Here is a 138,295-nt window from a genome sequence, read left to right as displayed (position 1 = left end):
ACACGAAAAGGCGAAAAGATGTCCTGAAAATATTTTAGTACAAGCTCATTATAAAAAGTATAGGAATTTATGTAAACATTTAATTAAATCGACCAAAGAAAATTATTATAAAAAAATTATTTACGAAAATAACTGTACGCCAAAACGTCTGTGGGAAACTTTTCGTAATATATCTAAAACAAAAATTAATAAATCTTCCGAAATTAAATCGTTGTACATTAATAATATAAACTGTTCAGACCCAAAAATTATGGCAAATTTTGCCAATAATTATTTCACTTCAGTGGGAGTCACTCTTGCGAAAAAAATTCTTGATAAACTTAATACTACTGAAATTGATCTCGCTAAGTTTACTACCTCTAATTTCGGTCATAAAATAGACAATGTACAAACAACGACAAACGAAGTCATGAAAATAATTGACGATCTTAAGTCATCAAATGCTTGTGGTCCTGATAAAGTCTCATCAAATCTGTTAAAACTTATTAAATCCTCAATCGCAATACCGATCGCGTTCATTTCGAATCTAAGCTTTAAATCAGGAATATTCCCCAATCATTTAAAACATTCAGTAGTTATATTGCTTCACAAAAATGGTGACAAATCGCATGTACATAATTACCGGCCAGTTTCTTTGCTAAATTCGGTCTCGAAAATTATTGAAAAAATTGTGAAAAATCGCCTTAGCACATATCTGGAAGATAATAACATTCTTTCTAATAGACAATACGGCTTCCGACCAGGTTTAAGCACAGAAAACGCTATCGCTCACCTGACAAAAATCATCTCTAATAATATCGATGGAGGAATTAAATGTACTGCACTATTCCTGGATCTAGCCAAAGCGTTCGACACTATATCACATAAAATTCTGTTGAAAAAACTACAGTGCGTTGGAATACAGGGTCAACTATTAAAGTGGATGGTTAGTTATTTAGAAAACAGAAGCCAAAGAGTGAACATTAATGATACTCTAAGCGATTCAGCAAATATTAAATTTGGTGTACCTCAGGGAAGTACTCTAGGGCCAATTTTGTTTAATATATATATTAATGAGCTATGTAACAGTTCCCTTGCCGACCACATTATTACCTTTGCAGACGATACGGTCTTGTTATTTGAAGGTAAAAACTGGAATGAAGTTCACAGTAAAGCAGAAGCTGGTATAAACAGTGTTAAACAATGGCTTGATAATAATCTACTCACACTCAACACGGAGAAAACAAAATTCATCCGCTTCAGTGCAACTCAAGCGGGACAACCAAAAGAAACACAAAACATTATTATACACCACTGCAATAACCTAACTACTTGTAATTGTAACACCCTAGAATGCGTAGATAGTATAAAATATCTAGGAATTATGATAGACAAATTTCTGAGATGGGACCTACATATAGACTCAATTTCCACAAAAGTCAGAAAACTTACTCATCTTTTCCTGGGCATTAGAAATATTCTCTGCATAAAAGATCTTAAATGTTTATATTATGCTCTGTGTAACTCATTACTTGAATATGCATCTTTGGGATGGGGCGGATGTACCAAAACAATACTGGATCCCTTAGCAAAAGCACAGAAATCACTGCTAAGGGTCATCCTAAAAAAACCATTTAGGTACCCCAGTGATGTATTATTCAAAGAGATACGAGTTCTTGATGTCAGACAACTATACATAAAAAAAATTATATTACACACTCAAAAACAACGTCACCACTACCCTTCAATTGATCATTATCACGACACTAGACATTCAAGGAGGAATCCAGTTGTTCCACCTACTACTACGACATCCTTTGCCCAAAGACAATTCTATTACCTTGGTCCAAAATTATTCAACCTCTTACCCGATTTATGGAAATCGAAAAGCATAAGCATTCTGCGTAAATTAGTTTATTATTGGCTTCTAGACTTGGGAAGAGTCGAAAGCGAACTTATGATGACCAACAGATAAACAAAAATGTTCTGTACTCACATTTATTCATTGTTATTGGCAGTTAAATAAAAAATTCCTACCATGCATCTGATTTATAAAATGCGATTGATAATTTTTGTGATTGATAATGTTTATACAATATGTTTTCATGTACCTTGTTTATATGTTTCTTGATTATGTATATTATATTATATGTACCTTGATTATGTAAATTAATACACAGCACAGTAACAGCGATCAAATTAAGAAACCCACCTAATATTTTTCTTATATTGTAACTATAAATTGAATTAATCTAATATGTTATCATGTACCCTGATACAGTGTTCCTTAATTGCATATTATTACATGTACCTTGATAAAATTTATCAGGTGTTTTCATAAAAAAAACTAATATTCGGGTGTACAAATATGTCTGAAAAAGTTTTTATTTTGATTACTTTGATAAATATATATGTATATAGACTACATTACAAGCGTAACTATTAATGTAAAGTATGGAAATATAATTCACAACAGCAGCGTGTACAAATGTTAACTAAACCAGGCAATTTGGCTGTCCTAAAACGGGAAAATTTCCTAGTTGGACAGCCAAAGCTTCCTTAATATGTATGTAATTATTTGTATCTAATAAATAAATAATAAAAAATAAATAATAATAATATTTAAATTTTGATAATTCCTTCATGCTTCATATAAGTGTTTCATAAAAAAAATACAAATCATATCACACTACATCTTAACTTAAAAGCAGATATGTTTTTATACACAAAAAAGGTTTATTTATATATTCTCTGTATGAAAACTATTTTCGTTAAAATATAATACTGTATTGAAAATGTGATCAGACCAAAACTTCGTTGTTAAGACAATGCACCTGCTAAACCCGGCAGTTTAGAGTAATATTATTACAAGTTGCCGGGATGTGACAACACCCTGATTATAATACATTTAACCCATATAATAATTATAATTTTATTTGTTTTGTCTTTGATAATCAACGGCTATGGAATTCTGCGTCTTGCCACCGCGATACTATTGATTACTAAACACGACGAAATATTTCAAAACGACTTATGAACGATTCCAGAATGTACTTTATTCATAATTGTTTTAAAAATTTATCTGTTTCTTTAGACAATTTTTTTTTTAAAGTTCTTATAAAATACGTTTTATTACTTATCCACTGGAGCCATTTCTGCCATATTTTGCCAATATTAGGCAATATCTTAGTTTTACCTCTAGGTACACAATAGAGTGGGTACTTATGGAATCTAAAAATATGGGATTATTGATTAAATCTAGGTGGATTCGTTAGCTTTAAACCGCATTTAGTAGTTTATATGGTTTCTATTTTAATGTTTTTGGGGGATGATTATACCGGTACAATTGACCCCGTATTACAACTAAACTCCAGTTTCTGTGAGTACAGCTCCCAAGTTTTATAAGCTCAAGTGCATGTCCGTCCGTAAAACTTAGTCAATGTACTTATTTGTTCGTTGTCCTCTCTTTTCTAATGTGAAGTTGCTATTTTAATTTAAATGAATATAAATACACATTGTTTGGGAATTAAATGACAAAATTGATTTAATATAATAGTATTTGTAACCACCTTGTAGTTGTTTTTTTACTTCAGCCGATTTCCGGTCATATTGTTTAATAATATTAAATATGAGATGATTTTAAAAGAATCATCTTTAGAGCTATTCGAAACATTCGCAAAAATCAAATCCATAAAAAAATCATAACTTAGCAGGGGTACACTGTTGCGTTTGCTCAGCTACTACGTGGCGGGCCGGATCGAAAGAGACTGGTTGAGGGATACCTTTTGGCCATAAAAATTTTAATTGGCGGCAAAAGGAATAATGTTATATGGTATATTTTGAACTTCTTACCACCTCTCCTGATTACGCTTCGTGACTTAGTAGGGGTGGCCGGGTTCTTGATTATAATGGGTAATTATTTAAAATGGGTAATCAATGGATGATTGAACGCGGCTGGAGATAACAAAAAACTGTCCAAAGAAGCGAAACTCCACAATGGAGTGCTGGTACCTACCCTAATATATGGAAGTGAGGCATGGAACTGGCAGAAGAAGGCTGAAAGTAGACTGAATTCTGTAGAAATGAGATCCCTGAGGCATATGTGCGGTATATGCAATAAACTGGCACTTAACATTAGTAAATGTCAAATAATAAGATTTTATAAAATAAAGAAACCGACAATTTATGAATACAATCTTGACAAAATTATATTAAACTCAGTAGAAACAATAAATGATCTAGGTATTATTTTCAACTCAAAACTTACATTTATTAGCCATATAACTAATTAATAGATCAATGAAGATTTTAGGATTTATTATTAGAATAACCAAAAAATTTTGTAACATTGATACTATTCGCATTTTATACATAACGCTAGTGAGAAGCATTTTGGAATATAACTCTACGATTTGGGCTCCACATTACAATATCCATATTCAAGCTATTGAAAAAGTCCAGCATAGATACCTTAGGTATATTAATTTTAAATTAGGTATTCCAAGAGAATCCGTGGACTATAATTTGTTATTGAACTGTACTAATCTCGTAAATTTATCAGATCGCAGAAAAATTTGTGATCTATTAATATTATATAAAATAATTCACTCGGTCCTGGATACCCCTGATTTAATAGAACTAATACGATTTCATTGCCCTGGTCGCGCTAACAATAGACTGACTCTACTATAATAACACACATACATTATCACATTATTACTCACCAATCAGTCGATTACACATTTTGGGAAATGAACATGCCAACATCGGCGACATTTATTTCTTAAAATTAGCGCAATATAAACATGCACTCAAAAATTATTTTTCCATAATGTAATTTTATATACGCAATATGGACATGTTGAAATGAAATAATAATATTTCTCATTGTTCTATTTTTTATTTTTGTTGTAAAATAATTGAATGTTATTTTTAAGTTTAAAACTACTATAATGTAATAATATTATTTTTCTTACTTTGTACTCTATTATATAATTATTTATAAAAGGCAGTATAGCCGTTTATGTATTTAAAATAAAATAAAAATTCCATGCCTCATTTCCATATATTAGGGTAGGTACCAGCACTCCATTGTGGACTGCTAGCTTCGCTTCTTGGGACAGTTTTTAGTTAGCTCCAACCGCGTCCAATCATCCATTAATTACCCATTATAACCAAGAACCCGGACTCCCCTACTAAGTCACGAAGCGTAATCAGGAGAGATGGTAAAAGATAGAGGTTCAAAATTTCCTACATAACATTATTCCTTTTGCCACCATTTTGGATTTTTATGGTCGAAAGGTATCCCTCAACCAGTTTCTTTCGATCCGGCCCGCCACGCAGTAGATGGGCAAACGCTTCCGCCGCCAGGACCTAGACAAACCTCTCCCTATGAACCCGTGTACCCCTGCTAAGTTATGATTTTTTTATGGATTTGTTTTTGCAAAATTTTCGTTTAAATCTAAATACGCATACATTTCTTATAAACAATTCAAGCAACACACGTCATTTTGATTTGAAACGGTACCATCTCACAGTCATTTCATGCGATATTCGACTCTAGAGACTAATACTTTGAGTTCAATATCACAAAAGATTACGGAATCACATAAAACCTTGTGATGAACAGTCCACCGATTGCCCCTTGATTGGTTCATTTAGTAAAACTATATATAGGGACACAGATCAACTTTGTCTAATAACTTCTTACCTGGATCAACATACTACGGGAATAGATCAATATATATGAGATCAACATAAGTTTGCCAATTTGGGTAGATCAACATAAATTATGCATCCGATTTCCATACAAATTTTGAAAATTTTATTAACAGTATATCAAATGGTTTTTCTGGCAAACTGGCAACATTGATAATTATTGTACCACTGTTGTCAATTCATTCAGATGTATTCCATAATAGCCAATTTATATGGTGTTAAAGGTGGATCAACTTAGTCTAACAACTTCTTACTGGATCAACATAATACGGGAAGAGGATGTAATATTTTCGCCTTTTCACCATTTTCTTTTATTTTTATTTGTTTAAAACAATATAAAATTTTCTTCTCTCTTGGCTATGACCGATATTTAATTTTTTCTCTAAGGCTTTGCATATGTGTTCGCAGGGATGGAAAATTCCTCCCCTACAACACATAAGCCTCCATGAAAATTGGACCCTTTTCTTTGATATCTACAGAAAGCTACTTAAAGCTCTCTTGTACTATATATCTTCATAGACATATGTACTCAACTAATTAATACGTTATTTACGAACTTGAACGCAAATATTTCCGTATTTATATTGTAATTAAATTCCATCAAACGTTGTGTAATTTTTTGATTTATGATATAGGATTTTAATTACCTTCATTTTTGTGGTAACCCCCTTGGTTCTGATCGAGGTGTTGAGTTTCACAATTTAATTGGTCTTTCCATTGCAAACCTAGACTTAAATGAATTCTCTGGATGAGCTAACTTTCCTATTGTAATTATTCTGATTCCCTGCACCCTAACAAAGTCGTAGTTAAACGCTGATAAAAGATATTATACATGTTTATTTGGACAAGTAATTAAATATAACTCAAATGGTTAATCGTTAGTAAATTTGATTTTGGTAAACTCTTGGGTCTGTTTGGCGCCACTCCTTTTTGATTCTGCTGCTATAAGGTACATGTAAGGATTGATTTAGTAGGTTAATGTAATTAGTTAATTGCATATTTGACGAACTCGGAATAGCCCATTTGCTGGCATAATTTGGCTCCAAATCCTCCTGCAAGTAAACGAGATGATCGTGAGTCAGCAAGAAATTTGCACAATCCTTTGACACGGCTCTTTGATTGATACCTAAGTTATCGCGTCCCAAAAAGCCTTCCACGTCATCATGTACTGCCTTCAAGTTTCCCCTCGGGTCTCGATACCCCCAAATTCCGACCCCTCCTTGGACTACAATTTACTTAGGGCGAACCGGTTTCGTCCTATATACAATCATATACTCACGGTTGGTGTGGACTTACGGGTCGTGAATCCTCATTCCACGTTTAAAAGAAAATGCGAGAGTGGTCTATAAGACCTAAAATGCAAGCTGTATGCAGGTCCGCATTCTCCAGTAAACAGTACATACGAATAAATATATGTATACATACAGTTTGGGAAAGGTTTATAACTCACAATACGAGGCTATCTACCTCGCATTCCGAGCTCGGATCTCGCACGAAGAGTTCTGCGAAACTCTAGGATTGGTAACCGAATATATACGTAAGAATAAGGTTATACTAATAAATACTAGTAGAATAAGGTCTTATTTGATAGTTTGTTTTGGAGAGCTATCGAACTCCAGGCTTTTGTTTGTTTGGTTTTGACGTTTTTATTTAAGAGAATCGCCATCTCTATTTGATTTGGTTAATGGTCTTGTTATAGGAGCGACCACTGCCTCCTATTGATGAACTGTATTTGTTTTAAATTTTACCTCCAGGGTTCAACATTAATTTTGTTCATCCTATCCCGTGATTTTCCAATTGTTTCAAGTAGTTGATTGCCACATTAGAGAGTACTCGACTCTCAAATGTCTCAGGCAACTGATGGGGTTCTGTATGAGCACCCAATCAATAATATTCAAATGTTTCGTACAATTATTCGATATAATCCTACTAACCCGTGATTTTTCAATTGTCGATTGTGAATGATAGGTATTTGAGAGCACGCATCTTCCAGCTGTTTCGGGTAATTAATAAAAATCTATGCGACTATCTAATCAATGATATTTAAATGTTTCATGTAATTTTTTTGATATAAATCTGGCTAACCCGTGGTTTTTCAATTGTCGTTTGTGATTGATAAGTATTTGAGAACACGCATCTTCCAGCTATTTCGGATAATTAATAAAATCCTTTGTGACTATCTAAACAATGGTATTCAAATGTTTTATGTAATATTTCGATATAAATCTGGCTAACCCGTGATTTTTCAATTGTCGTTTGCGAACGATAGGCATTTGTGAATGACCCAAATCGCTGCACATTGCACAATAACATCCTGATGATTATCCTTATAACTCTGATAAGTTATCTAGTTACGGCCAAGGTCGTTTCCAAACTATGCAGTTGACCCAGTTCCCCGTACGTCTTTATTTGTAAACAAATAATATAACCATCTCCTGACACACTAACCTAAATGTGAGATTTGTTTATTTTAAAATTCCTTAGAAGTCATTTGTGCCTCTTTACTTTTATTGTGCATTGTTAATTTAAATATTTTTAAATCCTTTATTGAAGTTAAACTATTTATTTCATTTCCCGAATTTAGTAAATTTACTAGAAATTAGGTGAAAATAATATAAATATATATATGTACACATATCTCTATTGTCAAAATATGTTAAATAAGAGTACATATATTTATAAATAAATATAAAATATATGATTCTACATAGTCTGGAATATTAATAAATACATATTTTCTTTTTTCAATAATATCGATATGTCCTCGGGTAGGTATTAAAATCGCTACCATTTCGATGCTTCGATTAATAAGTAAAATACATATATATAAATACATTACTCATATATTTATTCTTTATATACAATATATTACTTTATTTTATATAAATAAATACATAATATACATATATTAATGTGTAATGCTTTGTTTTGTTGTTTTTAATAATTTAATTGATATACCATAATCAGCTGTATCTCCTCACTCCTAGGTCCTGAAAATTATTTATAAAAGGAAAACTTACCCCCCACCAAGATTTTTCCAGTTGGGTGCCACACAACAAATCTTGTCAAAGAAATCCTACCTAATTAACTGTATTTTCCAAATATTTTCAAAATTAATCTTTTCGACTATTTATTCCTATTTAATATTTTATTCTTGCTCGATTCATATAAATTAGCTGATATTTAAAATTCGTGATATAGATGTGCCGGAAAATTATAAATTATTTAGGTCGAACTATTTTTGTTGTTTTCACTCTTTTTTATATTTTTTTTTTTTTTTTATATAAATTTATAAGAAAATTCATCCCGAATTGCGCAAACTTTTAAATATTTCGATTCTGAATAAATTAAATATCTGTTTAAAACTTTCTTCTAAATTTCACTGTTTTCACCAATATTTTAAAGTATCTACAATTATTTTTTTTTTTTCGAATTGTTACTTTTAGAACAAAGGTTTGAGCGATTATTATTATTGAATCCTTTTTTTTTGTGTTTGATTGATGCAAAATTATAATCTATTTTTAAATATCAATCCGCGAACCCGTTCACTCTAGATTAACGATAAAACTCTCCACTAAATTCTAATGTTTTCACTTTGAATGAAATAATTATTTTTAAATTTTAATAATTCACTTTTAACACTTTTTGCACTATCCACTTTTAACCCCTCCGACTTTTCGCGAACTTGAAGCTAAGATGTCTTTATTGAAATGTCAATTTCACGAAAACGTTGTGTTATTACCGCCTCACAATCAAAGCTCTATAAATGAAATTACTGAACGGAGCCGAATAGTAAAAACTGTTTTAGAAAGGTTACAAAATAGGCTTTCAAATTGTTGTATCATAAATAAATATTAACATTTGTAAATATTTAAATTTAGAATGGAAACATGAAAAAATTGTAAAAATGACTCACCTGTAATGTTTTATGTAAAAACGATACTAAAATCACGGATAATGTAAAAAAAAAAACACTTATTTCATCGTACAAATGTACAATAAACAATTCTGTCACTTCACTTTTTGACCATTTCATACAAAATATATTTTTAAAAAAATAATTAAACTTGCGAGGCGGGTCGGCACGTCAAACGGCTTTCTTGGCGTCGTTTTACGATTTGGCGGGTAAAATTTGCTTCCACTGAGTAGGTCTTTTTACGGGTTTCTATGGATAACTTTGAATAGAGATGTGAAGCTTCATTCAATACGAATATTCTACTTCTTGTTTTAGGGATGTCACTAGAAGAATAACGGAGTTATGACGATTTTTGTGGAAACACACGCGTTGACGTGTAAACACGCTTATTGTACTTGACTGCTATCGTTATTTTATCGTGTATATCTGCTTACGTTGCTGACCGGTTAACACTTTTAAGCACTTCACACTTTACTTTTAAAGCACTGAGTTTAAACTGTATTTATTTTCACTGTTTGATTTAAATTAACTGACTTATTAAATTTCACTGACTCTAGCACTTGTACTTTTCACAAAATTTTCCTAAGTCCAGGGGCTTATTTAAAATTTAACACTTAAAGATTTTTCACTGTTAATCCTACCAAAGACGTAGTACTGCCACGTAACAACTTTTCGAATCCTCGGCGTGACTGTCTCCTGACTGATGTGTTCCATCTTTTATACCCCTCTCAGGTTCCAAAAGACGTATCTGAATTTCTCTTGATGCTTAATTCTATCTCCTATCAACTCGTAAATCCGAACACCCCTTCCATCAATATCGATTGTGCTTCCATAAGATGTTCTGCTTTCCGGCTCAAGGCGGTGGTCAGTTTCCATCTCACAAATCTAAATCGATAGGGTCCGAATCTATCGGTAAGTCTGTGTTAATCGCCCAAGCTTCCTTTGTCCTGTGTTCATACAAAATGTAGTTAAATTCTCATGATTTTGTGTTCCTTTTTTTTCTCAATTTGCGATAGGTCCGTCCTCAATAATATATATATACATCTCAATTTTATGCATCTCGTGCGAAAAATGCCTAAATCCATGTTGAAATCCCTACTATGCAGTTTAGAATTTCGATTTGTTTAAATTCTACTTAATTTTATTGTCACTTATATGAGCTTTTCCATTTCCACCCGCACTTTCTCTTCTTTAAGTCGCAGATTCGAATTTTCCCTTTTACTTTGAATTTTATATTATTCGCGACGTTTTCCTGCACAGTTTTCTTCTTTATTCTTTTGTTATTTCTCATAACTCTATAACTAGTTATTTTCCAAGTCGTATTTATTTATTTCACGGATAAATTTGAATTGTATCACTTTTCTCCACTTGGATTATTCTTCATCTCCGTTCTTTACCCTTCCTTTTATCTTTTCTCCACTTTTCCCGATGTGTGTGGTCTCCAGGAAAATTTCATACTTCATCTATTATTAATTAATATATAATTTTCCACACTTCTATGGGAGATATACCTAATTAGACTCTGGGATATCTGTCATTTTTATTGTTTTATTCAATCTCCGCCCAATTTTCTATCTTTCTCATACCAGGATTCACATAAAACATATGCATTGACATCTGTTTACGTTTAAAATTTTGGTACTAGACTCGTAAATTTAGTTTAATTTCAAACCTATTAATTTTAATCTCTTTTGCCTAATCTAAATACTTCATAAGCCCAACGTTAAAGTTAATCGCTTTTCTAATCGTTTATTACCTTAACGTAAATAAAAATCATGTTCGGATTTCGATTGTTTATCCTTCAAAATATACATGAGACCGCCAACCTTTTATCTTGTTTCGATCCCTCCGTAATATTGGGTAACTCTAATATATATCTAACCTAATAATTATGTAAAATGTCTACTTTTCCTGAATCTAATCTATCGCTATATGTTTAGTTTTACTGTCTTCTTCTGATACTCGATTTTCACGTCCCTAGGACCTTCGTAGCAGTCCAAAATCTCTGTATTATCCTTCCATTCGATCGCCGCACTTTTATAAAATGTGTATTTTTTTGCGAGATTTTTCATTCAAAATTGATTTACCAATATGTCTGTTTCATCTTAGATTGATAACGATTAATTTCCATTGTTTCCAACACTCACTCCTCTCTTTAGTACGATTTTTATCGAACATGACACCCTCCTTCTATCATAAATAATTGCACTACAGTTGAAATTCCGCCAGTAACTTTCCTTCGCTTTTCCCGTCCTTTTTTTATACTATCACGTTTATAATTTTTTTCATTGCATTTTTGTGTGTGCGCTTTACAACTTGTAAAACTTCCAAGCACCCGATTTCAATGGTTCGATACCCCATAAATGTCTCAGTTATTGTAAACATTCCCAGGAGTTTGTCACCTTGAAAGTCGATGTTGACCCTAAAGTGCGTTCACCTCTAATTTCTGTGAGAATCGAAATGTCGTTAATTATCTTTTTTATTGCCCGATCCACAGTTCATTCCTTTGTCTGTATTTGATGTACGCCTCTCCGTTCACTGATTGGTTACTCAAAATTTTATAGCTCTTTGTTCAGATCTATTGGTTGACAAAATTCAATATTTATTTTTAGGCCTAGGAAAGGGGAAGTACCAGTCGTCCTAGACGATTTTACGACCTCTCTGCTTTCGTCCCGGAACCTTGATTTAATTTCAACTATTACAGGTGTCTACTGCAAGCAAGCTGGATCAATTCTTTCTCCGCCAGATGTCGTTAGCATGTCCGTTTTCATAAATAATTTGCATATTTTCTTGCAGCTATGGTTAATCTGTTTTTTTTTTTTTCACTGTGATTTAAAGCCTTTCATCACAAGGACAATATATATTATTATATTTATATTATATTATATTATTTTTTAGTTTGTAATTAAATTTCTTATTTTCTTTATTATATAGTGTTATCAAATTAATCATCTAGTTTTATAGCTATTTGTTAATTTTTAGCTACATCAACTAGTGAAATTTTACAACCTATAAACCATAATGACTCACAACACTCCCCAACTCAAACACGAGAAATAATTTCTCAATTGAGTTGGAATTTTTTGTTAAAAATTTCAGCCTCAGAAATATCTACATTTGTAAATTATTGTAATGTGTTTATATTTTACTATCACTTAACTGGTCCAACGATATTGTAATTCCTAATTCTGATAAATCCCGCCCACTCTTACCCCTCCCCCTCCTTCCACTTCTTCTTTCCAATTGTAATCTATATTTAATTTTTGACTTCGGTGTATACTTACTTCTGATGAGGTGAACTTCGTTCATGAAAGATGTAGTGGTTGTACATAATAAAATAATGTAAACAAAGTTATTTGTGTTTTAATAAAATAAAGTTTAATGAGATTACATTATTTTATATATTTCCGTTGTATATCAATGCATATGTACGGAATAAAATGTAAACATTATATTTTAATAATCTTTTATTTCATTCTTCTTTGTTATAACTTTAAACTTTATTAGATACAGTAACAGTTGTAGGTAAAGAATTACCATCAGTTGGATTAAAATTAACACATTTTAATTAAGCCGACTGCTAATCTCATCACACAATTACGCTCCCTTTATTCATAAACACGGGTACAATTAATCAGTATGTAATAATCTGTTATTTCAGTCAACTTGATTATAACTATCTTTAATTGTTGTGACAAACTATACGATATTGATTTACCTTATAGACATTGACGGTTGTAACACATATTTAAGCACTGCAAGTCTCCTATGAGCAAATTATATTAGAAACGGCAACAGTTAATATCAGTTTTAGTCATGTAGTGAATAATAGTGTTTCATTGGAAATAATCCATCACAAATACGTAAAATTTAATTTATTCAAACAACTCTCATTCTTATTATGCCTAAATTGAGCATTATCCACTAACTCCTTCCTGTTCCGTGTTTTAACAATATATACTCACCCTCTCTCTGTGAATGACCTAATATCTAACTATTAAATGTGACTGTTGTTAGGATCACTGAGCGAAGCCCAACCAAGTGCTGCCCGCAGGGCCTAGTAGCAAAAAACCCGCGGAGCGAGTTTTCAACTGCTAGTTATAATAATTTCACTAACCATCTTGAAAATGCTATAAATTCATGCAAAACAAAAGTAAACACTAATAAAGGAGACAATAGACTGAACAATAACTTCCATGTAAGTTTTTTAGATTTTCACGGCCAAAAGCATAACATACATCTTCGGATCTACCGGATCTGCCCTGATGATGGACACTGCAACGCTGTCCGAAACGTCGGCTAAAGAAGGAGTTAGCGCAACACGGCATAACACCCCAAAAACAAACAACAAAAATAACTTCCATGGTTTGAAGCCAAACTTGATACACTAATTAAAAGACGAAATAGCATATTTAAACTTTGGAAACAAAATAAAGTATTCCGTTGACAACAGAAAAAATAAAGCTCGTAATACCAATTATAGAAGATATATTAAATCTAAATCTTATACCAGAGTACTTAATGAAAACATGAACAAGCCACAAAGAACCTGGAAGATGATAAATTCCATTCTCTCAAATAGCTCGCCAAACCCAACAATAACTTGTAAATCTCTAGTCATAAATGACGAAGAAGTAAAGGAACCAAAGGAGATTGCAAACCTCATTTAACGCATTTTTCTTGCAGTTGGGGAAAACTTGGCATCGGTCATAAAAACCTCTAAAACTGATGTAAATACGATCTTCACGGAACCTCAAGAAATACAATTTTTAACATGATCAGGACAAATAGAAAGGGAATCTTACGGGTCATATATAATCTTAAGACTAAAGCGGTAGCTGGTTTTGATGGTGTAACCTCTCTCCTACTCAAAAATTGCAAACACGAACTGTTGGATGACCTTGTGTTCTTAATAAATCGCTCTCTGTCAAAAGGAATATTTCCAGACAAACTAAAAATTGCGAAAATTATAGGTACATATACATAAAGACGAATGTAAAAAATATGTCCAAAATTATCGTCCAATCTCGATACTTGCAGCTACATCTAAAATTTTTGAATGTGTCATTAAAAAAAGACTTGAAATATCTCTAACTAACAAACCATCACGCCGTTTCCCCGCAGGGGTAGTCAGAGAGGATGGACCGCCAAACAACTCGGTCTTGGAGTAAACTTCACATGCATACATCATCTCATACATACTCTTCTATTATTCTGACTCTTGACATGGCCCGACTCGAGTATCTGATTCACTTGATAGTGCCATCTCTTCCTCGGGCGTCCCCGACTTCTGCTACCATTCCCATTTGGATCATATATCCTCCTTACACTCCTATCTTCGCTCATTCGCTCTACATGCCCAAATCATCTAAGCGTCCCTTTCTTAATCTTACTCCTTACGCTTACATCAGCCTTGCACTCTTTGCGGATCTCCACATTCCTCACACGATCAACATGGTTTTACCACGCATACGCCTCAGGGATCTCATTTCAACAGCATTCAACCTACTTTCATACTTTCCTGGCCAGTTCCATGCCTCACTTCCATACATCAGGGTAGGTACCAGTACTCCATTGTGGACTGCTAACTTCGCTTCTTTGGACATTTTTTTGTTAGCGCCAACTGCGTTCAGTCCTCCATTAACGATGTTACCTGCATTTACCCTTCTTTCAATATCTAAGTCAGCCTTCCCATCTCTCGTAAACATACTTCCTAAATACACAAACTCATCCACATGCTCCAAGTTGATGAAACATGGTCCTCATTCACAACTATATGAAATATTGAAATATCTCGAACACCACAAAATTTTCACGTCAAAACAATACGGTTTCAGAAGACGGTCTGACACTAAATGTGCAGCTTTCGATTTCATATCGAATCTGCAGAAACATATTGATCGTGGTGATTTCACGGCGGCAATATTTATTGATCTAAAGAAAGCCTTTGACACAATAGATCACAACGTATTGATCGAAAAACTGAAACATTTGTACATTGTCGACATTCCCCTAAACCGATGCAAAGAAACGCTTAGTTATTAAACGCTTTCTCGATCCCATCCGCGATTGGCGCCCCGTAAACCGTTGCCGAAACGCTTTTACTCGTCCATGATTGGCTGCCTGTAAACCGATGCAAAGAAATGCTTGTGTAAACGCCTTGAAGTCAAACGCTTTCACCGCTACATTTAAGAATTATATTTCAGTAGAGGGTTTCCTTTGGAAGTTTGGGAGATACTCTAATTTTACCTTAATTTTTATGAGCATCGAGTTATAATAAGAATGTTTACTGTTGTTTCAGTTCTTCAGATTTTGACCATTAAACCGATTCATTCAGATAGGCACGAATCTGGCAAAACCGATTCGTCCTACAACCAGGATTTTATGTGCATCACCATTGATGTATTATACTAGATTAGCCCTGTCTAGCTAAATTCATTTTAAAAATGATCCCACATAGCGTACGTCACAAATATGGAGATGAACTTTACAACCCAACTCTGTTTTAACTCCTTGTACAAGCGTTCAAACTCATTTAATCTAATTTGGTTATATGCCCAGTCGGGCTATTGTATACATTTTAAAACAGAATATATCTAGTAAGCTATCGAAAATTATACAAAATAATTAAATCTGATAAATATAAAATAATATTAGTAAAACAGTAACATAAAAATTATAGAGACTAGAACAACACTACATATCATTTAATAATTATACTACTATCATTGAATTTTTTATTTTATTTATTTAATATTTGTATGTTTTTTACAATAAATATACAATTTATACATATTATACATAAAGGTAAATAATAAGAGCTTTTCCTCACCATAAAGAGACGAGGCTCTTGTGTTTGGTGAGTGAATCCTAGCTCAATTATATGGAATCATGTAAGTAAATAATATATTTGCAAAACCAAAGGGATAAGTAAGAAATAGGCAAGATTTATCAATAATACAGTTTCAAGATTTGAAGGAAATAATAATAAGAGTAAGATAAAAAATAATAATATAATAATATTAAAAGTTATTTTGTCTCCAACCACTTTGTTAGAATTAAGACATTAGTTCCAATCCATACTAGCTTACGGCACTATAATCTGGGGTGGCTATGCACAATCTACCATCGAACCCCTTCTAAAAGCCCAAAAAATGGTAATACATGTCATTAACAAGCGACCGACAAGATACTCCTCCACTCGACTCCTCATAGAGTATAAGGTCTTAAACATACGACAACTCCACCTAAAATTTTCGCTAATACATTTCCTGTTCAAATATAAAAACAAAATTCTCTTACAACACAACTACACCACCAGCACAATAACCAACGGTCACTACAAAGTACCTTCACTACATACCACGTCAGCTCAAAGACAATTTTTCTTCCTAGCTCCTAAAATCTTTAACCTTATCCCTGAAAACCGTGAGTCAACCCCATTCCTTTAAAAAACAAATTACGAAATGGATCATTACCAGAGATGTGCAAAATGGGTACCCAAAACCATTTGAAATGCAAAATGGAAATGGGTCAAAACTTTTCCATTTGAAAATGCAAAATGGTTTTTAGAAAAGCATTTCAAATGCAAAATACCCATTTTAAAAATGCAAAATGGTTTCTCAGGTCAAACAATTAAAATAATTATAAAATATAAAACAATTTTGTCATTTAATAATGGACATCAATGTAGAACAAACATATTACATGATGGTACCTAAATCCAAAAACACCACGACTACAGATTATGAAACCACAAAAAATTTGCGCGGGACTAATGTTGCCAACGTAAAAACATAGAAACTGCTATCTAAAATTTAATATTACAGCGTCGGGCCCCATGTTCAGTATTTGAATCAGTATTTTTTGTAATGGTATCACTCAATTGCCAGGGCTCCTACCAGGGAGCAACTTGACAAATGTAAATTATCTCTCATAGCGAGGTTGAGGACCGACTGATATTTGGGGCTTATGAAAAAAAGATGAGTGGAGATAGTAGGAAGAATGTTGCAAAAAAGTATTTAAAATGGAAAATGCATTGAGAAAAGCATTTAAAATGCAAAATGAAAAATGGTTTTTAGAAAAGCATTTAAAATGCAAAATGGAAAATACCCATTTTGCATTTTACATTTCCATTTGAAATGGATTTATTTGAAATAAAGCAAATCTCTGATCATTACACACGGAGTACATTACAACTACAATACCCATTCATTCTACACTCTATCAATTTAATCACATTTCAGACAAAACATAATAAATCCTTATTCCCTAACTTAGCGGTATCGTATGTAGGTACATAATTAATTAGTGTGATCTATGTATTTACTAATAATTTTTCATCTTCTTATAATTCTCTAACTTCTCCATCCTCTTCTTGCAACCCAAACTAGCCATACATCATTTTTCTTTTTTATATTATAGTAATATATAGATTCTATGTCCGCAAACTGTAAAATTCACCCGCCATGACACAAGGTCATCCCTAGCATGGAGGGTGAAATATCACAAAAACCATATGTACTCTCTAAATCATGTATCAATAAAATAAATAAATATGGATTTAATATACAGTACCATACTTACCTGGTAGGTCACTCGAGATAAAACTTAATTAACTTTAACTAATTGTTTATTATCGAAATTTAGGTACAGGATTTAGGACATAATTGGAAAATTGGACTTTCTCTCAGGAATGGTATATTTAATTTAAGGGTATGACAGCTTAAGAAGATATATTTTTAGTTTAGACCTAATTCTGTTGGACTCGTTATGGATCTTAGTTCCGGAGGGAGTTTATTCCAAGCCTTCGTTCCAGATGCTCCGAAAGCGCGATAACAAAATTTGTATTTGGCTTGCGCTTAGGTTCCATCAGTTTGCCTACAGCTGATCTAAGAGTTGACTGCCTCAGACCAGTGTTTTCCGGGGCGCATAGTTCAGAGATGTAGGGTTAGGCCATTTCATTGATGGATTTAAACACCATCCAGCACAATTTGTACTGGATTCTTTCAGGGCACTTGAGCCAGTGAAGGTTACTAAGGTGTTCTGAAATGTGCGAATATTTAGAGACCCTGGTTATGAGCCGTGCTGCTGCAATAAATACTAATTGAAGTTTGTCAATTTGATATTTTGGTAGGCTGGCATAAATGCCGTTGCAGTAATCGAGACGTGAGACCTTAAAAATGAATTACTATTAATAATATAATAATTATTATTTGCCGGATTTATTAAATTAATTTTATTTTTAATAATTTTTTCATAGTAACATAGGAACAAACCTTAAAAACTCTAAAAGTAGAAATCCTAAATTTTATAATAGTGGCATATATGCAAAATATGAATTAAAATGTGACCACGCCGACTGCAACGCTACTTATATCGGACAGACGGGAAGGGCTTTCTCGACTAGATTCAAAGAACATATAAGATGTTATAATAATAAAAGCACTTTTTCAAAATTCGCAGAACATCTCTTAGTAAATAATCACGTACCGCTTGACAACAATCAACTTAAACCCTTACACATAGAAAGAAAGGGCCTTAGATTAAATTCAGTTGAACAATTAGAAATAAATAAAAGAACCAATGACCCTAGTACAACATTAATTAATAAAGTAAGGAAAATTATTTATTCCCCGCTTCTAAGTATGTTCACAAAACCTTAACAATATATGTAACGCATTTAAATAAATTAATAACTGCTACATCGTTATTAAACAATTAAGATAACATTAATGTGGGGAAAACAGATTTCAAAATACCCCCACAGAATATGAAATCTATTGTCACAATTATTTTATCAATAAATCGGTTTAACCGGTAATAATATAAATTGGGAGGGGGTAAAATAGAATCATATAAATAAGTCGTCTAAACGTGGCTAAAACCACAGTTTGAAAATGGCCTTAAAAGCCGAAACATCTGTAACAATAACAAAAGCCCAAAAAATTCTTGCAGAACTTAATAATTAAATTTGAATTTAATTAAATTAAAACAAAAAATAATAATTCTTTGAAAAAATTTTAGATCCCGACAACAACCTGTCGGGTTCAAAACTATTCTATCTTTCAAGTTGGAACCATTGGATCCCCCGCAATGCTTCGCTACATATACATATCCTCGACTCGTGGCACAGACAGCAGGAAAACCTAGTAAGATGGAAGGATGATTTTTCTGAACCTTCCCTCCTAAAGAGTGGCATCAGACAGGGAGGATGCATGTCACCGATACTGTTCAATCTGTACATGGACGAACTCACCGAAAGGCTAAACAATGCAGGAGTAGGCTGCCACATCAGAGGACAGTGTCTGAATAACGTCAGTTATGCGGACGATATGGTCCTGATGGCACCATCTATAAGGGGACTGCGCATTCTTCTGAAAATCTGTGAAGAGTATGCTGAAGAAACAAATATGTTGGGCAGACATGGGCAATGCCCGAAAAATATTCCTCCAGCTACCTTGAACGGTGTGAACTTGAAGGTGACCGAAGGAACTAAATACCTTGGACACATCACCAGTAATCTGATGGACGATGATGATATCGATAGACAAAGACGAGCTCTCAGCGTTAAAGCAAACATGATCAGTAGAAGATTTCGCCTTTGCAGTACCGCAGTAAAAAGGACGCTCTTCCTTTCCTTCTGCGCAACGTTGTACATGTGCGAACTATGGGCAAACTACAAAAAGAGTAGTATAGAAAGACTACGGGTCCAATACAACAACGAATTCCGCACAATGTTTTGTCTCCCCAGTACTGCAGCGCTTCCCGTATGTTCACGGAGGGCGAGTTCCCGGATATGCAGCCCTTATTAGATCCAGGGTGGCAGGAATGAGGGAAAGGATAAGAAGCTCTGGAAATATCCTCACTATGGAAGCCCGCCTCACTCCATCCTCCAGTATTGACGCACACTGGTGAAAAATACTAGCGCCTAATATAGTCACGGTTCCCTAAAGGCTTCAACTTTCTATTATTCTATTAATTTTATCATTTTATTGTCAATTTATTCTGTTTTTTTTTTCTGTTCTATCTTTTTGTTTTTGATCATATATTTTTTGTATCTCTATATGGAATGTGTGGGACTGCACTAACCTCCCCACATACCGGAATAAACAGTTTATTATTATTATTATTTATTATAATGGCTCTCTAGAGCACCTCTGACTTCTACCACTATTCACTACTGTATAACACAATGATACTTTTAACACATTGTAATCGGATCACGTATTAATACGTTTTTAGCAAATTAATGCTAGAGAGCGGATCACGTATTTATACGTTTTTGATAGATTGTTAGTGGAGCGCGGGTCACGTTAAAATACGGGTTCCAATATACTTGAGTTTTCGCTATATAGCGTCTGTAATGTTGTAGCCATGCAATAATAATTTTTATTTTACATTTAGAAATAATTTTTGTGTATAATTTGTAAAATAAAGGATGTTATGTAAAAAAAATATTAATTTTTAAAACTTTCCTACTTTATGTGAAATTCTGCACTAGTTTAACGATGAAGAATACATTTCTATATATAATAAAATAAAATGAAATAAAATAAATAATTTGCAAAAAGAATTATTGAAATCAAACAAATATTTTTGAAGTTATCGCAATTTTTCTAGAGATCTACGTTAGCGCGAAATTACGCGAAAAATCACCCGTTACCAGCACTAGTACGCGGCCGAAAACTGCCCAATCAAAATGTGTTAAAAAAGACAGTACAATTCTCATTCGGAGCCTACTTATTATACTATACACAAATGAAAAACTTTTATTCAATAGACTTTCGGAGTTTTTTATTGGTGGATATAGTTAGGTAATAACATGACGTCACAGTTCCAATGTTCGATCGGAGTTATACTCTTCTGCCGCCTTCTATTAGGGGAGTTCAAATTTGTGGTTGTATGTATTTTTGGATGAGAAATCCACTTAGATCTCGACAACATCGCCACCTATCGGGTCCAATACTATCCAATATTTCAAGCTGGAACCAATTTAATTAATTTACTGGACAATTTGCATAGCGCCACTTTTGTGACATATCACCTCAGGGGCGCTATACACATTCACAAAATTTCATTGAAATCGCTTAGTTTCGGAGATGTAATTTTTATATATCAAGATAGATGTGACTGGTAAAAAGATGTTTTTTTGAAAAACAGCACCATCTGTTGAATGTAAAAGCAACACGCTTTATTGTTTCTCTATATACAGACAGACTGAGCCACAGCAATGCGTGGCGGGGTACAGCTAGTTCTTAATAATGTACTAATTAACTGGATGATCAACAATTGTAAAAGGTTAACAGATATTACTAGCAATAATTTGCCAATAAAAATATATAATTTTATTTTGTTACCACGTGAAGATAACGTTTGAAAAATGAAATAATAATTTATTTTTATTGACTTTTATTATTTATTTCTAGCATGATAGAATTATCATTATAAATTAACATATTTATAAATAATGCTGAAGTAAGGCTAGTAAATAAAAAATCTGTCATGGGATGAATTTGTTTTTAATTATTCAGGATCTTTTCCATCTTCCACAATAAATATCACCTCATGAGGTGAAAAATCAACAATGGCATATCAAAGCTTTGCAGGCGACACTTGCTAGAGTTGGGCCAGGCGACAAAGCGTAGAGCGTTGATTTTACAACCAACGAGGGGAACGTATATAGCTCGAGTATAATAAAAAAAATTAATAGAAAAGTTACATCATTAAATTAATGGAAAACATTGGACAAATGCAAGTGTATTAAAAATATAAGCACGTTACAAAATTAATGCACTTGGAGAATTAAAACTTTTCTTCTTCGAGGCCGTGCTTGAAGAACATAAGGACGGGGACGGACTGGCCATCGATGTCACGGTATTCCATGAGGGCGATCATGGCGTCGCAGTCCATGGATTCTCCGGTGAAGAACTGGAGGTCCTTAAACCTGCCCAGGATGTCTTTCATTACGGTATTCATGTTGGTCTTAAATACGTCCACCTGCTCGGGCGCCTTTTGTTCTAGTTTCTCCACCAATCTGAAATAACACACAAAACTCAATCAGAACAGATGATTCACAACATGTCCTTGAGAACTGAATTTGCTTGTTCAAAGTTTGTGAATATGAACTTAAAAGTAATTATATAACAATTAAAATTGTAAGGCTGTAATAAATTTCAAGTGAATATTAAAATTCATTCGAGATTTGATATCACTGCATTTTAGTCTTGCACACTTTGCTCCAAGAGTAATGACTGTTGCTTTTTACTCGAGGTATTAGTTGGTGCGTTGGAAGTTAATATGGTTGATATATCCGAGGTTCACTTAGTTAATCTGAATAAAGTACCTCATCATAATTCAAAACATTTCATCAATAATAAGTGATTTATTTATATATAGAAGAATATCTGTGGCGGGAGACGTGGATTTATTTTGTATTCAAATTCAAACACATAAATGGAAAATAATGCATTATAATAGTTATTTTGTTAAAATTAAAATTCATTGTACACTTGGCAGCCATTGTTGTTGATGAGGAAGATTAGCGCGAATTGTTTTGTTTAAATCGCTATCTTCGAAAATAATAAAAATTTCTACATACTAATTCAGCATACCCAAGCTATAAAATGACTAACTGAAAAATGACTTATTTTGTTAATCTCCAAACGCATTGCTTGTCAGGTATTCAATAATAAAAGGTCCCTTTGTTGAAATACAGATGTACACGAAAGACTCGAATGTAAATATAAAAATAAGAATTTAATTGTGATTTCATAATTATGTACATATAGTTGGGACCTTTAGTAAGAGATTGGCATATAATATTCATACAAAAACATTGGATAATTTATTCCATTCTGCCATGGAAATGAAGCCGACACAAAAGGTAAAAATACCCTTCCCGTCCTCAAGCAACAATCGACTGAACGGGTAGAAACACCTTTCCTGTCCGAAGTGTTTTAACATTATTGTCAAAACATGGCGTGAAGAAAAGATGTCAAATTGGAAATAGTAACTAAAATGCATTATTTTCCATTTCCAATGGCTGAAATAGTTGTATAACAATGTTACCTAATTGATGCAAACTGGTTATTAAATAAAATGTGCCAATTCCAGTGAATCTGTATATTTACTTAAAATGCCAGCTGGGCAATACGCCCAACTAAATAAAACAGAATACACTGGCATTGCATTTTTTTAATGTTTAACCAAATGCAAAGAAACACAGTCTAAGTAATATCGAGCAATTTCCACACACCTTAAGTAAATGAATCATGAAAAAGCATTACCACTTGATGTGTACACTTATTAACTTGAAATGGTTATTTTTAAAATGGACCATTTTTGGAAACAGTATAACTCATTAAGTATGAAAAAGTTTAATAATTAGTAAGAAGTTCTATAAAATACATGATAATAACAATTTAACACCCAAATTATCATAAATACTGTCACCAAAAACTTACGTCTTCATGTATCCCTTGAGGTATTGAGTATAAGATTTCTTATCTCCGAAGGCAAAAGATTCACATAGCCTGTGGTTCATGACAACATCGACTCCGGTCTCGACTGCTGAGTCGGTTCCCTCATCGGCCTCTTCGGCTGACGGGTTGAATCCGTCAATTTTAATATCATCCTGGTGTCTGCTGACAAGTCTGCCAGTCACCTCGTATAGCACTTCGCTGACGAGCTTCATCCTATAGCTGTCTGAGAACATCTCGTCTCCTGGAAATTCATAAAACCATTAGTCATCATAACCTCACACTAACATACGGAAAAAGTAAACACGTAATGAGTGAAGATAAATTTTGACAGATGAAATAATCGAATGAAGGGCAGCTAAATGTGTACATTATTTTTAGAAAAATAAGCTTCCAAATGTAAATTGTATGAACTGGTTTACAATAATTTATTGATGTCATGAAACGTCACAAAAATTAAACGTCAAAACCCAGAAGAACCGCACGTAAAAAATAATATGTGGAAATATTGGGAAAATATTATTTTTTCAATCTTACCTGAAATAATATCCTTGTAAATTCTCATTTTGGAAGATGGATTTAGATTCTACACCCCTAAAAATAAAACACGGCCGTCACCCTGTTGAGCGTTACCGGAAAGGAAAGAAAGTGACTAGACGCAGTGTTACCAGCAGAAAAAAAATAATCTTAAAATATTTTGAATTACTTCGATTTTTACCCAAAAACAAAATTTTAAGTTATTTGAAATAATACCAGGGTTATTTAATTTGCTTTAAAAGTGATGTTTTTAATTATTTTTTTAAATAAATCCAGCGAAATTCAATTTTTGTGAAAATTTTGTCTCTGGTGGCAATTATGAGAACTACAGATTGACATTTTAGTCAAGTTGAGTCAAGTGAATCAACCGCCGCCATCATGGAAGATACGTTATATTATTCTTCCTTATGTAGATTATGTGCCGAAGAAAATCCGAATGGAATTCCTTTATTCGGAGAGAGCAACGAAGAATCGGAAATACGGAACCTGATAAATAAATACTTGCCACTCAAGGTAGGTCCTTTTTTAAGATACAAAAAAGACGACATTTTGACCACCCTGACTAAATGTCACTTTATAGTTTCCTACTCCAAAATCAGTATAAATACTAAATATTTCTAAAAATCTTGGGTTGAGAATGAAACATACGACAGAAATGCTTATTCATTTTTTTATTATCCGTAAAAATGTTTAGTTCATATTCTACAAATAATGCAAATTTTAAATTATGTCAATCTCCCAAAATATTTTGCTCTTGAATAACATAAAAGTTGTTTCCATTGAACAACAAAAACATCAGAAATATAGAGCAGTATTTTTCCAGTCAATGAAAGTGTTCTTACTCTACAAATACTTTCAATGAATACAATTTTACAGTTTGAAATATACAGGAGATTCATTATAAATGCAATTAAACAGATCGGTATGCAGGTCCCAGGTCCATTGCAAATTATTAGATCTGGTTTATATTTAAACACTATTGGAATGCTCGTCATAATGGAGAACAATGTAGTCCAAACTGAAGATATGTAGCTTTGCGAGACCTGTCTACTTCTATTAATCTTGGCAATCGAATAATCAGTGCCTGGAGTATTGATTAATCCTCCACTCTCAAAGCTATTTACTTTCGTTTCACTGGTTTTATCACTGTTTGCTATCACATATAGTCTTGGATTATAACATGAGGTGTTCATTTTAGCCAATACTCTTAACATTTCTGCTGTGTGACCTCCAGATCCCATACATATTATTGTTTTTAACATTTTTACTTCAGGAGCAAACGTGTTGTTATTATTATTCAAGTTGGCTATATAAAATAAGGCGCGTAGAATAAATAGTACGAGAAGCAATGTAGATAACATCAAAATTATGTATAACATCTTAGAATATTATAAAAAAACCACTTCTTTTCTATCATATATCAATGACAAGGGCGTACATGGACGACATGGACTTGTTTACTTTTTTATCTGCCACTCATAAAATGGTATTGCCATAATGCAATAATAAACTGTCCATTGGGCAGATACTTGGTTTTTGCTTTTGTTCAAAGCTATGTACTTTATTATGATTTATTTTAGTAATGATAAATGATAATATTGCTTCAATACAATAAATTAAGTTGTAAAGCACACTACTTTGGGTTGATTTTCTCATGAAAATGACGCTATGGAAATAATTCAAACATAAATCAATTAGTGTATAAAAAATATTCTCCATTTCTCTTTAGAGATAGTATAGTTTTACAAAAAATAGTTTCTTACCTTTCCGCATTTTCATGAACTTAAGGATTTATGCATTAGATCTACAATTTATTTTCTTTTAGGTCAACGTTGATACAAAGTTACCACGAACAATATGTCCAGGTTGCAATATACAACTCGAAGCTACCGTTCAATTCTTGGACCTAGTTGTAGGAGGGCAGGTATGTTATTCAATCTATCTATTTATATTTGTTCTTTTGTTCTACAATGCAGTGCAACCTACAGTTACCTATCTTTATGTTTCAACCTTTTATTGTTAAGTAAATGTATCTCTTATTTTATTAATATTATAATAAGTTTGTTAATTAAACATCAACTCTTTGTGCTTTAATCTATTTTAATTTTTTAATCTTTCATAATTATTTTAAGCAATGATTATTATCCTGAAACACTGCCCAAAAAAAAAAAACATGCTGATGACGGGAATTGAACCGGTAGTCTTCTGATTGCCGGTCAGGTGCTCTACCAATTGCGCTACGTCGTCTTATTCAAAACCCGCCAAATTTTTCAATATATTATATACTTGGTATTTTTCATTAAAAAACTATTGCTTATTAGATGTTTTCACTAGAAAACAAGCAACTTCATTTTTGTAGGAAAGGCATTGATAATTCTAAATTGGTAGAGTACCTGATCAGCAATCGGAAGGCTGAGGGTTCAATTCCCGTTGGCAGCGTTATAGGTTTTTCCGTACCTACCTTGTTTGGTAGTGGATTCTATTGTTCACTTGTTAATATGTGCTACTTTATTTATTTGTGTTTCAAGTTATAAAATATGGGCAAATAAAGAAATCGATTTGAGGCAAGTTTGGCAATTATTTGTGATTTAATGGGAAATACTAAAAAGATAATATTGCCGTTTTTACTTTTCACATAGGTATAATGAAATATAAAATTAACATTAAATATATATATGTTTTTTATGACACAATTACAGATGATACTACGAGACCTTCTAAAGGCGGAAACAGAAACCTTAAAAAAAGAAGCAACTGAAGGAGATGACAAAATAGTTGTTCATAGTAAGTTTTATTTTTTTAAATGATTATCAAATAACTGTCTGGATCCAACAGGACTATGGCATCACCAATTGAGGTATGTTGTGAGACTCTGAAGATTGGGGAAGGGAAGGAGTTGGGGAAGAGGGAGGTTGGGAAATTTATATTCTGAATGGTGGTCTTTTAGTAGGGCAATACTGAGAGTATCTTGCATTCTGATAGGATTACATTACACATTTTTTTATCACGGGTTGTAGTACTTAGCCATTACATTAGTGCCTTTTCGTATTATTATAATCCTTTATTGTGTAGGTAACATTCTTTTTCGGTTTCAGTTATAGAAGATGGCAGCTTTTACACATCTGACCATTCCATCACCCTCCGAGTGGAGGGACTGGATAAACCAAAACGAAAGAGAGGTCGCCCAAAGAAATGCAAACCCACTACTCCACCCCCGGTTGAGGTTTGTAGCATATCCAATGAGGCGATGTGGGTAGTTTTAGTTCAGTTGTTTATTGGGAAGATGACAATATGGAAAATAGGACGATACACCTATTCACACTATATTTATAAACTGTGCAAGCATTCCATCTTGCTTGCACACATGTTCTCTCATTCACACATTACTATTTACAGTTACCAGAAGAAGAGCAGCCGTTGGAAGATGTGTTGGATGGTGCTGACACAGACGGAAGGAAGAGAAGAAGAAAAGCACCACAGCGCTTCAAGGAAGCCGTTCAGGTAGTCTTTATGCTATTCATTGAATTATTTTGATATCTCACTTTCAATTTCTCCAATATTTCAAAAAGCAACAAGACACGTGTTGAATTTAAGTCCTAAGAATTTTTCATTATTATTATTTAAAGAGATGGCAGCATTCTGTTTCATTCAATTTCATAATAAGTTCTACAACAATTGAGTTTATTAAAATTAAAAAAAGTTAATCCTTCTCTCCAAGTAGGAATCTAATCGAGCTTTAAAATGATTTATATTTGCGGCTTCGTTGACAAGTTATGGAAGTTTGTTTCATGTGTCCATTACTCATTTGCAAGGAAGTGTTTCATAAGATTTGATGCAAAAGATTTTTTGTAATTTTTTTTTAAATTGCCCACGGAGATTTACATTGTAACATTTTTGTCTATAGGTACTTATTCGTCCAAACTTGTTTGTATATTCTTGTATTCATTCATTTACATTATTTATTTATCCTGATGAAGAAACCATTGGTTTCGAAACACATTGATTATTTTGATTAAATAGTGGTGTACACGAAGTGATTTATTTTAATTAAATTAAAAATGTGAAATTTTTACATTTGTGTTGGTGGTGAAGATTTCTGGAATACCAGGGCAACTACAATGTCCAGATACAATTTAAAAGTCTCAATCAAGTCACCTTTTCTCTTCTTTCTTTTAATGTTGGTATTTTTAGTTCCTTGAGTCAATCTTTATATTGCCAGTCTTTCGAATCTCTTGGTATTTTTCTGTACCCTTTAATAGATCTATATCCTTGGCAAAATATGGACTCCATATTTGGAAAGTTTATTCCAGGAGAGGTTGCATATATGTTTTGTATATTTTTAACATCATGTCCGATGTTAGATCAAGGAAGGCTTTCCTGATTAAGGATGTTAATGAATTTGCTCTTTTGACGATCACAGCGATATGCTGTGTATATATAAAGTAGTTGTGTACAGTTTTAATCTATCGCCGATTAAGTACTATTATTTTAATCACCAGGGTAAAGAATTGGAGAGGATATTCCGGGAAGAAGGAGTCATCGATGAGTCTGAAAATGAATCAGACACCTCGGAGCAAGTGGACCCACTACTGTTCACAAAGAAATCCACAAACCCCGAGCAGTGGGAAGATGAGATTATAGGCCACATGGAAACGCAAGAAGGAACTCCTCTAGGGCAGCTGGTTATAGTCAATAAGGCTAAAGGAAGAGGAAGACCCAAAGGTTGCATTTCAAATATTTTGATGGTTCAATATACAGAATGCCGTTTTGTCATTGCATTCAAAATTTCCATGAATGTTTATTTTAAACAAATTCTATTATGTTCTAATTAACTAAATTCTATTATTGAATTCTCTGCTTATTTAAAGTTATTTCAAAGTACTCAAATTAAAAATAAGATCTTATAATTAAGTTTAATTTGCATCTGTCAAACCTGTTATTTTTTCGCGCAGTGCATAAATTATCGTTAAATAAAATCTGTAATATCGTTACTTATGTATATAATACTAATTCAGTTAGAGTGATTCGTAACAAAGAAATAGATACATTTTTTTTATTCTAGGATAATTTTTAGTCTGATTGAAAAATTATTTTCCAAGTGACAAAATGAACAAGCGAGTTTAGCATAAGTACATAAAAATTCGTTTTTAATTAAAAATAGTAACGCGTGATGTTATTATAAAATATATCTTTTTAAAGCTTTTTTTAGTTCTACTGAACTTTAAATTCATGTTCACAAAATTTCCTGTAATATGTAATTTTTGCTAACCATACGAATTTGACGCGTCTATGAATTTTATGATTTTTATTTTTTTTTTATAAAACCTACGTTTGTAAGTTTTTAAGATAATAAATTACAAAATATAGGTAAATTTATTGGCTTTAGATGACAGTTGTTAACAGTTTGGTGTCAATATTCGGAGGTGATTTTTTGAAAGAGCGCAGGCGAATTCAAAACAAACGTGCAAAAATCTCCGGCACTCAACTCATTGTATCGTCAATATCTTATAGCTCCAGTGGCTAAATTGCCCTTTATGATCATAAAAGTTTTATGTCCCAAATTTGGAACAATGTAAAGTGTTAAACAAAAGAAATACTTATTTCAAATGTAGAATTATTAATTAATATAATAATTTCGGTACATATTCTTCTCTGAATTGTTCCCACAAACAGGTCCAACTTTGTAAATCAACGCAAATACCTGTTCTTGAGATCATTGAACCTCAAGTTACATGGAGAATTATTATTTTTAATAAATTTATGAAAAATTATGTAATAAACCAGGTTACCTAGGTAGGTCAGGTTAAGGCTATTTTTTTTTCTTGAAAAGTGATATTTTATCATCATTTATGAACTTTTCAAATGGGTTCTGTTTTGTTTAATCGTGGAACTGTACACATTGGGGAACTTCCTGCATCCTTTCGCTGAACCCATTTGAATTGAACATTTGTTTTTCAATGTTCAATTCAAATGGGTTCTGTTTTGTCACTGTTTTGTTTAATCGTGGAACTGTACACATTGGGGAACTTCCTGCATCCTTTCGCTGAACCCATTTGAATTGAACATTTGTTTTTCAATGTTCAATTCAAATGGGTTCTGTTTTGTCACTGTTTTGTTTAATCGTGGAACTGTACACATTGGGGAACTTCCTGCATCCTTTCGCTGAACCCATTTGAATTGAACATTTGTTTTTCAATGTTCAATTCAAATGGGTTCTGTTTTGTCACTGTTTTGTTTAATCGTGGAACTGTACACATTGGGGAACTTCCTGCATCCTTTCGCTGAACCCATTTGAATTGAGCATTTGTTTTTCAATGTTCAATTCAAATGGGTTCTGTTTTGTCACTGTTTTGTTTAATCGTGGAACTGTACACATTGGGGAACTTCCTGCATCCTTTCGCTGAACCCATTTGAATTGAACATTTGTTTTTCAATGTTCAATTCAAATGGGTTCTGTTTTGTCACTGTTTTGTTTAATCGTGGAACTGTACACATTGGGGAACTTCCTGCATCCTTTCGCTGAACCCATTTGAATTGAACATTTGTTTTTCGGTTTTTTATCTTTCGTCTACTAATTTTTTATCCTCATGTTGGGAAATTGCCGGTGCACTTTCCGCCTCTCTTTGCTGTAAGAAAATATATTATAAATTAAAACTTATCCCATTAACCCGAGATACTGGAGCTCACCTTATGGAGTAGTAAGATTATTAGGAAAAAAAATTATATAATTTTGCATACTGTTATAATTTGAAATGTTATATTATTTTGTATTAAATAAATATAAATATGTAAGAATATATATGTTATGTTATGAGCGAGATTTACTATTGATTTTAGACTCGTCAAATTAACCCCACCAGCGTTTGAGGGTCGTATATGACCGGGCGTCCATATTTTATAAAAGTATTTTTATCCTCTTTCTATCGTGCAGAAATACATAATTTTTTTGATGTTAGAAAGTGAAATAATAATTCTTTCTAGTTTGCCTCAAATATTTATACTGGAATCCATTAATAAAATCCTATAAATAGTCAAAATGAATAATTCATATTTCGCACCGCTAGCGTAACAATCGGTTTAGCTTTAAAAATTATTTTTTAGTACGTGAACGAGATAAAAGTGAAGGTATAGTTTTCTTACAAATTCCCCAAACAAAACAAACCTGTTTACGAAATATCGAGTTGTATATTATATAGAAAAATTGAGTTCTATGATTGTAGTTAAAAAATTAAGTTAAAATGTGGTTAGCGTTTTTGACCACATTTTTCATGTTTGATATTAATTTTTTTTTATTTAGAAATAGTAAATAAGATTTAGAAAGAATTTTGTCTAGGATCTAAAACAGTATTTGTTTTTACCGGAAATTAAAAAATAAGATGTATATAGCACATTTTAAATACACAGAAAATATTTGAAAGTGTACAAAAAGTACTGAAGGGTTAATCCATAAAAAGTCATATTAAAATTGAATTCCTCCATGAATTAAGTTTCAAAATTAGAAATAAAAAAATTTCAGGTAAAAGTCGTTCCGTCCGTCAAACTTGCAACATGTGCCTGCTGGAGTTCACCTCCCTGGGACGTTACATGGCGCACATTGCTCTGCATCACACTCAGCTGGCGTCCACTGTAGAACAGCAGTTAGAGGAGGTGGAGGAAAAGCCCAGTAATATGGTACGTAAGCATTAATTTATTCTTTAATCCCAACATGTGTCTGCTGGAGTTCATCTCGCTGGGACGCAACATAGCATACATCACTCTTCATAACAATCAGCTGCTATTCGCTGCAGAACAGTAGTTAGAGGAGGTGGAGAAAAAGCCCAGTGTTATGGTGTGTACGCATTCATTTATTCTTTATTCCCTTAATTTTTAACTTAAGCATGTCGAAACCTGGTTCCACTTGCCACTTCAATGGTAAATGAACATTGGTGAACAGTGATTACTTTTGAATCACCATTATCGTGCTTATACACTGGTTTTGCTGACAATTTTAATTCATTGAATTAACCCTTTTGCTGCCCGAATGTAAACACAGATAGATACTCTCACGCCAAGGGTTTTTAGAATTTTTTATATTGCCTCATTATTTATTATCCTCAGCACTTAGAGATTGTAAATCATTACCAAAACAAAAAAAACTTGTTTACGTTACACTCTTGAAAAGTCTAAGCAAGATATCTTTATGAATTGATGCATTATTTGACGAATAAAAACTATCTATGAAACATCAACAAACTTCGACCCGCCGGCATTATCAAATCAGTAATCTCACCAACACATACAGACATACTATAGTAATATCAGTACTCACGTCTCTGTAGTGGGACCACTGCGACGGCTCACCATTTCACACGATTCACTTGTGATAATATTATTGTTTAAGCTTCATTATTTATTCAACTTTTATTTACAGTTTCTTATCGTATTATTTATGTTAATAGTTTTTATTCGAATGGTAGACTTTAAAACAGGGATGAATACACAATGCCACATTACACTGGGAACACATATATCGAGCCATTTTTCTGCGGCTTTGTTTAAGTTTTGTATTCGCACAAACATGGCAGGCTCTGTATGGCTTGGATTGTTTTGATGTTGCCGGTATTGGCTCAGGCATATGGTTTACAACTTCTTTTGAAAGCAGACGTAATGGTGTGTCATGATGAGACGAATGAGGAGTTGAGTCGATTTGATTTTTTTTGTGGTGTTTTACGATTAATTGTCTTATCACACATAACTGATAATCGGGGAAGCTCATACCTGAATTTTTTATGCTGTTGTGTACAATAAAAGAATTTAACAGATATAAATCAATAATATGGAAAAAAAGCTTTTTATACCACTTAATGGACTTTCGCAAGCAACTTACTCCAGTTAACATCATGTCTGCCTTATCCACTAAACCCATATGCTTATTGTAATCCTGAATGCAATTGGGTTTGCATATTGTTTGTCCCGTTCTTAAATTTGTTTTTCCCGTTGGGGAAATAGTGTGGTCGTGTAAAGAGCTGAGCATGTATATTTCCCTCTTATCATGCCATTTTAGAGCCATCAATGGCCCGCAGCTCTTTGTTACCATTTCCCCCTTCTTCAGTTTGTCAAATTTTGGCATGTATTTCCTATTTTTTCGCACCGTTCCGCAAGCATTGGTTTTATTTTCATGCAGGTATTTAAATAGTGTAGGACTGGTATACCAGTTATCAACATAAAGTTTGTGTCCCTTATCTAGGTAATCTCTAAGTAGAGTTGTCACAACAGCTCCCGAGGCGCCTATACATTGATTATCAGTGACGTCGGTTCCATCACCACAATAAACAATGAAATCTAAAACATAACCCGTCAGTACATCACACAAAACAAACATTTTTATCCCAAACCGGTGGCGTTTGGAAGGAATAAATTGTTTAAATTTTAATCGTCCTTTAAAAACAACCATGCTCTCGTCGATGCAAAGATTTTCAAAGGGAGTAAAAGTTTCTTTAAATATCTTACGAGTCGGATTAACGAGTAATCTTATTTTGTGCAATTTGTCGCCAGGAATTTGTGTATCGTGGTCAGAAATATGTAACATGCTCAGTAATATTTGATACCTATTTCTGGGCATCGTTTTACCAAAAATGGCACTCGTAAGAAGAGGATCTGTCGACCAATGCTCTTCTATTGAATGATGTTTATTTCGTGTCATCAGCATTGATATGGCAAAAAATACATACATCTCACTAATTGAAGTATCAACCCATTTACGAAGCCTTGATTGTTCAGACACAACTTTTTTCTGTATTGTTGCTGCGTAATATTTATTAGTTTGAGATACAATATCAGTCATAATATTTGTATTTAAAAAATGCTCAAAAAAATTCACTTCCTCGGAATTTTCCGACAAAAGAGGAGAAGAGTTTACGCCAGAAGGGAAATCATCGAAGTCGTGAATAATCGGAACAAAATGATCCGATGTCCAAGTGTTCATGTCAAAACCAGTCTGACTTGATGTGCTGGGTTCGTCCAAGAGTTGATCATTAGATTCAACAATATTTTCAGCGTGTACTCCTTCATTTATACTGCTTACTTCACTGGCGGAATCACACTCACTGTCACTAAATTCACAGTCAGAGTCAAGATCGAGACAATATTCTCTTATTTGGTCATCAGACAAGTCACGTCGAGCCATGATGGAGGGTTACACAAAATAAAATATTAGGAAAAACGACAAATTAACACAATAATTAGTTTCCAAACACAGATAATTAAAATAAAATTTATATTAATATTTTTCACTCGAAAGGCGGATATAACAACTTATTTCATTTAAAATAAGAAAACATGTTGATTAACACAAATGTTATTTGCACTAAAAATATTACTAGTTAATAAAAACAATTTGTTAAAATAATAACGTTAGAACCATGATTCGTTGCAGATTCTAAGTATTCGCGAACCGTCGAGATAAGAAGGAACCACGTGAAGCACTAACACAGCTACGCGCGCGCGGGGAATTCAAACACTGGCAGGGGAAATATTGTAGTCTCCAGTTTGACGAGGTCTTTTATTATATAAACAAAATCATTTGTCACATCTGTGTAGAGATGTCGCTAGATAAAAGTTCAAATTATTTTTTAAGCCCGAGTTTTGCGCCATCTATACAGAAAGTTCCGAGATATCGCAAGTTGAAATTAAAATCATGTATGTTTGCGCGTGGCAGCGAGAGCTCGGAATCTTGAATCAAACATAGATGCGCACGGCAGCCTCCGGGTTAAAGATATTTGTGAATTTGTAAAAACTTTGAATTTTTTTATTTTTTTTTATTATTTTAATATTGACCATATGGGTTACATTAATACATACATATTTTGCAAAAAATAATATTTAGGTTCATAATTGGTCATGTATACCTTATCAGAAAAGAGGAGCTCTTGTGCCTGATAAGGGAGCCACGATTCTTACATAGATTCTATGTCATAATATTATGTTATGTGTAAACTATATATGTATAATAATATATATATTTTTTTTAATATAAATTTTTTTGGAAAAAAAGCTTGATTTTATTTATTTGTTCTTGTTGGTTCGTAATACAACGCAATTCGGAAGGGAGATTATTGTAGTTTTTTATGGCTTGGTAAATATAATGGTTTTGCATTTGAGTTGTTTTAAAGATTGGCGTAATAAATTGATCTCCATTTCTCATCAGTTTGTAAAATTCTTGATATTCTGTGTTATTTTTTTCTTTACACATTTTTATAATGGAAGTTTGCTTAAATATATCATCAATATTTGGTACTGGAAACAATTTAAAAAGCAATTTTGTTGGAAAAGTAGAGTTTTTTTTAAGTATTACCTTTATAATAATTTTTTGCGAGACTTTTACTGAGTTTAGGTTGTTTTTATAAGATCCTCCCCAACCTATGATTCCGTAAATAAGCAGGGAGTGGACAAGAGCATAATACACATTTTTTAGTATTTTCACATTTAAAATATTTCTTAACCTAATAAATATATTTATATATACATTTCCTTATTCTCTTTACTAACTCCGTAATATGGCTTTTCCATTTCAAATTTTCATCGATGATCACACCAAGATATTTAATTTCAGAAGAAGAGTTGATTACAGTACAAATAGGATTAAGTAGTTTACAGTTGACATTGTCACAATTTTCATCATGGATTATGATATTTACTTTGTGTTTAGGTATTTTTTGTAGTGCGAATAATACATATGTTGTTTTTTTGGCATTAAGTGTGAGTAGGTTATTATCAAACCATGATTTTAATTCCAATTATATTACATCTCCATTTTTTTCTTCCCCCTGTCCTATTCCCCTTGGACCCTTCGCCTCGATCAGGCACCTCTAGGCATCCCTGTCCTGTGCTCGTTCCGCAGCCTCCATCCATAGTAGGTTCAGCCTTTCCCTGCTTATTATGCTTCCATCGCCTGGATAAGGCTCCTCTAGGCATCCCTGTCCTGCACTACTTCTGCAGCCTCCATCCATAGTAGGCTCAGCCTCCCCCCTCTTACCATTTTCTTCGCCTTGTCCTATTCCATTTTGACCCATCGCCTCGATAAGGCTCCTCCAGGCATCCCTGTCCTGCACTACTTCTGCAGCCTCCATCTATAGTAGGCTCAGTCTTTCCTCACCAGTTTTTCTAATACATAAATGAAAAATTGCAAAATCTTATAATAAAATCACAACATGATCAAAATAATGCTATTTCAGTACTATGTTTTAGAAAGATCTCATAAATTCTAATTGATAAATATGATTAATTTGTAGGTACATATTATTTGAAGGCCTTATTATCTCTACAGATTGCTGAAACTGAACCCGAGGAACAAAAAATAATGAACACCGCCAATGAAAATTTGGGAAATCAGTGTCCTGAGAACTTTTTTGCTGACGATAATGAAATCTGCGATAATCCACAATCGGTAGATGCCACAGTCACAGTAAAGAGTGATAGTAAGCCAACAATCAATGGAATTATTTTAACAACAACAAATGAAACAACTCCTGAACAAGTACTACCAGAGATGATTGATTCGCAAATTATGGAAGGTATGTTTAACACCAACAAAATCAATGGATATTTTAACATCATTTTTTTAATGTTTTTTTAGCTTATATTAGCTGTTAGGTTCTACAACTTATAGGGCCTACCAGGGCCGACCGTGTGCATTAGCATGGAGTGACATTGCAAAAATCAAATCTCGGTATTGTAATAGCTGCCAAAAGATGCTTCATGTCATTCATATTCTCGTAAAAATACTCAAAAAAATCTAAACTTATGTCTTCATTCAACAACCTAGCGATTTCGTAACGTAAAAAACGTAAATTTAGCCTTTTTTCCCAAAATCTGAGTACAGTCTCAAAAATATAAAATAATATCCATTAATTCCAATTGAATTTACCTTATTGAACATTACATGTTTTATAAAAAAAAAATACTGCATAAATTGCTGTTAAACTAGTGAGTTTGTGAGCGCTGTGGAGGTGGGGGGAATAATTTCGCTCCTATTGTTTCGTCGCAGAAACTAGATGCGACTTGCATCTAGTTTCGTTTCGGCTACCGCTGACCGTAGACGTGTTAGAATCCTTGTCCGATTAAATTTTAACACATAATATAATTGTTGTGAAAATGAATGCAAATTACACGAGAAAAAAATTTTTATGTCCAATATTCGGGGCACCAACTGAAATGAACTCTCAAGTGTTACCTACTGTCTCAGAAGTGATTAAACATTATTTGTTCACGATATGAGCGTAATCTTACAAAAAAACCGTCAGTATTCGAAATAAAAGTGTTATATCTGCAATTGTTGAAGGAATTTGAAAGTGCGCTTCTATTCCCATTGTTTCCCACAATCGAGTGATGAAACTGATCCAAGATCATTATAACGAATACTTAAAACTTAAAAATTGGCCAAAAAAAGTGTGCATTATTATGCTAACTTAAATTCTTATAAAATCAAAATGAATAAACTTTTCGATATTGCTTCATGCAAATGTAACAATCTGAATATGTGTTCCTGCGAAAAGACGCGCAAGATACCCACCAAAGAACAAGCATTCCTTCAAGACCAAAGATCCTCGAGAAAAATGATGCTGGGAGCAATAGACACCGACACAACAAAAAAATTACATCGGAAAATGAGGATGCACGCTCGTTTATCTGAACTTGCTTCGAAGGTCAGCTCATCTACAGCATCAGCGACAAAACCACGTCAACCCTTTTTTGATGAAAACCAATCATTTTCTTCACATTCTTCGCAACCTCAAGAAAATTCCCGTATGATGTTAAAACTCCCCACTTTGGCCAGAATCTGCGATCAGTATGGTTTGTCAGACAGGTCGGCATCAGCTGTTGCAAGTGCTACATTACAAGATTTTGGCATAGTAACCGAAGACGACTCTAAAATGGTGATTGATAGGAACAAACTCAGATGAGCTAGACAAACGTGTCGCACTTCTTTAATAAAAACATGGCAGATGTTGTCGGAGTCAACAAAAATTCGAGGTCTATATTTCGATGGAAGGAAGGATAAAACACTGTCTCAGGAAAAAATAGGGGATAGATATCATCGAAGAACGATTTCAGAAGAACATTATTCCATTTTATCTGAGCCGGGGTCTCAATATGTTGGACATGTTACACCATCATCAGGAACTGGCAAAAACATCGCAAAGAGCATGTTACACCATTTAAAAATGAACGGTTTTAATTTGAATGATTTATCAGCGATTGGATGTGATGGGACTGCTCTCAATACAGGCAAAAAAAATGGAACTATTAGATTCATGGAATTGGAATTAGGTCATCCGTTACAATGGTTTATCTGTCAGCTGCATGCAAACGAACTTCCCCTTCGCCACTTGTTTCAACACTTAGATGGTGCTACAACAGGACCTAAAGGGTTTTCAGGACCTATTGGAAAACTTCTTTCAAGCAGCTCTAAAAACACCGTTATAAATTATTCACCAATACACTTTGAGATGCACAAACTCAACGCAGAGAAATTGAAAAATTTGAGCACGGACCAAAAATACTTGTACGAAATATGTTTTGCAGTTACAACAGGTCACTGCCCACCAAATTTAGCAAACCGTCATCCAGGTAGTATTTGTCACTCACGCTGGTTGACGAAGGCAAACTCAATACTTCGATTATATATAGGAACAACAAACCCTTCAGTGAACCTAAAAATTCTTGCTGAATATGTTGTTAAAGCATATGCTCCCACATAGGTTTAAGATAAAGAGGCACCCGTCGTGTAAAGATGGGGAATTACATGTTTTTACTATAATAAAACTCACCCGATATTTGAGCACCGATCTACGAGATATAATTAATCCAGTAATTCAAAGAAACGCCTATTTTTGCCACCCGGAAAATCTGCTACTATCCATGATAATGGATGACAACCTTATTGTAAGAGAATTGGGTTTGAGACGAATATTAAAGGCGCGAGATAGATGTCTGAGTCCATCTGTTGTTAGAGACTTTATTATTCCAACAATAAACTTTTCAGCAAGTAAATATTACGATATTATCAATTTGCAGGAATGCGAAGTTACACCGCCACCGATACTATCCGAAATCAGTAATAGTCAAAATGATAAATAATTTCGGTGAAGAAAAGGACAGTATTGAATATCCCAGATTTCCCTGCCACACTCAAGCAGTCGAGAGGTGCATCAAATTAGTTACCCAGGCATCGTTGTCTACAGTTGGGCCTGAAGCAAGAGATGGATTCATTCGGGCGACAATAAAATCTAGGCATATAATGCCCGAATTTCACACCAAATCTCATTTCAAAACACGATCAATATTATAAAACTTCGATAATGTTTAAAAAAATTCTCTTTGTTAAAGTATTTTATTTAATAAAAAAACATGTTTTTCAAAAACACGAAATAAACAATAAAAAATCAATAATCCTCTCCAAAAAACCAAAAATAGACCCCGCCTTGAAACTATGGTAATTTTATTTTTATTTTCACATGTGTTATGCACCTTATTAGCTATAAAACCCCTAATAAAATTGTATTTTTGCTAAGAATATCGCTTGTTTATAATGCTTGGCAGAGTTTTCAGCGACTTTTTTCATACAATTTTTTTCTAAATATAAATGTGCTGGTTGTTGAATAAAGGAATGTTTCGATCGAGTTGATTTTTTTAAACGAAAGAGGTGTTATATAAAGGCAATTTTTTTTTGCTATTACAGTACTGGCATCTTTAAAAAAAAAAGTCCCATACAACGTCACTCCACCCTAGTGTGCATGTGCAATTGAAGCAGTCTGCTCCGGGGGCTGATTTGGAAAAGCTGATAATACCTAATACAGTGCCAGGCGCCATTTAGCTTAGGTCCGGCATTCGTTGGTATGGGACTAAGGCACTTCAATGAGAGAATGTTTTGGGGCAGAAAGATTAGGAGTTTACATATTGTAATAACAAAATTTACCGGCAAGCATGACATCACAGGCCGACAAGCATTTCTGTATACATTCTACACAGAAATGCTTATCGCTCGACCTGTGACGTTGAAAACAAGACCTCTGTTTAGTATGCAATGAACTGTGAGACTAAAAATTGTGGATTACTCATTTTTTGTTTTACAGAAACCCAGGAAGCTAATATAACCAATGTGATAGATATGAAGAAGACTGATGGAGTAAAGTCTAATAAGTGTACCCAATGCAATAAATTATTCAACTCCAAGCAAAGCTGTGAAGTTCACATGAGGGTAATTTATAAAACTTGACTTGAAGTAAACATCTGGGTTCGATACAATCCTACGTACCTACTTTATAAGAGATTGGAATTTAATATTTTCTTATTAATTAAGACTATTAGCTTTAATTTAGGTTTAATTTCATATCGAATTTTATAAACTAAAAAAATATTATCTGATAATTTTTAAATTATTTCAGGCATCTCATCTAAAGCAGCGACCATTTAAATGTGAGCAATGTGGAAAATCCTTCCCATACCAAGTTTCTCTTAAACAACACATGCTCCTTCATTTCCCAAAAGGACACCGGGGATATGCTTGCGATCTTTGTGGCAAGGTAGTCTATTTATACATAATCTTCACTTAAACAACACATGCTCCTTCATTTCCCAAAAGGACACCGGGGATATGCTTGCGATCTTTGTGGCAAGGTAGTCTATTTATACATAATCTTCACTTAAACAACACACGCTCCTTCATTTCCCAAAAGGACACCGGGGATATGCTTGCGATCTTTGTGGCAAGGTAGTCTATTTATACATAATCTTCACTTAAACAACACATGCTCCTTCATTTCGCAAAAGGACACCGGGGATATGCTTGCGATCTTTGTGGCAAGGTAGTCTATTTATACATAATCTTCACTTAAACAACACAAGCTCCTTCATTTCCCAAAAGGACACCGGGGATATGCTTGCGATCTTTGTGGCAAGGTAGTCTATTTATACATAATCTTCACTTAAACAACACACGCTCCTTCATTTCCCAAAAGGACACCGGGGATATGCTTGCGATCTTTGTGGCAAGGTAGTCTATTTATACATAATCTTCACTTAAACAACACACGCTCCTTCATTTCCCAAAAGGACACCGGGGATATGCTTGCGATCTTTGTGGCAAGGTAGTCTATTTATACATAATCTTCACTTAAACAACACATGCTCCTTCATTTCGCAAAAGGACACCGGGGATATGCTTGCGATCTTTGTGGCAAGGTAGTCTATTTATACATAATCTTCACTTAAACAACACACGCTCCTTCATTTCCCAAAAGGACACCGGGGATATGCTTGCGATCTTTGTGGCAAGGTAGTCTATTTATACATAATCTTCACTTAAACAACACATGCTCCTTCATTTCGCAAAAGGACACCGGGGATATGCTTGCGATCTTTGTGGCAAGGTAGTCTATTTATACATAATCTTCACTTAAACAACACACGCTCCTTCATTTCCCAAAAGGACACCGGGGATATGCTTGCGATCTTTGTGGCAAGGTAGTCTATTTATACACAATCTTCACTTAAACAACACATGCTCCTTCATTTCGCAAAAGGACACCGGGGATATGCTTGCGATCTTTGTGGCAAGGTAGTCTATTTATACATAATCTTCACTTAAACAACACATGCTCCTTCATTTCGCAAAAGGACACCGGGGATATGCTTGCGATCTTTGTGGCAAGGTAGTCTATTTATACATAATCTTCACTTAAACAACACATGCTCCTTCATTTCGCAAAAGGACACCGGGGATATGCTTGCGATCTTTGTGGCAAGGTAGTCTATTTATACATAATCTTCACTTAAACAACACACGCTCCTTCATTTCCCAAAAGGACACCGGGGATATGCTTGCGATCTTTGTGGCAAGGTAGTCTATTTATACACAATCTTCACTTAAACAACACATGCTCCTTCATTTCGCAAAAGGACACCGGGGATATGCTTGCGATCTTTGTGGCAAGGTAGTCTATTTATACATAATCTTCACTTAAACAACACACGCTCCTTCATTTCCCAAAAGGACACCGGGGATATGCTTGCGATCTTTGTGGCAAGGTAGTCTATTTATACATAATCTTCACTTAAACAACACATGCTCCTTCATTTCGCAAAAGGAAATCGGGGATATACTTGCGATCTTTATGGCAAGGTAGTCTATTTATGCATAATGTTCACTATAAACAAAAATAATTTTCAATATTAGCTTAATTTATTTGTATAGTTATCGAAAAATTTTAAATCCAAAGGGGATGGCATTTTGGGAGGGATTTTTTGGATATTTCACAAGACTTGACAACCAATAAAAATAAATCAATAAACAAACCTGTAACTACTTGATTTCATTAGAAATAGTGTCAATGTAAAAAATAATTACATCGATCTAACAGTAGAATTTTTAAAAACACATTGTTTTAAGTATGAAAATAATATGTATTAAGTATTACAAGCGTATATGGGTTCTTCAAAAAGTCGTTTTCGTAGTCGATTTACACAAAAAATGAAATGAATTAATAATTTACATTTCATAAAATTTGACCACTGAGCTACAGTTTGCTATGCAAAAGCGAGTGAGATTTACAATTGATCTTAGACTCGTCAAATTAACCCCACCAGCGTTTGAGGGTCGTATATGACCGGGCGTCCATATTTTATAAAAGTATTTTTATCTTTTTTTCTATCATGCGGAAATACATAATTTTTTTGACATTAGAAAGAGAAATAATAATTCTTTTCAGTTTGCCTCAAATATTTTTACTGGTTTCCATTAATAAAATCTTAAAAATAGCCAAAATGAATAATTCATGTTTCGCACCGCTATCGTAATAATCGGTTTAACTTTAAAATGATTTCTTATTTATTAATTATACGAATGAATAATTTAATCATACTATACAAAATTATTTTTATAAGCAATAATCATTAGCCTGAAACACTCATCCACATTGAAAAATCTCCTGATAAAAGATACATGACGCCAACTGGACTTGAACCCGTGTCCTTTCGATTTCCGGTCGACAGCTCTGACCACTGAGCTATGGCGGCTTATCTCTTATCCGCGAAATAATTCAATATATTTCGCGGATAAGAGATAAGCCGCCATAGCTCAGTGGTCAGAGCTGTCGACCGGAAATCGAAAGGAGGAAAGGGGAATTATTCAATTTGTTTTTGTGACGACACACCAATTGTATTGGGCAAAAAATACCGTGCAAAAAGAAAACATAATTATTTTGGTCTTTTCCATTACTAGAGGGTATATTCGGCAGTAATGCTTTTGGCTTCCCCGTGGCTAACTAGTGAGCAACTATCATTCCTCTCACCCTGAAAATATTATTCCAATCTTCGTCTAAGTCCCCTAAATCATTCAACTGTTTAAATGAACAACTATTAGAAATTGTTAATTTTTCAGAAAAAAAACCTGTCTTTTTTATAGGGTTCTTTCATTCATCTGGTTTAATTTGTACTTTTGAAGGTTTTAAGTCATCCGTCTTCAGTTATTTATCACAAAGAAGCTGAGCACAATGGCCGTCGATTCGTCTGCAGTAAATGCGGAAGAGCATTTAAACATAGGCAGCTTTTGCAGAGACATCAACTTGTGCATTCAGAAAATAGACCATTTGTCTGCAAGGTAATATTATGGTATAAAGTATTTTATTTTGGTTGATTCCCCTTCATATGTATGCAGCAATGTTCTTTAAAACTTTCACATTTATAAGGTGACTATTGCGTGCTCAATACAATGTTATTATTTTCCAGATATGCAGTGCGAGCTTTAAAACCAAAGCCAATCTAATAAATCATCAGCCAACTCACACAGGTGTCAAGAAGTTTACCTGCGGTGTTTGCAATCAGCCATTTGCACACAAAGCCAGTCTCACTCTACATCTTCGATGGCATGCAGGTAAATTATTTAAATACAAAAATGCACAACTCTTTTAAAGTAATTTATTATTAATTTACTTTTATTATTGCAGGCGAGAAGCCATACTCGTGCAATGTGTGCGGCAAGAGCTTCAGCCAGAATGGCAACCTGGCGGAGCACATGCGCATTCACACAGGAGAGAAGCCTTACCGCTGCGACATTTGCCAGCGCGCCTTCACCACCTCCTCGCAGCACCGCCTGCATCTGCAGCGTCACAGCGGTGAGAAGCCCTGGCAGTGCATGGACTGCGGAAAGAGGTAACCACCCAACCAACATATGGCATCCTCGGGACGAGAAACCTTTCCGCTGCGACATCAATTTCTTAACACTTTGCATCGCAGTGGGAGGAAAAATACATTTTTTTTTTTATTTTTTTTTTTTTTTATTGTTGATACATTTTTTTTTTTACAATATTTCATATTTCAATTTAGTAATGTTGGCCTCACTGGGTTGTTTACCCGTGCTGAGGCCCCCATTTTATAATTTAAGAATTTATACATTTAAAAAAAATAAAAGAAAAACAACATTAAAATAAAGATAAATTTAAAATAAAAAATAAAGATTAAAAATTAAAATATAATTATAACACTAAAATAAAAATATCAAAAGAGAATGTAAATCGGCATTTATAATGATATATGTGTTTGTGCGTGTTGCGTGTTTTATTTTATTTTTTTTGTGTTGCGTGTATATGTTTTATTCTTTTCACACATTTACATCATACGCTACTGCTGGATAAACTGACTCAGATTCCTATCCAGCCCTCATACTTTTTGCCTTCCCAGAACATCCTCTCCTTCCTTCCTTTTAAAAAAACCCCCGCACAGCATCCCTAAAGATTGCATAGACCCCGAGGGAAATTATTTTCCTCAGGGTCTCCTGTGTAATTTAATGTAAAAAAAAAATCTGCCAGTACACCTTCACTAACTTCACTCAGCATGGCCTGTATCTGCAGCATCACAGCGGAGAGAAGCCCTGGCAGAGCATAGACTGCGGAAATAGATAACCACCCAACCAACACATTGTATCCACATGGGTGAGAAACCGTACCGCTGTGACAATTACGCGAATAAATTCTTCTGCCTTTCATTGAAATAATATTTATGTATTTATTGTTATTTATTATTGTTGATCAGATTCCTGAATAAAGAGACGTGGCGCGTTCATGTGCGCCGCCACCGGGGTGAGCGGCCCTTCTCGTGTAACGAGTGCGACCGCAGCTTCACAGAGAGCTGGGCGCTGCGCAAGCACCAGCGCATCCACTCCGGGGAGCGCCCCTACTGCTGCACCGTGTGCGCCAGAACCTTTGCCGACTGCTCCAACCTCACCAAGCACATGAAGGTAATATCTAATAAGCATAATATAGCGCTAATAGGTAATACAGTGCTCTCTGCGGGTTTTTTGCTGCCAGGCCCAGTGGGCGGCACTTAGTTGGGCTTCGCCCATTTTAATTGATACTAACACGACTATGACGGCCGGCATAGTCCAGTGGTAACGCATTGGACTGCCAATCCGAAGGTCGCGGGTTCGAACCCGGCGTGCGCAAATAAATTTTATTTGATTGATTTGTGTTATTTCACAATTAATTAATTAAAATAATATATAGTATATTTGCGGCACGTTCCAGAGTGGAAGATACTACCAGTATCGCCCTGGTGTAAGACCACCATTCAGAATTGAAACGTTGCTCCAAATGGCTTTAGCCGTGTTTAGTGACTAGATCTGAATAGCCAGGTACTTCCTCACCTTCCTCTTTCCCTTCCCCACTTACCTTCAGCCTCACAACATCCCCCAATTGGGGATGCCATAGTCTCACTGGCTCCAGACGGGAGCAGTTGGGACTCTTGTGAGGTATTCACTATAAAAAAAAAAATTTGGGATAAGTCCTAAGAAATTGAAAAAAACCAATAAATTCCTAATTTTCAACGGAAATACTATCTTTAATATTATACTTTAGAACTTCGCATGTACTTTTTGATACTAAACAGGAGTTGATTTGTTTTTGAGGACTTTTGTCATATTTGAAACACGTAATAAATTGGTCGCATCTTAGATGAATTATTTAAGTCTATGAATCGCGTATTTGTTTTCTTTCAATTCTATGAGCTTCAATAAATCAACTACGCTTGTTAATGGTCAAGTAATTTTGCATAACGAACGATATTATTAAAAATTCGCTTGGAAATATTACTGTTGTGTTCGTACAAACAGATCTCCAACTCGTCTTGGAAGGAGTTTAATAATAAAATGATTATTTTATATTAATCAGGGATTTATTAATACTCCACGTATTATAATGGTGACTCGATAGTCGACCTAACTAGAAGCTTGCTAATTGGAATCTGAAACAGTGAGTTTCTCTGAGAGCCTTCGCACTGGCCCTGGCGACAACTGGCCACTGGCTCCATCTTGCGGACTTCCACGCAAGCTCTATGTACTACCATCTGTCCGTGCATCTATAAAGCTCTTACTTCCCAACAATTACTATACCGGAATTTCTTCGGTGAGTTATGAGAGGTTCCAGTTTTGGTCGCCGTGGTGTCGCAGGTAAATTTTTTATCGGTATTTCAGTATGAAATGGGGTCTTAATTTTCAAGTGTTAATTTTTTAGGTACGGTCGCCTGCAAACCAAAATGAACCTTATATTCGGATAAAATTGAGGGGCATAGTGGTCGTTTTTTGCCTGCAGACCCCCGATTTAATATTTTTTCCGAAGGCTATGCGGAATTTACCCGAAACATACTATTTGAATTCGACCAATCAGAGGGATGAAAACGTCCAGACGATAGCATAATAATACTATCAGATAATATATATATATTTTTTATTGTTTATTCCGGGAGGTTAGTGCAATCCCACACGTATATTTTTGTACAATAGGAATGTGAAAATGCAAAAATAGCTAAAGAAAAATAAATTAGCAATTAAGGACAACTATGTAGGACGTGGTCCTGAATGTGCTTGGGCCCAAAGCTCACACAGGAGTGGCGCTTGGTGCTGGTAGGCTGCGGTCACCACCATGTTGGTGGAGGCCATAAGCAGCATCCTGGCTCCAGTGACCCGGTGTTTCGTTAGGCCGGCAGATCCATTTAGTCCTAATTCCGTGAACATTGTCGATGCCCTGCTGTATCTTCTGTATCCAAATATGATTCTACAGGCGTCATTATATTGGATTTGGAGTCGTTCTATTGAGCAAGTTCGGTAGTGACACCATGTCTCACACGTATATAGGCCGGTACAGAATGCATTGAACCCCTGTTTTGTTAACAGTATTACTGCATTTGCAAATTCTGCGGGCAATCATATTAAACACTATGCTTAGGGTTCTCCTTTGTCGTTCCATATCGCCATCGTCCAATAGATCTTGATTAATAATGTGCCCCAAGTATTTTATGTTCGAATATATATTTATTCTTGCCTCGTTAAGGTGTACGTGGAGCATCTTACTTTTATCTGGATTTTTTTCCATGGTGGAACTCAATCAATTTCGTCTTCTTCGGGTTGTACATGTTGTGCTATTTCCATATTCTTCATAAATATTTAGCAGTACTCTTAATCCCTTGATCGACGGAGCTAGGAGTATCATGTCGTCCGCGTAGCTTATGTGGTTTATGCATACATTGTTAATACGACAGTCCGCTCTGATGTCCAGGCGACTTGACAACTCGTCCATGTATACATTAACCAGCATGGGGAACATACACCCTCCGTGCCTTACTCCTGACCGGAAGTTATTGTATGTAATAATAATAACATGGCATCTATAAAGTGCAGTTTAGTGTCATTTCACTTCAAGTGTGCTTTACCATAACAAACTTAAAAATGGTAATTAGTATTATGTAGTGGTCGTGTTCTTAAAATTATTCTAACAGTGTACCTTAGGCTCATAGCGCACTAGCGGCTAGACCGCAGCGGCCAGGTCGCGGCGGCCATCGAGATAGATACATTAATATGAAATCGCCATAGAGCACGCGCACCTGGCCGCACGCGGCCAGCGGCCACACCAAGCCGCAGCGGCCAGCGAGATCGAAGTGACGCATTTGCAGCCCGTGTTCAGTCGCTGGCCGCTGCGGCCACTGAGATCTATTGCATTGTAGTCAAATCACCAGTGTGCGCGCACTAGCCGCGGCGGCTGCACGTATTGTGGAACTACAGCGTGATTTGTGATCATCGCGATGTCTTTCGACACGGAAAGATTTATAACCGAGATTGAGACAAGGAGGGCGTTGTGGGTCATGTCATGTGAAGACTACGCCAACCGAGACTTAAAAAGGATGATGTGGGAAGATAAAGAAATAATTTGAATAAAAGTAGATAGGCATAGGCTTATCTTAGTTACAACAAGTTTTTCCTTGGCAGAAATGCACGGGCGAAATTTAGTTACAGTGCCGGTGATTGATGGACTTAATTTTCTTAACAGTTCTTCAAACGAAGACTTGCTCATCCGCAAATAATTAAAGAACTTTTCACCATATTGCTGAAGGTCGGTGAAATAAGAAGGTATGAAATAATCCCTTTGTTCGCCTTTCACGTAGCAAGGGATGAACCCAATATTTTTTCCGCTTCTTACTTATAAGATACAAAAGCACTGCTATTTCCTCAACGTCCATTTTGAAGCGCGCTGTATGTGCAACTGACGATCGTAGCCGCGGTTTTGGCCGCGTTGCAAATCGCAACCCCTGCGGCCAGGCCGCGCGTCGTGGCCGCGCGTCGTGGCCGCGCTGCCAGGTCGCTAGTGCGCGTTGGCCCTAACCCAATACAAATCTAATATTATAACACTAAATATACTGTTTGTACAAAGTAATGACAAAACTCAGAATAACAATAACAGCAGGACAGGACAAAACTAGAACATTAAAACTAAAACAAAATATAAAACGGGAGGCAGTTTGTGCTCAGAAATGAGAATCTTCTGAGCAGGAATTTTAAAAAGGTACAATAAGGAGGCAACCGAAACCAAACAACTACCGGAAGTTTTAGAATATGGTTTATTATAAAATATTGAAAAAAAGTTTTGATTTATGAATGGTAAGATTTTTTAAATATACATATGTATTTGTTTTTAAAGCCTGTTTAAATTCAGCCAAATTCTGGAGATTAGTAAGGCTGAGGGAAGTCTATTCCAGATGAGAGGGCCTGTTACACGAAAAGAGCGATCATAGTAAACGGGTCGATTTGACCTAGAAAGTTCGATTAGACAATTACTAACATCTAGATTAAGTAACTAACCTTAGAGTAAGCTGTCTGTTGCTTAAGTTTTTTCAGACACATAGTTCCGATATATAGGCTGGCGCCATTCCTTGCAATGCTTTGAAGGTCATTAAGCAGATCTTAAACTCCATTCTTTCAGGGCATCACAATCAGTGAAGGCGATCTCTTAGAAGTGGGGTTATATGACAATACTTAGATTCACCAACAATCATTCTCGCCGCAGCATTAAAAACTGACTAGATTCTATTGATTTGTTTCTGAGGTAGGCCAGCATATGCACTATTGCAATAGTCCATACGTTAGACGACAAACGAATTTATGAGTGACTTTGCTCCATCAGAGGAAAAGCATCTCCTGATTGATTTTATCTGCCTTACATGGAAAAAGCCAGAACTCACAGCTTTTGAAATTTGCGATTTAAGATAAAGACTTATTGTCCATAGTGAATCCCAAAAATCTTATTTCTGCAGAAGGGATTATATCTGTATCTTGAATACGGATAGGACTGACGTCAAGGAGAGATTGCCTTCCAGGGGGAGCTATCCAAATAAATTCTGTCTTTGTCGGATTAAGTTTAAGTTTATTGACAGATATCCAACTTGAGACTGTGTTAATGAGGCTAACTGCCTCGTTTTTAAGGACGTCTTTTTCGTTCGGAGAACAAAACTTAAAAATCAAACGATCATCTGCGTAGCCTTGTGATTCAAAGCCAGCTGAGTTAACGAGTTGTTCCAGACGATTCGTATAGAGAATGAAGAGAATAGGGCCTAGGACAGAACCCTGGGGAGCTCCAAATTCGATGGGAGTTTCAGGTGATGTACATTTATTGAAATTTCCTGAGGCGATTCGTCCAGACAGGTACGATGTCATCCATTAGAGTTCACCACCTCGAACGCCAATTCGGTTTCAAGCACATTTAATAAAATACTATGATCTACTGTGTCAAATGCCGCATGCATGTCAAAAACAGATACCAAACCCAACTTACCTGCTTCCATCCCGATGATAAATCTGAAACAACCCGCAAAAGAACAGTTTCCGTTGAATGAAACCGTCGATAAGCGGATTGATTTTTGGTAAACAGACCAGTGGAGTTCAAGTACCCCACCAATTGTTTGGCAACAATTTTCTCAAGCAGTTTTGATAGAAATGGTAGGTTGGATATTGGCCTTTAATTATCTGTATTGTCAGTATCCCACCGTACAACATTCTCCTGCTGGGAGTGCCATCGGGATAGTGTATTTAAATATATGGCAGGTATATTCCTAGCTTTCAATTTCTCCCATAATTTTTTATGACAGACCCTGTCGAAGGCTTTACTTAGGTCTAAGAAACACCCGTATATGGTAGTTTTTCGTTTCTTGTAGAATTATATTATTTGCTTTGCAGTGTATATTGCCATATTAGTGGATAATCTATATTTAAAGCCCATCTGTTTATCTTTAGACATTAATTTATCGTGTTTTTCATTCCTCTGTGTTTGTGGACCCATCAATTTGACTGGCGATTCGAGGTTTTGGTTTGATCAGGTTATTGCTTTTCTTCCAGAACTGGGCGAACTGCTTTGTGTCAAGCGATTTTACGATTTCTTCCATCTTTGTTTGTTCAGAAGAGCTTTAGCAGTGTTTAAGAGCTATTTTGAAGTCCTTCCTTTTCCGTTTTCTTTCATCCGCAATCCGCAAATCTTAATATGTCGGAAAGGCACCAACCGTCAGTTAGATATCTTCATTAATTGGGCCAACACTGTTAATAATAAAATCTGCTTCACAGTCGAACATGAGATTGAAGGTAAAATAATTTTTCAGATCTAACAATTGGAAAGAGTAATAATAGACATACTTTTGAAATATTTAGAAAACCAACTTTTACAGACACTAAAATAAATGCAAATTCAACTCATCCTTCCTTGGTCTCATACATTATCAGCTTACCATTCAATGGTACATAGACTCATTAACATTCCCTTGGACAATAAAGCGTATGAGAAAGAAAAGGCAACGATACAAACCATCACGGTTAATAATGGCTATGACATAAATAACATTGAAAAAATTATAATAAATAAGAAATATAAAAATAAAATTAATTTAATATATCCGGCAAATAATAAAAATACAGAAAAATTTGCATGTCTCGAATTCATCGGTCCAATATCCATAAAAATAGAAAAAGAAATAAAAAAATGTGGTCTAAATATAGCTTTCAAAACCAATAATAACATAGGAACAAACCTTAAAAACTCTAAAAGTAGAAATCCTAAACTTAATAATAGTGGCATATATGAATTAAAATGTGACCACGCCGACTGCAACGCTACTTATATCGGACAGACGGGAAGGGCTTTCTCAACTAGATTCAAATAACATATAAGATGTTATAATAATAAAAGCACCTTTTCCAAATTCGCAGAACATCTCTTAGTAAATAATCACGTCCCGCTTGACAACAATGAACTTAAACCCTTACATATAGAAAGAAAGGGCCATAGATTAAATTTACTTGAACAATTAGAAATCAATAAAAGAACCAATGACCCTAATATAACATCAATTAATAAAGTAAGGAAAATGATTTATTCCCCGCTTCTAAGTATGTTCACAAAACCTAAACAATATAACGCATTTATATAAATTAATAACTGCTACATCATTATTAAACAATTAAGATAACATTAATGTGGGGAAAACAGACTTCAAAATACCCCCAATTATTTTATCAATAAATCGGTTTAACCGGTAATCAATCATTTTAAATTGGGAGGGGGTAAAATAGAATCATATAAATAAGTCGTCTAAACGTGGCTAAAAACCACAGTTTGAAAATGGCCTTGAAAGCCGAAACAGCTGTAACAATAACAAAAAATACTTGCAGAACTTAATAATTATATTATTAAATTTGATTTTAATTAAATTAAAAAAAAAAAATACAGTGTGTGGCAAGCCTACGCACGACGGAAGTGAAACTTTTAGTATTCTTCTCTCTCTCTTTTCATTTCATTCTCTCTTTTTTTCTGTCTATTGACATATTTATAAGTAGCGTGTGATAAAAAAAATTAAAAGTTATAAAAATATGGGATTCAAACCCGGGTCCTGCATAACGAGTGTCGAACGCTCTGCCTCTAGACCGCGAGGAGAGGTATTTCGCGCGACGAGAACTGCGTATACGACGTGTACTCCTCAATTGACTTGTCCGGCTGTGTTTTTTACTAAAAAAAATTGTCACGCATGTCTGCGAGGGTAATTAGTCGCGTTATCGGTAATTTAGTATTAGTAATTAGTAATTTTAATGATTCAAAATAAAAATAATTAATCAAATACCGAGCGACTCTACCGGCTCGATTTGTAAGTTATATTTCGACCAAAATATCATATAGTCAAAATATCTAAAAGTCGCAGCACGAGAGCATTTTATCACTTTTCCTCGTATTAAAAAAATCACAAAAAGAAAAAAAAAATTAGTTAAAGCGGGGATCGAATCTCGGTTCTTCACGACGAGAGTCGGGCGCTCTGCCTCTAGACAGCGAAGCTGAGTTTGGAGAGTGACCTAAACTAGGTATATAATATTAGCTAGGCTCCTATAGCGAAATGATCACAGTTTTTCGTGACGGTCATGAGTCGGTTTTACTCCGGTCCTCGAAATTGCATGATGCACGTAAAGAAGTTTCACTTCAAAAAAAAAATTACTAACTAATGCTTCTGCCACAGACGTATATTAATTGATTTTCTTGTTGTTATTCCTTCTCCATAATATGTTATTAGGCTGTTGCGGAGCATTAAAAATAGTTGCAGGTAGATTTTCAGACTATCTATTTTGTTCTTAAGATTATTAGTGTATATAGAGTGATCGAGCCAGGAAGTGTTATTGTGTGCATCGCTAATATATGTATATACGTCATTCGGTATTCTTTCAATATTGATACAACTGTATTTTCAGTGTAGAAATGAGAGAGTTCTTTCCCGAATATAGAGGATGGGTGAGCGTTGAAATCTCCCATAAGAATGGTTTCAGAGTGTTCGTTATCTTTAATGATGGTATGTATTTTGGAAGGTAGTTGGTGAAGTTGGTAAGGTTGTCCGCGTTACATACCGGCATGTAGACAGTCTGTATGCTTATCGTCCCTCCGTGGGTCCCTATCGTGGTTATCTGAATACCAGCGATGCGGTCATCTCCACATGGTATTACTGAAGCCTGCAGCTCGTTCCTCCAAAGTACTGTGACTCCTCCGTAGGTTCCGCCCCGTAGCGGTACGTTTGCTAATCTACAGCAGAGGTACCCCATCCCTGGAAGTTCGGTTTAATTTTGGATAGATTCGATTGTAATAACCACGTTTCTTGCAAAAGTGTTACATCATAGATATCGCCCATATCTATAATGAAGTTGATGTTTCTTTTAAAACTTTTGCAGTTTATCAAAATTCTCTTAATTTTGTTCTTTTCCATTGTATTTTTTTTCAATAAATTTACGGAAAACAGTGGCCAAAATTTTTTGTTCATGTAGATTTTTAAATCCTTATTCAGTATGACTATAGTTGACTAACTTGAAAGATCCAAACTTCGTGGGATTTCGTTGTATTATTTTTCTACTTGAATGTTACTTTCGTTTATTTTACTATTGATAAAGTTTCGAAAACTGTCCTCAGTTATGCCATTGTCGAACCTCGACACACAAAGCGTTGTTTTTAATTTAGAGGGAGTTCTCAATCATTGTTCCAGTTGCAATATTATTTCTCCATCTCCGTAGTTTTCTTGTAATGGTTTTATAACCTTCCGTATTAAAATTAGTTGTCTCTGGTTTGCATGATGGGTGTTGCGGATAATGCGAGGGGCGGCGCGAGCGGGGTTATCATATTATTGCAGTGTGCATTGTCTGAATGTGATCCATTAGTAGGCGTCCGTAAGCTTGAGCGGTTCTTATCTACCGTTACCGTTGTTCATTGGTGACCTACAAAGGACGGCAATGTGTTTACGTTGTGATTTAGAATATGGTTATGATTGTTTATTTTCGTTTAAGTTTATTTTACTTGGCTGATTCTGCTTCAGGTTCCTGCTTCATCGGAGTTCAATAAATTTATTTTTTATTATTATAAAACAAAAAATAAATTATGTCCATTTTAAAAAATGTTAATGAATATTTCAAATTTCCACTGCTCATGATGTTTTTTTTTGTAAATGACATTGCGAGCTGAAACTAGTTGCTTTTACCCAGAAATTACAGATAGAATTTTTGTTGCTTTTGCATATACTTTTCTACTTTATATTGAAAATGTAAACATTTCGCTAACAGCTTCGCTATTGCTAATGTCTTTCTCGGGCTTCTCCGGCTTCTTCCACCATTCACTACCGTATACCAACCACAATGTTACTAATAATAATAAGTGAGTGATTTTGTGTTGCGCCGTTATTATGAAACATAATCTCAAGAGTGATGTGTTAGGACTGTTAGGTATTATCAGGCTCCCAGAGGGGACTGCTCCAATGGCGCCTGCACAGGCATCGCCGGCCCTGGATAAAACACTCGATTGTCGTGTGTCTCGCTTGTTATGGCATTTTTACTACACCAATAGATTTGTGTGACAAATGTGGAGATCCGCAAAGAGTGCAAGGCTGATGTAAGCGTAATGAGTAAGATTAAGAAAGGGACGCTTAGATGGTTTGGGCATGTAGAGTGAATGCGCGAAGAAAGGAGTGTAAGGAGAATATACAATGCAAATGTGAATGGTAGCAGAAGACATGGCACGACCAAGTGAATCAGATACTTGAGTCGGGCCATGTCAAGAGTCAGAACAATAGAAGAGTATGTATGAGGCGATGTATGAATGTGAATGAGGCAAGACCGAGTTGTTTGGCGGTCCGTCCTCTCTGCCTACCCCTGCCATCAATGTATAAGGCGCTAATAACCTCAAATCTACATCGTCAATGTGGAAGTAACACTGCAAGTATTCCAGGGATTTTTTCCTTTCATTCCAAATACTAATTTTAATAAATAATAATTTGTATAATTACCGACGTATTATAAATAAATGTTTTGTAAGTGCATTCACAGTCGCTTGACACCACTTTGCTCAGAGTCGCTTGTGGTAAATTAATATCTCGCGGTGAAAAATTGATTCCAAGCTACGTCACGCCTTTCTAACCAATCACCACTCTACCCCCTCGATGAGCGAACCCTGTAAAGTATATGTTTTCTAAGAACCTCGGGTGCGTACAGACCCATCTAGCACTAGTAAACTATGTAGTTCCTAGATGTCACAGACGCAAGTACTCCGTTGACGCACTTCCCCGACTGGCCTCATATTAAAGTTTCAAGGGTTTAAAAGGTAACCTACCTGCATATTGTAGTTTATAAATCAATTTTTATTTTATTTTCTCTACTGCTGATTATTTTCACATCCCAAATACCATTTTTCTGTAAATTTTTGCCATCATGTTTCTTTGCTGCAAATATACTCTCCCTTTCATTTATTTATCACTTACTCGCGTACACTAATGTTTGGCTATAATATTTGTGCAGATTCACCGAACTGAGGAGCTTCCCCCCATTCAAGAAACCCCGGTGGACGACAACACAGTCACTATCCTCGGTGATGTCAACGATCAGTCGGATGGTCGTGTCGTATACGTCACATACCAGGCCAACAGTGATGATAACGACGGCACCTCAACTTTCCATATCATCAACCAAGTAAGTGTTGTTAAACTGCTTTATTATTCGTGTGCTCTTTTTTCCCTTTAATTTAAGTATGTTTAATGTCCAGTGGGAGATGTTCTCAATAATATAATATGTATTTCCATTGGTCGAGATTGACCTTATTTATTGCTATCAAGTTTAATTTGTAGAACTCCACTTTTATTTTAAGTTTTTCTTTTATGTACAATAATATTGTTATTTACTTTATAATTATTATATAAATTAAATACTTATATTATTGAATATGCTATAATACATATGTTTTAAAATTAAATAGTAATATTATTGAATATGTAAAAAAATTTAAAAAAGAGAAATTGTTCTTGTCTTGTCTTTGTTTAGGTCTATTCATCTTAGTCAACTTCATCACAGTACTCACACAGATGCATAACTTACATTATTTAGACTTTAATAAAAACAAAAATAATAAAAAAAAATTTCACAATTCCAAAGTTCGAAGCCAAAACATATTGAAGTATTTTTTATATAAAATGTATATTAGCATGCTGAATATTGTTTTATTTCATTGTTATTAAAATACAGTTTAGATAAACTCAAATGAATGTGAAAATCTTCAGGACTGAATTCAAACGAGTAATAAACAATGACAAGGCATACGCTCTTAGAATATTCTATCACAGTGAATGTATAAACTTACTGTTCCTTTTCTGCTAGTCGTTTCTAATACCAGACAAAGGACATCGTGCATAACTGTACAGAGAAATTAATATTCTTTGAAAATCATTGGGCTCATGGAAAATTTATCTATATTGATAGACATGTGCATTAGGCTGGAGCGGCATTGCAAAAATCAAATGTTAGTATTGTTATAGCCAAAAAGACGCCTTATATCATCTATATTCTCGTAAAAATACTCCAAGAATTATATTCATATGTCTTTATACGGCAACCTGTCGATTTATGAATGCGAAAATTATAAATTTCGTCATTTTTTCACGAAATATTTCAAAATGTCAAAAATTACTGAAAATTTTATGTTCTTAAAATTTGAATACCTTTATTGAACATTTGAACATCTTATGAAAATCTTTTTTTTTTAACATTTGCTTACATAATATTGGATTAAACGAGAATTTCTGAGCACAGGGGAGGCAAACCTGCTAACATCGTGGGGTTGCTTTTCAATCACTATTTTTGCCAAAGCTTCCACCGAGAGCAAACCTGTGTGATTTTTTATTTTTATAAGTGAACGTTTAATAATTTTTTGTACAGATTTTTAAAATTCACATATTGTATTGAGTTCAAATTTTATGAAAAAAAAATTGGTTCAATTTTCGGAGCTCCTTTTAAAATAACCTTAAAGTGTTGCCAACTATCTTAATGATGGACAAACTTTTTCTGTTTTTACGACACGTGTGTTAATAATAACCACTTGTTTATTGAATTTTAGTATGTAACTTATGGATTCGGGAATGGATTGCAAGATAATCCAGACTTTAAGAAAATTGGAAATTTTAATGACAAGATCAATTCTTTTGGAATGGAAATCAACGAAAAATTATTCAGCATCACCTCACAAGTGCTAAAAATTCAACATGTGTGGCTGTGAAAAAATTGGCACATCCCACAACCTCCAAAGAATAACTTTTCTTTTAAGTCCAAATAACTTCACAAGAAATAATGGTGGGAGCAAGGTATATTGTTTCACCAAAAAATAACAACCCAACAAAACTTATCAACTAATAAATGAAAAGAAATCTCTAATGTCTCTTGTTACATCCAAGTTTAGTTTGTCTACATAATCTGCAACAAAGCAATGTAACACAAGATAGTCGACGGCAGCAAACTCTGAAATCACTTATGTATCGGAAAACATATGCAAATTCACTGTTAAATATTATTACATGATAATACTGTGAGTATGCTGTAGAGATCCCCACATGTATATGCATAAGATACGGAGGCAACCGTATAAAACAATATTATTACATGATAATACTGTGAGTATGCTGTAGAGATCCCCACATGTATATGCATAAGATACGGAGGCAACCGTATAAAAACAATATTATTACATGATAATACTGTGAGTATGCTGTAGAGATTTCCACATGTATATGCATAAGATACGGAGGCAACCGTATAAAAACAATATTATTACATGATAATACTGTGAGTATGCTGTAGAGATCCCCACATGTATATGCATAAGATACGGAGGCAACCGTATAAAAACAATATTATTACATGATAATACTGTGAGTATGCTGTAGAGATCCCCACATGTATATGCATAAGATACGGAGGCAACCGTATAAAAACGAAGCCTTATAATATAATTTTTAAATTAATACATCTACGAGTATTCCAAAATTATTTGATAACTGTTCAAACTGGTGATTCACGGCATTGCGATTGGTTTGGCGAATATCTGCTCTTATGCATGGTAATGATGGTAATAGATGATGACCACTTCATAAGAATATAGGTATGATGCGAATAACAAGATAAAATTACCTTCTCTGGTAAATGTACATAATCTTTTTACAAGGAAATTTTGTGAAATTATTATCTGGAAGGAATGCGATGTGAAAACACCACCAATTCTATTCGATTATGATGTCTGATCATTAGTTGTGACAACTTATGGTAGAATATTGTAATAAGGTAATAATTTTCCAGATTACCTGCCACCCTTAGCAGCAGAAATGTGCATTGCATAAAAAATGCACAGAAATCACTGTCTATACGTCTGAAAGCAAAGATGAATATATTCACCCAACTATAAAATCTAGCCAAATATACATTTATTTGAAACAGAATGTTATTTATCAGCACTAAACAAGTTACAAAAATTTTCTATTTATTATTGAAATGTCACGACTTTTCGGTTTCATTATAGCTTTAATTAATTTCAGAAAACTTTTATTTTTGTTATATTTTTTTCCAATTATCCTCTTACTCTAAAAAACGAAAGTTGGATGCCTCTCTGGGTGTTTTTGAAAACATTGAGGATAAAAAAACTGAAGAAATTTTACAAAATAATCTGATATATTTCAGAAAAAACCCGAAAATTGATAAAAAAAACAACTTTTTGTGTTATTTATACAAAATATATCGATTATAAAATATATGTATAAAATATTGGATACTTTATTCGATGAAACCTCATAATTTGACATTTGCTTATGTTAAGTTGCAAGCGGTTATCACGACACCGTATAATTAATCTTGACAAGTTATTTGACAATATATGGCAATCGTTAATGTTTCTGATTGCTTTGAATAATTTCAGGTCGTCTGCAAACATTAACACTTGAACATCATTGAAAATATACAATACATCATTGACAAATAATATAAACAGGATTGGACCTAAGTGTGATCCCTGGGGAACACCACTCGTAGCAGTGAATTTGTATGAAAATGTGCCATCAATTTTAACAGCCAGTAACCTGTTGGTCAAGAAACTATTAAACCACTTATATAGTGAACCACCTATACCGAATTTATGGAGTTTATTCAGCAATAACTCATGATTGACTTTATCGAACGCCTTACTAAAATCGGTATAAATAGAGTCAACTTGACATTTACTAGACATAGAATCAGATATATAGTTTTGATATGTTAACAAGCTAGTAAGGGTAGATTTGCCAGTAGAGAAACTATGTTGTTTAGGAGAAATGACGTGGTTTAATCGGAAAATAACTTTTTTAAGAAGAATTTTTTCAAAAACTTTAGGAATTGTTGATAAAAGGCACACCGGTCTGTAATTAATCACCTCGTGTTTATCGTCTTTTTTAAAAATAGGCGTAAGAAAGCTGAATTTCCATTTAGTAGGAAAATATCCTGTTCGTAAAGACTGATTAAACAGCAAATATAAAGGATACGCCAGATTGGTAGCACAATTATTCAAAAATACAGGAGGTATTTTATCTGGTCCACCACTTTTGCTTTGATCTAGTAATTTTAGTTCAGTCAATATATCATTATATTCTATGTGGATAAAAGATAAATTAAGATTATGATCAGTAGTAAAATTTGATACTGTACTAGCAGAAACTGGTGTCTCACATTCATAAACGCTTTTTAAAAAAATCAGCAAAAAGGTCAGCGATACTTTGAGTGTCTTTGGGTCTTTGGCCTTTTTACCTGCATATTCCAAGTTGGCGGGTATACCAAAGTTGTTATTTTTCATTGATTTGGCATAGTTCCAAAAATACTTTACATTATGATTTATTGAAGTTTCAACATTATTAATAAAAGAATTGTAGCACATTTTTGATAAGATTTTACAATCTTTTCTAACGTTTTTAAATTCAATATAATTTGATAAAGACCTGTCTTCTTTATTGTATTTCTTATGTAAAACTTTTTTAAGGGCAGTTAATTGAACAAGTTCTTTATTGAACCATCTCGGATATTTTGATTCTTTAAAATGAATGAGTGGGATGAGATCTGAAATAATTTTATCCAGCAAGTAATAAAATGATTCAATATTTTGATTAATATCAAGATTAATAATTAATTTACAACAAGACACGACACATCAGGGGAAAAACAGGTTAATAACGACTCAAGTGCATCTTGAGCATTGCGTTGGTTGAGATTTAGGCAATCCCTCGAGTCGGCCAGGAAGGTAAAAATGACCTGTCATCTGGTTTATTCAAATAAGATGCCCATCTTATTTAAATGGAGCTGGCTGCGATGCGGCGGGAGGCCTTGGCACAAAGCGTTCGAGTCAGACGCGGGAATTTTCAGCACAACAATTGTCGTGCCCGAGCTCTAGGAGCATTTGCTTTGTACTGGCGGGTCACGGGTCATGTCCGCGGGCTTAGTTTGTGCCGCGTTCGAACGCGACTGGCGCCGTGTTTGCGGCACATGTTGGAACTAAAAACTGGTAGGGTTTTATCCGGCATTTTGGGAGTCCGGTACCTATTGCTTATTTGCATTACGTAACAACATGTTTCCCGGGACGAGCAGACACGTTGTTGGATAAGCACATAGATTCAATGACGATTCGATATATTGCAACGAATTTGTCCACGGTGCAACGAACTAACGATTACATTCAACGACGCCATGTACAATGAGGCATTGATTGCTATCGCGGATCTTTGCATTGTCATTGCCAATCGTTATCACTCAATCATTTCGGTATGAGTTTGCCAAAACGAAGTGCTTCTGATTTAATAATTCTGACACTGAAATGAATTGTGAACTGCAGTACGATACTGCAGAAATGGTACCGATTATTACTCACAATGTCCCACTACTGACTCATGAAGAAAAAATCATTTACGACCGTGTGCAACATAAAAAAAACAATCGTCCATGGCCACAGTGCTGAAAAAATGCAAAATTATCATCTGTGATGAATGCGCTATTGCACATAAACATTCTCTTGAGGCATTGAACAGAACACTCAAAGATATAAAAAAAAGAAAGACTATTCGGCGGCATTCTGTTACTCCTTTCAGGTGATTTCAGACAAACACTTCCCATCATTCCACGTTCAACGTACGCTGATGAGATCAACGCTTGCTTGAAGTCATCGCCACTGTGGCGATGTTGAAAAAGTCCAGCTAAAAATAAACATGCGCGTCCAAATGCTACAAGATCAACCTGCTGAAACATTCTCGAACCAATTGTCAGGTATCGACGGTAAAAAATTGCTGTCTATGAAAATACTGGATGCATCAAATTGTCCAATAATTTCTGCGCAATCGTTGATTAGTAAAATGCTCTCATTCACCGCATATTTCCCGATGTATGCACATAATACATAAATCATGCGTGTCTGGCAGAAAGAGCCATTTTGGCAGCAAAAAATGTGGACGTCGACGACTTAAACTTCAAGTTACAGCAGTCGTTGCCAGGCGACTTGGCATCATACAAATCGATCGATACAGTTTGCGATGCCAACAAAGCTGTAAATTATCCAACAGAGTTTTTGAACCTTCTATGACTGAAAGTTGGATTTCTGGTTATTTTACTTCTGAATTTGAAACCACCACGGCTGTGCATTGGCATGCGATTGGTCATTAAAAAATTTATGAAAAACATTATCGAAGCCACCATTTTGAATGGCAAATTCCGAGAAGAAAATATTTTGCTGCTACAAATTCTAATGATTCACACAGACTTGCCAATTGAATTCAAATGCATTCAATTTCCTATTAGATTGGCTTTCGCAATGACAATCAATAAGTCGCAAGGCCGTACGAGGTCTGTTTGTGGCTTAGATTTGGAAACACCATGTTTTTCACATGGACAATTATACGTGGCGTGTCCTCGCGTGGGCTTATTTGTGTTGGCTAAAGACGGACTGACAAAAAATATTGTACACTCAATTGCTCTTAAAAATTAAAATTGTTTTTCTTCATTTCATTTTCCTACTTAAGGATAAAAAATATATTACTTTTTTTCACTTTTCATTTATCTTTTAAGAGATCAAACAATGAATATGTCCATTACTTTAATGAAATACATTGAATTGAGAAAATGAATCTTTGTTTTTTTTTTTTTTTTTTTTTATCAGCGGTCATCGTCTACGGCGCTCCATTCCTCTTTCTGTCATAGATCCCATTCCCACACACTTACAATACATTCGTTATTTTTTATTTAACAACCAAAATGTTCACTACAAATAATTTATATAGCAAAACAACGTTTGCCAGGTCAGCTAGTATCCTATATTTATTAGTAGTATGTATACGTAGTCCAATGAATAAATGAGTTGGAAAGTAAAATAAACAAATTGTAACAGAAAAACTGACACAAATGAATCTAATAATAACGTCGCAAACTAAAAATATAAATAGGACATGCTGTATGCTTTTTAACAGTATTCTTTAACGACAATCAAATATATACACTTGCTGTCCCACTTCCGCTATTTGCAATAAGTGAGCATAAACAAGAAAAAGGGCTTTTCACTGGCGGTGGAAGCGTATCCCGATTCACAAATACATTCAATGCTAAGCTTGTTTATTGGAGTCAACTCTTGTCACATTATCCATACCACATAAGAACATTTTCTGATTGCACAACGTCTATCCTTTTTTTAATTTTTTTTTATTGTTTAACTTATAACATTGTTACATTGTACATAAAATTAGGTAATAATAGGTAATAGTGAAAAACATATGTTATTGAAATTCTATTCCAATGAAGAGTGCTAGCTCTTGAGCTTGGCGTAGGAGTTATTTCACAATTATTTCATGTTTATATCAGTAATTAATATTAATATTATTATTCCTTATATGTACGTATTCCACTGTGAAACGTAAATGGATTAATTTGTGGATAATTGTAATTTTTAATTATGTGTTTTCCATTTTTAGGATGCTGATGTGAAGACGCTGGGTGAATGTGATTTATATAGTACAGAAACCATGGAAGACGACGGCACATATGAACAAAACCAACAATCTTTACCTGAAGCTATGTTTGATCAGGTATTTATACATCTGTTTTTTTTTTTACATAATGACATTTTTTTAGGATACCTAATGGAATCCCACAAAGAAAGATAAAATTTTAATAAACTTAATTTTTAATTATTATTTTTTAATACAGGTAACTGATGAAGATGGTAATCCACTACATTTTACAATGCACGATGGAACTCAATTAGCAATCACTTCATCAGACGGAGGAAAATCATTGCAGGTGGGATCATTTTCCTATTTATCAATAAGCAAAAGTATACCATTCAAATTTAAATACATAATCAATCAAACACAAATCAATGGTAAAAAGGCTAAATAACGGATGCGCCATATTGTAAATTTTACAAGAGAGGAAATCAAAGTTTTTTTTTTAATGAATAATGAGCATAACTTTTTTTTACTATTAATAAAAATCAAAACTATTACGTCAGAATATTAAAAAAACATTTTTAGTATTTTTAGAAACATTTGGATACTTTCGTTTCTAAGTAACTGGCATTTCAACAAAATGACCTTCAAAAAAGTTTAAGGATAAATAAATTGCTGATAAAATTACTAATGATTTATTCTCAGCATGATGAAAACTTTTTAAGAACAATGGTTAAGTAAGGTAAGTTTTTAGATTCTCACGGCCAAAAGCATTTTTATTGTTTGTTTTTGAGGTATTATGCCGTGTTGCGCTAACTCCTTCTTTAGCCGACGTTTCGGACAGCATTGCAGTGTCCATCATCAGGGCAGATCCGGTAGATCCGAAGATGTGTAAATTTTGGTTGTCGAGTTTGTGCTTATTTGTTTGTGGCCTGGGCCCGTCCAAGTGCGAAATGCCAACGGAAACGTCGGCTAAAGAAGGAGTTAGCGCAACACGGCATAACACCCCAAAAACAAACAATAAAAATGGTTAAGTTATTTTGTTTGAAGCAAAGAGATTTAATGCTATGGCAATTGCTAGATTGTGTGAAGCAAAAAGGTTTAACTCCAACATTGCTGAACAAAATTGGAGGATTATTGGTTTGAGTCTATATACACAGTAGAACCCCGATAATTCGAAAAAAAGCGTAAATAGAAATTTTCGCCAAAAAATATCCCTAGAAATTTTTTTTCATATAAAATGCTTTTTTAATTTGAAATTTGTTAATTCGTAATTATTAATAATTCGTAATTAATGTTCGTGTAATTCGAAAACATTCGATTTTTGCGAAAATAAATTTTAGTTTTAGGAATTTACACCAAGTATCTAAATTTAGTGGGTCAGCCGCGACAGAACTCGATCGCGAAATTTCGATTTACGCTGAAATATATCATATCTTTACGAATTTACATCAAATATCTGAATTTAAAGGGTCGGTCGCGAAATTTCGATTTATGCGTAATAATATAATGTATTTTTACGAATTTACTTTGAATAACTGAAGTTGAAGAGCCGACCGCGGCGGTAATCGGCTGCGAAAATTCGATTTACACGGGAATAATTCTTATTAATACGAATCTACTCCTAAGATACTACCCGAGTATGGAGGGGCGGCCGAGGAACTCGATTTACACGGGAATAATTCGTATTAATACGAATCTACTCCTAAGATACTACCCGAGTATGGAGGGGCGGCCGAGGAACTCGATTTACACGGGAATAATTCGTATTAATACGAATCTACTCCTAAGATACTACCCGAGTATGGAGGGGCGGCCGAGGAACTCGATTTACACGGGAATAATTCGTATTAATACGAATCTACTCCTAAGATACTACCCGAGTATGGAGGGGCGGCCGAGGAACTCGATTTTCGGCGTTTTTTTTTTTTTTCATAAATTCATGAATTACGCGGGAATTTGATTTTTGAGGTCCCGTGGATTTAGAATTAATGAGGTTCTACTGTAACTATAGTGCATAAAATATTATTAAGGATAATTAATAATATAACATCGCGATATCCGCCCGAATCAAGACTTTTGTCTAATTAATCCATAATCTAGTTGACTGTGCTGTGATTTTCGATGGAATCCCAGAGTGACCGCCATTAAATAAGCTTTTACATTTTTACATTGTGTTTGTCTCCTTTTTTCGAATATAGGCACAATTTACGGAATCTACGGAAATCTATCTTACATATCTCTACGGAAAAAATGATGATTGTACCTTCCTTCCCAAGGATTGGAGTGAACCGCGCCAACAACCTCGCCAAATGCACGCCGATCGGGTAGGACCGACATTTATTTCGTATATTAACTGCTGTAATGTCATACGATTTCAGAGAAATGCCTATTAGGTTTATTTTTGTAGTGCCTTTTTTGTGAAATATATAGATGGTGCTTAATCAAAGCTAGACAATAACAACTAGTAATTAAAATAACCTTTCTCAGATTAAGCAACGATACCTAATTTGTAGGTATATTACATTCTCTCCTCCACACAGCATGCTCAAAGATTATAAAGGACCTGAAGGAAATTGCAGTCTAAACGTTTGGGATGAAAATAATTTGAGCACACATGGTTTCCTGATGATGGTACGGTCAACGTGTTCCGATATCGTGATAACTAATGTATTCGAAATTTACTAAAACTTGTTAATTCATTCGTTAAGGGCCTGCAATCCCTTTTTTAAATAAATTAGAAAAACTCTATTCCGACATCGTAATAATGAATGTATTCGAAATTTACTAAAAGTTCAACCAGAAACCTGTTCATTCATTCGTTAAAGGCCTGCAATCCGCTTTTTAAAAATAAATTAGCAAATATTCTTTTTTTCCGTATTTGTAAATATACAATGTATAATAAATATTACCCAGTTATTTTCACATAATTGAATCCGGATTGCTTATATCCATTTCTCAATTTTTTCTCGGTTTGTGGGAAACTTTAGCGAAAATAAGACATTTTAAGAATAATTATCGGAATGTATATAGAAAATATTTATTCCTATACCTAAAATTTTAAGCCTACATGAACGTTCCTTTTCATGTAACATATCTTCCACCACCTTCATCACCTCTACAGCAATAGTTATAACTATAAAAATAAATATGACAAAAAACAACATCGCTTGTCACTAATATCTGTTGCGCTGATTCAGGTAAAATTTAAAAATTGCTCAATATATAATTATAAAGGTAAGGGTAATATATATATAAATACTTTGTAATATATATTTTTTCAATGAAAAGAAAAATGTAATTAACATAGTACACACAAAATAAATTACTCAACGACGCGATTTTTTCATATAATTTAACACGCAAATAATTGTGTACTTAATACAACCCTGAATCAGAGACAAGCCCGAAAAAATAACCCATACTTCTAAAGTTTTTTGCGCGTATCAAGTAAAAACGCGTGATTTTAACCAACACATCAATAATTATCATGTGCCATGTCCTATTGTTTATATGTATTCGTTAAAAGTGATTGCGACTAGTTTGAAAGATGACGTCAGAAAATTTACTTGTCGATAGTGAAATTCTATATTAAGTAAGGTATATTTTTTTGTATTCAGATAGCTGATTACATTTTCTAAAATAAATTCTGCGATAGGTACATTCTAAAATATTTGGATCTGGTAAGTTTTTAGATTCTCACGGCCAAAAGCATTTTTGTTGTTTGTTTTTGGGGTGTTATGCCGTGTTGCGCTAACTCCTTCTTTAGCCGACGTTTCGGACAGCGTTGCAGTGTCCATCATCAGGGCAGATCCGGTATCTTACACATCTTCGGATCTACCGGATCTGCCCTGATGATGGACACTGCAACGCTGTCCGAAATGTCGGCTAAAGAAGGAGTTAGCGCAACACGGCATAACACCCCAAAAACAAACAACAAAAATATTTGGATCTGGGTTATTTTTGTGACTGAAAAAATGAACTTGCCCAGCCATAGCTTTTTTTTTTTTTTTTTTTTTTATAGTGAATACCTCACAAGAGTCCCAACTGCTCCCGTCTGGAGCCAGTGAGACTATGGCATCCCCAATTGGATGTTGTGAGGCCGAAGGTAAGTGGGGAAGGGAAAGAGGAAGGTGGGGAAGTACCTGGCTATTCAGATCTAGTCACTAAACACGGCTAAAGCCATTTGGAGCAACGTTTCAATTCTGAATGGTGGTCTTACACCAGGGCGATACTGGTAGTATCTTCCACTCTGGGAAGCAAAATAAGTAAACTCTAGACCAGGGGTTCCCAACCCCGTACCCGCGAGCACCCAAAAAGGCCCTTTTCATAAATGTGCACGTGAATCAAACCAAAATTGTGTTGGGGTCATTTTTCAATGGATATGCCGTGTCTAGTCTAATTTAGTCTTATGGGTCAAAGGACTTACCGTGTGTTTCGTCATTCATACGTTTGAAGTTAATTGGTTCAAATGACATATGTACTAGTTTCATTTTGCAGGAAGTAAAATGATTGAGGTGATAACAGTATTAAACCACCAATACGCCAAATTCGCTGAACAGTCGGGTGTAATTTTTTTTACTTTTAGGGTCATGTAGGATAAATACCAAAATCAACCTGGTACACCTAAACACAATTTTGTGTGAAATAAATCCATTCGTTTTTGAACGTAGTACCGGAGGGCATTTGATGTAAATCCAAAAAAGGTTCTTCCATCTACATGGGAGTTGAATCAATCAAATCAGCTTCAAATTCTGTTTGTTAACTCAATTTCCTCTAGGGTGGTATCTGTCATTTAGCCTTTTTACCATCGATATATTTTTGTGATAAAACTAAAAAATGGTTGGCCAATGATGAATTGACTTGAATATTACACAATTTAAAAAGAAAAAAAAAATTTGTAGGTTACTACTCACGATGGACAAACTATTCCCGTTCAGCTGAGTGAAAAAATGGATGACGAAGATGACAATGTAAGTTTATTTATTTTTTTATTTTAGTTTATTTAGGAAACAGACAGTTGTACATGTGAATAAATTTTACATTTTAGTTGAATATAAGATAAACCAGTTAAGTTCCATTTACAATCTTTTTTATAGTTACAGGTTAGGAAGAAAATAGATATTTAAAGAAATAATTAAAATAATAAGCGAACAATAAAAAATAATCGTTGTGAGGTACATTGTAAGGTTAATTTGTTTTTAAAAGTTTTTAGGGTACAGTGGAAAATATCTTAAAGAAGCCATATTGTAAAACATAAATAAGATATCACCAAAATTTCATTTTAATAATAATAAAAATAAAGGTATTGTAAAGTAGTAATGCGAGTTCGATTAATGTAGACAAAAAGTGTGCGATGTAAATTTAAGCTCTTACGAGACGTATGATATGCCATAACTTGATTAAAAATAATTTGTTTACTGGAAGTTATAAGATTAAGAATAGTTTTAAATTGTGTATGCTACATAAAAATGCCAAATGCGAATAGAAATGAAAAGAAAAATCATTGGAGTATTTGAAAGGACTCATGCTATTTTGTTTATATCTGCCTCAGAAGAAATTCGAATTACCGGAAAGCCGTAATTTTTTTTCGTAAATATATAACAGTTTTTTGTCCAAAGGTATTTATAATTTTTATCACTTTTAAATTCCCTGGCTTTCTTCATTAGTAACTTGTTAGAAGGCGTGAGGTGATGATTGAGGAATATATGGCTTGCTACTCCTGGAAGGCCGATATCTGCTGAAGTCAAGGTCCGGTGGCGACGAGCAGCTACCAACAAAGCGTCCTTGCAATCTCGCCGAAGAAGACGTATGATTATATTTGATGTAGATATGGATGTGATTTTAGAAGCTGCCGTTGGCCATGGTCGCACTCTATGAATGAAGTCAATGTCTTCTTTTTGTAGTTGGTACCCAACTTTCTGGGATATATTCATTATTATATCCTGGAGGTTTTCACTTTTTGACATCGGAACAGATAATCAATTTTAGCGGTTTTACTGCTCAAAGCTAACATTTTAGCAGTTTTACTGCTCAAAGCTAACATTTTGGTGTTTAAAGTTTCAATTTGTGAAGATAAAATTTCCACTGATTTTATAATAGGTTCTAATTGATCTGTAAAGTCCTTGAGTCTTGCGTCTAGCTTACAAACAATGTTTTTTCCATCTCTTAAGTTTGTCATTGAGGGTTTTTTAGAGCCGGTTAAGGATTTCATTTAAATTTATAGGATTAACGTCATTACTATGTTTGTTTGCCCTCGTATTATTTTTCATGTTGTTGTTTAAATTAGAATATCACTTGTTAATTAAGAAATAATAATAGTCAACGTGATTGGTTTAATTTCAAACACTCAGCCAATAACAGTACGGATGGAGATTTAATAACCAATGAGAGATCTCCGCAGTAACGACACTATTTTGATGACCAATGAGAGATCTCACTTCAATATTATTATTTAGTATAGAATGGTAACAAGCATTTATTGGAGATTTATTTGGTTATTGATGTTTATCAGCGCTTGTAGAACACATAAATAATGTCACTTAGTAGATTCAGTAAAACTGTATCTATTTAGTACCGGAGTTTTAGATTAGGATACTTATTTTTATTGATAATCACAATAATTACAGAGACCAATGCTTATCAACTGTTAAACGTTATTAGGTAGTTTCCTTCAAATCAGTGGCGGCTCGTCTACGGGGGTCTTTAGGTCAATGACCTCCAAAAATATATGCTGCAATAGTATTAATATAAAAAAAGGATTTAACAAACTACCTGATTATTAATTTATTTTTAATATTTGTGCATATTCGTACGGTAATAGCGAGTTCCAGTGCCATTCAGCATCCAAATGAGAAGCTACTGTATGTTCCTATCGTGGGTCACTTTGAGTTTTGTCCCCAAGCTATCTCCGTTATTCTCTTTGCTATACAGATGAAGGAGGTAAACACTATCATGTCTGACGTATGCTTAGTATCATACAAAATTTATTTTAAAGGGATTTTCGGACATGACTGCGGTGAGATAGAGATATCTACAACCTAAGATTATTAAGGTATCAGAAAGAGATGTGAAAAAATGTCAGTCTTGTTGTGTGATAAATGATAGCCATCTTAAAATTGAATAATAGTTTGTGAAATTATGTTTATCATTGTTAACGTAATTTGCATGGATTAATTTAAAATTCTGTGGATTTCATATCGAACGAATCATGACAAAGGTATTCAAATAAAGTGAGAATTAGTTTGTGTTACAAGAGAGAAAAATAAAAAGTTTAAAAACAAAAGTTATAATTTTTATCAGTGCATTTGCGGGTGCAATAAAATGAATGTATAGGTACTTTTGCTTTCATTGTTTACTTTTTAAGTCTACTGATAAACAATGGACTGAGTTGGGAGTTAGTGATTAACCACTTAATGCTAGGGTTTTTTAACACAATGTTTGCGGGGGGTTTTTTAATCAATCTACGCCGTAAAGCGGGCAATTTTATCATGTTGGCGCGCAAAATTTCGTTTCATGTAAAATAGCTATAACTTCTGAACTATTGATCAAATTTAAATAAAATTTTCAGTATTTTACCTTATTCAAATTTTTTTATTATGATCTGGTCACAAATTTTTATATTTTTGAAGAAACAATTACGATATATAAGTTTAAATTTAAAAAAAAAATTGAAAAAACTGCACTTTTGTCGTATTGTCTATTTAGTCATTTTATGCACATTCAACATAGTATATATATTTTTTTAAATACACACCACTAAACACTAATATTGTTTGAAAGTATGAAATCGTTGGAAACAATTCCCTTCATGTAAAGGTACATCATAGAATTTACACATGTACCGGGTTTCGCTAAGTATTTTGTGTACCGCGCACACACGACATCGCTTTCGCAGATTCTTATTTTTACCAGGGCCTTCAATCTTTTCCAATATATGTTTTCGCATATCCATCGATAGTCTTCCTGGAGGATCAGATTTTGAAGATTTTTTTCGGATACCAGATGTTGATGGTGTTGGTTCCGGGTCTGACGAAATCTGATCAGCCACCCAGTGCTCTTCGATTTCCTTAAAAAATTGTTTATATTTTATTTTCCTTTCTTTTACGGAGTTGTACACAACAAATGAGTTGAATAATGCACAATTTATTATATACATCGCTAGCCTTTCTGTCCATTTGGTGGTTTTTCGTAAAATAGAATAATACGAAAGATATTGGTCTGCTAGGTCAATGCCTTTCATATATTTATTGTAATCGATTATCATTACCGTAGTCCATTTTATAGGGTATTTTTTATGAAAAAATATCCCTTTATTATGTAACAAATAAATTTTCGAGCACAGCACACAAATACTTTGTACGAAATTTTTAAAGCGGAATGTAGACAGAAAAGAAAATAGAGAACGTCTTGAACGAAACAATATCGCTTTCACTGAAGAAATATAAAGATTTAAAAAAAAACGAAACATTTATCTTACAGTTATTTTATTTCAAGTGCATGTTTTATGACCACAGTCGGCCGGCCACCCGACCCAATTCTACGAATTGCCAGGTACCTAGTACACGTGTCACGAGAGCTGACGCATAATTTTTACTTCACAGAGTAACCAACATCATACGTTACTCGCAATATATTGTTACTCTAAGTGTACCTACAACGCATTTTGGCGTCTCCCGCGCTTTACCAATAGTGTACAAATACGAAAAACGCTTTTAAGCGTCTCCCGCTCTCTACCAACAGTACGCAAAAGACGCTTTTAAGCGTCTCCCGCAAACAATGTGTTAATAAAAAGTATTTATAAAAAAATCAGGCTTTTTAAAATGTTTTTTTCTAAGTTTATACTTTTTTCAATTAAAATATAACAATTTAAGCATATGTAATTTTTTTTAAATTAATAATTCAATTTAGTGTGATAGATTTTAAAGCATGATATTAAACATAGATCCATTATTTTCATATTCACTATCAATATCTTCACATTGATTATCTTATATCTTATATTCGATATCTTATATTCATCCGTTTGGGATCTTATTTGAAAAAAAAAATTCAAATTCAAATTGATAAGATATGATAAATATATATTTTTTAATAAAACGATGCATTCATACAAACACGAAAATGCGAAAACAATATAATAAAAACAAAATAAGCAACTCAAAAACACGACCGATCTCAACTGCAGGCAAATTCAAACTGACACAAGCGTTACTCGTGTTAGCTAAAAATAGAACGCTGCAAGTTGAAACCGGCGAGCGTGACTCGTTTAAAAGCATGAAGTGGTTTAAAATTTTTTAGTAGGAAAAGATCTTAAAAAAAAAAACATTAATTAGATAAATAATCTTAAATTAAACAATATTGTACTGCCGGCTTCAGAATAGGTGGGTACCGGAAAATTCATTACATACATTGGTGTTTTTATAATATTCATTACACATTAGCAATATATATTAACATTTCATATTAATTTATTTTTTGATTGACGTTCACTTAACCGCCTTAAAATTGTTGGGACCTAGGTACATGTCTAATGCTTATTGTGTGTTTCAGATGCTCAAGGAACAATTGATCCTGGCTCCTGATATTGTGGGAGAGGAAAACAGTTCAGAAGAGTTGATGCAGCCCATCAGAGTCTTGGGGCCGGGAGGCCAGAGCGTCAGGTTCCTGGCCACATTGGATGGCAACAATCTGGAATATTTTACCTTTGCATAAAATGCCTAATTCCCGATAGATCCTGTGCTATTTGAGCTGTTTGCAACATTACCAAATCACTGTCAAATGATTTATTTCACCTCAATTTTAGAATACTCACTTAACCTAGGTATTTATATTCAAGTGACCTTACAGTAAGTAAGGTCCGCTAGAGGGGAATGCGACCAGGTTTTATGAGAAAACTAAACAATTTGTGGCTGTGTGTGACATCTAGAAACATAATATGTACCTAATTATATTAGTATATCATCGGTGTAGCCCAAGAAGTCATTAAACAACATTCATAGAAAATATGAGTCATTAAGTAACCTGATGATTTCTATTTAAATAAAAGTTCATTTTACACAAATAACTAATTGTTTTCTCCTTCTAACACCGTTTTGTTCATATTTGTAAATATGACGGTTGGGAGACACAATGATTTCTATGAGAACATATGAGCTGTTCCGAAAAGCGAACAAATTGATTCTGCTGGTAATAACTGTTTGTTCGAAAAACCAAACAAATTAGCTTGAGGAGTTAATAAATCAACACCAAAATTTCCTCTAAAATCAAAAGATTTGTAAGCAGGTACTCAAATATCTACCTACTTAATTATAATTCAATTTCATGTAACATTTTCTTTTTCAAATATATACAATTTGTCCAAAGAAATGATTTTTTTCATCAACTTTCTTCACACCTCACCTGCGTACTGCAAGACGTCCGCACCCCGCTCTTACCTCACCGCGCCACCATGGGCCACGGGCCTGCCGCTAGGCGTTGCCCGCCTTTAAAGGAGAGGTAACAATTAATCTTTGACTCTGCGGAAAATTACAACAGAGCTTGGCCTTGTGACATCTTCCCTTGCCTGCGCCCCCAGGCGCCTTGGCTCTGCGACATCTGCGGCCTGCATCTCCTGCGCGGCGAGCTCGTTCATCCAATTCCAAGTTCCACCAATCGACCAGGTCCATCGTACTTCCGGGTTTCTTACTTCACACTGGAATACCTGGAAGAAACCACCAGTGCTGAACATCACCTACAAGTCCGGTCTCTACCAATGCGGTGTAGAGCCACCGACTTCATCGCCTCGACTACTCCACCACTGTCATCTCCTATTCATATGGTGTTGACCATCGACCTGGAGGATTTGCCGTCGACTACATCCACCGACCCAGTGTCGATCTTCGGCCTCGGGAATTCGCCACCGATCATGCCCACCAACTGCGTCGAGCATCGGTTCGGAGTTATCATCAGCATTAACTACAGTGACTCATAGTGACCTCACAACCACATCTTTCAATCGTTTTCTTACCATCCCCAAAGTAGGAACCACGATCATGCGAAAAGGGTATTATCCAACAATTCCAGCATCCTGAACCGGAACATAAACAAATTCAGACAGATGAAATGCCAAATGGCTGAGTTGAAACAATTATATAGTATATATTATGATAATATAGTATGATACTAGATGTCACACACGGTCGCAGATTTCTTAGCTTTATCATAAAACCTATTCATACCCCGTTGACGCATTTCCCCCTACTGACCTTATGTAGTTATCTATATATATATATATTATATAATTCAATTTTTTTTTTATATACATTAGTACCATTTTTTGTTAATTTGCAAAATGTGCATGATTTAAATTCTCCAGACTAGAATTCTAGACCACTATTGTACAGCTAGATGATGTAAGTATTGTGCGGTTATAATAATCATGATTTATCATTATCATTCTCAATTCATGGTTAGTATTTCATCATATTAATAAACTCACATTCTCAAACATAATACATATTCAAAAAGCTTTGCTTGAAGTCATGGCCATGTATTAAAAAATTGCATTTTTGACAAGTGTGGCGTTTAAATCGACGCATTATTCGATTTTTTTTCAGGTTAAGTTTGGGTGCTGTAATTAAGTACATATTATCATTTTTGGCTACAACTAAAATTACAAAAATTTGGGAACTAACTAACCATCAAGCCGTTTCTCAGAGAGGATAGACCGCAAAAACAACTCAGTCTCACATTCATATATCGTCTCATACATACCCTTCTGTTATTCTGATTCTTGACACGGCCCGGTACTGTATTTGAGTATTATAATTTTTGGCCATGTGTTGTAGTGTTAAGTTTGATGAAGTGTATATTTTTATGTTAATTAATAATTGCCACGTTATTAGAAATATCAATTCACCAAAAAGTGTGCTGTATGTATGGTAAATATACGTAAATAATTATTACTCTCTGATATTGTTATCATTCCAATGCCTTGGAAAATCAAATTTTGTCCTCACATATTTATGGCCAAATACCACATCTCTCTGTTACATATTATTGAAATTCTTCCTCTGTAGAATAACAAACTGAAGGATTTTTCATTAAATCTCACCATATAATGTTGTCAGTCTTGTTTTTATAAGTTTTGTGCTCACATATTTATGGCCAAATACCCCATCTCTCTGTTATATATTATTGAAATTCTTCCCTTGTGGAAATAACAAACCAAATGATTTTTATTAAATCTCACTATATAATGTTGTCAGTCTTGTTTTTTAAAATTTTGTCCTCACATATTTATGGCCAAATACCACATCGCTCTGTTACATATTATTAAAATTCTTCCCTTGTGGAAATAACAAACCAAAGGAATTTTATTAAATCTCACCATATTATAGTTTTTAGTAGCTGAAGTTCCCGGCTGTGGGAAAAGGGACAGTAACCTTCCTCTTGTTTTCAAGGTAAAGCACATCTGGTTGAAGGTGTGTGAGAATCCGGCTCGAAGGACCACATGCAGAATTTCATCAATCTCAGAATAAAAATGTAGATTTGTATACCAAAGAAACCCACAGACACTCTTCTTTACATAGCTAAATAATAGTAACAATACTAGCGGTTTTTTTGCTGCTAGACCCTGCAGGTGGCTTTTTTGTGCTTCGGTGAATTTAGTAAAGGTAGTATTAGTAAAGTTTTGCCCATTTTAACACACAACAGCAGTGAGAATGTATGTAAAAATTTACTTATCGTGCAACACATAATTGAACATTTCTTTGTCCAATGTGCAAAATAGAGAAAAGAATTTGTTCATTTATACTTCAGCATGTCGACAAACAGTATAATAAAAGTGCAAAGTGTCTGTTAGTGGCTGCAGGCAGAAAATTTCCAAAGTACAAAATATCACATCAAATTTGTCCATTTGAACTTCAGCGTTATCTCTCCAACATGTCGACAATGGTATGTTGGGTAGATTTTATATTTCTGTAGTACCTACTTCCTCCGTCATGCTGCTCACAGGATCTTCGTAAGCAATGTTGGTGTTTAAACTTTGGTTTTGAAAAGGGGGTGCCAACATGTTAATATTACAACAGTCAAACATCACTACAGAAAAAAATTCTCATTTACAATTTGACTGTCCTAAAACGGGAACTTCCTAGTTGGTCAGTAAATGTTATATCAATTCTGTAATAGTTTCGGTAATCAATATCAATATGTATTATAAAAGTAAGTGTACGTAAGTATGGGGATACGATGTGGTAGACCTCTATCCCCCATTTATGAAGAAAGATCTCGTTTTTACCTGAAGGGCGTGCTTTTGAAGATATAAGGGTTGGAAGTTTCACTCTCAAGAAATTTCTAGAACAGTCCAGAACATTCGAAAGCATTCCACAATCGGGAATAGTCTGGAACATCCCAGATCATAATGAACTAAAAACGGGAATACAGGCCGTTTTCTGACAAACTTTTAGCAAATTCGTAATTGTGACAATACATTGGTATCTCTAAATCGTATAAAACGAAATCACTATCCGCGTCTGTCTGTTTGTGCGCTTAGTTCTTCTAATCTATGCAACAGAGTTTGATAGGATTTTCACTTAGAGAATTTCTTCCGGAAGGTTTATATATTACATGGATTATTATTGGAAGGTTTATATATTACATGGATATTATATTTATTGAAAGTAAATAAATAATGACCTATGCTGCTCCAATTTGGGCCACAAGCAACACAATTTTAAATTAGTGCCAGTTGTTTCACAGAATTTGAATATTTCATCAAATTACAAAGTTAATTTTCAAGATCTGTGAAAGTCCTATTCAAGTTCTACAACTGGCGAATCTCTAAATAGTATAAAATTAAGTCGCTATCCGTGTCTGTCTGTTTTTGCGCTTAGTTCTTCTAAACTATGCAACGGATTTCGATAGGGTTTTCACTATCCTTTACAGAATTATATGTATATATAATACATGTAAATTATTTTTATAGAAAGTAGAGAAAAGTCAAAGTTTTGCAATCAAGTTGTAAAAAAATATTTTCGGGCGCTTACATTGCTAAATGCTGGCTAAATCTTATAAGATACATCAAAATAGTGTACTACGGAATTGTATATCATGAAGAGGCAGGCCTAAAGAAAAGTCTGCAATGTATCTCCTAAGGATAACCCCATTTATGGAACCTTTACATTACTTGAAAATTAACTTTGAAAAATGATTCGAATTTGGAAGAGACTTGAAATCCCTCAAAATGTCTTGCTTAGAATATTCACCCAAAGCCTTCACCAAAATGTCTTGCTTAGAATATTCACCCAAAGCCTTCACCAAAATGTCTTGGTTAGAATATTCACCCAAAGCCTTCACCAAAATGTCTTGCTTAGAATATTCACCCAAAGCCTTCACCAAAATGTCTTGCTTAGAATATTCACCCAAAGCCTTCACCAAAATGTCTTGCTTAGAATATTCACCCAAAGTCTTCACCAAAATGTCTTGCTTAGAATATTCACCCAAAGCCTTCACCAAAAGTTCGTCTGAAAAAGTACTCTCAATTTAGGCACGAAAATCGCAAAACTATGTTTTTTAACATCTCATTTCTCGGCCATTCTTCATTCTTTCTTCTTAGGACCTTTGCCATCCTTCACTCCCCATAGATGCGCTAGCCATAAGACGGACTGCCAAACACACTCCTTGCTTCATTTACATTCATACATTGTCTCTGTTATGGCTCTTGGCATGGCCCGACTCAAGTATTTGGTTCACTTGATCGTGCCATGTCTTCCTCGGGCTTCCCTGACTTCTACCATTCACATTTGCGTCATCTTTACACGGGTGACATTGCAAGTTTGCGACAGTTCGCCCTAGTGCTTAATTGTCCAAATGACCATTTTGTGTGAAATGAGCTTTAAAAAATTTTGCATCGTTAGATAAGTAAAAAATAGTGTTGCCAGCCTGTTATGATTAATTATGACCATCATAAGTAAAATGTCTTACGTCCACAACAATATTTTAACATCAAGTATCGTATCTTTCAGATAAATGGTTTATTTTAATCACAATTTTGAGACAATATTTTGAAAGGCTAAAAATAAAAGACAACATTAATTTGCTTAAAATGTGATTTATTTTCTGATTCAAGCATTCAATTGATGCAAGGCGAACAACATTTCATACATAGTATTGTTTACACATTTATAAAATATATTAGGAAAATGTAAAAAAAATTATAATTCTCGCTAAATAAGATTAAACTTAAAATAATATCACAAAACATCAAGTGTTTTTTTTCATAAATCTTTTATAAACTTGGCTATACAATAATGCTTTGCCCCGAGTTAGTAAGCAGGCATGAAAATAATGTCCTGCAGAGTGAAAAGCTTGTTTAATTCAAATTGTAAATGTATGGCCTTTGCTCTACATCGTGAAGTTTTGTGTGAAATCATATTCGATAGTGGGAATAACGGTTTGGACAAATTTGAGGAAAACAATCAAATAAGAATGGACACCTAATTCGCCGCCGCTTTCCATGACTGTTTCAATTATTTTCTTCATTACCTCGGCGTGCCTGGAAAAAAAAACACCATTAATAGTGAATCATTGGAGTAGAATGTGCTAGGGACATATTACATTTCTAAGTTAATAATTGACTTCTATGACATGTATATTTCTACACGCTTGATGGAGAGAACTAAACTGCCCGGGATGTCGGTTACAAGCCAGTCAATAATTACTCTTGTACAATAATAATGTAGTTTCCGTGAGTAATTAATTCTGGAGAAGAAGACAATACAATATATTTAAACAGACCTGCATGGGTGCACTGAAGCCATGCTGGGCCCAGGAAGATTGGGATGCGACTCCATGGTGACTGTCTTCTTGGCATGGTCCTGGGATACATCTTCATACATTTGATCCACAGTTAATGGCATACGTTTCTGTAAACAATGACGTTTAAATTATGTCAAATTTTTGATCAATTATGGAATAAACAATTATTAACCAAATAGATAACCTAAAAGTTCAAATATTATAGTAAATATATACATTCAATTTGGAACAAAAACATTCGAAAGGATCAACACCTCTGATAATTGTAGTGTTTGGTGTTTGCGGTTCGGGCAGCTTCGGGTTCTACCGAACATAACCGAACGCTACCAACGGCCTCGGATTACATTGTCGGGTCGAGAGGAGCTCATTCTTTCGCTAGACGGCCTTTAGGCAACTTGTTACTTGTATTGTCAGTTTATTATATTCCGAATTAAACAACCTCCGTATATAAGAATCTACGACTATTAATATATATTACCAGATCCCTATCCTCGTTAGAATACTGGAGATTAAGGGCCCAGTATTCTATCCTGTAAAACATCGATACGTTACAATTATTCTATAATTAGGGTGCAAAATGCAATACGTAGAAATCATTAATTTAATGTTTTACCTCATCATAACCAATCAGCCACAGTCTCGGGGTCTGATAATATTTATCATAGGTGATGTGTAGGTCATATGTTCTGGTGTGGACTATTTCCCCTCCACCTTCTTGCTTTTCTGATTTGGTTTCGGGCTTCCTGTGCGTCAATGCTGTAGACTGAAACAGGAAATAAATTAAATAGTTAAAATAATATAACATTACATGAATAATAATAACACTACATACATTTATACTCACTGGGTCGACTTCATCAAGAAGCCCACTCTGCTGAAAAGCTTCCATGTCTTCTGCTTCTCCATCTTCTTCCCCACTATCATCGGAGTCAGCGTTAGACTTATCGCCGTCATCTGAGTCATTAGCACTCTCTAGAGTCATCTCGCAAACCTAATAATAGAGTCAATCAGAAAGTCTACTATTAACAATTGTGAAGAGGGTGAAGAAGTGCCGATTAATCTATGTTGCCGATGTCCAATGTCAGATAACGAAGCAGTTATTATCGGATTGACTGCCAGCTTTTGAAATTTTATCTAGCAAATAGTCAACAAGAAATAACCTTACATTCGATCACATGTGCCACCTCAGCAGGGCGAAAAAATAATTTCAGCTATATTGTGCTAGTGATAAAAAGTTGTCAGTTGTTTTTAACGTTAATAAAAAATAAAATAAGTTAATTCCTGTTATCATCTTCAGGTTCCTCAAAGCGATTGAAAATTAATTAAAAAAAATATATATATGTGAATTATTCCCAAGTAATATGCAAGGGAAGAGATACAATTACAATTATTCACAGTGAATATTTATTTAGAATTAAAAGCAGTTACAACATTCAGAATTAATCATAATTATAATAAATCCTACATAATTAAATGTGATTAATTATTCCTGGAATGAAATCATGTCATTTTTCAATTTTTGGCTTATTTTTCCTGGCGTTTATGGTGATAGATAATAATAATAATAAAATAAATCCTTCCCTTTTATTCTTGCCACACATCTTCTTTCAAAGATACTTCAGTCACAACCTTCTCGCAATGTTCTTCCGATTGTGTGTAATGGGGAAAACCCTGTTACACACAATCAAACACCTCTTGAAAATGTATATATTACTGTTGTATGAGTAGTGTTGAGTCCGTCACTGGCTGAGGTTGGGAGCATTCGGTGCTCTTGTGCGGTATTCACTATATAATAAATTAAACCCTGACCTAGCCCCCCTTTTTTTGTAGAAAAGAGTCGATACGTCTAGAATTGAAAATGACTAATTTTCGGCTGTGTCTGGCCCTCTAAAATTAGAATACAGGATGTCGGTCAGTCAAAAGGACGAGATCTAGAGATTGTACCATCCAACTTATTAATCAAATGACATAGAAACAGCTCGTTGCAATGAAGAAGACCGATCAGACACTGTACCGGACAAATCAAATGTTTCTCCACCGTTTGAATCACACCCCCTATATCGAACATGAATCATGATGTTCTTGCTTTAATAAATATCAAATAGATGATACTTGCAGCTAAATGAAACCGTAATATTTACAAAGGCGAAAGGCTGTTACTAGGCGAAATATTATTTGCGCTATTCCCTGCATTAAAACTGAAAAACATGTTTTTCCAAGCTGACACTGAGTCACACGAACATCTGTAGAAGAAATTATAAATCATTTAAAAAAACATTCAACATTCAAGAATTACAACTAGTGGACGCAACACCTCCGGTGATAACGCAATCTCTTCTATAACTTGAAATTACAATTCCTGAGTCTCAACTGAAAGCTGTATTCGCTTCTGTTCCTCCATCACGGCACAATCATTTTAAAGATTACAACTATGTGCAACGAGCTGTTTACTGCCGGCACTTCATCAGCTGAGCGAGACGCATCTCTCATCATTACAATAGTGGGGCATCCCCGTGTGCCGGCCCTTATAATCAAATGACCATGCCGTCGCTGAATTCCTGATGGCTACCGACTGAACTGGCCACCGCTGTTGATCACCTAAAGGCTGTCCAATTTCTGCTGCTGCTGATTGCTGGTCACTGATGCTGACAATCTAGAGGCTGGCCAATTCCTGCTGGCTACCGACTGAACTAGCCACTGATGCTGATCACCTAAAGGCTGGCCAATTCCTGCTGGCTACCGACTGAACTGGCCACCGCTGTTGATCACCTAAAGGCTGTCCAATTCCTGCTGCTGCTGATTGCTGGTCACTGATGCTGACAATCTAGAGGCTGGCCAATTCCTGCTGGCTACCGACTGAACTAGCCACTGATGCTGATCACCTAAAGGCTGGCCAATTCCTGCTGGCTACCGACTGAACTGGCCACCGCTGTTGATCACCTAAAGGCTGTCCAATTCCTGCTGCTGCTGATTGCTGGTCACTGATGCTGACAATCTAGAGGCTGGCCAATTCCTGCTGGCTACCGACTGAACTAGCCACTGATGCTGATCACCTAAAGGCTGGCCAATTCCTGCTGCTGCATATTGCTGGTCACCGATGCTGACAACCAAAAGGCTGGCCAATTCCTGCTGGCTACCGACTGAATTGGCCCTGCTGCAGCAGTCGCTTGCGCCATTTGCTGTATCGTATGATGCGCTGATGCATCCAATCTGCTCCATTCTGAAATCATCGCTGAAAGCATTTCGATTGTCTCAGTTTCTATCTGTGTATTAAAACCCAGTTGTATTGAAATACGAGGCATATCCAGAAAGTAAGTGTACTGAGGCTCTCACGACCGAATGAATTTTATTTTCGATATGTTGGCTACACTTACGTGTAGCCTGACTCTTCCCCTCCGCAACGAGACCTGTTCAAGGTCAGTACGTTGAGAAGTGTCAACGCGACAACACGTTTCGTGAAAAATGTCAATCCAATCTCCCGCCAAATGTGAAATACGAGGCGTCATCCGTTATCTCGTTTGGAAGGAAAAACCTCCGTTTGAGGTTTATAATGAGGTTAAAACTGCATATGGTGATAAAGCTATGAATTATACGAGTGTGTACAAGTGATATCGCGAGTTTAAAAACGGTTCTCACCTCTTCACCCTCCACCAAAAAGTTTCAGCCAAGAAAATAGTGGCATCCGTGTTTTGGGACCGTCAAGGCATAATTTTGATTGAATATCTGCCTCAAGTGGAGACCATCAACTCTGCAAGATACTGTGAGACCCTAAAAAAATTGCGGAAGGCGATTCATAACAAGAGGAGAGGCATGCTGACAAAGGGAGTCAGCCTGCTGCACGACAATGCCAGACCACACACGGCCAACGCCACGAAGGAACTGCTTGCTTCGTTTAAATGGGATATCCTGAACCACCCCGCGCATTCCCTTAACCTAGCACCTTCAGATTATTATCTCTTTACCTCCCTGAAGCTGTACATGGGTGGAAAAAGGTTTTCAACCGACGAGGAGGTAAAGGAGGTGGAGAAGTGGACGAAGGGGTTGGCGGGAAACTTCTTCGAGGAAGGCATCAAAAATTGATACCCCGCTTCACCACCTGCATTGAGAGGAATGGCGACTATGTCTAAAAATAGCTTACATATGTACTACGGTAATCATGTAATTTTTTTGTTTCAATAAAAAGATTTGTAACCTACAAAAATTCAGTACACTTACTTTCTGGATACGCCTCGTACATATAAACATTTCATGTGAATTGGGTTGGCTGTAAGAAAGAGGAAGTATGTACCTATAAGCTACACCCCCTTTGCATGTTCTGTATACCACTACAATACATGTGATTAAAATGTGAATTTTGATTTGAATCGTCTTTCTTTTATGATCGTTTGGATAGAACACCTCACAGTGTTTTCCTTAAATCATTACCCAGGTTAAGGGCTGATGTGTGCTTATTATTTACAGTCTTTTCTTGTACAGGCAAACACGTACCGTACACCACCAGTTGTTTCTATGTTAACATTTGGGCCGTCACAACCAATTGCTTTTAAATGGTTGATTGAAATGTTTTGACAAGCAAAACATTCTTTTATGATTTTGTTTATGTTAACGGCAGTGCCCTGACCTAGCTGTAGCATGCGTCAAGAAATAACGAGAGCCTGAATAAAAACGATACACATTATTCAACCACTCTGCTTTTATATTTGTGTCCTTTTTTTATATTGACCAAAGGCTTATCTTTTCAACCATAAAAACATAATTCACTTACTTTATCCCAAGTCTTTGTTTCCATGAGTTTTAGATCTGGTATGTAGACATGCACAAAGCAGTCTATTTTATTCCTTGTGATAATATTGAAATCGTAAGACAGCAGAAGCAATTGCTGCACGAGCTCGATCCAATATCCTGAACCTGTCACAGATCTTGGAGAGAACTCTAAAAGTCGGAGATTTGCTGGTTGTTGGAGAGGCAGTGGTATTATATTAGTCTTTACATCTGTGTTGAGGGATCCAACACTATGGAATCCAAATAATATAATTGATATCGGAAAATATAACTCTTACTCGCAAACCTATCTCGTCAAAATCAAGTCAAATAAAAAATTTGAGGATGGTGGCAACCCTATACACGCCAATATAAAATACCTATACGGCAGAATAGTAAATGCTCTACGAAGCAGTGCTACTTGTGTGTTTACTAAGCTTACTATCCAAAAACATAAGCAAGTATGTGGGTGGAATGAATTTGTAGCGGATAAATACGATGAATCCAGACAAGCGATGCTCACTTGGATAATAAATGGGAGACCGTGAAAGAAGAAACTTAGTAAGGCATTCAACAGAGTTTCCCACCCCTTATTATAGAAAAAACTAAAGGAAAGAGGGATACCATGGAAAGTGGTAAAAATTCTCGAATCATGGCACCGTCAGCAGGAAAACCTTGTTTGAGAAACCTAGTGGAAAGATGGATTCTCAGAAGCCTATTTCTTGTTTAGCGAGGTCAGACAGGGAGGCTGTATGTCCCCAGTACTGTTTAACATATACATGGATGAACTAACCCACAGGTTAAACAATGCTGGAGTGGGCTGCCATATCGGAGGTCTATGTATCAACAATATGAGCTACGCAGATGATATGGTTCTGATGGCACCATCAATAAGGGTATTACGAATTCTCCTGAAAATGTGTGAAGAATTTGCACGCGAAACCAACATGATCTATAATGCGAAAAAAACAGCACTGTTGGTCATAAAACACGGGGAAGGCCCAAAAAACATTCCCCCCGCCTTTTTGAATGGTGAGCTTCTGAAAACAGTAGAAACCCAAAAATATCTAGGACATGTCATCAATAATAGGTTAACGGATGATGAAGATATTGACAGGCAGAGGCGTGTACTGAGTATAAAATTTAACTTGCTCAGTAGAAGATTTCGGCTCTGTAGTCCACGAGCGAAAAGGACGCTCTTCATGGCCTTTTGCACAACCCTGTACACATGCGAGCTCTGGGCGAATTTCAAAAAAATAACAATGGAAAGGCTTCGGGTGCAATATAACAACGCTTACCGATTGATGTTCGGACTCCCCAGGCTCTGCAGTGGCTCCTCAATGTTTACAGAAGGGCGAGTTCCAGGATTTACAGCTCTGTTAAGAACCAGGATTGCAGGACTGAGGGGAAGGATAAACCATTCCAGAAATATTCTTATCATAGAATCCCGTCTGACTTCAGGATCGAGCATTGAAGACCATTGGAGAAAGATAATTGCTCCCACAATCTTAGATCCGATGGATTCCCGTGCTTCTCTGCTTTAATTTCATTAATTTTTAATCTATTTTATTTATTTTCATATGATGTAAATATTATCTGTACTTATACCCTCTATGGGATGTGTGGGATTGCACTAACCTCCCCACATCCTGGAATAAAGAATTTATTATTTATATTATTTCTTCCGACTTTATGTCCAGGTTAAATCTTCCCCACAGGAAAAACTAAACCCTTCCACACGCTTTTCCACCAATGATCATCTAGTCAATCCACATTATGCAAGTGCATTATATAAGCATAATAAATACCAGAGATCAAACGGGAAAATAATTTACCAACTCCATATATTTTCATATCAGAGGGTTCGGCTCGGTAGAACTCCTAACTGGATCTATAAATCCTACTGATCCCTCAATATAAATATTTAAAAAATCTTTCGTAATCCTACATGTATTTAATATGACGGATTTTTGCATTTTTGTATATAAATTCTTTAATAGATCTAATATGCCTACATTTTGAATAAGAGAGCTAGGTATAATGGAAGTAGCCGAAATAACAAATGGATTATTATTATTAGTCATAGTAGCCTTGGTTGACTAGCGCAAATACAGGAAGGCACTCGGCACAGGTGAGGACGGGGCTGGGGACCGCGGGCAGACGTGTTTTAGTATCAGATGACTACAAAACTAGTAAATGGTATTTATATCTACCAAAGCTAAAGATTTTATTAACCAAGATCTCATAAATGACTAGAAATAAAAATTGGCCCACACTAACCAGCATTGTGCTTCGCTGATCTTGAAACTTCATTAAAAACTCTCTTGAGTCATTTTTTTATTCACAAAATCAATGTGCCAAAACATATATCTAGTGCACAAACCTTATCTTCTACTGTCAGAGCGCCAGTATTGTGTGTCCATCCAACCGCCTTCTGGATCTATGTCTAGTGTACAAACCTTATCTTCTACTGTCAGAGCGCCAGTATTGTGTGTCCATCCAACCGCCTTCTGGATCTATGTCTAGTGTACAAACCTTGTCTTCTACTGTCAGAGCGCCAGTATTGTGTGTCCATCCAACCGCCTTCTGGATCTATGTCTAGTGTACAAACCTTGTCTTCTACTGTCAGAGCGCCAGTATTGTGTGTCCATCCAACCGCCTTCTGGATCTATGTCTAGTGTACAAACCTTATCTTCTACTGTCAGAGCGCCAGTATTGTGTGTCCATCCAACCGCCTTCTGGATCTATGTCTAGTGTACAAACCTTGTCTTCTACTGTCAGAGCGCCAGTATTGTGTGCCAAAGTGATATGTGTCCATCCAACCGCCTTTTAGATATACATCTAGTGTACAAACTTCTTGTCTTCTACTGTCAGAGCGCAAGTACATATTGTCAAAGTGATGGATAAGGTGGGTCATTATGAAAAATATATTATTTTTTTCAATAATAAAATAGCAATAAAATTGTGCCAAATGGGGTCAAAACGAGATGTTTAAAATGTCTCGAAATTCTAATGCGACTTTTTAAGATGTCACGGATCAAACGTGATTGTTGGAAAATATGGGGGTAAATACGTTTGGATAATCTATTACAATGATTAATTTGCTTGCTTCACATCAATGAGTTACCATTTGTTTGCACAACTTGATGGTCAAACATCGTGGCCTCAGATATATTCAGGGACAATAGGACAAGCTTCAGAAAACTGTGAAATAAGTTCATTTTTAGAACATTGTCAGTTATCTATAATATTTTTTTATCTATATAGATAAAAAAGTTCAGTTATATCTGCATCAAATATTAAATCCAAAAAAAACAGTTATGGTGGGGAATTTCCTGAAGATATAGGCAACACATCACCTGGAAAGATGCCTCATCCTAAATGGCTACTTGTGCTTCTTTATACTTCAGCGGAAGTTCCTTGAGAAAATCTTATTGTTTTAGCAATGTATGTTGTTAAAGGTTATACTCTGACTTGGTTCAGCATTTAAACTCAACCCACTTATAAAGATGGAGCACGTCACCTATGGCAGCAGTTAATCGAAGCGTAGATAGCGCTAAATACTTGTCAACTGAACTAAAAATTATAAAAATTGATCCTGCATAGAAAGAAACAGCTAATTCGTACAACCCGAGAATTTTTTACTATGTAATCAGTTAACAAACTGACCCTCATTAGAATATCCAAGAATTAGCTGCGATACAGAACACTATATCATGTGTGTCGTGTGCAGTAAGAAATCAAGTAAAGCAAGGCTATTCTGACTTCAAAACATAAATCACAATCATATTACTACTACAAACTTATTAATGGACAGTGAAATGTAAACAAACCCCAATTCTAAAGAATATATCTGATAAAGACATTCAATTGCCACTTCTACTATGTCTGCAATGTTTTACCCAAGTAGTTGAAAGAGCTGTGAGGACTGTGACTGAAGCCATAAGCCATGTACTTTATCTACAAAGTCTGTAGGAGTAGGTCTTATTATGACGTAGATAGAGTCTCGTAAAATATCTGTAATTTGACAGTAACAAGGATTTTGCTGCTATTTGAATACAATGCATTGAGATTATTTGGATTCAAATCATACATTATTTTAATTAATAAATCAATTTATTCCCTATGTTATATGTTTTGTTTTTGAAATAGTGCATTTCGAAAGACTTATCAAATTCGCTTGTAAGATTTAACAAGGGCGGGTGTTTCTCTATTTCGTGATATTTCAATGTCAATCCGGAGGTAAAAGATGATATTCAAATATTACAAAAAAAATATTAGGTGATTTTATACCTACATTTAACACCCTTTTATATACACAGATCAATACTAGAAAAAAATCCCCTATAGTCATAACCCTCCCACGGCCTTCTGGATCTATTTTTTTTTTTATTTATTTTTTTTTATTTTTTTATTTATTGAAACATATAAACAAGGTTACAATTTTTTTAACAATATAAACAAAAATATATCAATCACTCTCCTAATAAAGCAGCTGCTTGTGTGTAGGAGAGGACAACAAAAATATTTTTACATTTGTTTAAATCAAACAAAAAATATTAGTAATAAAACAAAAAATAACACAAAAAATAACAATAAAAGTAATAAAAATATAGGTTAGTTAATAAATGATTCAAAGAATTTAAAAGGCAAAAACATATTTCTAAACAATAAGTAAAGTTATGAGGTGGTACAAGAGTATTTTAATTTATTTATTTTTTTATATTTTTCGTAGTTTTCTTCCGATCGTATATCAAGGGGTAATTTATTAAATAATTTTACACCCTTGAATATATAGTGATGTTGTGCTGTTGTGGTTCGTGCTAGTGGCACAGTTAGTCCTCCAACAGATATTATTCTTTTGCTAATATTCAATTGTGGTAAATTATTTTGACTAAAGAAATCTTTATGTATTTGTAGAAGTGCAATTTTGTCATAAATTTTTGTAAGTGGGGGAACCGGGAAATCTTGAAAAACATTTATAGTTGGGTAGTAATATGGCTTTTTTAAGATGATTTTTATTAGTATTTTTTTAATAGTTTCCAGTGGGAGTAGGGATGATTTATATGCACCCCCCCAAGCCACGATTCCATATTGTAGGACAGAGTGCGCCAATGCATAATAAATATCTTTTAGTATTTTTAATGATACAATATTTCTTAGTCTAAAAAATATATAGATTAGTTTTCTCATTCTGTCTACTGTGGAATTTATTTGACTTTTCCATTTAATGTTATTATCAATAATTATTCCAAGATATTTTATTTCTTTTTTACTACTAATGTTTATACAGTTTGAATTACAGGGTGCGAATTTAAGGAGGCAATTTCTTTCGTGAATTTTTATGTTTAGATTTACATTTGAGTTATTCCCTGTTAGGCTATAAGGTATAAAATGGGTTTTTTCGACATTCAGTGTCAATAAATTTTCGTCAAACCATAGTTTAACGATATTTATTGCATTATTAGCTGATACTACGACCTCATTCGATGAATTTCCTTCAATAGTTATAACTGTATCATCTGCGTAAGATATGATGTTTCCAATGATTGGGAGTTGAAAAAGTTCATTAGCATATAATATAAAAAGTAAAGGTCCCAAAAGGTCTATTATATCTAGTGTACAAACCTTGTCTTCTACTGTCAGAGCGCCAGTATTGTCAAAGTGATGGGTGTCCACCCAACCACCTTCTGGATCTATTATATCTAGTGTACAAACCTTGTCTTCTACTGTCAGAGCGCCAGTATTGTCAAAGTGATGGGTGTCCACCCAACCACCTTCTGGATCTATTATATCTAGTGTACAAACCTTGTCTTCTACTGTCAGAGCGCCAGTATTGTCAAAGTGATGGGTGTCCACCCAACCACCTTCTGGATCTTGTTCATCTTCAATCACCTTTTCATTATCCGCACAATACTCCATCTATGAATAAGTTATTTGTTCATGTACTAAAGAACTAAATTATTTCATTGCATTATTTGACACGGTTTAAATCAATAGTTAAAAGTTTATGCCGTATTGTAAATGGATTGGTTTTTCATTTCATATTTTGTATGGTGAATGGTCAAGCAATTTTATTGATTAATAATTCATGTGGGTAACTCTGATGCGTAACTGGAACTTACTTGCTTACATCTTCGGTAACAAGGCAAGTTTCGTGTAACCAGAAACTGTTTTTCAGCTGGGAGATAGGGTTTGATCCTAGCTTCATCTCCACAGGCCCATTGCCAAGTTGGGCAATGATGAACTAGGTGGTCGCCGGCTACCACAAATTCTTCTGGAGTCAAGACCCCAGTTTCGCGAAACTTGGACTCCTTAAAATAAATAACAAATTAAATAACTACGCAGCTCATAGTTTTCAATTGCGAAAATTCACGAGACAACGGAGCGAAAAAACGAACCTTTAATACAGGTGTCAAATATTCGGCGACTCCCAATGCTGTGCCCTTCACTGAATTGATAACACTCTGCATTGCATATGATTTTAAGAAAACCAAATAAAGTAGTTAAAGGTCAATTATTTTACAAGAATATTACTTAGAAAAGTCCGTCGATATTTGACAAACCCCATACGTCAAATTGATTTGATTTTCGTTTTCGAGCAGTGTTGCCAACGGATTTTGGCCTACGGTCGCCGTTTTTCAAACATTTAGTAGCATAATGTAGCCGAATTTCAGTTGCAGTCAGTAATTCTAATGAAATCGCATAAAAATTCCGCACACCCAAAACCATCATATGTGATTCCCCACAACCATTTTGAAATCCATGGGGGGGGGGGGGGTGGCTACGGAATTCCATTTCGAAAACACATTTTTCCATTAAAATTAAAAAATTTCATTTCAATTATTTATTTTTTGTAATTTTTGTAATATTTTTTATAACTCGTCTCTGAGGTAGCCTAATCGGCGACCAGTGTCCTTTTAGATTTTTTCGTCGCCGATTCTCGTTCTGAGTAGCCTAAATGGCGATAAATCGCCTTCGTTGGCAACACTGCTTTCGAGAACCACAGAAAAAAAACTCAGTAGGAGTTGTCAATGGTAATAGGCATGATCAAATATTATATTCGAAACATCAAAGAATCGAATTAATCTCTCAGAGTTCATCGTAGTGATGGGCAGGACCGAAACATTAACATGATCGAAATATTTTAATCGAAACATCAAAATTAATTAGTTAATCCATTTAATTACTCGGAGTTCAACGAGAGCAGTAGCTGCAGGCAGTAGGTAAGTACTAACCATAAATAAACCACTCTCTAGATCTAGATCGATATCTTCGGGCTTTTTGTATGGCCCCATTTTGTCACCCCCTTAACCACAGACGACCACAGATAAAACAGTCGTTTGGTCCAGACAGGTAAATATATCGTGGACCATAAAGAAATCTCAAGGCCATTTAAAAAAAGTGCAAACAAAGACAATATAACTGCACCCAGCTAACATCGTTCATTCACTAGCCCAAAAAAAAAATATTTTAAAAATAAAAATATTAGAATGAAGGAAAAGGAAAATAAAAAAAAACCCACAGCTATGCACACATCAAAATATTTTTTATTTTCAAAAAGACAATGGACAGTAATACAAAACAGGGTAAGTACAACCGATGTATTGAGCATTGATTTATTATTGAAGTAGAAGATAATACTAATATATCTAAACAAAACACGAAACAGAACAAGACACAGAAAAATAAAAAGTAACGGTCTCAACTAGGAATCGAACCCAGGATTTCTGTCTTACTGCAACAAATTAATAGGATTTAATTTGACCTTGCACAAAAATACAAAAATATATACACAAAATACATATTCAACGTGTTGAAAGATATTCATTATGTCAAGTAACAGTAACGCCTTTTGACTTTTACATGGTATAATTTAAATCATAATACATAAACCATAATAAAGAAATAAAAATCGTGTACATAATAAAAGCTTGTAAAGAAATATAGCTTGTAAAACAACAAAAGATATTATGAAATAGAAGTTAAGAACATCTAATTAATATTTCTATTTTGGATACTGACAATTCGTGGTGGAATCCATTATCTAGAAATAGTATAAAATAAAGTGACATTCGCGTCTGTCTGTTGGTGCGCTTAGTTCTTCTTAACTATGCGACTGATTTCGATAAGGTTTTCAGCATCATTTAGAGAATTTCTTCCGTAAGGTTTAGATAAATAACACATTGACACATATTGATAAAAAGCAGAGAAAAGTCGATATAAAGATTATTTTTGGCCGCTTACATTGCTAAAGCTGGCGAGACCTTATGTGTTGCGGCGTGAATGGACTGTAATTGCGGTATTTTGTAAATTTGTTTGATTTGACTTACCAATATCTCCAAGCTGTCGGCACCTTTCCACTTTGCCCTGCGGTAATCACCGGTAGGGTAATTGTTAGTATTGGAAGAGAGTTCAGGAAAGGGAAATGGTGATATTTGGTTTGCGAAATGGTCAATGCGTTAGAGATTGCTATTTTTATGCACTTTTCACGGCGATATTTTTGCGGTATAACATTTTCCGTTTACAGCGCGGCGCGGTGGTTTTAATAACTCAAGATAGGTTATGAGGAAGCGATAAGTCGGTTGAACCTTGCGGGCGGCGCGATTTTAACAACTGACTTGATGTAGGTAAAACGCGCGGAACGCGGGCGGGAAAACAGCACCAAAAATTACATGCAACAATTATACTGGCCCGAGCATGCCCCCCGCCTTGACCAATGGTCAAAGTCACTAATACAACAAAAGAAACACGTTATGAAAGGATTCAATAAACAATACTGAACCTGCGGTAGAACTAAATTCTAAATTAACTACATCTAAGATAACAATACTAAACTTGTGGTAGATCTAAATTAACTAACTAAATCTAAGATAACGTTTAAGTTATTGTGTAGGCAGGGGACAGAGTTTAACGACTGCCCTGCGATATGTTCCGGAGTTAGTCTTAACGTCCGCAACGCGGATCACCCCATCTACGCCGGGGTGGACGTTTACCACTACGCCAATAGGCCATTGTAGTGGTGCGATATTGTCACTCTTAATTATTACCACGGTGCCTTTCGTTATTGGATTCGAATTTGTATTCCATTTCTGACGCGATTGCAACGTGTTCAGACACTCCATTCGCCATCGATTCCAGAAAGTCTGGACGAGACGATCGACAAGATGTTTTCGTTGCAGCAAATTTACTGGCGCATCTGACAAATCAACAGCGGGTAAAGATTGTAATGGAGTGAGCGTTAAAAAATGCGCGGGTGTTAAAGGCAATGGAGCCGAAACATCGGTAACGCTGAGCACTGATAATGGGCGTGAATTTAGAATAGCTTCAATCTGATAAGGAACCGTTTGCATCTCTTCGTATGTGAGAAGAGATGTACCCACAACTTTATTTAAGTAACATTTAATGCACTTAATGTTACTCTCCCAGATCCCACCGAAGTGGGGTGCTTGTGGAGGATTCATTTTCCACTCGATACGGTTTTCCAACAAATTTTATGAGAATTCTTTCTTGTAGTCCGGTGACTCTAAAAATTCGAATAACGCCTTCAAATGCGATTTAGCTCCTACGAAATTTGTCCCATTATCAGAATACATTACCTTTACAGGCCCTCGACGGGATAGAAAACGTTTGAACGCGTTGAGAAAGACTTCGGTCGAGAGGTCTGAAGCGAGTTCAATGTGAACCGCGCGGGTAACCAGCCAGATAAATAAGCAAATGTATGCCTTTTGGCTTCTAACACCCCGACGTCTATGCGGGATTATTTGAAGCGGCCCAGCGTAGTCGACCCCCGTGTGCAGAAAGGCCTTAGCTTCGCGGACGCGGCAAGCGGGTAAATCTCCCATTATTGGGAATTGCGGTTTGGGATTGACTTTAAAGCATGTATTGCACTGATGCACGCGTTTCCGAATCAAATTGCGCGAAGAAAGTATCCAAAACCTTTGCCTCAACAGAGACATAAGTAAGGTGGGTCCCGTATGCAAGTTCTTAATGTGGTTATAATCTACTATTAAATCAACTATATGATCATGAGCGGGTAATAAAATAGGATAACGACTATCAAATTCGAGTTCGGCGTTTCTCAATCTGCCTCCTACTCTTAGGAGACCGTCCTGAATAAATGGATTTAATTTAGCAAGAACTTGCCGTACTTTCTTGCCGTCTTTCACTGACTTCATATCATCGGAAAAATGTACTTGCTGAACTGCCTTTAAAATAGCGGTTTCTGCAATGTCAATATGGCTTAACTCAAATTTACGCGGCAATTTCCTAATGAAGCGAAACACGTAAATGACAATTCGAATCAATTTCGACCACGAATGAATGCGAGAAGCCAACGTGTATAATAAAGGTGACACGATTGTCTTGAGGCGATTATCGGTTTTAGGTTTCATTTCGGGTGGATCAGCTACACGAGAGCACAAGCCAAAAGTAGTTGGCTGTTCATACTGATTGGGTTTCAATTCCGGTAACTGTTCTGAATTTGCGTGCTTAAATGGTGAAATAGGCCACTCGAAATGCGGCTGGCAAAGCCATTTTGGACCATTCCACCAAATTTCATTTGCTATCAATTGCGATGGTAGCATACCTCTTGACAGGCAGTCGCTAGGGTTATCAGCACCTGCGAAATGATAAAAATGACTACTGTTTAAATTTTCGTGTATTTTTGCTACATGATTGGCAACAAAGGTTTGCCAGCGGTGAGGTGATGAATGAATCCAACTTAAAGTTACAGTCGAATCAGAAAAGGCAAATGTTGAATGAATAGTAAACCTCGCGGAGTAATTATCAATTACCCTTTTTAACAGGTGCGATAACAATAATGCAGCGCATAATTCTAGGCGTGCTAAGGAGACGATTTTTAGCGGTGCTACCTTTGATTTTGCGCAAACTAATTGAACCTTAATTCGGTTATCAGGAGTGGTTACATGAGCGTATACCACTCCTCCATATGCCTTTTCGCTTGCATCCGCAAATCCAACAAGTATTAACGTGCATCCTTCCGTGACTCCTATATGACGTGGAATACGAATCGAAGATATTGACGGCAATTCCGCGTTGAACTGCTGCCACTGTTGTGATATCCTTGCGGGTGGGATTTCGTCCCAATCGATTTTTAAATTCCACAGCTCCTTTATTAGAAGCTTGGCTTGTACAATTATAGGTGCTACCAGACCCATCACGTCAAAGAGTCTAGCGACAGATGATAAAATATTGCGTTTCGTACAAGTTCGATTGTCTGGAGTAACTTCAAATGCGAAAATGTCATCCGAAGGATGCCATCGTAGCCCAAGGATTTTTAGCGATGCATCATTATCGAAAGTTACACTTTGCGACAGGCGAAGTTCCAATGGAACGTTTTCTAAAACTGTGCTGGAATTGGATGCCCACTTAGCGAGTTGAAAACCTCCTGACTGGAAGAGCTCAATCAACTCTTCAGCCGCGCGGATAGCTTCTTGCTCATTTAAAGCAGAGCTAGCGATGTCGTCTACATAAACATCTCTATTAATAATATCCCTTGCAAGAGGGAAGCGAGCGCCTTCATCTAACATTAATTGTTTGATTGCTCGAAGGGCTAAGAACGGACTACATTTAAGACCGAATGTTACGCGATTGTATTGGTAAGCCTGAAGCGGCTTTTGCGGATCGAATCTATATAAAATTCGTTGATAACGACGATCTTCTTTGCGAACATTTATACATAAATACATTTGACGAACGTCTGCGGATATTGCGATAGGAAAAAGGCGTAAATTCAGAAGAATGCAAAATAAATCATTCTGTAGGCTTGGTCCCGTGTGTAAAATGTCGTTCAAAGATAAACCAGTTTTTGTCTTTGCGCTTGCGTCCAGAACCACTCTCACCTTTGTTGTCATTTTATCTTCACGCCTAACTGCGTGATGCGGGATGTAGTATGCGTTTTCTGACGGTAAGGCTTCCACCTGGGACAGATAACCTTTATGAATATGTTCTCTTATCACTTCATCATAAAGCGGTTTTAGTTCTGGCAGATGATTAAATTTTCTTTCTAGTGCATAAAACCGATTTTGCGCAGCTTGCAATGAATCACCTAAGTCACAAGGGTTGCTTTTGAATGGCAAAGCCACTTCATAAGAACCGTCCTCGAGGCGAGTTGTGGTGCCTTTAAAAATGTCTTCAGCTTCTTTTTCTTCGAGGCTGTGAACTGGTTCCGAACCAATATCTTCGATTTCCCAGAATTTTTGCATTAAGTTCTCAATTTCGTGCGTAGCGCAGAAAGTTAATGCGGTGTTTGGTTGAGAATTTACTGGGGCGTCACCCATAAAAACATAACCTAATGTGGTTTGAATCGCGACTGGAAAACCGGGGGTGATTATCTTATTTGGTAGCAATAGTTGAGGGAACAGACTGACGCCAATCAGCAAATCGATTGGGCCTGGCATTGCCCAGGTGTCGTCTACCAGCGGAATATTTATAAATTTATATGACGTCAAGTCCACCTTGCAAGTAGGTAAATGAGCGGTAATTTTTTCTAAAACTAGAGCGGTTATGGAGTATTTGAAGTAGGGATCAATCCTAGATTGAATTGTCAATGTGACACTTCCTCTTATTGATTGCGTTTTGCCACCTAAGCCCTGGACTGCGAAGCGCGTTCCTGAACTGACTGCCAGGCCTAATTTTTCACAACATTGTGAAGTTATATAATGCTTTTGTGAGCCTGGGTCTAGAAGACAGCGGACGGTATTCTCTTCACCGTTTCGACCAACAGTGTGAACTTTTGCGGTAGCAAGAACTTCAGTGGTTGCCCCTTGTCGCGTGATTGCTGACATAGTACATATCGGCGGTTCTGCATCGTTAGGTTGAGTTTCTCCATTGGATGTGGAGGCGTTTGCTTGACTGGGTTTATCAAAATGAAGAAAAGTATGGTGCTTGCCATGACACTTATGACAAGTGCCTTTTGATTTACATTTTGTAGATGTATGTTGCGGGCTCAAGCAATTAAAACACAAAGATTTTTCCTTTGCGAAGGAAAACCTTTCCTTTGGTGATAATTTTAAAAATTGTGTACAAGTGTACAGTTGCGTGTGGTTCTCATTTTGACAATAAAGGCATTTTGATTGCGTACTCGTGTAAGTATGATGTGTGCGGAGTTGAACTGTGCGACCAGTTCCACCGGAACTGGTTGAATGTGTGTTGGCGGTGTTAGGTCCACGAGTTGTTGAAGTTCGTTGCAGAATTTTGACCTGATCTTGCACAAACGACACCAATTGCTTGCAGGTAGGAATCTCAATTTCTCGAACTGAGAGCTCAAATGCTTGTGCAGTTTGCGACTCTAACTTCTGCAAAGCGCATTGTAGTAATATAAAATCCGAAAGGTCTTCTATTCCCAATCGTTTTAGTGCGGCGATAGATGCTGAATATTTTTCTATAAAAACTGTCAGATTGTTTGCGTTGTGAGCTACGGTTTTTGAACGAAATATGTTATTCAGGTAATAAGTGGCAAGGGATCGCTTATCTTGATATTTATTGACTAGCGTATTCCAGATTATTTTGTATGTGTCTCCAGTTGGCACTAAACCTGACGTAACATTTTTCGCGGTTCCAGTTAATTTTCCAATTTAATATTGTACGCGTTGCGAATCAGATAGTTGTGAATTTAAATGAACATTTGTTTTGAATGTTTCATAAAATAGGTGCCAATTTTCCATCCGTCCATCAAACGTAGGTAATTCTATAGCGGGTAACTTAATAAAATTATTATTATTACTCGTAGCAGCACACGCAGATGTAGATGTTTGCGGTTCCGTAGCTAAATTTGGTTTTAAATTATTTCGTGCGCGAATAATACGTGTGTATAATTCTTCAAACTGTTCCCAGCTTGAATAATCTGGTTCAGAATTCGGGTCTGACGTAAGAGTATTCTCGTTAATTTGATCAATAATTAATTCAAATTTATTTTTAATTTCAAAAATACTTTCAGATTCGGACATAAATGCCTCACCTGAACGTGACGCTTCAAAATAGATCGGCAAATTATTTGCAAGCAAAACTAAATTTTGAACACTTTTTAGAATAATATCTCTTTTACCTTTTAGTAAAACTAATTGTCTTTTTTGTTTGTCTTCCATTTTTAGAATTATTTGCAAACTAAAAGTTTAATTATTTATAAAATAATGCGCAAGAAACACAAGTGTACTGGGCGACAATTTGTACTGACGAATTATAGTGGAGAAGTTATTTTCCAAATAATTAAACATATTGAGCGATACTCAAAGTGATGTTTACGTACGTACTTAGGTTGGCATTAATACATATATACGAATATATATTACGCTGTAATATCTTTGCGATTTGCACCGAATAAATTTGCTACAACAACATCGATAAATAATTTAATTACCCAAGATATCAAAGAGTACCTATACATAGGCATGTAATTTCAAATAGCCGACGAGTATTGCTAACTGAATTCTTACACAAAATGAATGCAATTGAGTAGGAACAAATATGGTTCTCGAATTACCAAAATGTAATTCTCAATTTAAATAATGCGGCTCGAATAGGACCAAATGTTGCGGCGTGAATGGACTGTAATTGCGGTATTTTGTAAATTTGTTTGATTTGACTTACCAATATCTCCAAGCTGTCGGCACCTTTCCACTTTGCTCTGCGGTAATCACCGGTAGGGTAATTGTTAGTATTGGAAGAGAGTTCAGGAAAGGGAAATGGTGATATTTGGTTTGCGAAATGGTAAATGCGTTAGAGATTGCTATTTTTATGCACTTTTCACGGCGATATTTTTGCGGTATAACATTTGCCGTTTACAGCGCGGCGCGGTGGTTTTAATAACTCAAGATAGGTTATGCGGAAGCGATAAGTCGGTTGAACCTTACGGGCGGCGCGATTTTAACAACTGACTTGATGTAGGTAAAACGCGCGGAACGCGGGCGGGAAAACAGCACCAAAAATTACATGCAACAATTATACTGGCCCGAGCATTATGAGAATATCAAAAGAATGTACTACGGAATTGTATACCTTAAAAAGGCCTACAGAAAAGTCTGTTATATATATATATATATATATATATATATATATATATATATATATATATAACAATTGTAGTTTGTTTATTACAAATTAATTACAAATGTTATACATATCGCAGTTGCCGTCTGGTCCCCAAAACCTCCAAGTGCGTCTTCTGTTTCCTGGGAGAAAGGGCTGCCGTCGGACCAATGCAGCTCAAAATGCCCTTCGTCTCTTACCTAGAAAAAGAGAAAATTTGAGACCAATGACTACACTATTCTAGTATTGTACACATATTTAATAAATTTCATGGATAAAATTAATTAAAAATATTTTAAGAAAAAGGGGACGTTAATGGTGATGGATTAATTCACTGTTGAACTTTTTGTATGGGAAAAAATCGCGTTTTATGCAGTTTCCTGCAGAATTTGTAGGGAGCGAAAACAAAACTACTTGAGCGAGTTTCACTGCAATATAAATTAGGTGTATACCTTCAGAATATTCCTTTAAATGAGGATTCCACATATATACTGTAGGTGACTTACATTTTATAAATATTAGTTAAAGAGTATTATTTTTATTATTATTCTTTATTTTGGCTTTCACCCATTAGGAGTGATCTTGGCCATACAATTAACATTTTTCTTATTAACAATATCATCATAAACATAACATAATGTAACATAAATAAACCAAATATAACATAAACATAACAAACTTAACAGAGAGTAACAAATTTAATTGTTAATTATTATTGCCACAGCACTAGAAGTTATTCAAATTCTCCTGCAAGGGTTTCATATAATTTCCACAGCTTTGTCGTCAGCAAACATTATGGAAAATTCTGGTTAAATCTGAATAAGGTACTTACATGATGCAATTCTGGAGAGGTTTAAATGACCTTGTTTGATGTAATCGTGGCTTTGTTTAGCAGTTTTAGCATCCTAATACGTGGTATAGTATCGCGTCGGAATACGGATAGGTCTGAAAAGGAAAAATAATTAAATTATTAGCCGATGAAGTACATTCAGGAATCAGGAACATTGTTTCAAAGAACGAGAGGTCAGTACGTGTATTTAACGGGTTCGGGTCCTTCTTTCAAATGGTGGAGATATACCGGATTACACACTTTAACACAACACGGCATTAATTTATCACCTTGAAGAATTCTAGCACGCAACATTATTTTTAGATGGGTGAAAGAAAATTCAAAATATTTACGCAAAAAACTTCAACTGACTTCAACTTCCGAAATGGCATCTTGGAAATTACCGTTAATTTTTATCGCAGCATAACCCATGCTTAGCTTCTCTTTCTGTTACACAAGTCGCTATGGTAGAGACCGAGAGATCAAACTACAATTTTTGCTCTGAGCCAATGAGATCTGAGCTTTCAGCCACAACAGCTTTGTCTATAAGAATTTGGGTTGGGAATAACTCCTCCTATCAGGGTTACAAGGTCAGACGGGAGTTGTACGCCCCTGGTACTAACTGCATTTGCAAAAATGGGCTAAACCAGTGTTTGCCTACTGGCAAATGATGTTTATTGTTTACTTGCAGATAGAAACGTAACGATCGTAATATTATTATAATGATGTGAATTACTACGAATTTTAATGCGTTTCTTAAGACGTTAAATTTATAAAATCTACATTTAAACTGAATATTTATTAAATACAAATAAGTTTCGTACCTACTTCCAATTATAAGGAAACAATAGTATAAAGATACTTGAATATTCCTACTGGAGGTTTGAAATCTCCTCACATTTCACATTACTTCGTGAAATTATTCTTTAATAGAAGAAATAATGAAAATATTTCATCCCCCTGGACATTTCAAACCTGGACACTAAAACTATACCGAATATAATATTTATATATAAGGCCGATTGCATCTTTCCCAAAAAAATACACACATACCCTTTAAAATACGTTCAACCTTAAGATTTTTTAACCATCATAAATAAGTCAGAATGCCATTTTTTACACACACTAAATGCACGAGCGTTGTAAATCATAACCTAAAATATAATTGAACTGTTCACAAACTCGTAGCTTCTTCGGTTGCTAGATTATTATCTCATTAAACATTTGACAGTTAGCAAAGACAATTCCCAGTCAAAATCAAATAATATTAGGTAGTACGTATCACAATCAGAGATGTGCAAAATGGGTACCCAAAACCATTTGAAATGCAAAATGGAAATGGGCAAAACTTTTCCATTTGAAAATGCAAAATGGTTTTTAGAAAAGCATTTCAAATGCAAAATGCAAAATACCTATTTTCAAAATGCATTGAAAATGCAAAATGGTTTCTCAGGTCAAACAATTAAAATAATTATAGAATTTTTAAACAATTTTGTTATTTAATAATGGACATCAATGTAGAACAAAATATTACATGATGGTAAATCCAAAAACACCACGACCACAGATTATGAAACCACAAAAAATTTGCGCGGGACTAATGTTGCCAACGTAAAAACATAGAAACTGCTATCCAACATTTAATATTACAGAGTCATGGCCCCATGTTCAGTATTTGAATCAGTATTTTTTGTAATGGTATCACTCAATTGCCAGGGCTCCTACCAGGGAGCAACTTGACAAATGTAAATTATCTCTCATAGCGAGGTTGAGGACCGACTGATATTTGGGGCTTATGAAAAAAAGATGAGTGGAGATAGTAGGAAGAATGTTGCAAAAAAGCATTTAAAATGGAAAATGCATTGAGAAAAGCATTTAAAATGCAAAATGCAAAATGGTTTTTAGAAAAGCATTTAAAATGCAAAATGGAAAATACCCATTTTGCATTTTGCATTTCCATTTGAAATGGATTTATTCGAAATAAAGCACATCTCTGATCACTATATACTACGGGAATAATTTCTCGTATGTCCAAGAAATTCAAGATATTTTTGACGTTTCTCGGAGTTTGGAATCGATTTACGTTTTCAAGTAATCATTCATCGATTGTGTCCATCGCTAGTTCAGCGTTAGCTGTTTTAAAGCTGCCGTCTAGAGGTGAGTCGGGTGAATCGTACTATCTCGTCTCGATATTTGGAACAAATAGTACAAGTAAGAATAAATACTTATTCCAATTACCCGTTCCCTAGTATTTCGCACTTGTAGCTACTTACCTACCTAGCGTGCACGTCGCCCGTACCAAATACTGCGATGAGACGTGACTGTGCTGGCGCCTGGTAGGACAAGATTGATTCCAAATATCCTGGTAGGATATTTGGAATCTTTAATCTTGGAATCTTTAATCTCTAAATAGTAGTCCTTATCAGGATAAGTATATGTATGATGACTACTCTCAGGAGAGTAGTCATCATACATATACCACTCACGTAGTTATCATAAATAAACCATTCACGTAGTCATTCGTTCTGTCTTGATATACCACCCACAATTAAAACTCTTTCTCAATCCAATGATACCAACCTCAAACTCTCAGATAAGTCGTCAGGATACCACTATACCAGAAACTAAAAGAACTGAACCAGCATAATGTATTAAATTTAAGACTTTAGACTTAAGAGATTCTGGTATTACAATTCTGTCACCAAATAAAAGACATTTTCCCTTGACCGACAGTAAATTTCTGAATTTGAAATATTTTTTAATTTCTGGACTTGACAAGTTTTCAATCCAACCGATTGAAACATACTTAATGACTTTAGATAACATTTCATCTTCTTCAGAATGACTTTCAACTTCTGAAAATGGAATTAAGGGTGTTGACATGTATACAAAATTACATTCCTCTACATTAAATTGTTGTTCACTTGGCAAACGTGACATCACATCAGCTTGAGGAATTTTCAGTCCATTTTTAAAAACTAATTTATAATTGTACGCGGACAATATTATAGACCATCTTATGAGACGTGATGCAGCTAAAACGGGGACTTTTTTATCTTCGGCAAATAAAGACAACAATCGAGCATGATCAGTATATATAGTAAAATGACGACCAATTAAATATTTATGAATTTTTATTTATTTTTTTTATTTATTATAAATTTTTAAAGATACAAGTTTTATGCAGTCCCACAAAGCTGTCACACATGACGGCTTGTCTGTAGGTTCTACAAATAATATATATAAACATTTTTAATTTTTAATACATGTATGACACAAAATTATACAATAAACAATATCACAAAATAATATCTCAAAGTACCTACCTATATACAAATTATTTAGGCAGGTACGTTGAGATGTTCAGGAATACATCAATAATAAAGTTCAGAGATGCATTGATTCGTCGCTTATTAGCCAACGCTTAGTGTTTTTGGGGCAGGGTCTCTCATTATTCTGAGGTTTAAAAGAATTATTAAATTTATTGAAAATCTCTGGTATTAAATATTTAAGCGTTCGGCTTCCATACTTATTTGTTACTCTTGGAATAATGAGGCCCTTATTTTCAGTGAATCTTGTTGTGTGATTATGCACCGGTTGCTTTTTATATTTGCTATCTCCCTCATTATCCATTATAATAATGTACCAAAGAAGACCCTTTATTCGAAGTAGGCCCTCAGAACCATACAGTAGTTTTAGATTACTTCTTTGTCTGTAAATATTCGGTGGTACAATTTTTTTTATTATAGCAATTTGTAAGTTTTGTATATATTTAATATAAATATTGCTTGAGTGCCCCCAAGTTCGTATGCCATATCTGAGTATGGATTCGACCATAGAAAAATAAATTATTTTAAGAGTACAATGAGGCAAAACAAATTTCAGTTTATAAAAATTACTTGCAAAAGATCGGAGCTGATTACAGATTTTAGCCACTTATTTATCCCATTTAAATTTATTGTCTACTATTAGTCCCAGATAAGTATATTCGTTAGTAAAGTCAATTGTTTCACAGTGGCAAATATTTTCAATTTTTCTATGAATACATTCAGAATTATGAGCAATTATTTTGGGTATATTCCATATTCCCAGGCTTGGTGATTTTACATACATACATTTTGTTTTTTTAACATTAATAATTAAACCAACATCATGAGCCCATTTAAGTAGCTCGTTAAAGTCACTTTGCAATTGTTGAATAGCTATGATAGGATTTTCATTGGGTACTACAAGTGCAGTATCGTCAGCAAAAATGAATCTAAAGGCCTTTTTAAAGAGTTTTGATATAACAATAACATATATAATGTACAATTTTGGACCTAAAATTGATCCTTGCGGTACTCCTGATTTAATATGTCTTCCTTTACTCATATCATTTAAAATCTTTACATTCATTTTTCTATTAGTTAAGTAGTTTTTAAAAAATGAGAGGAGTTTACCCCGGATTCCAATGTTTTCAAGAACCTTAATTAATTGTATATGGCTGAGAGTGTCAAAAGCTTTTGAGTAGTCAATAAAAAGCACCAGTACATGTTTTTTAGAATTAAGTTGAGAATTTATAAAATCAGAAAATTTTTCCAGCAATTTATCACAACTTTTTTTTTTGGAACCCGTACTGGCATTCATCTATAATATTCAAATTATTCAAATATTTATCTAAATTTATCGAAATATATTTTTCTAAAATTTTTTCTAGTGCCGGGAGAATAGAAATTGGCCTGTAATTTTTAATTTCGGAGTGATCTCCATTTTTGAAAATAGGCCTTACAATGCTATTTTTTAATTCATCGGGGATGAGGCTCGTATCGATTATTCTGTTGATAAAGTGAGCAATAACAGGGCTAAGTAATTTGACATGTTTTTTTAAATCAAACATACGAATTAGATCTATGCCCGGTGACTTTGAATTTTTCATACCTCCGATAATATATTCAATTTGCTTAGCATTAGCTCTAGGTAAGTACATTGAATGCGGTAGGGATTCTTGCAAGTGTTTAGACGCTCGGAAATCACATTCATGTAACAACTTATTAACTCCTTCATCAAAAAAGTTAGCAAAATTTTCTGCCACTGCATCAGAAGATTGTGACTTTAGGAAATATTTAGATAAGACTTCATCGCAACCAGATTTATTTTTCCTACCCAAAATTGTATTAATTTCATTCCATGTTTTTTTAATGTCCTTGAAACAGTGATTAAATTTGTTATTATAGTATGCCTTTTTTGTGTTTAATATTTGTTTATTAAGTTTATTTCTATATTTTTTGAAAGCGATTTCATATTTTTTATTATTAGGCGTGTTTTTCCACTTTTTCCACATGGCATCTCGTATTAGAATACTTTCAGCGAGACTGTCATTCATCCAAGTTTTTTGGTTATTTCGAAATTTTTTTGTTTTTAATTTTGTAAAGGTACTTTTTTCATAAATATTTTTAAAAATCGATTTTAATTCTGCATAAATAATGTTTAGTTCAGACAATTTTGAAAACTGCATTCCAATCGGTGATTTCGATCAATAAATCAATCCTTTTGTCCGATAGTGCAGTGTAATACTCTTGGTGCGATTTGTCGACGGTACATTTATCATAGTAACAGAAGTTAATACTAGCTGCAGTGAGGTAGTGGTCAGCTATTATTGAATCGCATACGCATTAGCCCAGTCAATGAAGGTTTTGTGTCGGAACTAATTCCCCGGAAGCTGAATTTTTCACAGATGTTAGGAGACCTTTAGACATGTATTTTTACAAAAGTCCCCGACTTTCCCCCTTGTGCTTCCTTCCCCACCCCCTCTTGAATATATTTTTCAAAGCCTTTCGGAATACGCTAATATCTCCTCAATGGTTTTATAAAATCAGATTATTTATTTTTTGTTTAGTTTCTAATTAGTTATTCTAAAAAATTGTATTCTTTCATTTTTGCGAGAAATGCTATACAATCTCTACAATTTATTAGTAAAGGAAAAATATCAGTTTTTAAAATAGTATTTCAGAATATATTTGCACATAACTTTTTTCTGAGCCTGTTAACGAAAATAAATAAATCAACAAAACTTTTAGACAATATTTTTAGCTATAAAATAAAGTATATAATGATGGGTTTTAATTTATAATAAGGCACGTAGGCTGTTAATAAGGAGCACGGCGCGCGGGGGCTCGAATGCGCAGCGGTTCGCGGCGCAGTGAGAAATTACAAAAACCTAAGGAAAGTAATGATTAATTCATGTGTTTTTTTTTTATAGCAAATTCGTCTAACGTTGAAGAGTTTTATTGTTATTTACCAGGTTTAGTTCGGAGGGGAGGGGGGTAGTATAAATATTTTCCCCTGCCCAATGAAGTGCTTTCATTATCCACCAACCGCCGTGCCCCGGTCTGGCTAAACAGTCATATTATGTTGTATGATTGTTTGTTACTTATTATTTAAATAAAGGTTTGTGAGAAATTTATGGGAATCAGTTTACGCGTCCTCAACAGTAACCCACATGCTCCATGGACATGAATATTCTCGGGCAAACAGAGCCTACACTTTAACAGCAGCGTCTCTTGTCCACGTAATGAGAGAAGAATATCGAGATATTGATGGGAAATTAAGACAAATAGAAAATATGTATCAAGATTTAGTTACGTGGAAAAAAGATATGGAGGAGGTTAATAATGATGACAATCTAAAAGAGAAGATTCCATATACTGAAGCAAGTGAAGACAGGATTAAGGAATCATCTAGTAGGACTGCCAAGTTGTGGCTTTACCTTCTACATTGCATCGACCTCATGCTTAGATTTATATTTGCAGAGAAGTCCGGGAGTCGGAAAATGCACCTAAATACTATTGTTGATATGCTTCCATTTTTCCACACGGCAGGACATTTACCATACGCAAAATCAGTACATATGTACGTTCAAAGTATGTTGCAACTCGAATCAAGAATAACTAAAGAAGAATGTAAAGTATTCACTGAAAATGGGTACTTTACAATAAGAAAAAGCGACAGATATTGGTCCGGTACGTGGATGGATATGATCATCGAGATCATGCGACCAATGAAGTCAGTAGCAGGTTTGACACTTGGGCGCGGAATCACTGACAGCGCTTTGTCAATGTGGAAACTTGGAACCACTTACTACGTGAAAGTGCAAGAGAGCATTGAAGAATTCATCGGTATAGAATTTAATTTTTCTGAACAGCATGTTGAGCTGCGCGAATCATGGAAGAAAAGGGATAAGCTAGATATAGGAAAATATACATCATGGCTAAGACAGCACAGCCCGTTCACCAAGCGCTCGGGGGAGCTGTTGTCTTTATCTTCAGGGTTTATTTCAGATAATAGTGTCAATTGTGATAAAGTTTATGAGGTGAGCCTGACAGCTATGCAAAAAATGAAAGGATTTAATTTTGGAGATATACGACTAAAAAGGAAAGACATGGTGATTACCCAGCAAGTTGCAGTAAACCCCCAGCAGCTATTTAACAGAATACTGTGCATTAGTGATAGTCCTAGCAAGCTTTAGACTTACTTAGGATATGAATTTGCTTCAAGACCCCTTCTATTTTTGATGAAGTCTCCCTTCGTAAAGGAACAAAATCATGTATGGCGAAAGTATTTAGCGAAAGTATTCATGACGAAGTTGATTTGGAAAATGCTGCAATAGTCATCGATGGGGGATACCTCCTACACTCTGTTGTTTGGCAAACTTAAACTACTTACGGAGACATCACTAAATCATACTCACGTTTCGTCCATACTAAATTTGGCAAATATTCTATTGTCGTTTTTGATGGATACCCTGAAGAACCAACTGTAAAATATGAAGAGCAAAGACAAAGGTCGGCTAACAACTCATCGTGCGATATTGAATTAAACTTCACTACACGTTGTTTGACTAAGAATGAAGCTTTCTTATCCAATAAGAAAAACTACAAAAATAATGATTGAAGCACTGTGTCATGAATTTAGTGAATCTGGTTTGAAAACAGTCACGGCCGCAGGTGATGCCGATATTTACATTGTACTAACCGGCATCGAACAACTAACATCTTCTTAAAAGTGATTGTTGTTGGCACGGATAGTGATCTTTTTGTATTACTTGTAAGTCTTGCTCCTGAAGGAAAATCTATTTTTTCTGTAAAGATTTTGCTGGAAAGGCCCCTTCAAGAACTTTCTACATCATAGAGAAACCTATAATGGTACATAAAGATATTCGAAAACACATGCTATTTACCCATGCCATTACGGGCTGTGATACGACCCCATCTTTATATGGGTTAGGAAAGATAAAAGCCGTTGACACGATGAAAAACAATCCCGAAGCAAAACGCGCAGCTCAGGCATTTCTGCAAAAAGATGCAACTGAAGTTGTTGCATCTTTTTGTGCAATTATTCATTTATTGCAATTATTCAATTATTTCAATCAATTCATCATGCAATTCAACTTGTACAAAATGGAGAAAAATTCGCTCTCGCCATGTATGGTCTTAGTAGCTACTCTAATTGAAACGAAGCTCGATACTATAAGTTTACCAGACTAACGACAAAATCAGCTTTTAAATCTAAATTTGACTTGGCAAAACTACCACTGACTTCAGAATCGTGTCATCAACATTTGTTGAGAGTTTATTTGCAAGTACAGTTTTGGTTAGGAAACAAACTAAACCCTATAAACTGGGGATGGAGGTATGAAAATGTAAATGAAAATGGTGGAAAGAAGAAATTATTGAAATCATTTGCTCATGATGACCTTCTTTCTCTGGTGTCCTGTTCCTGCAAGTCTGGATGTGAAAATTACTGTGGCTGCAGAAAATCTGGATTTACCTGCTCTGCCATGTGCTACAACCGTAACGGATTATCATGTCTGAACACACCCCAGTATGACGAATAAATGGGAGACTCTCTTGACTAGAAAATTATTTTAATATTTGCCTAATTTTGTCATAGATAATATTGATAAGTATATAATATAATTTACAAACCGTTTTGTCATTATAATATTTTTGAGGTATATTTTAAGAAGCTTGTTTGAAAGTAAACCATTTTAGATCTATGATGCACTCTTTTGTGCATAGATCTAAAATGTGATTTGTTGTTTCGGTATTTTATTGTTGATAGGTGCACAATAAAACAAGTGAGAATTTCCACAAAAGATTTTTTAGAACTTCGCCATAACATAAGGTCTGCAATATTTTAATGTTGTGAAAGGATAGTCCCATGTTGCTGTAGGTATTTTAGGCTTATTTCACATAACTTTATTTAAGTAATATGTTACAAACAATCATACAACATAATATGACTGTTTAACCAGACCGGGGCACGGCGGTTGGTGGATAATGAAAGCACTTCATTGGGCAGGGGAAAATATTTATACTACCCCCCTCCCCTCCGAACTAAACCTGGTAAATAACAATAAAACTCTTCAACGTTAGACGAATTTGCTATAAAAAAAAACACATGAATTAATCATTACTTTCCTTAGGTTTTTGTAATTTCTCACTGCGCCGCGAACCGCTGCGCATTCGAGCCCCCGCGCGCCGTGCTCCTTATTAACAGCCTACGTGCCTTATTATAAATTAAAACCCATCATTATATACTTTATTTTATAGCTAAAAATATTGTCTAAAAGTTTTGTTGATTTATTTATTTTCGTTAACAGGCTCAGAAAAAAGTTATGTGCAAATATATTCTGAAATACTATTTTAAAAACTGATATTTTTCCTTTACTAATAAATTGTCGAGATTGTATAGCTTTTCTCGCAAAAATAAAAGAATACAATTTTTTAGAATTACTAATTAGAAACTAAACAAAAAATAAATAATCTGATTTTATAAAACTATTAAGGAGATATTAGCGTATTCCGAAAGGCTTTGAAAAATATATTCAAGAGGGGGTGGGGAAGGAAGCACAAGGGGGAAAGTCGGGGACTTTTGTAAAAATACATGTTTAAAGATCTTCTAACATCTGTGAAAAATTCAGCTTCCGGGGAATTAGTTCCGACATTGGGTCTTTTTTTCCCTTCATTGACTGGGCTACATGAACTGATTTCGGTCGTCTCCTTCACTCTTACATAGATATGGTCTAAACATGAAGCCGTTACATAGTTAGTCGCTTCTCTAGTCACTTCATTTATACATCTGGTCATTCCAAAATGAGACATGAGGTTTTCATATTGCATAGTTATGGGTTCGTGTACATTTAATAAGTTAATATTCGTATCACCTAGAACCAATACGGATTCTTTTATATCAATATTTCCTAATATTGTCTCCAGCTCATTAAGAAATATTTTTTTTTTGTAATAGGCGGTCTATATATTGCTAAAAGATGTAAGCGAATATTCTACCCACGAACTGGCGATGCCTATGTGGGATTTTTTTGCTATCATACATTTATGCATATTATTATTTTTATGTATATGCTGTTTATGAACTCGTGTGTGTGTACGTGTATTGTGTGTGTATGTTATGTATGGTGTGTAATACACTATATATGTATACATATGTGCATGTGTACATATACTTTTCTGTAATTCGCATTGTTTCTTTCTTTTTTTAATATGTATGTAAAAAACATAATTTGTATTTTAAAACAATGTATGTAACAAAAAAAAAAAAAAAAAAAAAAAAAAAAAAAAAAGTATATTGATTCCAAAAATAACAGAAAGGGCTTCCTTGTGCAATTGGCTATAATTTCTTTGAGCTGAATTTAACGTTGCAGACTCAAAAGCTATAGGAAATTCTTGATTCTTTACGACATGACTTAAGACACATCCGACACCGTATGCACTGGAGTCGACTGTAAGACACAATGGTTTTGACGGATCAAATAAAACTAACATAGTTTTATCTGACAGGAGAGACTTACTATTTATAAATGCTTTTTCGCATTCATCAGACCAACACCATTCTAAATTCATTCTTAATAAATTATGGAGTGGTTCTAGTACAGTAGGACACATGGAATAAAATTCCTATAAAAATTCAACATTGACAAATACGATTTTAGTTGAGTAACATTTTCTGGACACCCAGTAGACTTAATTTTCTCAACTTTCGACAAAGACGGACTTTTGCCTTGACCTGACAAAGTAAAACCTAAAAATTCAAAAGAAGATACAAAAAATTCACTTTTTGACACATTAATTTTTATATTATACTCATTTAACTTTGACAAAACTTTTTCTAAAGTATTACAACACTCCGTTTCATCTTTACCACATACACAAATATCATCAATGTATGCAGCACAGTTTTTTATGCCTCCCAAGACTGTACAATTACCATTTGAAATGTGGCAGGAGCCGATGACAACCCAAAAGGTAAACGATTGTAAACATATAAACCATTACATGTATTAATTGTAAGTAATTCTTTACTAGAATCTGACACAGACAACTGTAAATATGCATTTGTTAAGTCTAATTTACAAAATACTTGACAACCTGAAAATTTATTAAAAATATCCTCTGGACGTGGAATAGGATATTGCTCAATTCTCAATTGTGGATTGACTGTAGATTTTAAATCTGCACATAAACGTATTTTTCCATTTTGTTTTGGTACACAAACTATTGGAGAAGACCAAGTACTATATTTAACTTTAGAAATTATGCCTTCGCTTTCAAGACGATCTAGCTCTTGGCATACTTCTGCACGCAGTGCATAAGGGACCTCATATGCTTTGTGGAAAACAGGAGTTGAATTATTTTTTAAAGATAAATTTACCGAAAACTCTTTAATTGGTATGTCGTTATTCGTTTTAGAAAAAGAATTTAAATATTTTTGTGACAATTTTTCGACAATGTTTGATTTGTTTTTTCCACTGACAGACACTGAATTTACAGTAAGTATTATCATTACCAATATTTGATATAAAAGAATTTATAAATGTATTTTCCCAAGACGGATTCAAAACATTTATCCAATTCCTACCAAGAATAGCTTCAGACGATAGATTTTTAATAACTAATACTGGTAAATCCACGACCAAATTAGAATCATCTTTTACACTTACTTTTGCAATAAAAAATCCAAAACAATATAAATTTTGACTATTTGCTGTAAACAAATTACCATAGAACTGAGTTAATTTACAAGTTTTGAAAAAATTTATGTACATTTTGTGACTTATCAAGGTCGATGAACTCCTTGTGTCAATCATGAAAGACATTTTCCTACCGTTTACAAACAAATCAATATTAACTGTTTCAGACACGGACATATTTAAAACATTGGGAGGAATGCAGATTACGCCAAACTCTGGGAATTGAATAAAAATGCACTTTCTAGATGAGAAAAGTGTGTAGAAACTCATTAAAAAAAGAAATAAGGCGCGGAAGAATAAATTGAGGGAGATACAGCCGATCAAAGTTTAATAAAATTGCACTTCGCGATCTGATATTATCACCATATTCGGACAGTCCGCCGCCATATTTTGTCACGAAAATCAAATTAAAAACTTTTAATACTTTTGAAATTTCAGTAGTGCCATCCAAAAAATAAAAAAAGTGTTGCCATATAATAATATCAATGCATGGAAAATTCTGAAAATTAAATATCATTTGCCAGATTGGTAGTTTATTATTTAAAATCTTGTAAATACTTAATTTATGTATATATATAACCTAACCTAACTGTGATTTTCTATAACAAAAAATGACCCTTTAATAACGCCCACTCGCGTCCCCTTTAGAGTTTTATCCCAGTTTTCAAGTAGTTTGTGGGCTACGCTAGGTTTGTATAGACGGTTTGTGATTTAATACTAATACCTTTTTTCCATGTTATTTCCTGTTACACAAAATTGCCCCTTTAATAACGCCTGCTCGCGTCCCCTTTAGAGTTATATTGCAGTTTTCAAGTAGTTTGTGGGCTACGCTAGGTTTGTATAGACTGGTTTGTGATTTAATTCTAATACCTTTTTCCCATGTTCTTCTGCCTACTCTAACCCAAACTAACAACCTAAACCTATTTTGTAAAAAAATATTATTATTATATGGCAACACTTTTCTTTTTTTGGTTGGCACTACTGAAATTTCAAAAGTAAATAGTTGTTAATTTGATTTTCTTAAGTCATAATTGATAAATAAAACATGGTTTCTATGTATCGCGTACGAAGTTTCAAAACCCTATAACTCGGTTAATAGTGCCGACCCCCACCTAATTCCCCAGCCCCATTCCCCAGCCCTAAATTAGTCTAAATCAAGTTCAATTTCGGTTATACTCCCATAAACCGAATTTTACCCTCAGATCGCGAAGTGCAATTATATTAAACTTTGATCGGCTGTATCTCCCTCAATTTATTCTTCCGCGCCTTAATTCTTTTTTTAATGAGTTTCTACACACTTTTCTCATCTAGAAAGTGCATTTTTATTCAATTCCCAGATTTTGGCGTAATCTGCATTTCACCCAAAACATTTATATTACTAACACATTTTACATGATTAATAACAATTGATTTTACACTGGAACAAAATTTCGACGTATGACCGTATGTATTACACTTGTAACATTTCCAATTCCTTGAAGGACATGACTCTGGTTGATGACTGATAAAACACCTCTCGCATCTTTTTCTGGGATTTCCACGTGATGGAGATGAAAGACGACTTGATGACATTGAACTCCTTTGACCTTGTTGCGGACTAGTACTCCTTTGACGTGACGTTTTCGGCTTTACTTCGAAAACTCCCGATGAAAGATCTTCTTTGTGTAATATTTCTGCAGAACAACTTACTGTCCATATTCTGGACACATTTTTTGCTTTTTCGAAACTCAGCGATTCATCTTCAGACAGTAATCTTATAGTCATGGCTTCATTTTTCACACCGCACACCAATTTATCCCTCAATGCTTCATCCAGAAATGCTCCAAAATTACATGATATTGACAGACTTTTTATTTCTGAAATGTAATCATCAATTCCCTCGTTCGACTGTGCTGACGATAGTAAAATTTATATCTTTGGGCGATCGTACATTTTTTTTCTTCATATTTATTTTGAAGTGTTGTTACAATCTCGTTATAAGTTAACTCTTCAATATTTTTCGGACGAAATGTTTCTTTTAAAATTTTATACTTCTCCGCACCAATAATTATACAAAGATATCCAAAATTCTCTTTGTCCGTAATATTAATTACTTTTAAATAAATTTGAACACGTTCTAAAAACATTCCGAAGGTTTCACAACTCGACTCGTATAGCGGCACTGGCAAAGTACTCATAGACATGTTAAAATGATTGAAAAAACAAAGACGAAATCACTGTTTTACACTGGAATTAATACCTATTACTCGTTTTTAATTTAACTTTTTCGATTATCCTCGTCGCCAATTATTATATCGGGGATTATTAAAATTAAAAGACTGTTGACTCAGACCTGTGACGTTTATTCACTACGCACACTCGTTCTAATCTCCCACTTGACGCATCAGGACTGCCAACATGGCCATACATAACAACCACAATTTTACACAAAAATTACGTTTTTCTATAATTTTTCAGGTTTAACCACAATTTTACACAAAAATAACGTTTTTCTACAATTTTTGATTTTTATGACGTTTTTACACATTTTGCATGGATTTCAATATTTTTCTTTGTTTTTCGACTATTTACGATGTTTTTGACCATTTTTATTGTTAAACCACAATTTCACACAAAAATAAGGTTTTTCTACAAATTTTGAGTTTTTTTTTCGTTTTTATACATTTTGCATGGTTTTTCAATATTTTTCAGTGTTTTTCGACGATTTAAGATGTTTTAGACCGTTTTTCTTGTTTTACCACAATTTAACACAAAAATAAGGTTTATCTACATTTTTTCATGTTTTACCACAATTTTATACAAAAAGAACGTTTTTCTACAATTTTTCAGGTTAAACCACAATTTTACACGAAAATAACGTTTTTCTACATTTTTTGAGGTTTTATGACGTTTTCACACATTTTGCATGGTTTTTAAAAATTTTTCAGTGTTTATCGACGATTTACGATATTTTAGAGCATTTTCATTGTTTTACAACAATTTAACACAAAAATAAGGATTTCTACAAATTTTGAGGTTTTTTACATTTTTACACATTTTGCATGGTTTTTCAATATTTTGCTGGGTTTTTCGACGATTTACGATGTTTTAGACCATTTTTAACACATTTTTAACAATTTTAAACCACAATTTAACACAAATATAAGGTTTTTCTACATTTTTTCATGTTTTACCACAATTTTATACAAAAATAACGTTTTTCTACAATTTTTCAGGTTTAACCACAATTTTACACAAAAATATCGTTTTTCTACATTTTTTCATGTTTTACCACAATTTTACACAAAAATAACGTTTTTCTACATTTTTTTAATGTTATAGCACAATTTTACGCATAACAAACGTTTTTCTGCAATTTTTCTGGATTTACCACAATTTAACACAAAAATATCGTTTTCCTACAATTTTTGAGGTTTTATCACGTTTTTACACATTTTGCATGGTTTTTCAATATTTTTCAGTGTTTTTTGACGATTAACAATGTTTTAGACCATTTTTCTGGTTTTTTCACATTTTTACACAAAAATAAGGTTTTTCTGCAATTTTTCTGGTTTAACTACATTTTTACACATCACAAACGTTTTTCTGCAATTTTTCGGGATTTACCACAACTTAACACAAAAATATCGTTTTCCTACAATTTTTGAGGTTTTGTCACGTTTTTACCCATTTTGCATGGTTTTTCAATATTATTCAGTGTTTTTCGACGATTTACAATGTTTTTGACCATTTTTCTGGTTTTTCCACATTTTTACACAAAAATAAGGTTTTTCTGCAATTTTTCTGGTTTTACTACAATTTTACACATTATTATATCGGGGATTATTAAAAATAAAAGACTGTTGACTCAGAGCTATGACGTTTATTGACTGCCCGCACACTCGTTATAATCTCCCACGTGACGCATCAGGACTGCCAACATGGCCATACATAACATCCTTTCCTCCTTTATTTTTTTTTTATTTTCAAACAATTTACAATACCAAATAAAACTTAAACATAATCACTATGACTAAATCTGACAGGGGGTTTCACCAATCTGCCAGCCCTAGTTACTACATCAGTTTTCCCACTAGTGCTGGGTAAAGGCTCACTAACATTTTTATTTTCTTGACTTCCCAAGTCATACCATTTATCGGGATTTTTATAATTTGATTTTAACTTTATACAACTGTTTTTTATTTGGTTAACATGGACCTTTTTTACCTCTCCTCCGTTTGAAAGAATTAAATACACCCATGAACTTAATTTTAACTTAATAGTTCGCTGAACCCATTTCATAGGACCTTTCAGATGTCTTAAGTATACCAATACCTTATCATTTTCCTCATACTCTTTCAATGCTTTTTGACTTGATTGCTTACTTTTATTAACAATATTTTCTTCTGTCAAAATATGAAGAGGTGTACGTGGCTCATACGAAAATATTTTAGCCATAGGAGACAAACCCGTGACAGAAGTAGGAGTGGAACGATAAGTATACAAACAATCTATTAGACGTTGAGCTGGTGACAAAAATTTAGAGTTTTTTGAAAACATAAATTTAATTAAAATCTTTTTGAATGTTTGAACAGATCGTTCTGCTAATCCATTTGACTCGGGATTATATGGTGGAGAAAATAATAATTTAATAGATTTTTCTTTACAAAAAATAGAAAATTCTTTACATGAAAATGGAGGACCGTTATCACAAACAATAGTTTTCGGAAAGGCAAATCTGGAAAAAACTTCACTTAATTTTGATAATAAATCCGAATATTTAGTATTTTTCATATAAAAACATTCTATCCACTTTGAATATGAATCACAAACTAATAAGTATTTGGAACCTTTTAAGTCAAAAAAATCCAAATGTACTCTTTCCCATGGACTTTCAGCAATAGGCCAATTATGACGCACGTTTTTGTTAGCTTTTTGTACCGACTGACACATTTCACATCTAGAAATAATATCTTCAATATCTTGATTCATACCTAACCACCAAACATACGAACGAGCAAGAATTTTTGATCTGACTATACCAGGATGACCATAATGTATTAAATTTAAGACTTTAGACTTAGGAGATTCTGGTATTACAATTCTGTCACCAAATAAAAGACATTTTCCCTTGACCGACAGTAAATTTCTGAACTTGAAATATTTTTTAATTTCTGGACTTGACAAGTTTTCAATCCAACCGATTGAAACATACTTAATGACTTTACATAATATTTCATCTTTTTCAGAATGACTTTCAGCTTCTGAAAATGGAATTAAGGGTGTTGACATGTATACAAAATTACATTCCTCTTCATTAAATTGTTGTTCACTTGGCAAACGTGACATTACATCAGCTTGAGGAATTTTCAGTCCGTTTTTAAAAACTAATTTATAATTGTACGCGGACAATATTATAGACCATCTTATGAGACGTGATGCAGCTAAAACGGGGACTTTTTTATTTTCGGCAAACAAAGACAACAATGGAGCATGATCAGTATATATAGTAAAATGACGACCAATTAAATATTTATGAAATTTCTTGATTCCAAAAATAACAGCAAGGGCTTCCTTGTGCAATTGGCTATAATTTCTTTGAGCTGAATTTAACGTTGCAGACTCAAAAGCTATAGGAAATTCTTGATTCTTTACGACATGACTTAATACACATCCGACACCGTATGCACTGGAGTCGACTGTAAGACACAATGGTTTTGACGGATCAAATAAAACTAACATAGTTTTATCTGACAGGAGAGACTTACTATTTATAAATGCTTTTTCGCATTCATCAGACCAACACCATTCTACATTTTTTCTTAATAAATTATGGAGTGGTTCTAGCACAGTAGGACCCATAGGAATAAAATTCCTATAAAAATTCAACATTGACAAATACGATTTTAGTTGAGTAACATTTTCTGGACGCCCAGTAGACTTAATTTTCTCAACTTTCGACAAAGACGGACTTTTGCCTTGACCTGACAAAGTAAAACCTAAAAATTCAAAAGAAGACACAAAAAATTCACTTTTTGACACATTAATTTTTATATTAAACTCATTTAACTTTGACAAAACTTTTTCTAAAGTATTACAACACTCCGTTTCATCTTTACCACCTACACAAATATCATCAATGTATGCAGGACAGTTTTTTATGCCTCCCAAGACTGTATCAATGACCATTTGAAATGTGGCAGGAGCCGATGACAACCCAAAAGGTAAACGATTGTACACATATAAACCATTACATGTATTAATTGAAAGTACTTCTTTACTAGAATCTGACACAGACAACTGTAAATATGCATTTGTTAAGTCTAATTTACAAAATACTTGACAACCTGAAAATTTATTAAAAATATCCTCTGGACGTGGAATAGGATATTGATCAATTCTCAATTGTCGATTGACTGTAGATTTTAAATCTGCACATAAACGTATTTTCCCATTTTGTTTTGTTACACAGACTATTGGAGAAGACCAACTACTATATTTAACTTTAGAAATGATCCCTTCGCTTTCAAGACGATCTAGCTCTTGGCATACTTCTACACGCAGTGCATAAGGGACCTCATATGCTTTGTGGAAAACAGGAGTTGAATTATTTTTTAAACTTAAATTTACCGAAAACTCTTTAATTGGTAAGTCGTTATTTGTTTTAGAAAAAGAATTTAAATATTTTTGTGACAATTTTTCGACAATGTTTGATTTATTTTTTCCACTGACAGACACGGAATTTACAGTATTGTCATTACCAATATTTGACATAAAAGAATTTATAAATGTATTTTCCCAAGACGGATTCAAAACATTTATCCAATTCCTACCAAGAATAGCTTTAGACGATAGATTTTTAATAACTAATACTGGTAAATTCACGACAAAATAAGAATCATCTCTTACACTTACTTTTGCCATAAAAAATCCAAAACAATTTAAATTTTGACTATTTGCTGTAAACAAATTACCATAGAACTGACTTAATTTACAAGTTTTGAAAAATTTTATGTACATTTTGTGACTTATCAAGGTCGATGAACTCCTTGTCATGAAGGACATTTTCCTACCGTTTACAAACAAATCAATATTAGCTGTTTCAGACACGGACATATTTAAAACATTTATATTACTCACACATTTTACATGATTAATAACAATTGATTTTGCACTAGAACAAAATTTTGACGTATGACCGTATGTATTGCACTTGTAACATTTCCAATTCCTTGACGGACATGACTCTGGTTGATGACTGATAAAACACCTCTCGCATCTTTTTCTGGGATTTCCACGTGATGGAGATGAAAGACGACTTGATGACATTGAACTCCTTTGACCTTGTTGCGGACTAGTACTCCTTTGACGTGACGTTTTCGGCTTTACTTCGAAAACTCCCGATGAAAGATCTTCTTTGTGTAATATTTCAGCAGAACAACTTACTGTCCATATTCTTGACAATTTTTTTTGCTTTTTCGAAACTCAGCAATTCATCTTCAGACAGTAATCTTATAGTCATGGCTTCATTTTTCACACCGCACACCAATTTATCCCTCAAGGCTTCATCCAGAAATGCTCCAAAATTACATGATATTGACAGACTTTTTATTTCGGAAATGTAATCATCAATTCCCTCGTTCGACTGTTGCTGACGATTATAAAATTTATATCTTTGGGCGATCGTACATTTTTTTTCTTCATATTTATTTTGAAGTGTTGTTACAATCTCGTTATAAGTTAACTCTTCAATATTTTTTGGATGAACTGTTTCTTTTAAAATTTTATATTTTTCCGCACCAATAATTATACAAAGATAACCAATTTTCTCTTTGTCCGTAATATGAATTATTTTTAAATAAATTTGAACACGTTCTAAAAACATTCCGAAGGTTTCACAACTCGACTCGTATTGCGGCACTGGCAAAGTACTCGTAGACATGTTAAAATGATTGAAAAAAACACAGACGCAATCACTGTTTTACACTGGACTATGTAATGTTTTCGCCTTTTTCCCCATTTTCTTTTATTTTTATTTGTTTAAAACAATATAAATTTTTCTTCTCTCTTGGCTATGACCGATATTTAATTTTTTCTCTAAGGCTTTGCATATGTGTTCGCATTGATGGAAAATTCCTCCCCTACAACACATAAGCCTCCATGAAAATTGGACCCTTTTCTTTGATATCTACAGAAAGCTACTTAAAGCTCTCTTGTACTATATATCTTCATAGACATATGTACTCAACTAATTAATACGTTATTTACGAACTTGAACGCAAATATTTCCGTATTTATATTGTAATTAAATTCCATCAAACGTTGTGTAATTTTTTTGATTTATGATATAGGATTTTAATTACCTTCATTTTTGTGGTAACCCCCTTGGTTCTGATCGAGGTGTTGAGTTTCACAATTTTATTGGTCTTTCCATTGCAAACCTAGACTTAAATGAATTCTCTGGATGAGCTAACTTTCCTATTGTAATTATTCTGATTCCCTGCACCCTAACAAAGTCGTAGTTAAACGCTGATAAAAGATATTATACATGTTTATTTGGACAAGTAATTTGATATAACTCAAATGGTTAATTGTTAGTAAATTTGATTTTGGTAAACTCTTGTGTCTGTGTGGCGCCACTCCTTTATGATTCTGCTGCTATAAGGTACATGTAAAGATTGATTTAGTAGGTTAATGTAATTAGTTAATTGCATATTTGACGAACTCGGAATAGCCCATTTGCTGGCATAATTTGGCTCCAAATCCTCCTGCAAGTAAACGAGATGATCGTGAGTCAACAAGAAATTTGCACAATCCTTTGACACGGCTCTTTGATTGATACCTAAGTTATCGCGTCCCAAAGAGCCTTCCACGTCATCATGTACTGCATTCAAGTTTCCCCTCGGGTCTCGATACCCCCAAATTCCGACCCCTCCTTGGACTACAATTTACTTAGGGCGAACCGGTTTCGTCCTATATACAATCATATACTCACGGTTGGTGTGGACTTACGGGTCGTGAATCCTCATTCCACGTTTAAAGGAAAATGCGATAGTGGTCTATAAGACCTAAAATGCAAGCTGTATGCAGGTCCGCATTCTCCAGTAAACAGTACATACGAATAAATATATGTATACATACAGTTTGGGAAAGGTTTATAACTCGCAATACGAGGCTATCTACCTCGCATTCCGAGCTCGGATCTCGCGCCAAGAACTCTGCGAAGCTCTAGGTCTGGTAACCGAATATATACGTACTAATAAGGTGATACTAATAAATACTAGTAGAATAAGGTCATATTTGATAGTTTGTTTTGGAGAGCTATCGAACTCCAGGCTTTTGTTTGTTTGGTTTTGACGTTTTTATTTAAGAGAATCGCCATCTCTATTTGATTTGGTTAATGGTCTTGTTATAGGAGCGACCACTGCCTCCTATTGATGAACTGTATTTGTTTTAAATTTTTCCTCCAGGGTTCAACATTAATTTTTGTTCATCCTATCCCGTGATTTTCCAATTGTTTCAAGTAGTTGATTGCCACATTAGAGAGTACTCGACTCTCAAATGTCTCAGGCAACTGATGGGGTTCTGTATGAGCACCCAATCAATAATATTCAAATGTTTTGTATAATTATTCGATATAAATCTTCCTACTAACCCGTGATTTTCCAATTGTTGATTGTGAATGATAAGTATTTGTAAACACGCATCTTCCAGCTGTTTCAAGTAACTAATAAAAATCTATGCGACTATCTAATAATATATAATAATATATTATTATATATTATTAGATAATATATAATATATATTATATATTATCGACTATCTATAACTAATCTATCAATGATATTCAAATGTTTCATGTAATTTTTTGATATAAATCTGGCTAACCCGTGATTTTTCAATTGTCGTTTGTGATTGATAAGTATTTGAGAACACGCATCTTCCAGCTGTTTCGGGTAATTAATAAAATCCTTTGTGACTAACTAATTATGGCCAAGGTCGTTTCCAAACTATGCGGTTGACCCAATTCTCCAGTGAGCTCTTTATTTGTAAACAAATAATATAAACATCTCCTGACACACTAACCTAAATGTGAGATTTGTTTATTTTAAAATTCCTTAGAAGTCATTTGTGCCTCTTTACTTTTATTGTGCACTATTAATTAAAATATTTTTAAATCCTTTATTGAAGTTAAACTATTTTTCATTTTCCGAATTTAGTAAACTTACTAGGTTTAATTGAAGAATAAATATACATATATATTTAAGTACACATATCTCTATTGTCAAAATATGTTAAATAAGAGTACATATATTAATAAATAAATATAAAATATATGATTCTACATAGTCTGGAATATTAATAAATACATATTTTCTTTTTCAATAATATAGGTATGTCCTCGGGTAGGTATTAAAATCGCTACCATTTCGATGCTTCGATTAATAAATAAAATACATATATATAATTACATTACTCATATATATATTCTTTATATACAATATTTTACTTTACTTTTATATAGATAAATATATATACAAATATACAATATACATATATTAATGTGTAATTCTTTGTTTTGTTGTTTTAATTTATTATTCAATTGATATACTTCCACTTCACAGCCCTTCTGTGTCTCCTGGGACCTGAAAATTATTTATAAAAGGAAAACTCACCCACGTCAAGGTATTTCCGGTCGGGTAGTACACAACAACCTTGATGAAGAAATCCTACCTAATTAATTGTATTTTTCAACTAATTTCAAAATAAATCTTTTCGACTATTTATTCCTATTTAATATTTTATTCTCGCTTGAATCGTATAAATTAGCTGATATTTGATTTTCCTTCCGAACGAAATCCTAATCCAGAAAACCCGTTGATTTAATAACACCTTTCTAGTTTAGGCTTTTGAATGATAGCTGTTTCAAATTCTTTTTCGAAATGATAGACTGATGATTAAAATTCCGGTTAAAACGACAAACACTTTTGACACTGTCGCTATACGCACGATGGATTTTAATTGAACAATTTATTAATTCTAAATTTCTTTTTATATAAATTGATAAGAAAATTTATTCCAAATTGTGCAAACTTTTAATTATCTTTATTCTTAATAAATTAATTTCTTTTCCGAACTGTTACTTTTAGAACAAAGGTTTGAGCATTTGTTGTTATTTCTTTTCGAACTGTCGAAACTGTCGAAACTGTCGAAACTGTCTTTTCGAACTGTGTTTATTTTAAACTAAGACGTAAATATTTATTACTATTATTATTATTTTTTTTTTACCAAATTGATGTCAAATTATAATCTATTTTTAAATATCAATCCGCGAACCCGTTCACTCTAGATTAACGATAAAACTCTCCACTAAATTCTAATGTTTTCACTTTGAATGAAATAATTATTTTTAAATTTTAATAATTCACTTTTAACACTTTTTGCACTATCCACTTTTAACACTTTTAAGCACTTCACACTTTACTTTTAAAGCACTGAGTTTAAACTGTATTTGTTTTACTGTTTGATTTAATTTAACTGACTTATTAAATTTCACTGACTCTAGCACTTGTATTTTTCACAAAATTTTCCTAAGTCCAGGGCTTATTTAAAATTTAACACTTAAAGATTTTTCACTGTTAATCCTACCAAAGACGTAGTACTGCCACGTAACAACTTTTCGAATCCTCGGCGCGACTGTCTCCTGACTGATGTGTTCCATCTTTTATACCCCTCTCAGGTTCCAAAAGACGTATCTGAATTTCTCTTGATGCTTAATTCTATCTCCTATCAACTCGTAAATCCGAACACCCCTTCCATCAATATCGATTGTGCTTCCATAAGATGTTCTGCTTTCCGGCTCAAGGCGGTGGTCAGTTTCCATCTCACATATCTAAATCGATAGGGTCCGAATCGGGTAAGTCTGTGTTAATCGCCCAAGCTTCCTTTGTCCTGTGTTCACACAAAATATAGTTAAATTCTCATGATTTTGTGTTCCTTTTTTTTCTCAATTTGCGATAGGTCCGTCCTCAATAATATATATATACATCTCAATTTTATGCATCTCGTGCGAAAAATGCCTAAATCCATGTTGAAATCCCTACTATGCAGTTTAGAATTTCGATTTGTTTAAATTCTACTTAATTTCATTGTCACCTATATGAGCTTTTCCATTTTCACCAGTACTTTCTCTCTTAATGCCGCAGATTTGAATTTTTCCTTATCTTTTGGATTTTCTTTTATCCGCGACGTTTTCTTGCACAATTTTCTTCTTTATTTTTTTGTTATTTCTCATAACTCTATAACTAATTATTTTCCAAGTCGTATTTATTTATTTCACGGATAAATTTGAATTGTATCACTTTTCTCCACTTGGATTATTCTTTATCTCCGTTCTTTACCCTTCCTTTTATCTTTTCTCCACTTTTCCCGATGTGTGTGGTCTCCAGGAAAATTTCATACTTCATCTATTATTAATTAATATATAGTTTTCCACACTTCTATGGGAGATATACCTAATTTGACTCTGGGATATCTGTCACTTTTATTGCCTGATCCAATCTCCGCCCCATCCTCCATCCCTCACTTACAAGATTTCACATAAATTATATGTCTGGACACCTGTTTACGTTTAAAATTTTGGTACTAGACTCGTAAATTTAATTTAATTTCAAACCTATTAATTTTAATCTCTTTTGCTTAATCTAAATACTTCATAAGGTCCACGTTAAAGTTAATCGCTTTTCTAATCGTTTATTACCTTAACGTAAATAAAAATCATGTTCGGATTTTGATTGTTTATCCTTCAAAATATACATGAGACCGCCAACCTTTTATCTTGTTTCGATCCCTCCGTAATATTGGGTAACTCTAATATATATCTAACCTAATAATTATGTAAAATGTCTACTTTTCCTGAATCTAATCTATCGCTATATGTTTAGTTTTACTGTCTTCTTCTGATACTCGATTTTCACGTCCCTAGAACCTTCGTAGCAGTCCAAAATCTCTGTATTATCCTTCCATTCGATCGCCGCACTTTTCTAAAATGTGTATTTTTTTTTGCGAGATTTTTCATTCAAAATTGATTTACCAATATGTCCGTTTCATCTTAAATTGATAACGATTAATTTCCATTGTTTCCAAAACTCTCACCTCTCTTTAGTACGATTTTTATCGAACATGACACCCTCCTTCTATCATAAATAATTGTACTACAGTTGAAATTCTGCCAATGATTTTCCTTCGCTTTTCCCGTCCTTTTTTATACTATCACGTTTATAGTTTTTCCATTGCATTTTCGTGTGTGTGTTTTTCAACTTGTAAAATCTTCAAAGCACTCGATTTCAATGGTTCGCCATCCCATAAACGTCTCAGTTATTGTAAACATTTCCAGGAGTTTGTCACCTTGAAAGTCGATGTTGACCCTAAAGTGCGTTCACCTCTAATTTCTGTGGGAAAGAAGAAGCCATTAATTATCTTTTTTATTGCCCGATCCAAAGTTTATTCCTTTGTCTGTCGTAGACACACTCCCCTCCGCTCACTGATTGGTTACTCAAGATTTTATAGCTCTTTGTTCAGATCTAATTGGTTGACAAAATTCAATGTTTATTTTTAGGCCTAGGAAAGGGGAAGTACCAGTCGTCCTAGACGATTTTACGACCTCTCTGCTTTCGTCCCGGAACCTTGATTTAATTTCAACTATTACAGGTGTCTACTGCAAGCAAGCTGGATCAATTCTTTCTCCGCCAGATGTCGTTAGCATGTCCGTTTTCATAAATAATTTGCATATTTTCTTGCAGCTATGGTTTATCTGTTTTTTTTCACTGTGATTTAAAGCCTTTCATCACAACTATTAAATGAATATTACTCGTTTTTACATTAAACTTTTTAGATTATCCTCGTCGCCAATTATTATATCGGGGATTATTAAAAATAAAAGACTGTTGACTCAGAGCTATGACGTTTATTGACTGCCCGCACACTCGTTATAATCTCCCACGTGACGCATCAGGACTGCCAACATGGCCATACATAACACACATAACAAACGTTTTTCTGCAATTTTTCTGGATTTACCACAATTTAACACAAAAATATCGTTTTCCTACAATTTTTGAGGTTTTATCACGTTTTTACACATTTTGCATGGTTTTTCAATATTTTTCAGTTTTTTTCGACGATTTTCGATGTTTTAAACCGTTTTTCTTGTTTTATCACAATTTTACACAAAAATAACGTTTTTCTACAATTTTTGAGGTTTTATGACGTTTTTACACATTTTGCATGGTTTTTCAATATTTTTCAGTGTTTTACCACGATTTACGATGATTAAGACTATTTTTGTGGTTTCACCACAATTTAACACAAAAATTACGTTTTCCTACAATTTTTGAGGTTTTATGACGATTTTACACATTTTGCGTGGTTTTTCAATATTTTTCAGTATTTTTCGACGATTTACGATGTTTTAGACCATTTTTCTTTTTCTACCATAATTTTACACAAAAATTATGTTATACTGCAATTTTTCTGGTTTTTCCACAATTTTTCACAATACAAACGTTTTTTTACAATTTTTGAAGTTTTATGACGTTTTTACAAATTTTGCATGGTTTTTCAATATTTTTCAGTGTTTTTCGACGATTTGCGATGTTTTAGACCATTTTTCTGGTTTAACCGAAATCACAAAAATAACATTTTCCTACAATTTTTGAGGTTTTATGACGATTTTACACATTTAGCATGGTTTTTCAATATTTTTCAGTGTTTTTCGACGTTTTACGATGTTTTAGACCATTTTTCTTGTTCTACCATAATTTTACACAAAAATAAGGTTTTTCTGCATTTTTTCTGGTTTAACTACAATTTTACACATCACAAACGTTTTTCTGCAATTTATCTGGATTTATCACAATTTAACACAAAAATATCGTTTTCCTACAATTTTTGATGTTTTATGACGTTTTTACACATTTTGCATGGTTTTTCAATATTTTTCAGTTTTTTTCGACGATTTTCGATGTTTTAAACCGTTTTTCTTGTTTTTACCACAATTTTACACAAAAAAAACGTTTTTCTACAATTTTTGAGGATTTATGACGATTTTACACATTTTGCATGGTATTTCAATATTTTTCAGTGTTTTTCGACGTTTTACGATGTTTTAGACCATTTTTCTTGTTCTACCATAATTTTACACAAAAATAAGGTTTTTCTGCAATTTTTCTGGTTTTTCCACAATTTTTCACAAAACAAACGTTTTTTAACAATTTTTAAGGTGTTATGACGTTTTTACACATTTCGCATGGTTTTTCAATATTTTTCAGTGTTTTTCAACAATTTACGATGTTTTAGACCGTTTTTCTTGTTTTACCACAATTTAACACAAAAATAAGGTTAATCTACATTTTATCATGTTTTACCACAATTTTTTACAAAAAGCACGTTTTTCTACAATTTTTCAGGACCAAAATTTTACACGAAAATAACGTTTTTTTACATTTTTTGAAGTTTTATGACGTTTTTACACATTTTGCATGGTTTTTCAAAATTTTTCAGTGTTTATCGACGATTTACGATATTTTAGAGCATTTTCATTGTTTTACAACAATTTAACACAAAAATAAGGATTTCTACAAATTTTGAGGTTTTGTACATTTTTACACATTTTGCATGGTTTTTCAATAATTTGCTGGGTTTTTCGACGATTTACGATGTTTTAGACCATTTTTAACACATTTTTAACAATTTTAAACCACAATTTAACACAAATATAAGGTTTTTCTACATTTTTTCATGTTTTACCACAATTTTATACAAAAATAACGTTTTTCTACAATTTTTAGGTTTAACCACAATTTTACACAAAAATATCGTTTTTCTACATTTTTTCATGTTTTACCACAATTTTACACAAAAATAACGTTTTTCTACATTTTTTTAATGTTATAGCACAATTTTACGCATTACAAACGTTTTTCTGCAATTTTTCTGGATTTACCACAATTTAACACAAAAATATCGTTTTCCTACAATTTTTGAGGTTTTATCACGTTTTTACACATTTTGCATGGTTTTTCAATATTTTTCAGTTTTTTTCGACGATTTTCGATGTTTTAAACCGTTTTTCTTGTTTTATGACAATTTTACACAAAAATAACGTTTTTCTACAATTTTTGAGGTTTTATGACGTTTTTACACATTTTGCATGGTTTTTCAATATTTTTCAGTGTTTTTCCACGATTTACGATGATTAAGACTATTGTTGTAGTTTCACCACAATTTAACACAAAAATTACGTTTTCCTACAATTTTTGAGGTTTTATGACGATTTTACATATTTTGCGTGGTTTTTCAATATTTTTCAGTATTTTTCGACGATTTACGATGTTTTAGATCATTTTTCTTTTTCTTCCATAATTTTACACAAAAATTAGGTAATACTGCAATTTTTCTGGTTTTTTTACAATTTTTCACAAAACAAACGTTTTTTTACAATTTTTGAAGTTTTATAACGTTTTTACACATTTAGCATGGTTTTTCAATATTTTTCAGTGTTTTTCGACGATTTGCGATGTTTTAGACCATTTTTCTGGTTTAACCGAAATCACAAAAATAACATTTTCCTACAATTTTTGAGGTTTTATGACGATTTTACACATTTAGCATGGTTTTTCAATATTTTTCAGTGTTTTTCGATGTTTTACGATGTTTAAGACCATTTTTCTTGTTCTACAATAATTTTACACAAAAATAAGGTTTTTCTGCAATTTTTCTGGTTTAACTACAATTTTACACATCACAAACGTTTTTCTGCAATTTTTCGGGATTTACCACAATTTTATACAAAAATAACGTTTTTCTACAATTTTTCAGGTTTAACCATTTTTAATGTTTTACCACAATTTCAAACAAAAATAAGGTTTTTCTACATTTTTTCATGTTTTACCACAATTTTATACAAAAATAACGTTTTTCTACCTATTTTCAGGTTTAACCACAATTTTACACAAAAATATCGTTTTTCTACATTTTTTCATGTTTTACCACAATTTTACACAAAAATAACGTTATTCTACATTTTTTCATGTTTTACCACAATTTTACACAAAATAACGTTTTTCTACGTTTTTCTACAATTTTTGAGGATTAATGACGTTTTAACACATTTTGCATGGTTTTTCAATATTTTTTAGTGTTTTTCGACGATTAACGATGTTTTTGACCATTTTTCTGGTTTTTCCACATTTTTACACATAAATAAGGTTTTTCTGCAATTTTTCTGGTTTTACTACAATTTTACACATAACAAACGTTTTTCTGCAATTTTTCGGGATTTACCAAAATTTAACACAAAAATATCGTTTTCCTACAATTTTTGAGGTTTTATCACGTTTTTACACATTTTTCATGGTTTTTCAATATTTTTCAGTGTTTTTGGTCGTTTTACGATGTTTTAGACCATTTTTCTTGTTCTACCATAATTTTACACAAAAATTTGGTTTTTCTGCAATTTTTCTGTTTTTTTTTTCACAAAACAAACGTTTTTTTACAATTTATAAGGTTTTATGACGTTTTTACACATTTTGCATGGTTTTTCAATATTTTTCAGTGTTTTTCGACGATTTACGATGTTTTAGACCATTTTTCTGGTTTTCCCACATTTTTACACAAAAAAAGGTTTTTCTGCAATTTTTCTGGGTTTACTACAATTTTACACAAAAATATCGTTTTCCTAAAATTTTTGAGGTTTTATGACGTTTTTACACATTTTGCATGGTTTTTCAATATTTTTCAGTTTTTTTCGACGATTTTCGATGTTTTAAACCGTTTTTCTTGTTTTACCACAGTTTTACACAAAAATAACGTTTTTCTACAATTTTTGAGGTTTTTTGACGTTTTTACACATTTTGCATGGTTTTTCAATATATTTCAGTGTTTTTCCACGATTTACGATGATTTAGACTATTTTTGTGGTTTCACCACAATTTAACACAAAAATTGCGTTTTCCTACAATTTTTGAGGTTTTATGACGATTTTACACCTTTTGCGAGGTTTTTCAATATTTTTCAGTGTTTTTCGACGTTTTAAGATGTTTTAGAGCATTTTTCTTGTTCTACCATAATTTCACACAAAAACAAGGTTTTTCTGCAATTTTTCTGGTTTTACTACAATTTTACACATTACAAACGTTTTTCAGCAATTTTTCTGGATTTACCACAATTTAATCTATATATATATATATTTAATCAATTTAATAGTCAAATTTTGCTCTTCCTTTGTTTTTCGATAATATAATAATAAAAAAAAACAATTTTCATATAAAATAACAATGACTACACGTTCAAACTCCAAGTCCACCAGTAACTTTAGTCCGGAACTACTACAAATTCTGGATAAAAAGTTCGACGACTTTAAAGTTGAATTCCTAGAAAAATCGTTTGCAGACTTTAAAAAAACTATAGTTGAAGTGATAAAAAAGGAGTACAAGGAGGAAATTGAAGAACTTAAGAAGAAAGTAACACAGTTGGAAAGACAAATTGAAAACAGTGATCAATATAATCGCTCAAACAACGTTATAATAAGTGGTATTCCGGAAAACAAAAATGAAAATGTTTATGACATTCTATCTAAAATCGGTGCTACAGCTGGATGCAAAATCACCCGAAATGAAGTAGACTTCGCCAGCAGAATTTCCCCCAGAATAAGTCGTACCGTAACAAATGGAAAACCGAGGAACATTGTTGTAAAATTCACGCGCAGATATCTTAAAGATGAACTATTAGCTGCAATAAGGAAGAAAAAAGGGATGTTTGTTTCAGAATTGCAGCTTCCTGGAGTCAGTAGAATTTACATTAATGACCACTTAACCTCTAAAAACCAACATCTTCTAAAACAATGTCGAGATATAAAAATGGAAAAAAAAATTCGCTACTGCTGGGTAAAAAACTCAAAAATATTCGTTCGTGTAAGTGATTCAACCCCTATAATGTTAATTTTTGATCATGATGATGTCAACAGACTCTCCAAATTGAAGACATTTCAACCTGCCTTACAAACGCAGGCCCCTTTAGAAAATTAACCTTACATGTCAAATATAATCTCTGGCAAGGATGGAAACATCTGAATATTGTACACAATTTGTCATTCGTTGCAAAACACGAATTATCACCATGTGTTAAGTACAAAATACTACCAAATACTTATGAAATAATGTTAAGTCAGAGTATTATTGTTATTTTTAGGGCTTGTTTACAATTCATTAATCATGTGAATATGTCCATAGATATACCTATCAATCTGTCAAAACTAAAGTCTCTTGGAATCATAGACAATATAATTTACCAGAAACAAACACATAATTCGGATGTTCAAAATTACCCCCAGTCACAAAATATTTATTTTATATTTATAAAATATTTTCCAGCCAATTTCACAAACATAATATATAAAATGCTTAACTTATATTTTAAAAATGTGCGAGGTCTTCCCACAAAAACTCATAACTTCTTAAATCAGGTCCTTTTGAACAATTTTGATATTTATCTTATATGCGAAACTTGGCTAAAGGAATTTATCCATGAAAATAATTTTGTTGAAAATATGTACGAGTATTTAGAAAAGATTGTGATTACTCTTATTTTTCTCACTCTTAGTATACTGACAGATCTTTTAGTTTATAGCAAGTACTTAACCGGTTTTTTATCTTTGTATCAGTCTATTGCAATCGCTACAAATGTGTATTATTATTGTAACCATGAAAATGTAATGTTTTGGATTTCTAAACTTAGGATCCCTTTAGAATTTTTAATTTTTTTAATACTATTATACATTTTTCAATACCTTCAATTTCAATTTTATTTATTTTTATTTATTTATTTATTTATTGTTTGTTTGTAAATATTACATAATACAATTAATGAACTTAAAATGTCCAACTAGGCGATTGCCCGTTTTAGGACATTCCAGTATGATAAAGTTTTTACATGTAATATATGGTACATTATAGTGTTGACTATTCTGTTGTTAAAAAAAAAATACATATGTATATTCATATTCTAGAATACTTCCAGTTATATCACGACATATTTTACTATTATTTAGCTGACATAATAACTGAATTAACATAACATAAGCTGAATTAATAGATAAAAACAAGAAAATGAATATGAAAATGAAACTGAATTGAAGAAATTCTGTTGGTAAGGTAATACAAATGTATATTCATTTTTTTTTTTTTTACTATTGTTTAGCTGATATATTAAACTAAAGAAATATTAATATATAAAACAAGGAAATGAAAAATAACAAAAAATAAAAAATGAAAGTAAAGAAGGAACTTTTCCTTTAAGGAAAAATATCACGAAGAATTGAACAATTTTCGAACTTTCTTTATGTAAAAATACAGTTCCTGTAATGCTAATATAATACCAATATAAGTTAAAATGTAAAGAAGAATGTAAAGAAAAACAAAATTTACAATTTAATTACTGTTTTTTAGCATATTCTCGCATTCAACTCTCCCCAAGACCAGAAGCCAATTGTTTACCTGCATACGCAGAATATTAGTACTCTTTGCCTTCCATGCATCAGGTATGAGATTGAGCAGTTAAGGGCCTAAGTATGAGAATTGTCTCTGTGCTAAAGATGAGGAAGTGGTGGGCGGAACTGTTGGGTTTTTTTTTGCATGTCTTGTATTATGACAGTGGTTTACGGAAGCTAAGTAGTGCCTCTGTTTTTGAGTATGTAAAATGATTTTCCTCATGTATAATTGTCTTACATCAAGAACACAAAACTCTGCGAACAATGAATCGCTGGGGTACCTGAAAGGTTTTTTCAGTATGACTCTTATAAGCGATTTCTGGGATTTAGCTAAGTGATCGAGTATGGTTTTGGCACAACCTCCCCAACCTAAGGAAGCATAGTCTAGTATGGAATTGCACATTGCAAAGTAAATTCGTTTCAAATCATTTAGACATAGAATATTTCTTATTGCTATAAACAGATGTGTAAGTTTCCTGACCTTTGTGGAAGTAAAGGCTATGTGTTTGTCCCATCTCAGAAATTTATCAATGATAATTCCTAGGTATCTTATATTGTCCACACATTCTAAGGTATTGCATTTACATGTAATAGTGTCGTAACAATGGTGTATTCTAATGTTAATAATTTCTTGTGGTTGACCCGCTTGAGTTGAACTGAAGCAGATGAATTTCGTTTTATCCGAGTTTAGAGTGAGGAGATTACTATCTAGCCATTGTTTAACTTTGTTTATGCCAAATTCAGCTTTAATGCAAGACTCATTCCAGGTTTTGCCTTCGAATAAAAGTACTGTATCGTCAGCAAATGTAATAATGTGGTCTGAAAATGAAGTATTACATAAGTCATTTATATAAACATTAAACAATATGGGACCTAGTGTACTTCCTTGCGGTACGCCATATTTAATATTGGCTGGATCACTTAGAGTACCGTTAATATCCACTCTTTGGCTCCTGTTTTCTAGGTAACTAACAAACCACTTGAAAATTTGACCCTGTATCCCAATTCGCTGTAGTTTATTCAGCAGAATTTTGTGCGAGATAGTGTCGAACGCTTTAGCTAGATCTAAAAAAAGTGCAATGCATTTACTACCTTTATCTAGATTGTTAGAGATGATTTTTGTCAAATTAGCGATGGCGTTTTCAGTGCTTAAACCTTTGCGAAAGCCGAATTGTCTACTAGAAAGGATGTTGTTATTTTCGAGATAAAGGATGAGACGGTTCTTTACAATTTTCTCCATAATTTTAGAGACAGAGTTGAGCAAGGAAACAGGCCGGTAATTATGTATCAGTGATTTGTCCCCACTTTTATGCAGTAAAATGACGATTGACTGTTTTAAATGGTTAGGGAATTTCCCTGAATTAAAGCTTAGATTCGCAATGAACGCAATCGGTATGGCTTTGTATACTTTAATGATTTTTAGAAGATTTGATGAAATCTTATCGGGACCACATGCTTTTGATGATTTAAGGTCGTCAATTATCTTCATGACTTCGTAAGTTGAAGTTGTGATTGAGTCTATTTTGTGACCGATCCTAGGGATAGTTAAATTGGCGAGAGCGGTTTCTGATTTCTTACACTTATCGAGAATTTTTTTCGCAAGTGTGTCACCCACAGATGAAAAGTAACTATTTGCAAAGTTTGCCATATCTTTGGGGACTTCAGAGTTTGATGTGTTAATGTATAGCGATTTTATTTCAGAAGATTTATTGATTTTGGATTTGGTTATGTTGCGAAAGGTATCCCAAAAACGTTTTGGATTGCAGTTGTTTTCGTAAATGAGTTTTTTATAATAATTTTCTTTCGCCGATGTAATTAATTTCTTACACAAATTCCTATATTTTTTATAATAACATTGTAATACCAAATTCTCAGGATATATTTTTGCCTTTTCATGAAGATGATTTCTTCTGTGAATCGATTTAACTAGCCCCAGGGTGATCCATGGTGTGAATTTAATTTGTTTATTAGATACGGTTATATTACTTGTGTGTTTTGATATATACTCGTGTAGTTTGATAATAAATTCTTTCATTGCTAAGTCAGTATCTGATTTATCTAGAACATTTAGCCAGTTTTCTGCGCTCAAGTCCTCAATTAACTTGTTGAAATTAGTTTTAGCAACGTATTTAATTTTCGAAGAAGTGGGAGGCTTGTTTTTAAGACAAAGAGATGTTGTATAGTGGTCTGAAATAGTTGAGTGTATAACAAAAGTGTCAATAAAGTTAATATTTTTTACATTGATGTGATCAAGACAGGATTTACTCGAGCCCTGTTCACGAGTAAAGCTGTTAATAGTCTGTGTGAAACCATTTTCCGCGAGTAGACATAGATAATCGATTGATTGACGGTGGTAGTCAGGGATAGTGTTAATGTTTAAATCTCCCATTATAATTTGCTGTTCAAATTTTTTCGCATTGTTTAAAATTTCTTGCAATGAAGAAAGGAAGGGGTCAATATTGATGAAGGAAGGAGATCTGTAAATGGCAAATATGCATATGTTATTATTCAATACTATTTTCATACAGTTTGATTGTGCTAAAGTAATTTCCTCTACATGAGCTTTAATTCCGTCCTTGATGTAGATAACAATTCCACTGGATTTGTTGAGGTTGGTTGTGGTGTGATATTCAGAGTAATTGTGGATTGATTTTACGGTGTAGTATTTATTTAACCAGCATTCGGTTAATATTATAACATCGAAAGATGAATTAAATTGATCAAGAAAAATTGTAAAGTCATCTAGATTTGATATGCTTCTAATATTCTGGTGTATGATTTTTAGACTATATGAGTCCCAGTTATAGTTGTTTAAATTCTCCAGATCTCGAATTATATTCATATTAATGCTAATTACAGAATCATTGTAATTATCCGAAGGTAACTGAAACATAATTATGATTAAATTTACTATGATGTGTGGTGGTGAACCCGTAGTTCTTTTGCGAAAAGTCTGCAAACAAAAAGTTAAAAACGAAAGTGTAAATTACTGTGTTGTTAATCGGTGTTTTATTAATATATTGTATAGTAGAATGTGAGTTCTGATTATTCGAGTATGATGCGTATTTTACTTCGAGATGAAAGTTGAATCCACTAATTATATTAGATGTAAAAGATGTTATAAAAGATGATGGTGTTGGTATGTTTCGTATAGAGCAATCTAAGCAGTTGATGATTAGGTAGATATCTGTCATGAAGGCTGCAAATACAAAAAATATGAAAACAATAAAATCAATAAAATGGCCAAATGCAAAGTATGTGCTGATTCTGTAGAGGAGTTGATGCGAAAAAAATGCCAAAAAACAATAATTAAATACCATAACATGCGAAAAATGCAAAGAAGAACCAATACTAGGACATATTTATGTAAATTAAGATTTTTTCCAGATTTACATAGATTTGTTGGGAACATAATCTTAGAAAGACTCTCGCTGCTTGTGATACGTACATATGAGTTTGATTGAAGCACAGAGAGAGGGAATAGAGAGAGTGCATTATTATGAGATAATGAGAGAACATTATATAACATGAATGATAATGTTGATACATAGTATTCCCACTTAAAATATATTTTAACTGTAAAGTGCATACTATAGTGTATAATGCTTCTGATTGTAATTGTTAGGTGTGATAAAGGACAATAATTAAATTTAGTAACATGTGAAAAATGCAAAAGTATGATTAAAAATGTGCGAATAAAATATGTAAATAAAATAGTATTAAAGGTTTTTGAGAAATACAAAAACATTATTTTGACAGAGCTCGAGCATTTGTAGTTAATGTAAATTCTGTAAATACAAGTGAATATAATAAAAGTTAGCCAAAATAAAAAAGATTATTGAATAAAATAAGAGCATCATATAGTGAGTAAATAAGATATTACTACTCTGATTCCTACGAGAACATGAAGGAAGAATAATATTTACCCAGTAAACAGATATTTTAAAGAATACTAAAACAGCGTGGTTTTTGTTGCTTAGAGGAAGAGTATGGTTAGAATTTTTAATTGTAAGATTCGCAATTTTTATAATAATTTTGATGTTACTAGGGAAAGCTACTAATGAAAGTAAGAAAGAATTATTTTGATAAAAATTAGGTATTATGCTTAGGGTGTGTGAAAAGTATATAGCGGTAATATTCAAATAAAAACTTGTAGTGAAAGTATTATTTATGGAGATATATAATTTTTTTTTTAGAGAGAGCTAACGAAACGTGAGATACAGTCAAAGGAGGTAAAGTATAATAAAAATAGTGAATGCTGATATAAACAATTTTCACACTGATAATGTTGCTACATGAAAGAACTCCTAAAAAGAGTAGGAATGCATTATTTTCAATTAAAACATTATTATTTATAAAGACAAAGAAATAACTCATGAGAAAACTTGCGATGAATATGATATTATCCGGATTATTTTTGTTTAGCAGTGCAGTAAATGTTGAGGTACTTTTTATCATCTGTCATAGTTGTTGGCGTTTTTCTCGATCAAGATCAGTGATGTTTTTAATCGTAATAATTTTGGATGTATCCGTATGTCTTAGTAGAATGCGCCCCAAAGATGACCAAGAGTATTTATAGTTATTTTCTCTGGCGAATTTTTTAGTTTGGGAGAGTAAGAATTTTCCTTTTTGAGTTAGATGATCTGACACGTAAATCCGTTTTGCTTCTTGAGATAGCCCTAGATCTGCTGTATTGAGTTTGCTTGAACTGGAGGTAGAGGATTTTTTATAGTCTTTGATTTTGAGTAGGAAGTCATCTCGAGATTTAATACTATTGAACGACACTATTACAGACCTGGGATTTTTTTCGGACAGTTTTGGTCCTAGTCTGTACATTTTATTGATTTCAGATTGTAAAGGTATCGAGGTATCTCCGTAATTTATGATTTTTGATATCTTTTTAAGAGTTTCCATAATATTTTCATTGTTTGCTTCAGGGATGCCTCTGATGTCGATATTGCACATCTGTGTAATGTACTCCAGCCGGTCAATTTTGTCGTCCTGATGAGAAGTAGTATTTTCTAATACAGCGTTTTGTTTTTTTAATTCTAGCATATCAGTAATGAACCTTTCTTGCGAGGATTCAATGACAGTTAAACGTTTTTTTAGAAGGTCTTGCTGATCCGCTAAAAATTTAAATGAATCAAGGATTTCTTTGTTTTGTGCGATAATCGAATCATATTTTTGTTCCACAAAATCCATTATTGTTTTTTTGAAATTGTTTAATTCTAAAATAAACTTTTCTGACGTAAGAATGCCGCTTGCGCCATCTATGGTTGATGAAGGAAATTTCTCTGCGTCTGTTGACTGTTGAGTTAGATGTTTGGTAGGTTTGCCGGTAGATGGTTCTTGATCGATTTTTTCATCATAATAATTCATATTTCTGGTCTTTTTTTTAGAAAAAGCTTTAGAGCATTTTTTACATTTCCACTGAGAATTGCGAGCACCACGTATGTTTTCACCAATCTCTGCACAAACAAGATGATAGCCATTATCACAGACAACACAAGATATGAATTCGGCTGGACTGTCAATATTTTTGTCGCAAACGATGCACAGTGTA

The 138,295-nt window shown here is 34.0% G+C and overlaps 4 protein-coding genes across 4 annotated transcripts; 1 reads left to right on the top strand and 3 right to left on the bottom strand.

Annotated features, from left to right (window-relative positions):
* Positions 1 to 22,118: 22,118 nt before the first annotated feature.
* Tctp (translationally controlled tumor protein) lies at positions 22,119 to 24,767 on the bottom strand. The gene is made up of 3 exons (XM_089651212.1): positions 24,631 to 24,767; positions 24,079 to 24,337; positions 22,119 to 22,649 (listed from the first exon to the last, which is right to left on the bottom strand). The coding sequence occupies exons 1-3, from the start codon at positions 24,656 to 24,658 to the stop codon at positions 22,418 to 22,420; spliced, it is 519 nt and encodes a 172-aa protein (XP_089507338.1). The 5' UTR covers positions 24,659 to 24,767; the 3' UTR covers positions 22,119 to 22,417.
* A 148-nt stretch (positions 24,768 to 24,915) lies between these two features.
* LOC149423989 (uncharacterized) lies at positions 24,916 to 76,265 on the top strand. Its single transcript, XM_089651211.1, has 19 exons — positions 24,916 to 25,143; positions 26,456 to 26,554; positions 27,330 to 27,414; positions 27,726 to 27,853; positions 28,027 to 28,131; positions 29,130 to 29,352; positions 32,147 to 32,301; positions 36,935 to 37,181; positions 40,743 to 40,867; positions 41,055 to 41,192; positions 44,111 to 44,266; positions 44,395 to 44,539; positions 44,613 to 44,817; positions 45,697 to 45,901; positions 56,282 to 56,452; positions 63,769 to 63,882; positions 64,004 to 64,096; positions 68,649 to 68,717; positions 73,297 to 76,265. Exons 1-19 carry the CDS (start codon positions 25,009 to 25,011, stop codon positions 73,456 to 73,458), a joined length of 2,760 nt encoding a protein of 919 aa, XP_089507337.1. The 5' UTR covers positions 24,916 to 25,008; the 3' UTR covers positions 73,459 to 76,265.
* On the bottom strand, positions 25,267 to 26,096 carry Alg14 (ALG14, UDP-N-acetylglucosaminyltransferase subunit). The gene has a single exon (XM_089631108.1). The coding sequence runs from the start codon at positions 26,007 to 26,009 to the stop codon at positions 25,356 to 25,358; it is 654 nt and encodes a 217-aa protein (XP_089487234.1). The 5' UTR covers positions 26,010 to 26,096; the 3' UTR covers positions 25,267 to 25,355.
* A 2,582-nt stretch (positions 76,266 to 78,847) lies between the features above and the next one.
* Positions 78,848 to 90,887, bottom strand: Atg3 (Autophagy-related protein 3). The gene is made up of 7 exons (XM_089651210.1): positions 90,705 to 90,887; positions 90,429 to 90,617; positions 90,112 to 90,225; positions 80,387 to 80,533; positions 80,156 to 80,305; positions 79,522 to 79,649; positions 78,848 to 79,279 (listed from the first exon to the last, which is right to left on the bottom strand). The coding sequence occupies exons 1-7, from the start codon at positions 90,774 to 90,776 to the stop codon at positions 79,129 to 79,131; spliced, it is 951 nt and encodes a 316-aa protein (XP_089507336.1). The 5' UTR covers positions 90,777 to 90,887; the 3' UTR covers positions 78,848 to 79,128.
* Positions 90,888 to 138,295: the final 47,408 nt, after the last annotated feature.

This window comes from Hesperophylax consimilis, chromosome 4 (genome assembly GCF_061612785.1).
Source record: "Hesperophylax consimilis isolate HC1 chromosome 4, BYU_Hcon_1.0, whole genome shotgun sequence".
Lineage (NCBI taxonomy): Eukaryota > Metazoa > Arthropoda > Insecta > Trichoptera > Limnephilidae > Hesperophylax > Hesperophylax consimilis.
This window is presented reverse-complemented; position numbering and strand designations above follow the sequence as displayed.

What these genes read in the sequence shown, in the direction of transcription:
- Tctp (XM_089651212.1), bottom strand. Translation starts at nt 24,658, where the DNA reads ATGAGAATTTACAAGGATATTATTTCAG. An exon ending in TTACAAGGATATTATTTCAG is followed by an intron (nt 24,338 to 24,630) that starts GTAAGATTGAAA and finishes ATGAATTTCCAG; the next exon opens with GAGACGAGATGTTCTCAGAC. An exon ending in CTCAAGGGATACATGAAGAC is followed by an intron (nt 22,650 to 24,078) that starts GTAAGTTTTTGG and finishes GTGTTATTTCAG; the next exon opens with ATTGGTGGAGAAACTAGAAC.
- LOC149423989 (XM_089651211.1), top strand. Translation starts at nt 25,009, where the DNA reads ATGGAAGATACGTTATATTATTCTTCCTTATGTAGATTATGTGCCGAA. An exon ending in ATAAATACTTGCCACTCAAG is followed by an intron (nt 25,144 to 26,455) that starts GTAGGTCCTTTT and finishes ATTTTCTTTTAG; the next exon opens with GTCAACGTTGATACAAAGTT. An exon ending in CTTTCCATATCATCAACCAA is followed by an intron (nt 56,453 to 63,768) that starts GTAAGTGTTGTT and finishes TTCCATTTTTAG; the next exon opens with GATGCTGATGTGAAGACGCT.
- Alg14 (XM_089631108.1), bottom strand. Translation starts at nt 26,009, where the DNA reads ATGTTATACATAATTTTGATGTTATCTACATTGCTTCTCGTACTATTT.
- Atg3 (XM_089651210.1), bottom strand. Translation starts at nt 90,776, where the DNA reads ATGCAGAGTGTTATCAATTCAGTGAAGGGCACAGCATTGGGAGTCGCC. An exon ending in TTCTTGATGAAGTCGACCCA is followed by an intron (nt 80,306 to 80,386) that starts GTGAGTATAAAT and finishes TTCCTGTTTCAG; the next exon opens with TCTACAGCATTGACGCACAG. An exon ending in GCTTCAGTGCACCCATGCAG is followed by an intron (nt 79,280 to 79,521) that starts GTCTGTTTAAAT and finishes TTTTTTTTCCAG; the next exon opens with GCACGCCGAGGTAATGAAGA.